At 43.2% G+C, this 137473-nt stretch overlaps 8 protein-coding genes across 13 annotated transcripts; 2 read left to right on the top strand and 6 right to left on the bottom strand.

Annotated features, from left to right (window-relative positions):
- Window positions 1-21609: 21609 nt before the first annotated feature.
- On the bottom strand, window positions 21610-43753 carry smad7 (SMAD family member 7). The gene is made up of 4 exons (XM_058051622.2): window positions 42716-43753; window positions 42331-42384; window positions 37503-37574; window positions 21610-22474 (listed from the first exon to the last, which is right to left on the bottom strand). The coding sequence occupies exons 1-4, from the start codon at window positions 43185-43187 to the stop codon at window positions 21936-21938; spliced, it is 1137 nt and encodes a 378-aa protein (XP_057907605.2). The 5' UTR covers window positions 43188-43753; the 3' UTR covers window positions 21610-21935.
- Window positions 43754-49579: 5826 nt separating this feature from the next.
- Window positions 49580-97023, bottom strand: dym (dymeclin). Of its 2 annotated transcripts, XM_058051600.2 has the most exons (17): window positions 96780-97023; window positions 95665-95857; window positions 94654-94706; window positions 94486-94579; window positions 94270-94406; window positions 93213-93285; window positions 89805-89930; window positions 87739-87878; window positions 83608-83793; window positions 83101-83279; window positions 82845-82970; window positions 82662-82775; window positions 82480-82574; window positions 77866-77965; window positions 63948-64130; window positions 60334-60447; window positions 49580-50606 (listed from the first exon to the last, which is right to left on the bottom strand). In XM_058051600.2, exons 2-17 carry the CDS (start codon window positions 95802-95804, stop codon window positions 50457-50459), a joined length of 2010 nt encoding a protein of 669 aa, XP_057907583.2. In that variant the 5' UTR covers window positions 95805-95857; window positions 96780-97023; the 3' UTR covers window positions 49580-50456. The 2 variants fall into 2 exon arrangements, with proteins under 2 accessions (XP_057907583.2, XP_057907592.2); XM_058051609.2 differs by lacking the exons at window positions 93213-93285; window positions 95665-95857; window positions 96780-97023 and having other exon boundaries at window positions 94654-94709.
- Window positions 97024-98442: 1419 nt separating this feature from the next.
- Window positions 98443-99598, bottom strand: c21h18orf32 (chromosome 21 C18orf32 homolog). The gene is made up of 3 exons (XM_058054797.2): window positions 99441-99598; window positions 98937-99151; window positions 98443-98726 (listed from the first exon to the last, which is right to left on the bottom strand). The coding sequence occupies exons 2-3, from the start codon at window positions 99114-99116 to the stop codon at window positions 98661-98663; spliced, it is 246 nt and encodes an 81-aa protein (XP_057910780.2). The 5' UTR covers window positions 99117-99151; window positions 99441-99598; the 3' UTR covers window positions 98443-98660.
- Window positions 99570-102244, top strand: rad1 (RAD1 homolog (S. pombe)). Its single transcript, XM_058054784.2, has 6 exons — window positions 99570-100060; window positions 100148-100259; window positions 100334-100491; window positions 100567-100667; window positions 100767-100865; window positions 101514-102244. The coding sequence occupies exons 1-6, from the start codon at window positions 99866-99868 to the stop codon at window positions 101689-101691; spliced, it is 843 nt and encodes a 280-aa protein (XP_057910767.1). The 5' UTR covers window positions 99570-99865; the 3' UTR covers window positions 101692-102244.
- On the bottom strand, window positions 102027-106472 carry bxdc2 (brix domain containing 2). 2 transcript variants are annotated; one of them, XM_078793935.1, is made up of 10 exons: window positions 106396-106472; window positions 105123-105234; window positions 105001-105044; window positions 104849-104919; window positions 104714-104763; window positions 104559-104632; window positions 104432-104482; window positions 104241-104342; window positions 104035-104163; window positions 102027-102597 (listed from the first exon to the last, which is right to left on the bottom strand). In XM_078793935.1, exons 1-10 carry the CDS (start codon window positions 106417-106419, stop codon window positions 102349-102351), a joined length of 906 nt encoding a protein of 301 aa, XP_078650061.1. In that variant the 5' UTR covers window positions 106420-106472; the 3' UTR covers window positions 102027-102348. The 2 variants fall into 2 exon arrangements, with proteins under 2 accessions (XP_078650061.1, XP_057910753.2); XM_058054770.2 differs by lacking the exon at window positions 106396-106472 and adding an exon at window positions 105398-105564 and having other exon boundaries at window positions 102031-102597.
- On the top strand, window positions 106018-112796 carry dnajc21 (DnaJ heat shock protein family (Hsp40) member C21). 2 transcript variants are annotated; one of them, XM_058054731.2, is made up of 12 exons: window positions 106019-106423; window positions 106489-106582; window positions 106662-106785; window positions 106882-107013; window positions 108033-108337; window positions 108404-108552; window positions 108631-108724; window positions 109810-109974; window positions 110049-110097; window positions 110171-110319; window positions 110397-110481; window positions 111616-112493. In XM_058054731.2, the coding sequence occupies exons 1-12, from the start codon at window positions 106327-106329 to the stop codon at window positions 111775-111777; spliced, it is 1605 nt and encodes a 534-aa protein (XP_057910714.2). In that variant the 5' UTR covers window positions 106019-106326; the 3' UTR covers window positions 111778-112493. The 2 variants fall into 2 exon arrangements, with proteins under 2 accessions (XP_057910703.2, XP_057910714.2); XM_058054720.2 differs by having other exon boundaries at window positions 106018-106423; window positions 108404-108724; window positions 111616-112796.
- On the bottom strand, window positions 112272-123339 carry agxt2 (alanine--glyoxylate aminotransferase 2). Of its 2 annotated transcripts, XM_058054747.2 has the most exons (14): window positions 123098-123339; window positions 122187-122272; window positions 120897-121087; window positions 120691-120814; window positions 120427-120521; window positions 119293-119386; window positions 119095-119188; window positions 117748-117848; window positions 117480-117572; window positions 117156-117288; window positions 115806-115894; window positions 114739-114888; window positions 113702-113800; window positions 112273-112738 (listed from the first exon to the last, which is right to left on the bottom strand). In XM_058054747.2, the coding sequence occupies exons 1-14, from the start codon at window positions 123165-123167 to the stop codon at window positions 112628-112630; spliced, it is 1530 nt and encodes a 509-aa protein (XP_057910730.2). In that variant the 5' UTR covers window positions 123168-123339; the 3' UTR covers window positions 112273-112627. The 2 variants fall into 2 exon arrangements, with proteins under 2 accessions (XP_057910739.2, XP_057910730.2); XM_058054756.2 differs by lacking the exons at window positions 122187-122272; window positions 123098-123339 and having other exon boundaries at window positions 112272-112738; window positions 120892-121030.
- A 928-nt stretch (window positions 123340-124267) lies between these two features.
- Window positions 124268-135746, bottom strand: prlra (prolactin receptor a). Of its 2 annotated transcripts, none has more exons than XM_058054697.2 (9): window positions 135592-135746; window positions 130970-131045; window positions 129724-129856; window positions 129423-129592; window positions 127846-128012; window positions 127579-127720; window positions 127011-127107; window positions 126425-126497; window positions 124268-126068 (listed from the first exon to the last, which is right to left on the bottom strand). In XM_058054697.2, exons 2-9 carry the CDS (start codon window positions 131028-131030, stop codon window positions 125184-125186), a joined length of 1728 nt encoding a protein of 575 aa, XP_057910680.2. In that variant the 5' UTR covers window positions 131031-131045; window positions 135592-135746; the 3' UTR covers window positions 124268-125183. The 2 variants fall into 2 exon arrangements, with proteins under 2 accessions (XP_057910680.2, XP_057910689.2); XM_058054706.2 differs by having other exon boundaries at window positions 126425-126494.
- Between the last annotated feature and the right edge of the window lie 1727 nt (window positions 135747-137473).

Genomic DNA, 137473 nt, shown 5'->3' with positions numbered 1-137473 from the left:
GTCAAGAATCCACCATCACCGAGGGGTTTGGAAAAGTTGGACAACTGCTTGATGAACAGCGACAACAAAAGCATGAGAGAGAGACTGACAAAGTGTGTGATAAAAGAATTAGGAAGCTGAAGAAGTGGAAGATAGGGGCGGCACGGCGGTCTAGTGGTTAGCGTGCAGACTTCACAGCTCGGAGACAAGGGTTCAATTCCACCCTCGGCCATCTCTGTGTGGAGTTTGCATGTTCTCCCCATGCATGCGTGGGTTTTCTCCGGGTACTCCGGTTTCCTCCCACATTCCAAAAACATGCTAGGTTAATTGGCCACTCCAAATTGTCCATAGGTATGAATGTGAGTGTGAATGGTTGTTTGTCTATATGTGCCCTGTGATTGACTGGCCACCAGTCCAGGGTGTACCCCGCCTCTCGCCCAAAGACAGCTGGGATAGGCTCCAGCACCCCCTGCGACCCTCGTGAGGAAAAAGCGGTAGAAAATGAATGAATGAATAAAAAAACGCAGAGGGATAAACGGACCGTAGGTCTTCAGGAAGACGCTTCAGGCACGCTTGTATTTGCAACGTGGCGGCACGACACAGCAGTTTAGCACAAACAAATTAGCATGGCTAGCCCTTCCTTGCTCCGCCCCCTACACATGATGACGCCACAAGGATTTGAACGTCTTATACACTTTTTTCGACCTGATGGTGGTTTCCCGCTGCGGCCGTCATAGATTACAGCATTGCGTGTCGCTGTGTGAAAGTGTTGCTACTTTCAGGAATGTCGGGCTTCACTGGCTTCCGTGTGACACGTTCCCAGCCAATATTTCAGGATGTTTAGAAGGTTCCATGTTTGGCAGTACAGCGCCACATGAGCTCACTCAAATCCTCCAAGGTCTTGCTTGCGCTTTCACAACCTTTTGAATATTTTTCATTTTGAAAGTTTCTAAGCTGATGTCAACCCGAGCGGAAACTGTAAAGCTGTGTCGCCGCTTCCTGGACTGGCAGTGGAGGAAATGACATCATGACCTTTGCGCTTCCTGAATGAACTGTCTCAGTGGCCCTATTGGGACCTGAACGGGGGGGTGGAACTCCTGAGCCAGTAAATCAACTTGAAATGGAGTCAAATCCCACATACCCGAAATGCTTCATATAGTCCCAAGTCCAAATGAAGACGAAGCATCATGTTGACACGGGTCAAAGATCCTTTATACGACAGCAGCTCTTGGCTGTTTTTATAATCTCTGCTCTTGCATCATTCGTGCTGCAGAAACAGTCGCCGTTTGAGGGCGAGGACGCATGACGTCTTTGTGGCCGACTGTTTTCTGGTGGCGGCTGCCAGCAGCAACACGCCGGCTGCCAACGCTAACGCTAACAGATGGAAGCTGGTGCTGAAGGGGTGAGGTGGGGGGGGGGAGGCTAAAGCGTGAGGAACTCAGGGATTCCTTCAGTCCGACTTTCAGGTTTATGACCGTGAAGCGCGTCTTCCCTTGTGGCTGGCAGCTGCATCAATCTGGCAAACACACGCTATAATTAGAAATGGGCAAGCGGCCCAGTTAGCGTCCCGCTCGCTGGCAGACAATCATGGAGGTCGCTGGAAGTGTCCGCAGACGAGCGAGCGGCGGGAAGTCACACCTGATGTCTTTGTTGCCGCGCTCCCGCCAAGCGACAAGCTGCGACAGACACGACCTTGTTGCTAGGCAACCTCTCTCTCGCTTTGCGACAAGTTGAGACAAAACGACTTAACCACCAAAGGCTTTGAAGCCGAGAGCGCTGTCGTCATCAAAAATACCCGGACAACTTTTAAACGGGGCCCCAGCGGCATGCCGCCTCGCCAATCAAAGGCCCGCTGGCACGCGGCTCAAAGGCGCGTTCCCAGCGTAGGCCGTGTAAACACACACTTGGAGAGGTCGGCTGGAGGAGCACATGGAGATGGAGACAAGGTGCTACTTTGTCTGTGGGCGAACACACCTGACGTCCTACAGGATGCCACCAGTAATACGACTTCTGGGCGGCAGGGAACGACTTTGTTAGCAGGCCACTTCCTGCTTCATGGACAAGTCCATTGAAAGAGAAACATCTTCTAACAAAGGTAGGCAATAAAAATTCTCATTTGTCATCAAAGATGCTGAGGATAATGGCTAACAACGGATGGCTAACAACGGATGGCTAACAACCAATGGCTAACATGGCTAATAACCTATGGCTGACAACCGATGGCTAACAACGGATGGCTAACAACCAATGGCTGACAACCGATGGCCGATAACCGATGGCCGATAACCGATGGCGGACAACCGATGGCTAAAAACCGATGGCTGACAACCGATGGCCGATAACCGATGGCCGATAACCGATGGCGGACAACCGATGGCTGACAACCGATGGCCGACAACCGATGGCTGACAACCCATGGCTAACAACTGATGGCTAACAACCAGTGGCCGACAACCGATGGCTGACAACCGATGGCTGACAACCGATGGCCGACAACCGATGGCCGATAACCGATGGCCGACAACCGATGGCCGACAACCGATGGCCGACAACCGATGGCCGACAACCGATGGCCGATAACCGATGGCCGACAACCGATGGCTAACAACTGATGGCTAACAACCGATGGCTAACAACCAATGGCTAACAACCGATGGCTAACAACCGATGGCCGACAACCGATGGCCGACAACCGATGGCCGACAACCGATGGCCGACAACCGATGGCCGACAACTGATGGCTAACAACCAATGGCTAACATGGCTAAGAACCGATGGCTAACAACCAATGGCTAACAACCGATGGCTAACAACCGATGGCCGACAACCGATGGCCGACAACCGATGGCCGACAACCGATGGCCGACAACCGATGGCCGACAACCCATGGCTAACAACCGATGGCCGACAACCGATGGCCGACAACCGATGGCCGACAACCGATGGCCGACAACCGATGGCCGACAACCGATGGCCGACAACCGATGGCCGACAACCGATGGCCGACAACCGATGGCCGACAACCGATGGCTAACAACCAAAAGATGGTGATTGTCCATCCAAATCATGAGAAGATTTGGGGCCATCCTTCCTGTAGACCAGCAGGGCGTGTTTGAGTCCACCCTGATGGTGGAAATGGCCGAAGCTGGACTCAACACTTACGGATACTAAACCAACGTTGGAATCCGGCCTTGATTTGATGAGGCGATGTTGAAACTTCCACATTGTTTCAATGTCACCTTGCCACGTGGGGGGGGGGGGGTGACAACAAGTCAGCAGCCAATCAGGATGCATCTCCTCCAAATTCCATTAGCGTGCTGATGTTTGATATTCACAGCTAGAGGCCGAAGCCTGAGGCGCTGTCTCGCTGACATCAAACAATGTCGCCATTGTCACCGCCTCGCCACCATCGCCACGCCGCCCGCCGGCGGCCTCGGCGTGACCGGGGGGGCGATGAATGGTGCTTTGTCTGCTGCCCCGCGTCTCAAGTGCAGCCACACACACACACGCTTGGAGAGGGTGGGGGGCGCATTGAAACATTACAGGAGATCTCATTAAGCCACCACACACAGACATGACACGGGGGGGTGGGGGGGGGGTAGATTGTGAAAGCCTGTAAGGAGCTAAGAGATGTTCCAGCCCACACGCTATAATTAGCACGTCTATTCTACTGCGGCTAAATGGAGAGGAAACGGCACATTTAGGGGAAACATTTGATTTCATTAGGCTGGTTATTATTATTATTATTATTATTATTATTATTATTATTGTCATACTAAAGCCCGGGCAGGCAGGAAGGGTCTTCACTATATGAGGATGACCTTTGACACCAAATACCAGGATTAAGCTTCACCTAAAAACTGGTGTCAAGTGTCTCCTGAGAGGCTACAGGATGTCCTCAAAAGTTAGCTCTATGAGAAGTTGCTCTATGTTTCAGCACCGCCGACTGGTGAGCTCCGGCCCTCCGGGCACCAGGGGGGGGGGCGCGTTGTAGGTCAAGTGTGTGGGAGGACGGGAAATGTGGCTCAGATTTCAGGTTCAGGTCATGTCTCTGAGAGAGGTACTAATGGGAGGCAGCCGGAGGAAACCTAATGTCTGACCAATGGCATCTGCATACCAAAATGGCCGACTGGCTGTGTATGGGATGCGGCAAAAAGCCCCAAGAAGGCTGTTTGACTTAATTTTTGCCCCATTTGGTGACAAAGGCACCCAGCATGCTGGTTTTGTTGCCGGAATTCTAATAAGAACCGGAATGACGGAATGACACCTGCTGACCAAAATGGTCGCTATGGTGATTTTGGCACATCCTGTCATGATGATATGAATCCAGATGCACCGCTGGTGGGTATTCATATTTGATAACTCTCCTGGGGGTGTTGGATGTTAATACGGCCAAAAAGCCGGAATAATAATAATAGCACGGGGGCGGCATGGTGGTCTAGTGGTTAGCGCGCAGACCTCACAGCTAGGAGACCTGAGTTCAATCCCACCCTCGGCCATCTCTGTGTGGAGTTTGCATGTTCTCCCCGTGCATGTGTGGGTTTTCTCCGGATACTCCGGTTTCCTCCCACATTCCAAAAACATGCTAGGTTAATTGTCCATAGGTATGAATGTGAGTGTGAATGGTTGTTTGTCTATATGTGCCCTGTGATTGGCTGGCCACCAGTCCAGGGTATACCCTCACCCAAACGACAGTTGCAACACCCCCCACATTATATTTGGTTTTTCATCTTTGTATGGTTTCACTGATATAGCTTGGAATATACGGAGTATAAAGTATTCCCGTATATTCCAAGGTACTGTATATCATCCAAACTCCTCCCATCTATCCACCTGATGTACCAACTGCGTCATCCTCTTTGCACCTTTTCCTTTCTCACCTCCTCCAACACGTATGATGTGCAAAACTCTTGACTGTCAGACGTGTTTGCGTGTTTGCGTGTTTGCGTGTCTGTCACCTTGTGTTATCAAATACCCCCCCCTCCTCCGTCCTTCCCACCAACCCCAACAGGAAAGATACCTCCAGAGGAAAAGTCAAACAAACTATGTACTTTGTACTCTGTCTATATGACCCTCACCTCATTGACCTCAACCCCCCCTGCACAAAAACACGTCATAGGAAGGTCTTACACACACACACACACACACACACACACACTGAGTGAGGTCAAGGAGAGGCTGCCCTCGTCGTGGACCACCCCCCCTCTCCCCCGGGGGCGCTGTCTTGCCCTCCCAAAGGGGACCACGGGTGCCGTGACAAGGACAAGGCAGGGGGGGTGGAGGTGGGGGTGCGGAGCAGGGGGCGGGGTCTTCGTAGCTTGTAGAAGCATCAGGACCTCCAGCAAGACTGAAGGTCGTCCACACAAAGAACCATCCAACCAGCAAACTGCGGCCTGCGGGCCACATCAGGCCCATCATTTCCAAACATTTGGCATCCAAGCTGTAGCTGGCAACATGACTGACTGTGAGTCGCCATGGCGACACACGCTGCACTAAGTAACCTACCAATACATGGAGGGGGTGACATAGTCGTGTTATCCACTTGTCCTTAGTTCATATTGTTGGTGCAGGCGAACTACCCAGCATGCCTTGCGGTTACCTGTTATGTTTATAACTTTGTTTCTGATTAATGTGATCCGTTAACTTGCTGTGGATGTGTTGTGTTTTGGTTTCGTTGCACAGTGAGCAATTATGACACTTACAGTTGTGGAAAAAAATTACGATATGATTTGTTGTTCCTTGGAACGCCGGTACAACTCAAGGTAGCTTTGTTTGGACATACGACCCACAACAGAAAGAAAAATAGACAGCAAGACAGCAAGAAAAATAGTTGATGTTTTAGCAGTACGACGTTGAAGCTGTAACCCCGCCTCTCGCCTGAAGACGGCTGGGATAGGCTCCAGCATGCCCGTGACCCTTGTGAGAATAAGCGGTAGAAAATGAAAGAATGAACGCTGTAGATGCAGTGCTTGCATTAGAAGCAAGTTAATGGTAATGGTTTTATTTCATTTCAACATGCATCAGATTGCAATTGAATGCATCACATAATCAGTTCACAGTTCCACATGTCCGAAAGGAGTAGGAAGAAGCAAAGCTTATTAAATCCTACCCCTCCATCTGGTACTTTTACAATCAGTAACTGTTACATTTGTTCACTTCCTGCTTTCCTAATATAGTTGAAATGAAATGCTATGGCTTTTTAACGTAGTCCTAGCATATAAGTGTTTCAAATGTAGTTCTTCCCTGAGATCATATTTCTCCTCTCTTGTAGAAAAGTATTGGATGACATTTTTAGCTAATTGGTTATTTTTAGCCTTATGCATTATTTTAGCTGTTTGAAGATGAAATATATCAGCAAGTTGAAGTATTTGGGATTTTAGAAATAAGGGGTTAGTATGTTCTCTGTAGGCGGCATTATGAATTATCCTTACTGACCTTTTTTGCAGTACATTTAGCGAGTGAAGATTGCTTTTATAGTTATTACCCCATATTTCCACATATTAAGTAAGATATGGTAGAACCAGAGAAAAGTTTTAAAAAAACAACAAAAAAAAACCCGACAGACGTTTTTTGTCAAAAATCACCGCCTTCAAACTCTGGCATTTTATGGTTTTGGATGAAACCCTTATGAGCCATCATTTGGTTTATACCATGGCGGGATGTCGAGACGGCCCCCCCGAGTCAAAACGTTTGCCCACCCCAAACTTGTGGTGCGCAGAAAACCCACACAAGTCAACACAAATGAAACACACCGATTTATAACCCGCAAAGCATGCTTATAAGATTCCTCCTTTAGAAGAAAACTCTCTCGTGGGCATGAAGTACAAGTACAAGTACTGACAGGTAGAAATGGAACCAGCGGACTGTCATATATTGTGCTTTGATAAAAAAGGGTGTTCCAATCTCATCTGGCCAACTGAGTACTTGTGACAAATCCCCAGTCGTGCTGCACAAACTGACAAAGAAACGCAGACGCACACGCCGCCGCAAACCGCTTCATTTCTCATCTGGCGCTCACACCTCCTCTCCGTCTCACACTCTATGTGTGTCGCACACTCAGAGTTCACTCACGGGTGAGCTGGCAGCAACGCCGTCGCTGAATCGGGACGTCGCTGTTGACTCACTTCTACGCTTGGGTTTCCCAGCCGTGGTATGAGAGCAAAATGCCGTATGCTATTTTCACCCATTTCGATAAATAACAATGAAAAGGCGCCGTCTGGACTCGTTTTTGCCAAACGGAGTCGGTAGAGAGGTGGCACTAGCAGGCGGTGTCCACCAAGTGGAACTGGAACGGTGCGTTTTAGCCTTTTTGTTGACATGTCTAGCGTTTCTGTCTCCATTGTCTCAAGCCGTGAGTTGGCCAGTATGCCCGTTTTGGGCTCACTTCCTGGTTTGCTCTCCAATTTACAACGCAGTTCCTTCATTCATTCATTCATTCATTTTCTCACGATTATCCTCACAATCCCAGGGCACATATAGACAAACAACCATTCACACTCACATTCATACCTATGGACAATTTGGAGTGGCTAATGAAGCTAACATATTTTTGGATTGGGGGGGGAGCAGAGTCCCCGGAAAAAACCCACGCATGCACGGGGAGAACATGTAAACTCCACAAGGGTGGAGTTGAACTCGAGTGTCCTACGTGAGCTACGATGCCAAAGCCGAGATGTGACAAAAAACGGCTGAAAATATGCGTTCATTGTAGGCCATGTGGGCGGCACGGTGGTCTAGTGGTTAGCGTGCAGACCTCACAGCTAGGAGACCAGGGTTCAATTCCACCCTGTTCATCTCTGTGTGTAGTTTGCATGTTCTCCCCGTGCATGCGTGGGTTTTTTCCGGGTACTCCGGTTTCCTCCCACATTCCAAAAACATGCTAGGTTAATTGGCCACTCCAAATTGTCCATAGGTATGAATGTGAGTGTGAATGGTTGTTTGTCTATATGTGCCCTGTGATTGGCTGGCCACCAGTACCCCGCCTCTTGCCCGAAGACAGCTAGGATAGGCTCTAGCACCCCCCGCGACCTTCGTGAAAATGAATGAATGACTTTTCTCTATTTTCAATTAGAATAAAAACAATTAGATGAACAAATTGAAATTCTGACAAATACAAAAGATGAAAGAAGAATGAACAGGATGCTGGCATGTGGCGTGCCACAAGGCTCTATACTAGACCCCTGTCTTTCTATTTTGTATACGATCAACTTCAACTGCAGCATAGCTTCAGCTGAATAGGATGGTCAAGCATGACCATCAATGATTTTATCATCATATGGTGTGCCACTTGGCTCCGCGCTGGTGCCCCTTTCATTTTTTTCACTATGATTATCCTTAAAATGATTGTCTGTTTCTCAGCATGATTGCATGTTAAGTGCATAGTTTGACTTAAATGAAAGAGAAAATGCTACTGGGCCACTGTGGCTAAATAAGAACTAGTTGAGGTAAGTAGCCCATGCTTTTATCGAGATTATTGTGGCTGTTATAATATAAATAATTATTCATTCATTCATTTTCTACTGCTTTTTCCTCACGAGGGTCGCGGGGGTGCTGGAGCCTATCCCAGCTTTGGGCGAGAGTACACCCTGGACTGATGGCCAGCCAATCACAGGGAACATATAGACAAACAACCATTCACACTCACATTCATACCTATGGACAATTTGGAGTGGCCAATTAACCTAGCATGTTTTTGGAATGTGGGAGGAAACCGGAGTACCCGGAGAAAACCACACATGCAAACTCCACACAGAGATGCCCGAGGGTGGAATTGAACGCTGTTCTCCTAGCTGTGAGGTCTGCGCGCTAACCACTAGTCCGCCATGCCGCCAATGAATAATTATATGAATAAAAATAAATTATATAAATATAAATAATTCAAAGCCTGATCCGGCGATACCCGTGTGTCTCAGCGAACCTACAGGAGCATTACTGACCCCTGGTGACCAGCGTAGAATACTGCATTTCATCGTAATGTCGTTGAATGTGATTTCTGAATGCCTTTTATTTATCTTTTCCTTTATTTAGACATTTTTATGTTTGAAATGCTTCATTTGGACCATTTGTTTCAATATTCATTTTTTCCCCGCATTTAAACACCCATATTAGGGGTCATGATGTGTCTATACAAAATAATGTCGCCACCTAGTGGCCCGGCATGCATATTACTGCAGGTCTGTGTCAGTTGGGGTTGATTGAAAACCTAAAAGAAGAGATGATAGTCATGTAAAAGCATCCTGGATTTTGGAAAAACTCAGACAAGTGGAGGCCAGCCTCCGCACGGAAGACATGAAGTGGATCTAAATAAAGCTTGGCACCGACCCTCCCACGGCTGGCCCTCCCACGGCCGGCCCTCCCACGTTCCGGCCCTCACAAATTGCATAAACGCTATAATGTGACGTCTGGAAGCGGTGCACGTGATGAAAGGCACATGGGCGTGTGATTGTGGTCGTCAAGGGACGGCGGAGGATGCGTTCGTGTGCCGTGTGGCGAGCAGCAGGGCGGCCTAGCTTAGCAACTCATCTTGTTGACGCTGGGCAAATCCACGCTTTATTTGCAGGGTGTCTGATCAGGATGGCTTTTCTTCTTTTTTTGACACCCACGTGAACGCACATTAGCAGCCGGTACCTAGAAAGTCAATCTGGGGGGGTTGGGGGGGGGGGCATGCTGAACCATCATGATGGTCTTGCTGGTGTAGTATTATGAGAAAGACGGCAGGAAACAGCGGTAAAGCTCTTCTTCTCTTACTGGAAGTTCTATTGTTTACACTGCGGCCATGTTGGAGGTATCCCCCGGGGTAGGCTCCAGCTTCCATTTCTCTACCTGTGTGTTTGGGTGTGAGCGAGCATTAGCGGCCAGACTTGAAGGAAGATTAGGTAAGAAGCAGGGAAGCTGCCTTCAGGGCCTCACGGGCTTTTCCACCCAGCGGCTGCATTAGCCATCTCCAGCTCGTTGGATAAGTGGCTAAACAAAGAGGCCTGCGGGGATTCCAACCACTTCTCCTTTATCTGTGTGAGACCCCTTCACTGTGACGTGGTCCCCAAATGCTCCGGTCCGGATGTAACATGAGTCCCGTACAGGAATGGAGAAGTCCTCCATTCTACGATACGTTTTGTATTGCTTTCATTTTTTATTCCGTTCTTATGCACAAGCATAGCGGCTAGCAAATGTACGCCCCCCCCCCACCCCCCACCCCAAGGTGCCTCTTCAACACCCTCTTTAACTTGGTAAGGCCTGAATGCTAAGCGGAATATGCAGAAACAAAACGTGGACGTCGGCGGAGGGCGATACGGCGCTGCTGTTGCCAGGCAACTGCAGCCTCGGAAGTATGTGTGGAATTGAGCGCCAACACCTCTGAGTTGTACAGACGCCGCTCTTGAGCTCAGCCTTGTGATGTTTTTCGGACGCAAGCTCGTCGTGATGATGCGGCGCCTTGCGTGATCAACACGTGCCACTTCCTCCATGAATCTTCATCCGAGCGAGACTCGGCTTGTTCTTCTTCCTGCGTGTGATCACGCATCACGTTGGTACTCAATGAGAGCGAGATGGACGAAGGCCAACGTCGGGCGGCGCTCTTTCATTGAGCGGCACTCGTATATCGTAGCGGGGCTGCTCGAGCGGAGGAAGGAGGGGCGTGAAACGGAGAGATGAAGGCGGTTGCTTGCTTACTTCCATCGAGTAACAACAGCATAAGGCGACCGCGGAAGACTACGACAAAAGGCTGCAGTACGTCTGCCAGGCCAGTAGTTGGCGCTATCACTTTGTCTAATGTTTGGATCCTCCTGTTTCACAAACATGTTGCAGGGGAAGATCCACTTGTTCTGCTTGGTTCGATCATGTCATTTGTTTTTTTTGTTTTTTTACCACTTGCTTCTAATGGGGGTTCACAAAACAGGAGAAACCTCACACACACTCAACAGGGGCCCCAGGAGCATCCAAAAATGGCATAAAATGCCAGAGTTGGAGGGAGGTGATTTTTGACAAAAAGCGTAAGGAGTTAGTATGTCGTTTTTTTTGTTGTTTTTTTCAACTTGCTTCTAATAAACTTTTTTGGTCAAAAAAGCCAAGAGAAACCTCACACACACTCAACAGGGGCCCCAGAAGCATCCAAAAATGGCATAAAATACCAAAGTTTGAGGGCAGTGATTTTTGACAAAAAACGTAAGGGGTTAGTATGTCGGTTTTTTGTTTGTTTTGTTTCAACTTGCTTCTAATGCACTTTACTGGTGGAAAAAAAACAGAGGAAACCTCACACACACTCAACAGGGGCCCCAGAAGAACCCAAAAATGGTATAAAATGCCAAAGTTTGAGGGCGGTGATTTTTGACAAAAAAACGTAAGGGGTTAGTATGTCTTTTTTTTTGTTGTTGTTTTTTTCAACTTGCTTCTAATGCACTTTTCTGGTGGAAAAAAACAGAGGAAACCTCACACACACTCAACAGGGGCCACAGAAGAACCCAAAAATGGTATAAAATGCCAGAGTTTGAGGGCGGTGATTTTTGACAAAAACACGAAAGGGGTTAGTATGTCATTTTTTTGTTTTGTTTCTTTTTTTCAACTTGATTCTAAAGCACTCTTCTGGTCAGAAAAACAGGGGAAACCTCACACACACTCAACAGGGGCCCCAGAAGCATCCCAAAATGGCACAAAATGTCAAAGTTTGAGGGCGGTGATTTTTGACAAAAAACGTAAGGAGTTAGTATGTCGTTTTTTTGTTTGTTTTGTTTCAACTTGCTTCTAATGCACTTTACTGGTGAAAAAAACAGAGGAAACCTCACACACACTCAACAGGGGCCCCAGAAGAACCCAAAAATGGTATAAAATGCCAAAGTTTGAGGGCGGTGATTTTTGACAAAAAAACGTAAGGAGTTAGTATGTCGTTTTTTTTGTTGTTGTTTTTTTCAACTTGCTTCTAATGCACTTTTCTGGTGGAAAAAAACAGAGGAAACCTCACACACACTCAACAGGGGCCACAGAAGAACCCAAAAATGGTATAAAATGCCAGAGTTTGAGGGCGGTGATGTTTGACAAAAAACGTAAGGAGTTAGTATGTCGTTTTTTTGTTTGTTTTTTTTCAACTTGCTTCTAATGCACTTTTCTGGTGGAAAAAAATGTTTTTTTTCAACTTGCTTCTAATGCACTTTTCTGGTGGAAAAAAACAGAGGAAACCTCACACACACTCAACAGGGGCCACAGAAGAACCCAAAAATGGTATAAAATGCCAGAGTTTGAGGGCGGTGATTTTTGACAAAAATACGAAAGGGGTTAGTATGTCATTTTTTGTTTTGTTTCTTTTTTTCAACTTGATTCTAAAGCACTCTTCTGGTCAGAAAAACAGGGGAAACCTCACACACACTCAACAGGGGCCCCAGAAGCATCCCAAAATGGCACAAAATGTCAAAGTTTGAGGGCGGTGATTTTTGACAAAAAACGTAAGGGGTTAGTATGTCGTTTTTTTGTTTGTTTTTTTTCAACTTGCTTTTAATGCACTTTTCTGGTGGAAAAAAACAGAGGAAACCTCACACACACTCAACAGGGGCCCCAGGAGCATCCAAAAATGGCATAAAATGCCAGAGTTTGAGGGTGGTAATTTTTGACAAAAAACGTAAGGGGTTAGTATGTCGTTTTTTTTGTTTTTTTTACTTGCTTCTAATAAACTTTTTGGTCAAAAAAGCCAGGAGAAACCTCACACACACTCAACAGGCGCCCCAGAAGCATCCAAAAATGGCATAAAATACCAAAGTTTGAGGGCGGTGATTTTTGACAAAAAAACGTAAGGGGTTAGTATGTCGTTTTTTTTGTTGTTGTTTTTTTCAACTTGCTTCTAATGCACTTTTCTGGTGGAAAAAACAGAGGAAACCTCACACACACTCAACAGGGGGCCCAGAAGAACCCAAAAATGGCATAAAATGCCAAAGTTTGAAGGCGGTGATTTTTGACAAAAAACGTAAGCGTATGTCGGTTTTTTTGTTGTTTTTTTCAACTTGCTTCTAATAAACTTTTTTGGTCAAAAAAGCCAGGGGAAACCTAACACACACTCAACAGGGGCCCCAGAAGCATCCAAAAATGGCATAAAATACCAAAGTTTGAGGGCGGTGATTTTTTGACAAAAAACGTAAGGAGTTAGTATGTCGTTTTTTTTGTTTGTTTTGTTTCAACTTGCTTCTAATGCACTTTACTGGTGGAAAAAAACAGAGGAAACCTCACACACACTCAACAGGGGCCCCAGAAGAACCCAAAAATGGTATAAAATGCCAGAGTTTGAGGGCGGTGATTTTTGACAAAAACACGAAAGGGGTTAGTATGTCATTTTTTGTTTTGTTTCTTTTTTTCAACTTGATTCTAAAGCACTCTTCTGGTCAGAAAAACAGGGGAAACCTCACACACACTCAACAGGGGCCCCAGAAGCATCCCAAAAATGGTATAAAATGCCAAAGTTTGAGGGCGGTGATTTTTGACAAAAAAACGTAAGGAGTTAGTATGTCGTTTTTTTTGTTGTTGTTTTTTTCAACTTGCTTCTAATGCACTTTTCTGGTGGAAAAAAACAGAGGAAACCTCACACACACTCAACAGGGGCCACAGAAGCATCCAAAAATGGTATAAAATGCCAGAGTTTGAGGGCGGTGATTTTTGACAAAAACACGAAAGGGGTTAGTGTGTCGCTTTTTTGTTTTGTTTCTTTTTTTCAACTTGATTCTAAAGCACTCTTCTGGTCAAAAAAACAGGGGAAACCTCACACACACTCAACAGGGGCCCCAGAAGCATCCCAAAATGGCACAAAATGTCAAAGTTTGAGGGCGGTGATTTTTGACAAAAAACGTAAGGGGTTAGTATGTCGTTTTTTTGTTTGTTTTTTTTCCAACTTGCTTCTAATGCACTTTTCTGGTGGAAAAAAACAGAGGAAACCTCACACACACTCAACAGGGGCCCCAGGAGCATCCAAAAATGGCATAAAATGCCAGAGTTTGAGGGTGGTAATTTTTGACAAAAAACGTAAGGGGTTAGTATGTCGTTTTTTTTGTTTTTTTCAACTTGCTTCTAATAAACTTTTTTGGTCAAAAAAGCCAGGAGAAACCTCACACACACTCAACAGGGGCCCCAGAAGCATCCAAAAATGGCATAAAATACCAAAGTTTGAGGGCGGTGATTTTTGACAAAAAACGTAAGGAGTTAGTATGTCGTTTTTTGTTTGTTTTTTTTCAACTTGCTTCTAATGCACTTTTCTGGTGGAAAAAAACAGAGGAAACCTCACACACACTCAACAGGGGCCCCAGAAGCATCCAAAAATGGCATAAAATGCCAGAGTTTGAGGGTGGTAATTTTTGACAAAAAACGTAAGGGGTTAGTATGTCGTTTTTTTTGTTTTTTTCAACTTGCTTCTAATAAACTTTTTTGGTCAAAAAAGCCAGGACAAACCTCACACACACTCAACAGGGGCCCCAGAAGCATCCAAAAATGGCATAAAATACCAAAGTTTGAGGGCGGTGATTTTTGACAAAAAAACGTAAGGGGTTAGTATGTCGTTTTTTTGTTTGTTTTTTTTCAACTTGCTTCTAATGCACTTTTCTGGTGGAAAAAACAGAGGAAACCTCACACACACTCAACAGGGGCCACAGAAGAACCCAAAAATGGCATAAAATGCCAAAGTTTGAGGGAGGTGATTTTTGACAAAAAACGTAAGGGGTTAGTTAGTATGTCGTTTTTTTTGTTGTTTTTTTCAACTTGCTTCTAATAAACTTTTTTGGTCAAAAAAGCCAGGAGAAACCTCACACACACTCAACAGGGGCCCCAGAAGCATTCAAAAATGGCATAAAATACCAAAGTTTGAGGGCGGTGATTTTTGACAAAAAACGTAAGGGGTTAGTATGTCGGTTCTTTGTTTGTTTTGTTTCAACTTGCTTCTAATGCACTTTACTGGTGGAAAAAAACAGAGGAAACCTCACACACACTCAACAGGGGCCCCAGAAGAACCCAAAAATGGCATAAAATGCCAAAGTTTGAGGGCGGTGATTTTTGACAAAAAAACGCAAGGAGTTAGTATGTCGTTTTTTTTGTTGTTGTTTTTTTCAACTTGCTTCTAATGCACTTTTCTGGTGGAAAAAAACAGAGGAAACCTCACACACACTCAACAGGGGCCACAGAAGAACCCAAAAATGGTATAAAATGCCAGAGTTTGAGGGCGGTGATTTTTGACAAAAACACGTAAGGAGTTAGTATGTCGTTTTTTTTGTTGTTGTTTTTTTCAACTTGCTTCTAATGCACTTTTCTGGTGGAAAAAAACAGAGGAAACCTCACACACACTCAACAGGGGCCACAGAAGAACCCAAAAATGGCATAAAATGCCAGAGTTTGAGGGCGGTGATTTTTGACAAAAACACGAAAGGGGTTAGTATGTCATTTTTTTGTTTTGTTTCTTTTTTTCAACTTGATTCTAAAGCACTCTTCTGGTCAGAAAAACAGGGGAAACCTCACACACACACTCAACAGGGGCCCCAGAAGCATCCAAAAATGGCACAAAATGTCAGAGTTTGAGGGTCGGTGATTTTTGACAAAAAATGTAAGTATGTGTTTTTTTTGGGTTTTTTTCAACTTGCTTTTAATGCACTTTTGGGGTTCACAAAACAGGAGAAACCTCAAACACACTCAACAGGGGCCTGAGAAGCATCCAACTCTGGCATAAAATGCCAGAGTTGGAGGGCGATGAATTTTGACAAAAAACGTAAGGAGTTAGTTTGTCGTTTTTTTTTATCAACTTGCTTCTAATGCACTTTTTCGGTCAAAAACACAGTGGTAACCTCACATGCACTCAAAAGCGCCCAAAAACGGCATAAAGTTGGGTGTGGGGGGGGCTTTAGTGGGGTGGGGGTGTCCAGCCAGCCAAAGCGTCTCCTCCAGGACGTGGTTCGTCTGTGTGGGGGGCTTGGAGGCCTTTCCCATCCTCTGAAGTCTGGCAGCTGCAATCTGGTTCCTCCTTGAAGATCTACCATGATTAGTCCTCCATGCATTCCATGGACCTCTTTCACTGCAATCCACAAAGTCAGCGTTACATTCTGCAACACACACACACACACACACACACACACACTACGTATACTTACATACAACATTTGTATGAGCCCAATAAGCACAAGTAAAAAATACTTCAGCTCCCAATAGATTCCTATGGGAGGGTTTGGCGTGTAGAAAGTTAACAACACGCATGCGTACTTATGTTTATTTTAACATAAGTATGCTTCCAGTGCGGCCTTTTCCAGTGTTTGTCCAGTGGTTAACTTTTATGTTGCCATTGCGGTGCTAACCCGCTGGTAAAATGGTGTCATCCACACGTAGACGCGAGGCTCCTCACACAAAACCGTGAGAAAAACCGTTGGCCTCCGATGGGCCGCTGCCGTTCCACCGCTGCTTATTAAAGTCAGCGATCTGTTAGCGAGGCGGACATCAACTTCCACAGGGGGCTTAGGTTTGGTCTCCGGGGGTCCCCGAGAAGCCACCATTAATAATCCACACGCCTTTTCTTGTGTAACGCAATTGAAAGGAGAAAAGTGGAGAGGCTATCGGAGCCTGTCTCACGGCGATATTGCAGCTGTCAATCACATTTTATAAGCCGTGTGGACGACATTGCTCTATGTCTCATGTGTCAACAGAGGACCGAAGCGCTGCAGGTTTTCTCTCCAGCAGGTGATTTCATTGACGAGCTCCTTCCCTCAAACCAAAGGAGGTTCATCATTCGAATCAGATGCTTTAGTGGCCGGCTGGAAAGAAAACCTGGAGTTCCTCAGCCCTCCATGGCAGGAGTTTGATCCCCTTGCTATAGTTATTCCTCTATCATGTATGGAAATGTATTGGGGGGGCTCATGGTGTGCTGATGGTAATGTGGTGTGAAAAAAAACAGGGGAAACCTCACACACACTCAACAGGGGCCCCAGAAGCATCCAAAAATGGCATAAAATGCCAAAGTTTGAGGGCGGTGATTTTTGACAAAAAACTTAAGTTTGTTGGGTTTTTTTTGTTTTTTTTTCACTTGCTTCTAATACACTTTTCTGGTAAAAAAAAAAAAAAAAAAAAAAAACAGGGGAAACCTCACACACACTCACTTGAAGAGTGTGTGTGAGAGAGAGAAAAAATTGAGGTGATTTTTGACCAAAAAAAACATAAGGGGTTAGTACATTGTTGTTTTTTTTTATTTTCAACTTGCTTTTAATGCAAATTTCTGGTAAAAAAAAAAAAAAAAAAACTGGGGAAAAAACACACACACACTCAACAGGAGGCCCAGAAGAACCCAAACATGGCATAAAACGCTAGTTTTTAATTTTGTGATTTTTGCCAAAAAACGTAAGGGGTTAGTATGTCATTTTTTTGTTTTTTTAAACTTGTTTTTAATGCACTTTTCTGGTCAAAAACACAGGGGAAACCACATACACACTCAACAGGGGCCCCAGAAGCATCCAAAAATGGCATAAAATGCCAAAGTTTGAGGGCGGTGATTTTTGACAAAAAACTTAAGTTTGTTGGGTTTTTTTTGTTTTTTTTCCACTTGCTTCTAATACACTTTTCTGGTAAAAAAAAAAAAAAAAAAGAACAAAAAAAAAACAGGGGAAACCTCACACACACTCACTAGGGGCCCCAGAAGCATCACAAAATTGAGGTGATTCTTGATAAAAAAAAACATAAGGGGTTAGTACATCGTTGTTTTTTTTTATTTTCAACTTGCTTTTAATGCAAATTTCTGGTAAAAAAAAAAAAAAACTGGGGAAAAAACACACACACACTCAACAGGAGGCCCAGAAGAACCCAAACATGGCATAAAACGCTAGTTTTTAATTTTGTGATTTTTGACAAAAAACGTAAGGGGTTAGTATGTCATTTTTTTGTTTTTTTAAACTTGTTTTTAATGCACTTTTCTGGTCAAAAACACAGGGGAAACCACATACACACTCAACAGGGGCCCCAGAAGCATCCAAAAATGGCATAAAACGCCAGTTTTGAATTTTGTAATTTTTGACAAAAAACGTAAGGGGTTAGTATGTCGTTTTTTTTGTTTTTTTAAACTTGTTTTTAATGCACTTTTCTGGTAAAAAAAACAGGGGAAACCACATACACACTCAACAGGGGCCCCAGAAGCATCCAAAAATGGCATAAAATGCCAGAGTTGGAGGGAGGGGATTTTTGCAGGTGGTGGGTGGTGAAAACGTGAAGCTGTATATGTTTATATGCGTTTTTATATGTTTAAAACATTTATATATGTTTATATATATACATTTATTTATGTTTATATACGTTTATATACATTTATATATGTTTATATATATTTATATACTTATATATATATTTATATATGTTTATATATGTTTATATACATTTATATATATTTATATACTTTTATATATATTTATATATGTTTATATACATTTATATACATTTATATATATTTATATACTTTTATATATATTTATATACGTTTATATGTGTTTATATATGTTTACATACATTTATATATGTTTATATACGTTTACATACGTTTATACACATTTCCACAGGTTTATATACACGTTTACATACATTTGTATACACTTACATACGTTTGTATATATTTACATACAATTAGATACATTTACATACGTTTACATACATTTATATACGTTTATATATGTATATACATTTACATATGTTTATATACGTTTACATACGTTTATATATGTTTATATAGCCATACTACACAGTAGTCTGAGTGCCTTGAAGGATCAGCCTAAATTGTCCAAAATAGCCGCTACTGGAATGGTTGTCATTTAAAAAATGGCCGGGGGCCAATGTGTCAGTTGATGTCAAATGTAGGAAACTTCACATATGTTCATTTAACACGGAAAAATGGCGTGGAAAAATGGAAAGGCACAAAAAAAAGAAAAAAAAACAAAACCATGACATATTTGTGTGTGTGAGAGTGATAGTAAGTTGGATGCTTGACAGTCAGACATGCCTGGGGGGGGGGGGCAGCAAAATAAGCATGAGAATACCAGAAGTGACTGAGGCTGCCTTCAATTGCCCCAACCCCCCCCCCTCCCCCCAACACACCACAACCCCCGAATGACACTTCCAGCCTGTAATCATGGCCTGACCCCCCCTCACCAGCACCACCCCCCTCCCCTCCTGCTGGCAGCAGACAGTTAGCCAGTCTTATCCCTCCCCCCTCTAGGGAACAGGAAGAGGAGGGTGCGTGGGGGCTGTCTATTGGCAAGCCGGCATCCCAGCATGCATGGCAAGTGTGCCGGAATTCAAACACACACCTCACGTATCAGGCCCAGCAGGCAAAAGGCCCGGACACCTATATGAGTGTTTGATGTATAAATACAGCAAACGGGGGGGGGGGCACCTACGTATATCAGGCCCAGCAGGCAAAGGCCCGGACACCTATATGAGTGTTTGATGTATAAATACAGCAAATAGGGGTGGGGCACCTATATCAGGCCCAGCAGGCAAAGGCCCGGACACCTATATGAGTTTATTTCGAACCAATCAAGCGGATGTTTACGTCAGCAGTGATCCTTGAACGTCTCATCTGTTTGAATTGATTGAAAATGTAATTCTATCTGATATGAAATATTACAATTTATTTTACTATCACTATTCTATGTGTGTGCATATTTCTTTATATATTTATAATGTGACATTTATTGGTCAGACTGAAGTGATGAAACCGTAGTTGCATCATGTAAAGATCAACATTTTAAACATTGAATATTTGCCAATTTCCTTGAAGGAATCCCAAAGGGATTAATAAAGTATTCTGTCTGTCTTAATAATAATTAAAATATTATTATTTTTTATTATTATTATTTTATTTATATTTATTTTTATTCATTATTTTTATTATTTTCATTATTTTTATTATTTATTATTTATTATTTATTATTTATTATTTATTATTTATTATTTATTATTTATTATTTATTATTTATTATTTATTATTTATTATTTATTATTTTAATTATTATTATTAAAATAATTTTACAATGTATGCTTTTTGAAGCTCCCGTTGTGTTGTCATCGTAGATAAAGAGCATCACCATGTGAAGCCACAGCAGGATGCCCTGTGGTATACATAGTGGTGCTTTGCTGCTTGCTTTTACCGGCTTGGTGTTCATGCATGTGGAGATGCTGTGGCATTATTGGCGGGGGCGGGGGTGGGGTCATCCGGTCTCAGGGAAGTCATGGATACACCACTATTGCACACACACATACACACACACGTTGTTGTAGAAGAGTCCTAAAAATAACACAGAAGATCTTTGACTTGCATTTTTGCAGCAGATTCCATAAAAACAGCAAAGCAAAGCATTTTTGTTGTATACAAACTTTTTCAGCAGGTCCTTAAAAGCAGCACAGCACTCCTTTGTCAGTCTTTGACTGGCAATTTGGTACTAGATTCCTAAAAACAGCAAAGCACTCACGTTATAGAAGATCTTTGACTTGACAGTAGCTACTTAAAAAAAGCTAAATGTCTTGTCATGTAAAGGATGTTGAACTACGTGTGCTCTTAAAATTCATAGAGGATCTTTGAAGAGCAATGTAGACATCGGCTGCAGATATGACATGCATCATTTATGGAAATTGTCCATAGAATAGAAAGGAGCTAGCGCCGTGTCATGTAAAGTAGGTCTTGTGAATGTAGGTCTTGGAGACAGTAGATGTGGGTAAAGCAGGCTTACTCGAGTAATCCGCTTCACAGACACCCCTGACCAAGCCACAGGACGTGGCCCAGACCGGCCTGCACACACACACACTCACACACACACACACACACACACACAAGCACAATTATGGTGTGACTTGAGTGGGTCGTCGTCTTGCATTATCCCCTTCATTCCTGCTCATTTCCTCCGGGCGTGGCATTGAATTCTTCGATCATTTCAGGGGGGGGGGGTGCTTGTGTTGACTTTGTCGTTTCCTGAAATGCGTCACTGCCCGCCACCGCTTCCTAGTTGTGATGTCATCCCCTGGTTAATGACAAGGCTCCCGAAATAGCTCCCAACCAACGAGAAAGGGAGCCTTTGATTTCAAGACAAATTGGAGTGTAGTACTTGGTTACAACCACCAGAGGCGCTGTTGATGCAGTATCAATTTATCTGCTGTCTAAAGGAGGTCATGACATCCGTGGAGATGGCCACCCCTTCTCTGGCGTGGAGACAGGAGTTCAGAACATTCAGGAATGAGCTTTTGAATTGATATTTTTTTAAAAACAATACAATTAAGGTCAAAATATATTAAATTTATTCTTTTTTGTTAAATTTATATTATATAAAATTAAAATTTAAAAAATTAGAAAAAAATATAAAAAAAATAAAAATAAATAAATAAACCAAAATATTTGCAGGACAGCCAATTAGAAGGCTGAATAATTTGGGGAAAACAAGAGCTGAATTGAGTTGTTAAAACTAAGTTAATAAATAAGCGAGCAAAATAGAAAATCTGAAATAAACACAGTATATATAGTGTACATAAATATATATATAATAGCAACTAAATATTTGATAAAAAATATGTAAAAAAAAAAATGTAACACATAGGATAAAACCATCATTGTTGAAAAATCATAGTATATTTTTTTGACAGGGTCTTCAAGAAACCAGCAACAGCATGAAATATTTGTGTTTTTTTTATTATTTTGGCATTTCTTTGTTTTGCATTTATATTAAGCAAAGTGCATCTTATTTTCTTTTTCTCATCAACACATTGCACAATACATAAATAATGATGCATATAAAACGTCTTCATATTTACAATTAATAATATATTTATATATATATATATATATAACATAAAATACATTTCTTGCCTCTTATTTTTTTATGAATTCTTGTTAAAGAAAGTCTCTTGTGGGAACTTTTTGCAATAACTTTCTGTTTGAACGTCTGGAACAAAAAAAGGATGTGGGGGTGGGGTGGGGGGGGACTCGGCCGCCACTACCGCGTGTTGAAGATGACCTCCAACCAGCAGGGGCAGCTGCTGATGAACTGCCGCGTGTAGCACTGTCCCCAGCCCTTCACGAAGCTGATCTGAACCGTGAATCCGGTGCGCGGTTGCTGCGTGAACTCGTGGTCGTTGGGTCTCTGCAGGCTGCTGGCCTTGTCGTAGTCGAACGCCTTGATGGAGAACCCGGGGAACACCTTGTGCACCAGCAGCGTGCGCGAGTCCGGGTTGTCCAGTGTGGCCGACTTGATGAAGATGGGGTAGCAGCTGCGGTTGTACACCCACACGCCGTCGGCCTCGCGCGTCAGCTGGATGCCGTAGCCGATCTTGGTGCGGACCATCTGCACCAGCTGAGATTTGTTGTCCGAGCAGAGCTGGCCCAGGCAAAAACCGTTCCCCTGAGGTAGATCGTAGAAGATGTCCAAGGAGGACTCCTGGACCGAGTAGAGGCGCCCCACGCGGGTCTTCTCCTCCCAGTAGGCCACCACGCACCAGTGGGCCCGGTCTCCGGACTCTTGTATGGCCAGGGAATCTGTGACAGGGAACATGAGAGGGATGGTTACCAAAAATAGTGTCGGCTGCACGGTGATCAAGTGGTTAGCGCGCAGACCCCACAGCTAGGAGACCAGGGTTCAATTCCACCCTCGGTTATATCTGTGTGGAGTTTGCATGTTCCGTGGGTTTTCTCCGGGTACTCCGGTTTCCTCCCACATTCCAAAAAAACATGCTAGGTTAATTAGCGACTCCAAATTGTCCATAGGTATCAATGTGAGTGTGAATGGTTGTTTGTCTATATGTGCCCTGTGATTGGCTGGCCACCAGTCCAGGGTGTACCCCGCCTCTCATCCGAAGACAGCTGGGATAGGCTCCAGCACCCCTCGTGAAGATAAGCGGTAGAAAATGAATGAATGAATGAAAAATAGTGTCACCAAACATGGCACACAGCCAAACACAATGCGGGTCCACTTCAAAAACCTGGGACAGACCACCGTTCTTGCGGTACAGCAAAGCACTCCTGTCACATTCAGGATCTTTGATGAACATTGCTAAAAAAATCAGAGGACCTTTGACTAGCATTTGTGGAGTACATGCCTAAAAACAGCAGATACTAATTGTTACGTGATGTCTTTGAAAGCAGCAGATGGCTCTGGTCATTTTTGTTGTGACTAAACCCGCATTTCTTAATTCGAAAATGAACACGGGACATTTGGTTTTTCCTCACCTCCGTCGGCAAAGAGGTAACACATGTTGGTTTCCGGCTCTATACTATACTAATACTAATTATTACGTGATGTCTTTAAAAGCAGCAGATGGCTCTGGTCATTTTTGTTGTGACTAAACCCGCATTTCTTAATTCGAAAATGAACACGGGACATTTGGTTTTTCGTCACCTTCGTCGGCAAAGAGGTAACACGTGTTGGTTTCCGGCTCTATACTCTATACTATACTAATACTAATTGTTACGTGATGTCTTTAAAAGCAGCAGATGGCTCTGGTTATTTTTGTTGTGACTCAACCCGCATTTCTTAATTCGAAAATGAACATGGGACATTTGGTTTTTCCTCACCTCCGTCGGCAAAGAGGTAACACGTGTTGGTTTCCGGCTCTATACTATACTAATACTAATTGTTACGTGATGTCTTTAAAAGCAGCAGATGGCTCTTGTCATTTTTGTTGTGACTAAATCCGCATTTCTTAATTCAAAAATGAACACGGGACATTTGGTTTTTCCTCACCTCCGTCGGCAAAGAGGTAACACGTGTTGGTTTCCGGCTCTATACTATACTAATACTAATTGTTACGTGATGTCTTTAAAAGCAGCAGATGGCTCTGGTTATTTTTGTTGTGACTAAACCCGCATTTCTTCATTCGAAAATGAACACGGGACATTTGTTTTTTCCTCACCTCCGTCGGCAAAGAGGTAACACGTGTTGGTTTCCGGCTCAAATATAAACTCCTGTGTGAAAATTGAAGCCAGCTCCAAGCCGTCTATAAGCCCCCGTCTGGGGCCTTGGGGTCACCGACGGCATTCCTACGCCGTCATCGCAACCAAATGAAGACGTCAACAAGTCTTTTTAAAACAATGACACCTGATCTTACATTTATTACTCCTTCTCTCTTTTCTGGTGGAATTCTTGGGAGAACGCCGGGCAGGCAAGCGTCCACACGCACCACATTTTGCCGAGGCATTAAAGCGCTCATCTTCTGTCTGGCTCGCTCGTGTTTTCGTTAGCGGCGCGGCCAACAATGCGCTGACGTCATCTCAATCATCTCGCCGCGTGCTACAGGAAATCATTCCTTGCAAAAGGGGAGGAGTTGAGTAACGTTGCTATAAACAGCCCCTCCCCTCGTAGAGTCTTGGCGGGGAGCACACGTGGTGGTGGTCTCAAACAAGCAAGGCCTCAACGAGGCTAAAGTTTCCTGAGCGTAAAATTGAAGCGTAGCATTGGCCGAGTTCCAATTTCCAATACACCCCCCCCTCTCCCTTCCCGATCGCGCGCCTCCTCATATCTCTATTCCGCAGCGACTCCCGCCGTCCGCTCCTAGAGAGGTGGGAGGCAGCACATAGTTGGAACTTTTGCATCCTCTCGGCTAATTGCGGCATCTTGTATGCGGATCGACTTCCTCCTCTGAAGCAGACTAACAGGGGCCGCCCCCCCCCCCTCACCCTGCCCCCGCTTTCCTCGTTTCATGTAGAAGTAGCTGCGTACGTAAGCGGTAATTTGGAGGGTCCCGCCGCAGACAAACTGCGGCTGCTAATGCAGCAGGATCTTGTGGCGGTCCGAGCGGCCCCACCGTGGCCTGTCATTAGGCTTCATTAGAAGCTGGGGCTGGGGGGCGGAAAGAGGGGGGGTGGAGTTTTAGGGGAGGGGGTAGTGGCGACTGAAAAGCCTCCCATAAAACAAGCAGAGCTGTGTTCTTTGAAGTTTGTCAGAGAGCCGGGCCCTGGGGAGTTTATCGTAAATCCATCCTCGTGGGGCACAGAGTGAGGGGGGGCATGTGGAGGTGCGGGGGCGCTAAGTAGCCGGCTCTCTACCTTTTTAGACTAGCGGGAAGAAAAAGTATATGTCTTCTAGATAAGAGACGGAACAAGTCGCCAGTGATGGCTTGGAGGGCCCCCGACGGTGGGGGGCACTCACCTGGGGGGGTCCACCTCCCAAACTGGAGTGTGTGTTTGTTATTGCTAGGAGAGACAGGGCCTGGCGTCAGAGGTCATTAGAGCTAGGCTGCCTGTCTGAGCCTGTCAGCGCAGCCCTGCTATTCAGGACGACACACCGGGCATGCCCCCACCCCCCCGGCCCCCATTTTCACACATAAAAAGCCACAAACAGAATATGAAGTGTTAATTTGCCCCAAATGTTAACCAGAAAAAAATATTTTCTGACTGAACCAGGATTGAAACTTGGCCCAAGGGGGGTCCGCCCGCCCGCAGGTACCCCACAGGAAAACGATACAGGCACTCCTCCGTCTGTGGCATGCGGCCCTATCAGGAGTGTGTTCACAGCTTGTCCTGACAGCCGACAGGCTTGCACCTCATGCTCAACACACACTGTGGTGGTGGGGGGGTTGTTGGTGTGGGGGTGGGGTGGTTAGGAAGAGGGGACGTGTCATGTTGCAAGTCAATTTTGGAAGACATCCTCATCCTCGTCTTACAGTCTGACGCTATTTGCGGCACCCATAGGTGTTGTCTGCCTGAGCGTCTTCCGTCTGGACGTCATTAGTCCACCTGCTCCGCCTGAGCCTAAACGTCTCCGTCCCCCTCCTTGTCCACCGAGGATAATCTGGCTAGCCGGGCAGTCTGAAGTCTCGAGGCCATCTGGCAACCTCTCTTGCGCCTGTCAGTCGTCTGCAGCCCTCGAGGCTACAGCCTGAATTAATGAGCTCAAAATGTTTCAAAGTAGATTTGAGCATTTCTAAAGAGTGGATGCTAAGCTAGCTGAGACAAACAGGCGCGTTTTAGCTAGGAGCTAGCTGCTACCGGTAGCGTAGCAACAAGAAGCACTAGCGCAGGTTGCTAGGCCCAAGATCGTCACTTAACACAGTAGATTTGAGCATTTCTAAAGAGTAGGTGCTAAGCTAGCTGAGACAAGCAGGCGTGTTTTAGCTAGGAGCTAGCTGCTACCGGTAGCGTAGCGACAAGAGGCGCTAGCACAGGTTGCTAGGCCCAAGATCGTCACTTAACACAGTAGATTTGAGCATTTCTAAAGACTGGATGCCAAGCTAGCTGAGACAAACAGGCGTGTTTTAGCTAGGAGCTAGCTACTATCGGTAGTGTAGCGACAAGAGGTGCTAGCACAGGTTGCTAGGCCCAAGATCGTCACTTAACACAGTAGATTTGAGCATTTCTAAAGAGTGGATGCCAAGCTAGCTGAGACAAACAGGCGTGTTTTAGCTAGGAGCTAGCTACTATCGGTAGCGTAGCGACAAGAGGTGCTAGCACAGGTTGCTAGGCCCAAGATAGTCACTTAACACCGTAGATTTGAGCATTTCTAAAGAGTGGATGCTAAGCTAGCTGAGACAAAAATGTGTTTTAGCTAGGAGCTAGCTGCTACCAGTAGCGTAGCAACAAGAGGTGCTAACACAGGTTGCTAGGCCCAAGATACTCAAATCTACTGCGTTAAGTGACTATTTCTAAAGAGTGGATGCTAAGTTAGCTGAGACAAACAGGCGTGTTTTAGCTAGGAGCTAGCTGCTACCGGTAGCGTAGCAACAAGAGGCGCTAGCACAGGTTGCTAGGCCCAAGATCGTCACTTAACACAGTAGATTTGAGCATTTCTAAAGAGTGGATGCTAAGCTAGCTGAGACGAACAGGCGTGTTTTAGCTAGGAGCTAGCTACTACCAGTAGCGTAGCAACAACAGGCGCTAGCACAGGTTGCTAGGCCCAAGATCGTCACTGAACACAGTAGATTTGAGCATTTCTAAAAAGTAGATGCTAAGCTAGCTGAGACAAACAGGTGTATTTTAGCTAGGAGCTAGCTGCTAGCACAGGTTGCTAGGCCCAAGATAGTCACTTAACACAGTCTGTGCTGTTAAAAAACAATACTACACACATTCTCTGCATGTACGGTGTTGTTTTTATCCAACCCAGTGTCAATCATCAAAGCTAGCATAGCTAGCATAGAGTGGAAAAAAGACGGGTAGTGTGTGGCTTTAGGTGGCAGATTGTGCGTGCGTCATTCATCAGGCCTTGTTTAGATGCTTTTTGCATTAAATACATAAAAAGGCAGCTGGTGGGAGCGTGCAGGTTAGCCATTTTAGCGGCCCAAACATGTTTTTTATCGGCTAATTTAACAGATAATTGGATAATTACCATATGTTCCACGACAAAGACATTCTGTGAATAAATGCAACATGATAAGCTGGAGATTTAATTTTTAAAGCGAGGACGCTGAGCCAGCAGAGACAATTGGACGTCTACAACGGAGGGATGGGGGCTGGGTCCCGGCGCAGCCTGTACAGGTTAATCATTATCCTTTGTGCGACTCCACACATACACACATGCACGCACAAGCACACGCACACCTTTGGCCGGCTCGGCACCGTCCTGAGGCAACACCCTTCAACTGTGGACATTTGGAACTATTGAGGACTGCTGTCGCCAATCGATCCACACAATCTTTGCATCTATGCGTATGTGTGTAGTCACTGCGCACACACACACACACACACACACACACACACACACACACACACATACACACACAGCAGCTGAGCAATGGAATGGGAAAGACGCAAAGGAAACAACTTGGAAGGGGGGGTGGTGGTGGTGGAGGAAAGACTCTTGGCGACGCCTTGTTTTCTAAGTCAACACCCTCTCCGTAGCCAGGAGGGCGGTGAAAGTCTATTCCAAAAGGTCAAGGGTCGTGCTGTGGAGACATTCCTTTTGTTCCACGGCAGACGTCTCGCTTGTCACCGAAAAGCATTCATGATTCCCTTCAAGTGGCGCACCCCAAGGTTCTGTTTTGGACACCCCAATATTTTTGTACATTTACAACTGTAGCTTTTTACAGATTTAAAGTATCCACAGTATCTATCCATCCATACATCCATCAGTTTGCGCTAGCTGTGTTAGCCACAGTGTGTAATTAACTGCACCAATAATAAACAAAGGATATTTGTCAAGTGAACACGACTAGGCCTGATTGGTTCCTACCTAGGCACCAAAAAGTGACGCTCATTCATAAAATTTCACAAAAATAGGATTAGCTTTCTTGATCGCGGGTTCTTGTTGCTAGGCGGAACTTGTGCCTCCCAGCCTAATAAAAAATTAAAAATAGGAGAAAATGCCACATTTCAGGCCTTATTTGTTTTAGCTTGTGGTGCACAAAAGGAGTATTCATGAAAAACTTCATAAAGGAAATAGATTTGAAAACAACGTCAGCAGGACTGATTTTCCTGTTGCTAGGCAGATTTGTCTTCTGCCTGTTCTCGTTCACTTGTGCTTGCTTGTAACAAAAATTTAAGCTCAGAACATTCAGAATCAGATTTTCACATGACTTTATAATTGGTCATTGGTCATAAACAGGGCTACATTCATGTAGCTAGCACTTAAGAGACTCTTCAAACATACTATTATGCATTTTGTTTCATAAATGTTACCATTTTTCATTAATGTCCTTAAAGGGGAAGCGCACTTTTTGGGGAATTTTGACGATCATTTCCAAGATACTGCAACTGGGTTAAGATTATTTTTGTCATCAATTAATCTAGAAAATAGTTATTCGATGCATCGATTAATCTAATTTTAAAATCTTTTTTTTAATTTCAGACCATCGATTATCTCCCCATAATTTGACCTATATAGCAATTAAAGCTAATTTATCTCCATTAATAAAACCAATATATTTTTATTAACAACTTGACAAAATGAATTGAACAATACAACAATAACAAAAATATATTAATTAATATTTCAAATCTCAATCAAAATACAAAAATAAAATAAAAATTAAAAATAGCACCTGGGTGCTTTCCACCACCACTCTCACACCGTGCGTGCGTCTGCTGAGGTGTGTTGGAGTGGGCTCGTGCTCTGTGTGCGAAAGTTACGTTGGTGGTTTGGACGAATGACGGGGTTAATCATTGCAAACAAGGAAAAGTCTGCTCCTCCACACAAAGATCTCCCTGGTGCTGGTGCATCGCGGTAGTGTAGTAGTATGCAATCTCCATTCTGCACAGGTCACAGACCGCCCGATCGTTACCTTTAAGTACTCTCATACTTTTGACATTACTACTGCGAGATCATTTCTTCCTGCTTCTCACTGCGATTTGATGCCGTGGTGACTGCCGCCATTTTTTAAATTCTGAATGACGACGCACCGACGTGAGGTTCTTGTGTATTTTTGTCATCGACGTGTCGTCCCAGCCCTACAGTGGACGTGCAAATGCATGATCACAGCATGGATATCAAACCCTGGTAGTTTTTTACAGGGCTTCGTAGTCGTGTATCCCAATGACAGCATTGTTAGCTAGCTCAAATTAACTAGTTTTCTTGTGTTATTATGCACATGGGGAAAGAAATGTGTGTTCATGTGTCACATAAGGATTGGGAATAATGGGCAAAATTCCCAAAAAGGCCTCGTAAGACAACATCAGTATGCTTTAGTTTCAAAAAGGAAGCGAGGGAAAGCCAAATAAGCCCCCATGGCAGGAAGGCAACAACGGGGGAGGGGCGCCCAAAATCAGACTGGCTTGCAGACGTTTCGTCCAAAGAAGCATCCGGGCAACCGGGCGGAGAGGGAAGGAACAAGAGATAAGGAACAGGAATTTTCCAAGAGTGATAACACCATCTCGACATCAGGAGAGCGAGCAGAAGAACCCCGAAGAACCTTTTCTTCTCTTCCCCGCGCCAAGTTATTATTGCAACACCTCGTCATCGCCATCATCACGCTGACCACGCACGCACAGATTTCCCAGGGCGACAGGACAAATAAACACCACCTCGCCGCCGCGTGCAGGGTGCCAGGCGGCGAGCACTGATGATGTCATCCTAAGATTACATCTTGCCTGCCGCCGCTGACTCACATGTGCACCGAGACACGCCCACTCCTTTGTGGCATTCAGGCACCGTGGGAAACCCAAAAAACAAGCAGACAACCAGCAAAGCCAGTCTCGTCTTCTGTTGTGATTTTATAAAAATGGTGTTTTGCCTTTATGGCTATGCGTATTACGTAATATGTTATAGTGTTTTTTATAGTATTATTTACTTGGCCGCCTGCCGGAAAAATATGGCCTTTAAATGACAACAATAAAGGACTCAGTATATATGGCGTTTTGCAGTAGGTGCTTCAAAACAGTAAAGCACCAAGTATATAGAGGATCTTTGACTGGCGCTTTGCAGTAGGTGCTTAAAAACAATAAAGCATCGAATGTATAGAGGATCTTTGACTAGCATTTTGCAGTAGGTGCTTCAAAACAATAAAGCACCAAGTATATAGAGGATCTTTGACTGGTGTTTTGCAGTAGGTGCTTCAAAACAAAGCACCGAGTATATAGAGGATCTTTGACTGGCGTTTTGCAGTAGGTGCTTCGAAACAATAAAGCACCGAATGTATAGAGGATCTTTGACTGGCGTTTTGCAGTAGGTGCTTCAAAACAGAAAACCATCGAGTATATAGAGGATCTTTGACTGGCGTTTTTCAATTAGGTGCTTAAAAACAGTAAACCACAGAGTATATAGAGGATCTTTGACTGGCGCTTTGCAGTAGGTGCTTAAAAACAATAAAGCATCGAATGTATAGAGGATCTTTGACTGGTGTTTTGGAGTAGGTGCTTCAAAACAGTAAAGCACAGAGTATATAGAGGACCTTTGACTAGCATTTTGCAGTAGGTGCTTCAAAACAATAAAGCACCAAGTATATAGAGGATCTTTGACTGGTGTTTTGCAGTAGGTGCTTCAAAACAAAGCACCGAGTATACAGAGGATCTTTGACTGGCGTTTTGCAGTAGGTGCTTCGAAACAATAAAGCACCGAATGTATAGAGGATCTTTGACTGGCGTTTTGCAGTAGGTGCTTCAAAACAGAAAACCATCGAGTATATAGAGGATCTTTGACTGGCGTTTTGCAGTAGGTGCTTCAAAACAAAGCACCGAGTATATAGAGGATCTTTGACTGGCGTTTTGCAGTAGGTGCTTCAAAACAAAGCACCGAGTATATAGAGGATCTTTGACTGGCGTTTTGCAGTAGGTGCTTCGAAACAATAAAGCACCGAGTGTATAGAGGATCTTTGACTGGCGTTTTGCAGTAGGTGCTTCAAAACAGAAAACCATCGAGTATATAGAGGATCTTTGACTGGCGTTTTTCAATTAGGTGCTTAAAAACAGTAAACCACAGAGTATATAGAGGATCTTTGACGCCATTTTGCAGTAGGTGCTCAAAACAATAAAGGACCGAGTATATAGAGGATCTTTGACTAGCGTTTTGCAGTAGGTGCTTCAAAACAGTAAAGCACCGAGTATATAGAGGATCTTTGACTGGCATTTCCAGTAGGTGCTTCGAAACAAAGCACCGAATGTGTAGAGGATCTTTGACTGGCGTTTTGCAGTAGGTGCTTCAAAACAGTAAACCATCAAGTGACTGGCGTTTTTCGATTAGGTGCTTAAAAACAGTAAACCACAGAGAATATAGAGGATCTTGGACTGGCGTTTTGCAGTAGGTGCTACAAAACAGGCATGGAGGGGCTCTAGGACTAGTATTTTGCAGTAGTTGCTTAAACACAGCAGAGCACTCCTGTCACATAGAGGATCTTTGACTAGCATTTTGCATGAGTGCTCCTGTTATGTAGAAGATCTTTGACTAGAAAATGTTTAGTTGAAGAGCCCTGCTTTGGTGTGTGTGTGTGTGATAGACATAAGAAGCACCCTCCTTCCCCCCCTCCCCCGTCCGGGACACATGAATGAACAGGCTGCAGGGCGAAGACGCACCAGGAACGGAGCACTCAGACACATCCACAGCAGGAATGCGTCTGCACGTATTTCCATTTCCGTCTTCATCCCGTCATGCCTTCCTCATGTCAGCTTCCACAGTAACAATGTTCATCTTGTTCTGGGCTCCCCTCCAGCTTTGCATAGCTTCCAATGAGGAGGGGGGGAGTGGGGGGTATCCTCCCCTTTCCTGCTAAAAGGTAACGCTGCTCTCATAAGACGAGTCAAAAAATGTGAGAACATTCAGAAAAGGAACCGGCGGCCCACATTCCGTCCTCCTCCCGCCATTGGTGGCTGTTTTTTCAATTTGTGCAGCATAATGACACAGGGTGGAGAAAACAAGAGGACGGCCAAAAACCATAATGAAGTCGCCTTGGCCAAGGGGCGGCTTTGGCTGCCTCGCAAAGAGAGGAAGTGGGGGCGGGGGGGTAATGAGAGATCCCGGGGCCTGACTCGGAGCGGTGCCCGGGATATCTCTCTCTCTCTCTCGCAAATTACAGAGGACGCTGTAGCAAAAGCGCAAGCCTCCACCCAAAAGACGCCATCTTGCTTCCACTTGGGGCATCCTTTAAGGAAACATGGAATATCACCATCACCATCATAAAACCTTCCATAACTGCCACACAAGTGTAAAAAGAAGCCAACCACAAGAAGCTTCATTTCAACTAGCGAGGACGCTGTGGGTACTTTTTCATTGTGTAGTACCTGGCTGCAACCAGCAGAGGTGCTGTTGGTTCAACTAGCTAATTAAGCTAATTCACTGGTTAGTTCATGTCACTTATTTTGGAAATTCTTGTCTAGTTTCCTGTTGTGGATTTGACTAGTTTGTGGGATGGGCGAACACTGGACCGTAACTTATGGTGTAAGAAGAAAACAACAGAGGCGCTGCTGACTCAGCAATGCGGTCTAGAGAATAGCCACGTATACCTGGACCCAAATATTCCAATTCCATTCGGGTTATTTGCTCAAACAGAAAGAATGTAACCTTTGTATACACCTCATTCCGGAAGAAAAGTGCCAATCCGAATGAATATATAATCGGATTCACAGGGGTGGAATATTCCTTTCCCCAATCCGATTGAGGTATCTTGTACCCGCTCAATCGGAAAGTTGTCAGACTGTGTTCTTCCTTCTTCTGTTGTTTATTGGCGGTTGGCAAGCAGCTTTCGTGTGCATTAGCGCCATCTGTGGAACAGAATCTAAACCCTTCTATACGCCATTCACAAGTCCAGTTTTATTAAAAAAAGAAAATACATATCTATATAAAACATGTGCCGAGCTTAATTATAAAATATTAGCAAGATTGAACTTTATCTTTTCCTGTTCCCGGGTGCGTTCTTTCAGCGAATGCTGAGATATGACGTAACACACAGCTCCAGACGTTCTTCGATTTAAAAAAAAAAAATGGAGGTGAGCAATCGGCACTGGACTGCTGCGGAAAGTTTGTTTTTGATTCAAACTAAATTTCAAGACTGGACGAAGGAAAAACTGGCAATACGGAGTTATTCCGACAAGTGAAAGAAAAACTGGAGGAAGTCGGTATCACATGATGTTGGTGTTTACGCTTTACTGGGCATGCCCCATTGACTATTCTGGTTGATTATAGCGGCGCATGTTAGACACACGATTGGAATATTCCTTTCCATGTATACCATTGCTTTCGGAAAGATCCCATTCGGTAAGAGAAAAACTCCTCATGTAAACGTGGCTAATGTTGGACACTTCCTCATGACCCCGCCAATTGAGTTGATGTTATAGTTCAAGTCACAGTGTATGCAATCCTGGTCTTCCTAAACCTGGACTACCCGGTTGCAATCAGCATCGGCTCTTATGAATCAACGGATTTGCTGTCAAATAAGTAACAGTCAAAAAGTCAAGTCAAAATTGAAAATATACACAAACGTCTTGTACGACATCATGAATGACAGCAATTGGAACTATCATGTTTGCGTGACTTTCGAGACCCCCCCACCCCCCACAGTGTAGCCGTTAGCAAGATGTTAGATAGTGTATCCATGTCCTTTCTGCTTCTCCTGTGTGTTTTTAGAAGAGGCCTCCCTCTCCCCCTTTCCCTCAAAGACATGAGGTCATATCCTGCCCATACCCTTTCCTCTCGCCGCTAACCCAAACAAGGCGGGAATGCCGAGAGAGAGTTGGAACACTGAGGGCGCTCTGTTCAGGAGTCAGGCTGGAAGTAAGTTTCCGGGAGGTAAAAAAAAAAAAAAAAAAGATACTGGGTTATAAGGGTGACACTTCACTTCCCGTCATTAATGAATATAAATACCCCCAAAAATGGGGCCGTTGTTGCCATGACAGCTGGTTTGATTTAATGAGCCGAGGAGCCCTGGACTAAATTTAATCCACTGATGAAGGTTGGACCTCCAGCGGATTGAGCGGATGACTAATTGACGTCGTGACGGGCCGCAGACAGGCTGTCGAGAGAGGCGACTGGAATAAAACCGAGCCTAAATTTAAACGGCGGCAGGGAGGAAGCGCATGTGTGACAGTGGGCCGTGTGCCAGGGCTCGCACCGGGTCATTCTATCTGTGTGTGTGTGTGTGTGTGTGTGTGTGGTGGGGGGGGCATGACACCGCAGTAGACTGGATCCTCTTACGCGGCAGGCAGGCAGACCGGGTCAGTCCCCGACGGCACCGGGGCAGGCATGCCACCAACCGACATGCGGTCACCAACGTGCTTCTGTCTTTCAATTCAAGACTCCAATACCGAATCTGCCAATTTTAGACAACTTGATTTGCTCCAGCACACCTACACACGTCCGCCCACGCCTGTGTCATGCCAGGCTCGCAGAGATATTTGGGCCGGACGCCAGAATTTTCAAAAGCCCTCATCAATTCTAAACAGAAGTCAACGTGGGCGCTAGCTGGACTAGAACGCCACTCGGTTGAACACAGACCTCCGCCAAGGCTGGAATGTCTTAAACCAGGCTAAATTGAAGCTCTTCATAGGCAGAGCCCAATGTCTAAGGCAGGGGTGGGCAAACTACGGCCCGGGGGCCAAATGCGGCCCACTAAGTGTTTGAATCCGGCCCGCCAGTTGTCTTATTAAAAAAAAATTTTTTTTTAATTAATGGTAATGGTTTTACTTCATTTGAACATGCATCAGATTACAATTGAATGCATCACATAATCAGTTCACAGTTCCACATGTCCAAAAGGAGTAGGAAGAAGCAAAGCTTATTAAATCCTACCCCTCCATGTGGTACTTTTACAATCAGTAACTGTTACATTTGTTCACTTCCTGCTTTCCTAATATAATTTAAGTTTTTTTTTTTGTTTTAATTTTATTTTTGTCACGTACCGAAGTACGAGGTGATATGACCATCCTATGACATAATGGGTACCATAGTAAGTGTCAATATAGTGATATATATAGCACATCATGACTGGTTCAAGACTCTTCATCCTTGTTTTTTTTTATTATTAAAAAAACAACAACAAAACAACAAGGACGAAGAGTCTTCAAACTAATCAGTTCACAGTTCCACATGTCCAAAAGGAGTAGGAAGAAGCAAAGCTTATTAAATCCTACCCCTTCATCTGGTACTTTTACAATCAGTAACTGTTACATTTGTTCACTTCCTGCTTTCCTAATATGGTTTAAGGGTTTTTTTTTTGTCACGTACCGAAGTACGAGACAAAAAAATTAAAAAAATTAAAATTAAATTCCATAGTTTGATGTGGTCTGATGTTTAAAGTGCTCCTGAAAAAACGGACGTACAGCTGATAGTATAACACTTTTACAGATACAATTAGGCAAATAATTCAAGAAAAATTATAAGCATAAAATAGTGTGTGTGTGTGTGTGTTAAATATATGTTCTGCCCCCCCCAGACAATTTTGTTAATTCAATTGGGCCCGTGAAAAATATTTTCCCACCCCTGGTCTAAGGTCCAGGAATTATTTCTGATAAACGAGGGAAAATGTCGGGACAAAAGTGGACTAATCTTACTGCGGTTTTGAATGGTGGATCCACATCCCGATAGAAACTCCAGAGGGAATTGGTAGCTTTACTGTAATTCTACCAACCAAAAAGATGTTTTACCGAGTTGAAATATGGTTAGGGTTAACCCTAAACCTAAACCTAAACCTAAACCTAAACCTAACCCTAACCTTAACCCTAACCTCATTTGGAACTCGCCACCTTCTATCTTCTACTGGAAATCAAAGTTGTAGGCTAAGGTTGGCGTTTCGCTTCTACGACATTTCCATTGACCAATTCCCAACTCATCTAAGAGGTTTTAAGGAATTCTGTTCAAATCTTTGGTGTAGCGCTCCTTGGTGGAGGTAGTCCAGTTTCCACGTACTAGGTCTCCATTCACAATTCATTGTGATCTCTCTCATCGGTTTGGGGGGTCAACTGAAAACCCACTCCATCAACACCCCCACAAGCTCCAGGCCTCTAGCCCCCCATCCCCCCCGCCCGCCGCTGCCAAACACCCACCATCTCTCCCTGTTCTGTGCTCGGTTCCAAGCTGATGACGTGAGCCAGAGAGAGAGAGAGAGAGAGAGAGAGAGCGAGAGAGAGCGAGCGAGCCACTAGCCTGGCAGGCAGCCTAGTTTGCCTTCCTTGTCACTGTCGCAGCTCGCTTAACTCCTTCCTTCCCGTCCACAGCCAACAAATACAATGTCATTACATACAGATTAAGAAAGCACGGCCACAGTCAACAAGGACTTCCCAAAAACTCCCCCCCTTCCCCCCACTCCACTATGCTTTTCTGGAACAGAACATAAAATGAGGGGGCGTGACTGAGGGAACTAGAAGGTCAGCGGCAGGCCTTCTGGGAGAGCCATGTTTCTTTTGTCAGGGCCCAGAGGGAGGGTCTGGGGTGGGGGGTGTTAGTGGGGGTCCAGACTTGCCAGGGAAATTATGAGCGCCATATTTGCTGAGCTGAGGAGACCCATCACAGAACTAGAGCAAAGCAAGAGAGGAGTGCAGGAACATGGGGCACCAACAAGGTCGGGCGCCCTTCCTAGTTCCCCAGTTAGTGCTACTTGGAGACGTCCTACATTGAAGAATTCAACTTGTCGGAAAAGGAGTAGCAAGAATCAGAGCTTATTTCATCCTATACCTTCTCCATGCCTCTGCAGGGACTGTTCAGACCTTTATGGAAAGTACAAGGCAGGTTTTGGGTTCTTGTACTGTGGCAAACAAAGGAGGGGGGCCCCGGGGGTCAGGGTGGTGGAAATATGGGCAGCGAACAGCAACTGACATAAAACAGGCTTTTTAAAAAAAAACAGTAATGGGAACCATCTGAACCCGAAGCATAACGCTTTGCCTCTCTCTCTCATTCCGCAGTCCGCGGACACGGCGCCGGCTCAGGAGGGCTGCCAAACGGGGGGTGGGGGGTGGGGGGGCTGGATTAAGGGCGGAAAGCTGAGGAAGCCCCAAAACACGTCCCGCATGGGGAGATGGAAGAAAGAAAGGCGTCTGTGTCTCGCTAGCTAGCTAGCTCACTGCGGGTCTGCGCATGCAGCATCTACAAAGTCAGCCCCCCCTGCCGCCCCCCTTTCCCAGCCCCCGCCTCACATAAAGCACTCGACATGTTTGTCTTCTAAAACAAGACAAGAAGAAGAGCAGTACGTGGAGGGTGTGAGCGCAGAGTGGGAGTCTTTACCTGAAAGCCCCACGGGGGCCGAGTAAGTGGTTTCCCCGGTCTCACTGGATGAAGGTCCCGAGTCCGGAGAATCTGGAGAAAAGACGGAGGATTAGAATTTACGGCCGTGTCTGCGTGTTCGGAGACGCGAAGGCAGCAGCAGCGGCAGCAGCAGCGGCAGCAGCTGCGGCGCCGTCAATCACCGAGCTGAAATCAATGCCTAATGAAGACGCTGACGACCGAGCTCTCAACTGCCTGAGCACTCATAGACGAGAGGCTTTCTACAGCCGCGATAATCTCCCATAATCCACTGCTTCGGGAGAATGGTTAGCACTGCCTTTTCTTACTCCTAGCTTCCAAGATACGTGATGTACGTACGCGGATCAAACACTCATTACTTGAATGCGGCTTGAGCGCGAAAAAGGATTGACAGATGTGTGAACCTACTTTAGCACCGAATAAAAACTGTGCCATACGTTGACAAGCCCGAAAAACTCAAAATCGGAATACAATGTTTGGAAAATGACACAGGTAAGATTGCAGACGTATTTCCTGCTTCGGGACTACAAGCGGTATTAAAAAAAAAAGCCTCGCCACGCCAACCCGCCGCTGCCTGCGGTTGTGCTAACAAGCGGCGTGGGCATACAGCCTGTCCAGGCTAACCTGCCGCACTTTCATTGGCTGCCAAAGCCTTGCCTGGGTCGCCCGGGCAACAGTTCACAGCTGACCACAGGGTTGAAAAAAAGGAGGCGGCGGGGGCGAGGGGAGGGGGGGTTTACACACTGCATGGATTATATCCCACCGCCAAAGCTGAAACAAGGTGGCGATTTACATCGGAGAGGGGGGCCGTGACACTGACGACCTTACTTCCTGCTCCATAAATCAGCGGCCGCTTCCTGGTGATGACCTTCTTCATCTAACGCCAACAGATAAACAAAACGCCGTCCCAAAACAATGCTAGCATGAGCAGTGTGCCTCATAGGAAACATGACTAGAGGCTTTTGGGGGGACGTCGGTGTCCCATTAAAATGCAGTTGAGTCCGAACAATGGCGGAAAAGTGTGACAGATGATGTCGAGGCTAGCAAGCGAGGTAACCATTTCCTGTCGCCCCCACATCAATCGAGAATCTCTTCGGGAAAGACTTGCATAACCACTTCCTGAACCCAGCTTCCTATTTACTTCCTTATTTTGCTTTAATTGCAAGGATGCTGCCGTTTTTTTAGCCTCACTTTCTTCTAACCAATAGGACGCAGGGAGAATGAGAAGGGGGCGGGGCCGGTGGTCTATACGGCCACAGCTGCAGCTGCAATGACTTCCTATTGTTTCCACTTTCTCCTTTTTTTCGCTGTCGGGCCCGGGCCAGCTGGTCGTCTGGCGTGGGGTCATTGTTTGAACCCCGAGCACTGACAGACGGGACTGAATGAGCCCCCCCCATCTCCCCCACCCCAAACACACACACCGCCACTCATCCCATCGCTGTGTAGCTCAGTTACACCAAGCAGCTTTCAACTTTTTTTTCCCCAGTATTTCCGTGTGAAGAGCGTGAAAACGACCTTGAAAAAAACGGCAATGCGGCTCGACCTCGAAGAGATGATGGAAACAGTAAATTACTACGATTACTTTGGTCCGAAAATGGTGAATTTTTTTATGTTGAATGATGACATTTTGAACTTTTCTCGTCAAATCACATTTCTTCATTGTAAAATGAGGAGTGTTCACCCAAAATTCCAACATTCCGACTTATCTCCAGTGAAATTCCAACTTTATTTCATTCCAATAAATTATCACTCACATTTGTATGACTTTGCTCTCATATTATTATCTCATGTTAACATTTTATGATGGAAACAGTAAATGGCTACTTTATGCTTGTCACCACTTTCCCTGTGAAATTATGACATTTTTTTCCCTCAACAAACTGCAGTATTTTTCCTGTCAAATTAGGTCTTTATTCTAGTACTTTTATTGTAAAATAACTACTTTATTATTTTCAGAAAGGACAAATTCACCCTCCTAAAAGTACATTTTTGATCATTTGCTGTGGTTAAAGTTGTAAAAAGCAGGAAAATAAGCTTGTATGACTGCGGCTCGAGCAGGAAGAGATGATGGAAACAGTAAATGGCTACTTTATTTTTGTCACGACGTTCCCTGTGAAATTATGACATTTTTTTCCTCAATAAACTGCAGTTTTTTTCCTGTCAAATTAGGTCTTTATTCTAGTACTTTTATTGTAAAATAACTACTTTATTATTTTCAGAAAGGACAACTTCACCCTCCTAAAAGTACATTTTTGATCATTTGCTGTGGTTAAAGTTGTAAAGAGCAGGAAAATAAGCTTGGATGACTGCGGCTCGAACACGAAAAGATGATGGAAACAGTAAATGGATACTTTATTCTTTTCTCCATCATCTCTTCCGGCTCGAGCCGCAGTCATCCAAGCTTATTTCCGTGCTCTTTACAACTTTAACCACAGCAAATGATCAAAAATGTACTTTTAGGAGGGTGACATTGTCATTTTTGAAAATAATAAAGTAGTCATTTTACAATAAAAGTACTAGAATAAAGTCCTAATTTGACAGGAAAAATACTGCAGTTTGTTGAGGGAAAAAAATGTCACAATTTCACAGGGAAAGTGGAAACAGTACATGGCTACTTTATTCTTGTCATGACTTTCCCTGTGAAATTATGACATTTTTTCCTCAACAAACTGCAGTATTTTTCCTGTCAAATTAGGACTTTTTTCTAGTACTTTTATTGTAAATAACTTCACCCTCCTTAAAGTACAGTGTGGCCAACATTTTTGATCATTTGCTGTGGTTAAAGTTGTAAAGAGCACGAAAATAAGCTTGGATGACTGCGGCTCGAGCACGAAGAGATGATGAAAGCGTTGATGTGTGCGTCATCTGGCAGAGCCCCTTAGGTATTGCACTCCTGGATCCGTGTGGAGGCTAGCAAAAAGTGCCCTAATAGCACACGACCCCCCCCCAATCGCCAAAGACGTTGACGGCAGTTTGTTGATCCCAGCTTGTAACCCTACGTGGAAAGCGCAACATTAAAGGTGACACTTGTGTGGCGCGGTGGCTCCTGAAATGTAACACCCGTCACAAGCAACTTCACAGGCGACGATGACATAACCCGCTGCGGCTCTCTGGCACCGACGTGACAACCGGTGTCTGGCGCAGGCGGCGACGGCGGCAGCCAACAAACAAACAAATCAAAGATGCAAAAAGCAGCGTTGCGTCACGACGCCATCGGGTTACGAGGCGAAAGGAGACGATCTTCAAAAGAGAGACCCCCCCTACTCTGTGGCGTTATTACGTGGAAGACAGACAAACAAACAGTCGGTCGCCATGCAGGCTGCTATCACAGCGAGCTGGCCAGCAGCCACACTAGAAGTGCACAGCCAGCCAGTCTCAATGCCTCCACGCCGTGCTGCCATAAATCACAACAGACCATGGAGCCGCTTCCTGTATGGCGTGTGCACACGCACATATCCTGCACGTAGCACCGCGTTCATGTCAGAAGGTGCCGGTCTTGATGGCGAATACGTTCAAACATTCAAACAAAACATTGTTATAGCAACCAGAACAACAATGGCGGACCACAACACCCGTTTAAATACACGTCTCCGGCAACACAACGCTACATGATACTTAGAGAAGTTGAACTTGAACGCCACATCAGCCAATGAAGGCTTCTTCAACTGCAACTTCATTCCAGTGAAATTGAAACTTTTTGCTCGGAAAATTACAATTACCGACCGTTTTTCCTTATAAGTGTGTGATTGTGTTCCAGGAAATTCACTAAGTTTTCTCACAAAGTTTGGACTTTCTTGAAAGATGACCGCCTCTCGTAAAGTCACACATTTTTCCGGAAAAACTGATGCTTTTATTTTCCTAAAATCAACATATAACACTACATTTTTTGGTTCAAATTACAGCCTCGTGAAATTGCAGATGTTATTCCGGTATCATTCCGACTTTATACTTACTGAGGTCCAAAACTATTCTCCCCAAAATGGACCTTTATGGTAATATTCCGACTTTATTCTTATCAAGGTCCAAAACTATTATTCCAAAAATGGACTTTCATGGTAATATTCCAATTTTCTTCTTACCGAGGTCCAAAACTATTCACGCCAAAATGGACCTTTAGGGTAATATTCCGACTTTATTCATACCGAGGTCCAAAAGTCATCTCCCCAAAATGGACATATGATAATATTCCGACTTTATTCTTATCAAGGTCCAAAACTATTCTCCCCAAAATGGAACTTTATGGTAACATTCCGACTTTATTCTTACTGAGGTCCAAAACTATTCTCCCCAAAATGGATCTTTATGGTAACATTCCGACTTTATTCTTGTGCCTTACTAGTTTTTCCCGTGAAATTCCGTATTCTAGTTATCCAGTGAAGCCGCCCTCGTGTTATTGATGCAGGTGTACGTTTATGTCTGCGACATTACAACCTTGTTCTTCTTAACAAATTATAAACTGATGATATACAAAAAATAGTCAATTTATTTTCAGTTCCACCACAACGTATTCTCTTCTTCTCACCTGGAGCAGAAGATACATGGCAGTGTTGTTGTACGACACCGCCAACTAGCGAGCTGGCATGCATACAACAGTATGTACACAGTGAACACCTAATACTGTAATGTGCATGCCAGGCCACTAGTGGCCAGCGTCGCGTTGTTAAGACAGGCCACCATTTGTTTTATATCGCTTTTACCGCTTACAGTTAACGTCAAATGCTACTTTTTGTCGTACAATCGCATTTTAGTATCCGATGTTAGTTCAAAACAATCGTGCGTGTGCAACGAAGAGAAGAGAAGGAGAGCTCACCTGGTGGTTTAAGATAATCCATGGGATAGCGGGAATACGGGGGAGGAGGAGACTCTGCATAAAGAAGAAGAAAAGAGAGAAAGATCTCAACTTTGTGATAAGGGTCGTCATTCTTCGGGGAGGGGGGGTGATCTGAGGCCCAGGCTGGCGGGCTTATTGCCTTTCATTGGCCGCCAGATAAACAAGGGGCCGCCTGGCGCCAGGAGAGCCGCTATCAGCGTCTGGGACAAAAGTCAGATAGCCGGGGGGGCCTCTTACACCTTTTAGTCCCCGAAAACCTACAATGGCTGCGTGAGCCGTCCTGCCGGTTGACGACATTTCCGAGAGAAAAAGTCGTTCGTGGGTGAAAGAGCTTCCAAAAAAAACGAAAAGAAACGAGTCTTACCGAGTTCACAGAGCCTGCTCATGTGGTGCGGGTTGCAGCAGACGAGCTCCGGGTTGGTTTTCCCGTAGGATTCACAGCACGACAGCCTCTTGAGCTCCGAGGAATGCCTGAGGTCCGGCCACCTGAACACTTTGTAGAGCAGCATGGGGAGGGAGTAAGACACTTGACCCACTTTGGCGTCCACTTTGCCGGGTAGGAGCAAGCAGGGGCTCCGCGCTCCCCCCTTGGACTCCACCGCCTGCAAAAGCACCTCTAATTGTTTCTCTTTAATCTTCTTCAACACGGAGTGGGTGAGCGCCTTTAATTCGGCCTCCGACCCGGCTGCGTGGGACTTGGCCACCTTGGCCGCTTTGCCCATGCAGCAGCCCCCGGAGCCATGCGTCCCTCTGTCCCCGACCTCCCCGTCGCCCTCCACGGGCGCGCGGCTCCGCCAGAGTCGCCGGACGAGCCCCGATCGTTTGGTCCTGAACATGCGGGACGAGATGATGAGGGTTCCGCGGCTAAAAAACGAGCATGGTGTCCGCAAATCATGAAGATTGCCGGGTTCGAGTCCAGGCGGGGACGAGCAGCCTGAAAAGGAGGCGGTGGTGGAGGAGGAGGGAGGCGGAGGAGCGGAGCGAGGCTGCAGCACGACGCCGGGGAAGGAGCCCTTCTCCTCCGCTACGAGCTCCGCGGTGGTCGGTCAGCGGTTCCTTGCAAACATCGCTTCGATCGCGGAGCGCGTGTGTGGAATTTAGCTCCGCGGAGCCGAAGCTCGGCTACGGGCAAGGAGGGGAAGTGGGCCCATTTAATCCACGCAGGAATCCACCCAAGATCCGAGAGAAGCCCACGCAGAGAAATATCCTTCAGCGTGGAAAGCCTGCAGTCGTTCCTTCCACGCACCGAAGAGTTTATGCGTGGCAGCAGCAGCAGCAGACGTGTGTGTTCCCTACAGGCGGGGGGAGAACTGCGTGTGCGTGACGCGGATTGTTTTGTGCGTGTGCGTGCGCGTGCGCGCTGCCCTTGCCCAGTCTCCAAGCCTGGTCACATGGGCGTCTAGACACCCTGTCGCTTCACAAGAAATGCGATTGTGTTGCTGCGCAAAACAACACGTCAAGTAGAGCCCGCGAGAGCGCGCACGCACACATTACACACGGACGAGCACGTCAAACTAAAAGCTTCAACGAGATAAACTAATGCTTTCCTTTGAGGACTTTTTGTAAAAAATGGCCATTTCTTCTTTCCAAACGACTTTGTTCTCCTTGAATTGACATTTTCCACTTTAATTGGGAATGATAAATCACCTTTTTTATGTATTTATATCATAAAATGACTTTTTTGCCAGAATATTGTAACATTTGGAGCGCTTCAGTCAATCTGCCCACCTTTTTGTCTTTAACCTTGGCACATTGACCAATCTGTCCTCGCGGTGCTTGAACATCCACGCAACCCCCACGGGAGCGGAAGTGTGAGCCTGCGAGACTAATTTCACATTAAAACAACCGAAAAGGACACGCTCACGTTTCAACTACCGCTCTCGCTCTCTGCTGCCCCCGTCTGGACGCCGAGGAGGCACGCTCAAAGTGCACTTCCGGTTAGGGCTGATGACGCGGTTTATTGAAACGAGCCAATACGTAAATCCCGACTCATGTGTTCGGTATGAGACTTTTCACGGTCCGGATCGTGTCGAACGTGTCCAAGAGGCTCCAGCCCTGACATGGCCGCCATGTATGATGTTGATTGTCAAGTTCATAACTCCACCATAACTTACAGTTGAATGTCGCTCCGTTTACACTCTTGGTCAATGATGACTTTAATCTTAATCCGATACCAGATTTCAATATTTCTAATTTGACTTTCTCATTTCTCACATAACTTTATTCCCATCAAATTCAAACTTTTTTCTTGGTTTATTTCAACTTTATCCTCGTTAAATAACAACTGCATTCTTGTCATAAAATTGTGTGTGTGTGTGGCGGGGTCCTATTCATCTCTTCTTTTTTATAGAATTCATTTACTTTCTTCACACTATTATTAACATTAACAACACAAATAATAATAACATATAACACATAAAACACAACACATAAAACAACATAACACATAAAAACATAACACACAAAACAACATATAACAGATACACATAACACAGCACATAAAACATAACACATAAAGCATAACATGTAAAGCATAACATATAACACATAACATAAAACATATAACAAATAAAACATAACACAACACAAAACAACATATAACACAACACATAAAACATAACCCAACATCACACAACACATAAAACACAACATATGATTTTTTTTCCCTTCATATTATGACAACTTTGAACTAAAACAAAAGGTAAATATTACAAACACGTATGGTTTCAATGTTCAACGGGAAAGCAAGACTTTGGTGAAAAAAAGAAGCTTTTCCCAACTTTTTCCTACATTTGTTTTGCTTCTTTTCCTCATAAAGTTGAGATTTTTTTTCCCTGGTAATTTTCCCTGCTAATTTGAACAACATATTTTTCTCCTCAGGTTCGGCTTTATTTTCTTTTCTTGCAACGTGTGACTTTATGGTCATTCCTTTCAAAGATGACGTTTGTCTTCATATTCCAACTTCATTGTCCGACTTTGGCCGGGATTCTACTTCCTTGGGACCTCGGGACTCCTTCATGGAGAAAAAAACCAGACTACCGTCATTGTGCTGAATTTGCATTAGTGCTGTGTGCACGCGTGTGTGTGCGCGTGTGTGTGTCTAATTGGATTGGCGAGACAGACAGGAGGAGGTGCAGGCAGCAGTATGTTAATGTGCGGGTGTCGCTGCAGGGCAAACTGGGGGTGGATGGCTCATGATGGTGTGTGTGTGTGTATGGATTGGGGGTTGGGGAGGGGGGTGTCGAGTCAATTGCTCATCCCTATTGTCCTAGGACTCTGCAGCGGCGCCGTTTAAAACAACGCAAAGCAGGAGTGAAAATGGGAAGGGGGGGGGCATGTCTGGAAGTAATCAGTCAGAAGAAAAAAGGTCTGGCACCACCACCAGTACTCCTACTCTAGTAATGGAAGCCTCCAATACTCGTACTACTGCAGTACAACTGTACTGCTGTACACAGGCTTACTTCAATAATTGCTATGCTCAACCACTTTCCTGACACCAAGGTAAGAAAAGCCTGCTTCCTCCCCCAGCTCTAAACGAGATCACTAAAAGCAGGCTTCGCTACACATCTTAAAATAAAGCCAGAGCTCAGCTACAAAGGTTGGAGCACTAAGTTTGTCTTTCTTATTGCCTGAATAGGCTAACCTAGCATGATGGCGTGATGTTAAAAGGTGACTGTAATGTTAGTATGCTAGTACTGCTAACGCTAATGCTAACTGTATGATGTTGGATGGGCTAAAACGTCATAAAAATGTCCATAGCGTTAATGTACTTATTTTTTTGTGATTGTTTGACTTCTTTTTTATAATGTTATTCTAAGAAAAACTTATTTCCTCGATCAAGTACATTTTCTTTCCTGTTGAATGACATTTGTATGTTCAAAGGATGACTTTTTGGTCGTCGCAAAATTACTTCTCGGAATTTTATTGTTTTTTCCACTTTTTTCCACATTTCCACCTGACTGTCAATCACGCGGGACATCCTATCAATGTTGTTCTATGATTTTCATTCATTAAGGCAAATATACTGTCATATACTTGTCACAGTTTTACTTTTTTTAATGCAAAATCTAGGATTTAATCTCTTGAAATTAGGACTTTTCCCGTAACTTCATTCCGACAAACTTCTTCGGTAACGATATCTCATTCTATGCTACTCACAGCCACCGGGGGGGCATGTTTGCATGCTATTTTGGAATAAAATCCATTGGGCGGCTATAGTGATTAGCGCGCAGGCCACACAGCTAGGAGACCCGAGTTCGATTCCACCCTCGGCCATCTCTGTGTGGAGTTTGCATGTTCTCCCCGTGCATGCGTGGCTTTCTCCGGTTACTCTGCTTCCCCCCCAATTCCAAAAACATGCTAGGTTAATTGGCGACTCCAAATTGTCCATAGGTATGAATGTGAGTGTGAATGGTTGTTTGTCTATATGTGCCCTGTGATTGGCTGGCCACCAGTCCAGGGTGTACCCCGCCTCTCCCCCAAGACAACTGGGATAGACTCCAGCACCCCTCACCCCATCCTCATGGGGATAAGCAGTAGAAAATGAATGTTTGGCTATTCCTTTATCGGCCTGCTGTGGCCCAACAAGAATAAAAATGGAAATAAAAAGAGGGCATTGTGCTCCAGCATATCAAACAATTTATCAGACTGAAAAATGTCAAAACATAATTAAAAATAGAGACAATCTTCAGGTGTAAGGCGAGAAATGTTTTGTTTTTTGGCAGCGAGAATACGTAGAAATGAGATGTTTCATCAGCCGTCGCTTGGCATTTCACCGAGCTGTTCCAGGTCAAAGCGTTTGCTGCGTCTTCCTCCCCTTCGTCTGTCTGCAGTGATTGCGTTTTATTTCCACGTCTAGTCAAAGTGTGTCTTCAATGAAAGGTGCTAGCTGCTGTTTTATAGAGAAAGCTCCAGACTGGCGATTACACGGAAACACGTCAGACTCAATGAAATAGCAGGAAAAGACCTCACTTGGACAAATAAGAACACATTCCAAAGGTAGACCTTGGATTACAAGGTGGAAAGGCCATGTGATCAGGGACCAATTGTATCTCCAAATTCTTCCAAGTTTCTAGTTTCGTTCTGAAACAGGCTGTGTTGTTGTCGCTTTATACAAACACACACACACACGTTTCCATGGTTGCAGAGAATGACTTGAAGAACGTTCATTGGCCCTGCTTCATCCTATCGAGGAGGTACGGCTCTCATGAACGACCTTGAGAAGCTCCCTCTACAAAAAAGTAAGCGGCCATCCCAGAAGCTTGGGCGTCATCCATCTTCCCGCTGTCACCTGAAACGGGAGCCCTCGGTAAGGTGACCCTGTGGCGTGGAGGAACAAGGAGGGCCATGTCCTCCATTCAGCCATCTGGCAGCGCCTTCATGATGAAGCTGCAAAACAGGTGAGTGCGGGCACCCCCCGAGCGGGGAGGCGTCACTACACCGTGGGGGCGTCTAACAGTGACCTCGCCGTGACCCCTTTCCCGCCGGTGTGAAAATGGGCCAGTCTTGAGGGAAGCTAACTGCATCCATTATCATTGTCCTTGAGGAGGGAAGAATTTCAGGCATGAAAATCCATACGACGGTGACGGATGGCATGAAATCCTCTTGGGAAGTGGGGAGCGCGAGCGGCACAGCGGGTGCCTTTGTGTCGCTTCCCTCCCTCGCCAACGGCGGCGGCCTCCGTCAGTGAGAAGACACCAGATGCACACGCGGAGCGAAAATGTCGAGCACATTTGGCAGCACGTCGTTTTTTCAAGTCAACCAGCTTCCACGGACTAATTTAGACCTTTAAACCTAAACCTAAACTTAAACCTACATAACATATATTACAATAACATCCATTTCATGCATCCTGTCATCAATCGCATCCATTTTGAGTAGTTTCTTTAATAAATCAGTGTTAATAATTACTTGTCACAAATGAAGTTTCTGATGCCTTCAATGACTAGGGGCCTCCTAGTTAACGCAAAACAGGCCACTGTTATTATTATTATTATTGTTTGACATATAGAAGACATATGGACCCAAATCAAGTTAAAATCAAGCAGCATAGAAATGATACTGCTTTTTCCAGCCGGGACATTCACCGCAAAAAATAACTCATGTCAAAACAAGAAGGCGGTGTCTGTGTTGATCTTACTGCCACATTGCGTCTTTGTCAACAATCACATCTTCAATGAAAGTCCAAATAACCTTACATGTTCATTTGACCTTGACACGCGTGTACGGCTGCTTATGCACAAAAACAATAAAAACCTGAGTGAGACTTGTGGGCTAACTAAATAACTAGAACAAGCTAACACTGCTAATAAGGATGTTTTGGGATAAAAATAGGAAAACACAGTCGGACTCATGGCGTGTAGTAAGAACACTCCACGATGTGTCTGTTATTGTATGATTACCACAAAATGTACGCAAAGTTTAAACGGACATTTTTGACGTTACCGAAAAAAGACGCTAACCGAGGCGAGACAGGGAGCAGCAAAACATGTATTTTGATTTTTCTTTGATTTTTTTTGTCTGTGACTCTTAAGCGCTTTTATGATGCCAACATTTGACTTGAATAATAACGTGACATTATGCCGCTTGGATATAATGTTTTATTTCAACCCTCGTCTATAAAGCAATATTCAGTTGTTGCCAAGTTATGTTTATATAATGTCAAGAATGAAGGTTGTTTTTTCACCGCAATATCTATATCAATACTACGGCTGACGTTTGAGGGGCTCAGCTGTGAAAAACATAAAGTGAAAATAAATGATTCATCTCCAGTTAAACATGCAAACAAACACACTGAACAAGCACACAAGGACAGGACGTTGCCGTGTCTGTTGGGAGCAAGATCCAATCAAAGGGGGGAGGTGGGGGGGGTGGGGGGGGGGGCGTTGGTGAATACTACTGGACCAGAAGTGAAATCAAACGTGAATTAGCGCGGGTACCTGGATTCAAACACGGTGGCCTTTCCGAACATTACACAACCATTGTTTCTCACTAGCGGACTGCATTCCACACCCGAAATAAACCTCCCAAAACATTCTAAAAAGCGTTATTATTAACTATTATTATTTTTCCAAGTTCAAATATATAACTTAATAATAAAGAAGAATAATAGTGCGTATGGATCAGGAAGACCTGGCTTGGATAAACCCCCCCCGCCCATCTCTGGGTGCCGTTTGCATGTTCTCCCCGTGCATGCCTTGGCTTTCCCCCGGGTGCCCCCCCCCCCCCCCCCCGTGAGGATAGGTGGCAGAGAAAATGGATGGATGGATAATTAATCAGAAAAAGTAATATTACAGGTTACACGTCATTCATATTTGATTTTTGTGACTAAATTCTAACTTCAGCGTGTGTGCATCTATTTGTAAACAAATGCTAACAAAATCGGTTTCTCTGTTAGCATGACGTAACATGACGCTAATGCATAGTTTTCTTCTGCCCTCGTTATTCTAACGCTATGACAGCAAAATTACAAATCTTTGTTCGACTCAATCGACTCAGAGTTTTTGTAAATGCAAAATTCTAATTTTTTTAAAATTTTGTTCATGATTTAATTCTTATGATATTTGAACTGTGTTGTATATATATTTTATATATAATATTCAGCCATTTATTAAAGAATAATTATCTTATTGGCATATTTTGGCTTAGTTTTTTACTTTTACTTTTAAAATGCACAATTATGATGTCATAATATTTCAGTAGTTGTAACATTTATGACCCAAATAATTCATGAGAATGTGAGGCCAAATAAAAGGCTCCTTCAAAGTAAAAGTAGGTAAGGTTTCTATTGTCTGGATTCAGTGCATCTGTGATGAAGTCAATCTGACAGTGCAGAAGTTGGAAAAACACAAATAGGATCATCCACCTTCTCCACCGCCTCCACAGCGCCCCCTAGACGGGATGCGGCTCTCGCCACTGTGAAGATCCCCAGTGGAGAAGCAGAGGAAGTGTTTGCTTTGGGAATTGGAGTTGATGCTGCACCACCACGCCGGGCGAGGGTCCGGGCACCCCCAAAGCAGCATCCCCAATAAGCGGCACACACACACCCCAAACACACAGGTATACAAACGGTCAGTCCGCCCTGGGGCCAACACACCCGTGGTCGCTCAGCCGGAGTCCATGCTGAAGAGCTCAATGCCGTGCGAGCTCCAGTGGAGGCCCACTCCTGAGTTGAAAACCAGCGACCACACGTAGGGTATGAAGAAATCCTCGGGCTGGTCTTCCTCCACGTACTTGAACTTGAGCTCCGGGAACTTCTACTCGCACCAGGAAAGAGAAAAGGAGGAGCGTTGAGGAAAGAGGTTAGGATGGGATGGGTCGATTTGGAGCTGCAAGTTCCGAAATCCACTCCAAGGTAAACATAAAACATGGCCGACGAATTGGATTCGTGTGCCGTCCAACCTTAGAGGCAGTGCATTACAGCTGATATGATGGACGCCGGTGGCTGTTTAGGAAGATTCATCCCTATTGGCTCCTTTCCGGTGCATAGGCCACTACCTTTTCCTCACGCTTTGAACCCTGCGACTTATGCAACAATGCGGCTCATTTATGGCTAAATGAACTACACTTCCCATGAGGCTAAGAGTGCAGCTTTGGTGTTCAGTTCAGTGATTGCTACAGTAGCGGCAGATGTCATTCCACCTGACAGCCAGGTTCAATTGCTTACAGCTTCCTGCGGGACATGGATCACTCTTGCGGTCCGGGAACTGACCTCTTAAAGGGGCTAACTAATGTGCGAACGTCACCTTCTGACCCAATCGGTCGATGGCGTTCACACGGGGGCTCGCCAGGCAGCATCCGCGGGGGAAATATCAGGAAATAACTCTTATCCGCCAGCCTGACCTCTGCTCATAACGGGTAAACATGTTCAGAGAAGCAAAGGGACTCTAATAAAATGAACCCAAACACTGCGGTGTCATTTTTCGCGGCGGCTCATCGGACAATTTGACCTTATTGTTTGAGCCTGCGGCGAGGTGTTGAGTTACATGACGGCTTGCTAACAGCAGTTAGACCCCCGCTAGGTCTCGGGTAGTGTGCAAGCGGACTAGTGTTCCTGGACACGGACGTTGCTGTACTATTTATATTGCGGCTGCTCCACAGGACAAACACTACACTGGCTGGGAATGTCGGTAAAAACGTCAAAAATGGAATGCTGTCTTCCTGCTGGTTATATAGTTATATAATACACTGGAACCTCATGGTACCTTTCATTTCAATGGAAATATGCTGCAATGCTTGAGAAATAATGTAGTATGCACACAACTCTTTGGCCTCACTGTCCAACAGATACAACATTATGTGGCAAAGTAGAATGAGAAGTACAACCCGGCAAAGTAGGATGAGAAAGTAATGGGTATAACTCATTCATTCATTCATTTTCTACCGCTTTTTCCTCACGAGGGTTGCAGGGGTTGCTGGAGCCTAACCCAGCTGTCTTCGGGCGAGAGGCGGGGTACACCCTGGACTGGTCGCCAGCCAATCACAGGGCACATATAGACAACCATTCACACTCACATTCATACCTATGGACAATTTGGAGTCGTCAATTAACCTAGCATGTTTTTGGAATGTGGGAGGAAACCGAGTACCCGGAGAAAACCCACGCATGCACGGGGAGAACATGCAAAGTCCACACAGATATGGCCGAGGGTGGGGAAAGACAAAATAACAAGCCAAAAAGTTACCACTTCCACACAAAATAGGAGGAGAACTCTTTCATTTTCTACCACTTTTCCTCACAAAGGTTGCGGGGGTGCTGGAGCCTATCCCAGCTGTCTTCTGGCGAGAGGTGGGGTACACCCTGGACTGGTGGCCAGCCAATCACAGGGCACATATAGACAAACAACCATTCACACTCACATTCATACCTATGGACAAACCTAGCATGTTTTTGGAATGTGGGAGGAAACCGGAGAACATGCAAACTCCACACAGAGATGGCCGAGGGTGGAATTGAACCCTGGTCTCCTCGCTGTGAGGTCTGCGCGCTAACCACTAGACCGCCATGCCGCCATGGGTATAACTTTTGAGACATATTTTTTTCTAGTCCAAGGTGCTATCGCTGAATCTCTCCAAGTCAGTGGTCTATGTGAGTGACATGAAGAAAAGCTCCGGCACCATTTTGCTGGTGCGAGAAGCCCCTGTCAAATATTTGGGCCATACAGTAATTAGTCAAAGCACCATAAAATTAAAGTATATTTCAAATGGCTTAAATCCAAGACCCCCCGGTACTGGAGGACTGGCTTTGTGTGATGAACACAATACATGACATGGAACTATTGACACATAGATTCAGAACTCCGCTGCCCGCCTCCTCACCTCCACCCGCTCCCGTGAACACATTACCCCTGTCCTCCAAAACCTCCATAGGCTTCCCATTCCCCAACGCATTCACTTCAAAATTCTTCTCATCACCTACAAAGCCCTCCACGATCTGACCCCCCCCCCCCCCCATATCTCACAGACCTGCTCCATCCACACAATCCCCCGCGTCCCCTTTGCTCCTCAGACTCAAACCTCCTGGCACTTCCCTGTAAGACCAAGCTCCGAACCTGGGGAGACAGACTAAAAACCCACCTCTTTAAATCTGTTTTTAATGTCTTTTTATATCTGACTGTTGTGCTCCGCCCCGCTTTTACTCATGTTTTAACTGTGTATTAACCAATGAATGTTGTATTTTGGTGTGTCTTCTATTCTGTTTACTTGCTTTATTCAACTCCATTCTTCTGTAAAGTGTCTTTGAGTATTTTGAAAAGCGCTATACAAATAAAATGTATTATTATTATTATTATAGATTAAGGACTGAAGAAGATATGTGTGGAGAAAAATGGGTGAAATGGACACTGTTCACGGACAAAAATCAAGGAAATGACTCAAATTGCACCATGACAGGGAATGTGGGATAGCCAAATTGTGTGCTATGTATGTCCAGTGCCCCCTTTTTGTTTTGAGTGTGTTTGTATTGCTGTTGAAGTTTTGTAAAAAAAAAAAGGTAAAAATAAATAAAAATAAAGTATATATTAAAAAAAAGCATATTTCTTGGACTAAGCAAATGCATATAGTACTAGCCTCTCATGTGTGATGACCTGTATTCAGCTAAGTCTAGCATATCTTGGTGATAAACAATTCATCAACGGAATCAACACACACTGCTTCGGTTCCCATTGGAATACCGGATTGGCCGGGTTTTCTTCCAAGCATGCTGGAAGCAAAAGACACGGCCACCTTGCGGGCCAAAAGCATCAAACAGCAGGTAGATAGAAGCGGAGCATCAATAATACAGGAGCGCCTCCGTTCCAGTCTGCTGTCTGCACGTGCAAATAAAGACCCAGGCAGCCAGTAATCAGCTCTGGTGAAAGACACAAGCCCGCCCCCCCCCCCCCCCCCCCGTTCAGCACTACACTATCACTATTATAATGACCCAGTGGGGGGGGCTACGGGGGTCACAGGTCATAGGCCAGACCACACACAAACATATGTACACACATTGGGTTGTTATCTGGTGTTTGCACGTAGGCGACACCAGCCATCAAATGTTCCCGTGGAGGCCACACAAGCCACTCCCACTTGTTAGCGCAGAAACATCTTTTTTTTTCAGTTTTCATCTTTTTTTCGCTCATCTGAGAGTTTTTTTTGGGATGGATGGATAGATGGAAATCAGCGTGACATTACATTGTCACCTCGCCAATTATGGTTGGAAGGTCATGGAGATAATTGAAGTGTTAACCAGAATGGCAGTCGGTAGGACGCAGACCCCACCCAGGGATTGGGGGCAGAACAATCCTATTTGGATAACTTGGTAGATACTCAGTTTATGTGCCTGAATTTTGTCATTAGGATTCATGCATTATTCCATCGGAATCAGAATGGGAATCAAATGCAGCCAAATGCTGGAAGTATGTAGGATATGCAACAAAATGGAACTGGTTCTTCCCTGGCCTGAACCCCACCCTTCCAGGAGGTTACATGTGGTTTTGGTCACCCCCCCCCCCCCCCCCAAACCCCCACCACCAATATTCTTGGGGCCACAGTCATCAAAATGTTCCTTTGTCTGTCCCAACCTTCTAGAATGGATTGTGGAATTTGGCTGAGTACATTTTGCCTTTTTTGTCTTACCAAAATAAAAAAGCCAAACTCATAAAATCTAACCTTGACTCATTCATTCATTCATTTGCTACCGCTTTTTCCTCACGAGGGTCGCGGGGGTGCTGGAGCCTATCCCAGCTGTCTTCGGGCGAGAGGCGGGGTACACCCTGGACTGGTCGCCAGCCAATCACAGGCTTGTGATTATTTCAAAATTATTATTTCAAAATAATTTTTGCTTTCATGAACGTGCAAATCTATGCAACATGCTCACTAATGTCATTTGAGTTTTCGTAATAACGTAGCAGCAGACATACAAACATGGCTGCCGTGGTTAAATACTTTCATTTTATCCGCCTTCAGTCCACCAGCGTCTCGCCGGCGAATATGAAAAGCAATTCATCATCGCAAACGCCACTCACAGCTAAGCGGAACAGATGGAACACATCAGGAGCTCCGATGTCTGGGCCAGCGCATTTCCCAAAATGATGTAAAGCTGTTAGTGTGGTGTCCCATCGGGATGCCGTGGCATCATCTGAAAAGCTGTCCTGAGACCGAAATGACGCATTTCACCAGATACAAAAGGTAGAAGAAAATATGCTACAGGAAGATATTACATTGGGATTTAATGATTGGCAGAAGACGGACAATAAATTAAACGGAATTCATGAATTCAAGTCTGAATTATGCTGATCAAAATGGAAAATGGAAAACTACCAACATATTTTCAAATGTAACATTATAATATCAGGGATGCCAATACTGCCATAAAAATTAGACAATTTATGCTTGTATGGTTTACCCACGCGTGAGTGATTAAGTGTTAAATAGTCTTGCTGATTTCGCCTGTGGATTGCAAATGTCCACTTGCGATGAAAGCACCGTTTGGTTCATGCTCAATGTGCTCAATGAACCCAATTCCTAATTTCACTAATTAAAATAGCTTTCCATGTTATCATTGACAGCATTATTTCATTGGATTCCACCTGGGAATTAATGCAGACCAACCTGTCTTACTGCTTTGTAGTAGAACATGTTATTTCGATTAATTATTAACCATGACTTCTTTTCATGAGACAAAATCTGTCAAAGAAATATGCCACTTTTCTAGAACTTAAGTAGCATATTACAGTTTGCACAGACATGCTATATCATGTGTACATTCATTACACAAGATGTGGCCAGACGTTAGTTTGAGGGAGGAGCTGCTGTCAATATTGTTGAGATATTACATGAAATATGAATGCAATATTCATCCTCAATCCTTACATGAGATATGAAAAAATGTATGGATTTGTCTTTTCTGTGCGTTCTGAACATATAAAAGCAGATAAAAATTTATCGGCAGGTCATTAATACATGAAACGGGACACACCTACTGTATTTTCCGGACTATAAGTCACCCTTTTTTTCATAGGTTGGCTGTTCCTGCAACTTATACTCCAGAGTGACTTATAAATGAAAAAACTGTTTATGTTACATAAACCCTGGACACCTTTTCTGTTCATGTTTATTTTTTGTGTAGTTGAATAAGCATTGTGTTAGCATATCTTACACCTATTCAGCCTGTTCTCTATTCTTTTATTGTTAGAACTTGCTTTCCAAAAGGACCGTAATGTCTGTTTTGATCAAGTAGTTTGGAAAATAAATGTAATGTATTTATTTATTTAAATGTATTATTTATTTGTATTTATATTTAATAAATTATGAATGTTTTTTTCTACCTAATTATGCATTTTTGGCCTTGTGTGACTTATACTCCGGAGCGACTTATAGTCCAGAAAATACAGTATTTTTGCCTACAAAGCCTCCAACATTTTAGCCTTTTTTACTGTACATGTTGTATATATGTTGTATTCATGATAACATAGAAATACTTGCTGTATTTTGCTGTATTTTGGTCGTTTCCAGCATTCCCGGTACTTCCTTGATTCTATTGATTTCACATAGCTACGTAGAAAAGAACACCACACCCAGCTCCAACTTTTACAAACTCGAAATCAGAAACACAGCAGCAGTGGCCACAGCTCCAACATGCAGCGTTACCTTCTGGCGGTGGCATTGGCGCATTACAAGAGAGAGTGTGGTGAAGCTAGCAGCTAACCTGTGTGGTGTGGCGAGGCGTGACTAAACCAGGAAAGTCATTTTTCGGCATATCAAGGTTCATGACTAATAAGAAGAATGTTGCTGTTGCTTGGTTAATAGAAAGGTCACATTATGTAAGTAGAGCATTGTTGGTGCTTTTGTCAATGGATGCAGTTGCATGAGTTGCATTATGGATGTGTTCAAGTGCAACATCAGGTTTGTGGATGAACAAAATTGGTATTGGCTGTATCAATTTCTGTTTAACTTGCTATCATATTTTTGGTAAGAATATTTGCGGTACTTCCTATGAATAAAATGGCAATAATATTATCATCATTAGCAAAATAACACATCTACACATCATCACGTTTCCACATCTACCGGATAGTCAAAAATGAGTAAAAACAGAAGCAATATCTTGGTTTCAGGTGTCAAAATGGCAACATTCTTGCTCCTTTGTCATTATTGGAGCAAGCACAAAAAGTCTTCGATATGGCCGCATATCTGGTAGAAAGAATGTTCCAGCGCTTTCTGGAAAAAATAAATCCCATAGTGCATCCCAATATTATCTTGGAGCCTGACTCTGTCTGCACAGCGCCTTCCTCTCTGAACATATCTCCACCGTCCCACCCAGCCCTCAAGTCTGGCAATTGTCTGGGCCTACTTGGCCTGAGCTCATATCAGTTAGTTCTGGGTCCTGGCGGGTCATGCCCTCGCCTCTGGTCTTAACTCGGGGACGCCGTGTTCCCTTCCCTTGTGCTGTCAAAGCGGAGCCAGACGGAGAAGAATGTAGCCATGGAGCAAGTACGAACCCCACCCCCAAACACACAAGCAGTCAATGGTCATCTGTCAAAATGTTGTAGTAATGAATCAACCTGACTAAAACAAATGCAAGTTTCCATAGAGGCCATAACATCTTGTTACGTTACTTTTAATGAAATGATCTAGTCAAATAAAGTATAACAACCCTCACATTGGAAGGAAAAACAATTCATTCATCATGTAAGACTTGGGCTGGCTGGACTTACACGACTAATTCACCTTTTCATCCTTTGCATGAATACCAGACTTATACCACTCTGGCTTCTTTGGCAGGCTCTTGTGTCTGTGGGCTGATTATATAACAAGCTGAAGCCATCAAACGTGAGGAATGAAGACGATGAGTGTGAGTACTGGCGTCCCGTGAGACGTAAAATGGACTGCTTGTGACGTCTCTGTATGCGTCTTGACAGAGTCAATCCCATCTTAAGCATATGTAAGAGCCGTGTCATTTAGCCTGTACCATCTTTAGCATAGGTAAGAACCGTGTCATTTAGCCTGTACCATCGTTAGCATAGGTAAGAACCGTGTCATTTAACCTGTACCATTGTTAGCATAGGTAAGAACCGTGTCATTTAGCCTGTACCATCTTTAGCATAGGTAAGAGCAGTGTCATTTAGCCTGTACCATCTTTAGCACAGGTAAGAGCCGTGTCATTTAGCCTGTACCATCTTTAGCATAGATAAGAGCAGTGTCATTTAGCCTGTACCATCTTTAGCATAGGTAAGAGCAGTGTCATTTAGCCTGTACCATCTTTAGGATAGGTAAGAACCGTGTCATTTAGCCTATACCATCTTTAGCATACGTAAGAGCGGTGTCATTTAGCCTGTACCATCATTAGCATAGGTAAGAGCCGTGTCATTTAGCCTGTACCATCTTTAGCATAGGTAGGTACCATGTAATTTAGCCTGTACAATCTTTAGCATAGGTAAGAGCTGTGTTATTTAGCCTGTACCATCTTTGGCATAGGTAAGAACCGTGTCATTCAGCTTGTACCATCTTTAGCATAGGTAAAAGCGGTGTCATTTAGCATGGGTAAGAACCATGTCCTTTAGCCCGTACCATCTTTAGCATAGGTAAGAACCGTGTCATTTAGCCTCTACCATCTTTAGCATAGGTAAGAGCCGTGTCATTTACCCTGTAACATCGTTAGCATAAGTAAGAATCTTGTCATTTAGACCCTAACCCTAACCATTTTATGCACAAGAACATCCTTTTTAGATCTTTGAGTTTGGTTCATAAAAATGGGAACATTTATTTTGTTTGAGTATATTTAGAGAATCGTACCGACTTACACGTCCTGTAACAACACGCACACAGCTGGGGGAGACGGTTGAGTGAGGGTCGTCCCTGGGGCATTTTCTGCCTTCCTCAAACCCTTTCTACAGTTGGGGCCTACTTTGCATGTCTACGTTTTGTGTCGGAATGCAATGTCTTGAGCAAACAGCCGTCTTGGCTTTCAACGGTTTTCTCTGACAATGGGACAACGGTGTATTTTGTCGGTTTATAATCTGTTCCCTTTGTCCCCACGTCAGGAAAAAAACTGATCTTTCAGCGGGTAGACCCACAAAAGGTTATCTCTATGGAGGAGCAAGTCGGACACAAGCAGTTTGGAATAATTAATAACAGGACTTGTGATGCTTTTGATGTAGTTAGAATGTTGCATTCTGGTGCTAAAGTTTCAGATAATGAGGTTTGCGCATTTGGAAGTGATCCCTGGAAGAAGTTTGGGATGGCGGTGAATGATCGGTTTCAAAGAGTTTTTTCTAACACTGGCTCACTGTGACATCACATATGGGCATCACATATCCGCCTGAGCTTGCCTCGTAGAAAGATTTCCTGGAAGCCATAGCTACAGCCTGAGAGCGTATCTGCAGTTTAAGAACAGACCAGAATCCTAGCTGCTAGAGTATTTTTAATCAATGATATATGACCAATGTAGTAATTCCCCATCGCCATTAACGTGTTAGCTTTCTCTGCGCCTTCGCTCCTAAGAGCTTTTAGCTTGAGTATAATTACCAATTCATTGATGATTCCACGCAGCATTAATCCTGCCTATGGATTTTCACGTTGGGGGACCGAGTAACCGAATGAGCTCACGAGATAAAGGCATGCGCCACGTGAAAGACAGCTGTTTGTTTGAGCGATGGCGCCATCAAACGGCGACCACGTCTCCCGGAGGAGACATTGGCCAGATTGTCTCTTCACTTCATGTCGCCCTCTGGAGGCACAAAGCACTCAGATGATAGTGGAGCGTCGATGTGAGCGCAAACGCGGACACGTGCGGACTGACACACAGGGAAGTGGCATGCATGGTTGCATGTTGGCACGCCGGGTAGCACAGCTGACGCCGTCAATGCGTGTTGACGCTAGGAGCGGCACTGCTGAAGGACACATAGCTCCACGGGTGTACCGTCCGTGGCTACGTCAGCTCTCGGAGGTGCCGAGTTCAAGGGCCAGGCACCATCCCTCTTCTGCGAGACCAATGCCTTGCAGCCGGCCGCCAAGTATAGAACATGAAACACATGATGAAACGTGCAATTAAGAGCTTCAGCGCTGGTCGAGGAGCCGAGCGGAGAAACCGCTGGATACATATTTCCTCACTGATTAATGGCGGCGCATCGGGAGGGGGCGGGAGTTAGCAAACCGCCAGGAGTGGTGGGAGGGTGGGGTAACGAGGCGATGTGGCAGATTTATAAACCCCACCTACCCCCACCCTTCCCATGACAAAGTGCCCTCCCGCCCCTCATCCCATCTCCTTGAAATGTCATTACATGTTCGCGGAGAGCAGGCTGGCAGGGATGGAAGGAAGACGGGCATCATGGCTAATGAGAATTGGGCTTTGGCCTTTTGTCTCATGTCCCACTGCTTCTATCTTTGGCAATTCCTTTCTCACCGGTCCATTTTACAGCACCCGTTCACCACACTGGTCTCTCCACATGAATACTGATTTCAGTCTTGGCCCACGATTGCATGCATGGCTGTGGTATGACTTACCTTCAACCTGTCTTTGGGCAACGCCTGGGCGCCTTTCATGATGACCTCTTGAACCCTCTCAACAGACAGGTCACTTCCTGCTAGCTCCAGACGCTGGCTGAAGAAGCCAATTACCTGAAAGGTTGGGAAACAGGGAACAATGACAAACCAGGACTTCGCTGCCATATGTGTGCCACACCAGTAGTTCATTGAGAACAGATTTTGCTTTGTTCAACACTAAAATATTTCTGGCCACCTTATGTTGTATATTTGTAATATGAGGTTTCCAGCTCATATTTTAATCTATTGTGATCCCCAGAATTTTTTTTCATTCACCCTTTCAATGTCCACTCCGTCTATTTGTATTTGTTGGCGCATGTCCTTTCTACTGTTAGCAAACAGCATGATTTTAATTTTACTTAGGTTCAAGGACAATCTATTATCAAAATATTGTGGTTTCTACATAATTGGTTGCTGAAATGCGAGGCTTGTGCCCACTTTGGTGGCGCACTGTACTTGAGCATGAACTGCTCAAACTGAACTGAACATAACCTACGGGTCTTGCATAGGCTCATGCAAAAACGGAGGACAATGAAATCAGCTGGCGTCTTTCATAAGCAACAAAGCTCCTTGCTTTCTTTGAAACACAGGCTCTCGTCTCATCCTTATCTCATTGAAGCTTGATATCAAGTGGCCGCTCTCACTGGTTTAATCCGCACCATATATGATGACACCAGAGTGCAATATGTGGCTTTAACCAAGCTATAGGGCCCTATGTGAAAGACACAAGAAAAAGCGCTCACATTGCTCATGTTGATGGGACTTGAACACAACAGCCATAGTTGAGACTGCAAATGGAAATATTGTACAGTGGTAGAAAGCGCACACCCTACAAAGGTCGTCTTTACACATTCTTAGTTAAAAGTATGCATCAAGCATTTCGGATTACAAACTCACCAGAGGGCCTGAGCGTGTTTTATCCTACTTTGGAATAAGTTATTCACTCATTTTAATGCCTAGCGGGTTTCATCCCAAACAAGAGATCAAGGACAGTCTGTGCTTGATGTTTGTAGCGCTGCGCTAGGTCCCTCCCTGGAGCTATGTTTGATATTTGATAATTAAAATCTCTGTTTTACTGATTCTTTTTAAAGCTTGAAAAAAAAAAAAACGGTGCCAAACCAACCGCTGCTAAACACATCCACATGCAGTAGTTCTTCATTTGCTTTACGCTCTCAGCACAGCCCACATGAACATTATGTGTGTCTACATGGAATACTAATCTGCTCATCAACTCTGAAGGCCTCCCATACGGGGTTAATTTAGAGGAGCGAAACAGAAAGAAAAAAAAAAAAAAAACAGCAGCTCCTCATCCGCAATCTCATACTACACACACATGGATTTGCAAAGTCGGGAAGGCTTCGGAGAATAGCCTCAGGGAAGCTGACTTAAGCGAGGGATTCCAGTTAGCATGCTTCCTCATACTTACGGATAACAGCGGAGCCTATGGCAACAACCCCCTCCCTCCACACTGCCGTGGAGACAGCTAGGCTTCCTTTTCCCCTTCTTCTACTTGACTGATAACGCTTATGACTGACAGTCTTTTCTTGCAAGGTCCCCCCACCGCAAACACCGTTAATGAATATTTGACACGGAGTCTCTCTACATGGCAAGGACTGATTCGTTTATCGATACTACCTCCTCTAACGGCTCTGCATGCGGTAATGCAATGTGGCATTTCACATACAGCGGTTGGGTTGTTTATTTATTCAATGATTGTTTACTTATGACACCTCTTTATAATATATACAATATATACAGTACAGTATTTTTATCCTCGCGACACAAGTCATGCACGCTTTTTTTCATCACGTCTAGACGACTGCAATCCACACTATTCTGGAATTAGCCAAAAATCTCAATCTCAATTTAATATTTTACTGCTTGTTTACTGTTTGCCACTTCCTGTGTTGACCGTTCGCTCGCTCCTTCAATCTTAAATATCATAAATCACTTTCCTGCGGCACTGTGCCTGCAGCTTTCACAAATGCGGTGATTCCACATTTACTGAAAAAAAAAAAAACAAGCCTCGACCCTGAGAGTATTTCTAACTATAGGCCGGTGTCTAACCTCCCATTTGTTTCCATAATCCTTGAAAAAAATGTAGCACAACAGCTCAATGATCACATGGCCTCGAATAGTTTATATTACAACCTCTTGGTCTGGTTTCACTGAATCAGCCCTTCTTCTATCTATGGATGGTGACACCCCCTCAATATTGGTAGTACTACATCGCAGGACTCTATCGTACTGGAACGTCATCAAACGCATATTGGTGTTACTCTCATCTAGGGGATCGGACACATCGTGTAGTTTGTGATGATGTGACTTCTGAGTACTGTGGTATCACATGCAGAGTCCCACAAGGATCAGTGCTTGGCCCTCTTCTGTTCAATATTTACATGTGGCTGCTCGGAGCCATCACCGGCATAACATTTTACTGTTATGCCGACGACACTCGGCTGTTTCTGCCATGAAAGCTAACCGACCCACGGGACTGCTTTAACCTCCAGGCGTGTCTCGTTGATATCAAACAATGGATGTCCTGGAACTTTTGGTCCTCATTGGTCCTGATGAACAGAGTGGCCTGTTTAAGGACAACACTCTGAGTTTTGATAAAAGCATCATTGCCCAAAGTGCCTCAGTAAAAAAATTTGGGTGTGATATCGGATTGGACACATTAAGAATGCTACCGAAACAGCATTTTTTCATCCAGGCCCCATGGCTAAGATACGGCCTATTCTATCCACCACTGATGCAGAGACCCTCGTCCATACATTTGTCACGTCTCGCCTTGATTACTGTAATGTGCTGCTTTCTGGTCTTCTAAAGTCAAGTTCGAAAAGCCTGCAGCACGACTTCTTACGAGGATGCGTACATTCCAGCATATTTCTCCAGTTCTAGCCAACCTGCACTGGCTCCCAGTTCATCTAATGCCACTTGAAGGTTCTGTTACTGGTCTACAAAATATGACATGGGTTGGCACCCTGGTTGACCTAGTTGTACCCTACGCTCCGTCCAGAAACCGACGCTCAACAAGAAGTATTTTCTGCGGGGGCTCCAACACTGGGGAACTTTTGGTAACACTTAAGCACAAACATGGTTACACGTTACGTTCTTCTGCACTCGGTGTGTATGCTCTCGGCCCCGTCACCACCCACAGAGACAGAGACAAGGTTTCACAGACATGCAGGCAAAATTCTAGTTCATTTTAATTTATAGTGGGATTAAATTATTTATTCATTATTGGCCCAGGCCAGGCGCCCAGGGAGTCGTTCTGAACGAGAAATCTCGTCACTTTTTAATCTCATGAGATCTTCTGACACCCCTACTATTATTGGGGAACTGCCGAGAACCTAGTCACATTGTGCAAAACTAAACGAAAAAAGTTGTCTCTAAATCCCGAAAGCTGAAACTGTGAACCCGTTTGCAACATTTCAGTAGCAGCCGATAAGCCTGCACATTTGATTGACTCATGTACTTGCTTTGGTATCTGCTGCCGATGGGCTGAAGTTAACACCCTCCTGTGTGAACAATAGGAGTCATCCATGATTGGCGTGCTAATTTGGGCTACTGACCGTGTCCATGTTCTGCATGATGTCCTGGAAGGAAGGGTGCATCCTGAACTGCTCAAAGAGTTCCCTCTTGTACAGCAGCGCGTACACCAAGTTGGGGTTGTGGTGCAGGGAGTTGCAAAGGCAAGAGTTGATAATCTCAAGCATCATGCGGATCACTTCTTCAATCACGTTCAGGTCCTGAGCCTGGGGGTGGGGGGGGGGGGGGGGGGGGGGTGAGAAGACGAGGAGGAGGAGGAGGAGGATGTTAAAGGTTAATTGGCTTCCCACAACACCACTTTCACAGATAATTGTGTTTTTAAATGGATTCTGCAAGACAGATTCGTCTGTGTAAGTTGGGGGTCGAAGGGGAAAAGGGAAGCAACGAGAGTATTGGTGAGGGGCGGCGAGGTGGCCTTGGAACCTACACAATAATGATGTTACAGTATGTAAAAACACAGAAATTACATTGGTGACGCCCTCTATAAGTTGTGCTCAAAATATTTTGGAAAACATGTTAGTATACACACTATCCAGACATCCTCAATGCTCATAACAATTAGACAAATGGTCAATGATGTTACTAATTCCCACTACGTCCCTGCGGCATGTTGTGTTAGATGGTGGCCATGTTTCGAACCAGTCTTGCTCACATTTGTGCACCCATGTTCACCCAATCAGGAATCATCTGTTCATCAAAAGATACAAGGGCAATGAAAAACACCAAAGGTAAATTCATCTCTCGCTACATTGTTTTCATATCGCTCCCTCCAAAAAAAAAAGATGAAGAAATGGTCACCGTTGCATGGTTGACGAGGCCTATTATTGGTCCAAAAATGCATATTTCATACCTGAGTCACACAAGAGCTAGAATAGCCCAGAATGCCGTTGGAATGAAAATTTGTGGTTTATTCCGGAATACTTAAAGTCATTCTGAGTGCATTCCAAACATTAGGGCCTGTTCTTGCGGCTGGCCCAAATGTTTTGAGCGTGATCAAAACTTAATATGAAATATATCGAACTGCGAAGTCATATGTGACTTTACTCATCTGTATACACCAGTCATTATTTGCACTATGACCCATTGATCATTGCACTGAAATTAATATATCTGCTCCTGTATATGCTCCTGTGCAATACTATGTGTATATTTTTGGATATCTTGTATATATCTTGTTAAATTGTCTTTCTTACTCTACTTTATATACTTTTTTTGTTTTTTTTAAACTTGACTACTGCACTGAAAGGAGAAGCTCTCCAATTTCGTTGTACATCTTGTATAATGACAATAAAGGCCATTCCATTCCATAACTGCGCTCGGACTGTATTCTTACAATAAACTACTATATTACAATATTTCAAAAGCATGCTAAACATTCTCAACGCTTCACTAAACTTTATACGAATTTCTAATTCCGGATTTTTTTACTTTTTCATTCCAGCTAGTTCTGTTTGATTTGTGCAAAGTGTGACGGGGTCTTAAGCAAATGGCCGAAATGAAAGACGTTCAAGCATCAAAATGTTGTAAATGAACTGAAATATAAATAGAGTACAAGACAATACAAGACGTTGATGAATGGTAGTTGACACTCACAGCAGATGTGGAATGACAGGCTTTTATTATTTGATACTCATTCATCTCACTACGGATACAAGAACATAATAATAGTCATCATCATCATAACAACAGGAGCTACTGTTGTGGCCGTACTCCAGCTAAACCCAACTCTGTAGAGTTGTGTAGAAGACATTTATTAAAACACACATGAGCATGAGTCTTATTTATGTCAAATGGCTGATGGTATCTACTGGATATTATCACATACTACAGTATTAATTGGCCCTGTACCCTAGAAACTGCCCATGAACAATACAGGAAAAGGCCGAAATGATACTGTGTCAAAGCCCAGGGCAGTGATACTGATAAAATATAGAGTTTAACCATGTCCAGTATCAGCCCCCGTAGCTGTCCACTGCTGCTCTGGTATCCTGCCCGTGAAACAACCAATCAGAGAACAGCGCACAAGCGTGAACACACAGCGCTGCCGTCTGTGCTCTGTCAACATATTATTGTTGAAATATTTTTGCAATTATGGTGTTTACACTGTTTAGATACTGGCCTGATACCAGACAAACCATGTGATAACCTATAAATATGATTGGAAACATGACTATAGGGGGGTTATTTCATGTCTACAGGGCTCTAATAATGGTAAAAAAAACTTATTTAAAAAGTCATCAACACATTTCCTATGTTCTATCTATAAAAATATTGCATTTATTATCATTTATTATTAGTGTATGTCTTAGTGGACATGGCGAACCACTACCAGAGGTTTTACATGCTTGATACAGTCATGCAGGCTCCACATTGAAGAGCATGTCATTATTCATTTTAAATTCTCACGATGATCCTACAGTAAGATAGCAAAAACATCAGAATCAAATGCAATTCTTCCATCGGCCTTTCATGAGAAAGTGCTTTATTCTTTTCTTACTGTGTTCAAAATAATATGTCAACGCCCGCAGAGACCGCCGCCACTCAGATTAGATAACATTAACGTTTATTCTACTCTGCTATGACAGCACAGCAGATAAGATCCCACAATGACGTGGTAAGGTCCCACGCTTTGTACTGCGACTGTGACCCTTCCATCAAACCAGTGGTGAATTGGTGACGGTCTCCAAGCTGCAGGTTGGAGTCGACCTCAAATCTAATTTGAAGTGAAAAGAAAAAGGGCAATACTCAGCAGAAGATGGCAGGGTTTAGGCACCGGATTGTTTTGTGCTCAAAGGAGCTCCAGAAAATGTGATAACTGCCGACTTTCATCAAACCCCCCTGAATTTCCAGAAGGCACAGGAGGTGTAAAACAATTCATGTGTTCAGTCTGAGCACTTGAGTTCTAGTTTGGGATAGTAAGATCCATCCAATAAGAGAACATCAGGTGATGCATGCAGGTGATGGCAACCAAAAGGATATATTAGATTATCATTATCATCTCCTGCTATATGAACTAAAAAAATGATTAAAATATTTTCTGGAGCTCCTTCGATGACCAAGAAGCAATCCAGTAACCAATCCGTGAGCATGTCAGCAGTCAGCGTTGTAATAAAGTACAAATCAAAGAAGAAGGAAATAGCCCAAATCCCAGAAACAGAAGATCCCGCTGATGTTCATGCATCATAACAGGCACGCATAACATATTTCCTGTCAGTCAGAAGCACTGGAAACAGGCGCTACCGTATGTTAAAGAGGGAGTACCGAAGTACGAGGTGATATGACCATCCAATGACATAATGGGTACCATAGTAAGTGTCAATATAGTGATATACAGTAAACCTCAGATATATCGGATTCAATTGTTCCCACTGGTTTTGTCCGATATAAGCGAAATCCGTTATATGCGTATACCGGAAAATGTCCGTTTTACGCATATATTGAATTTATATCCGGTATATGCGTAAATCGGATTTTATCCGTTATAAAAAGGCACTTCCTTGACTATGTTTCCAATGTACCTGGACTGGGCAATGAAAAGAGACGTAAGGTAATGAGAATTTAACTTTATTGGACTCTGAGCATAACAAATTGTTAATTAAGCTAGGCCCTGTTACGCCCGTCAGGCCTACGTTATTTCCAATAGTGAGGTTAAGATCTCATTCACTGCTGTGCTAGTATTATTGACGTCACTCACTTTTATATTTGTCCTAAATCTGGAACCAGGAGAAAGACACGATGCGGCCATACGATATATGCGAGATTTTGTCCGAAATAGGCGAAATCCGTTATAAAAAATCCGATATATGCAATGAATTTTTATTGGAAATGCATTACAGAAAAATTGGTTCTTTTTTATCTGTCCGTTGTGAGCGAATTTCCGATATATCCGAGGTTTACTGTATATAGCACATCATGACTGGTTCAAGACTCTTCATCCTTGTATTTAGCAAACATCAATTGTCAGCAAATAGCAGCCTTTTTGTCCTGAGGCGGACAGACAAACCTCTTTGTTCTCCTGATGACCTTGTTTTTGACCAAGAATTTGCTAATACCGACTAAGACCAGATTCCAAAACAGGAGTGTGGCGAGACGGCAACGGCAAGCTGATTGGGAGACGAGAATCCAAATCTGGGATAACCATCTTAAACAGAACTTTTTCTTGTTTGTCGACAACAATACCCGTATCTCATAAGTAACTGTTGGCTTATTTCTTTTACAAGAACACACAAACATCACATGAAATAACTGCATTACGCTGCGCATGGCCCATGCAGCACATTGATTTCCACAGGCTGGAGAACAGGAAGGCGCACGGCGGCGTGGGGCTCTAACTGGCTGCTGTGAGGAGGTAAGTGGAATGCAGAGGAGCAGGCCATAATGAGGATTGATTGTGCCTCTGGAAGTAGAGGAAGAGGAGGTGCTCTGGGCTCGACTCCACCGCCTGGCTACACCCGCTCCCCTCCGGTCCGCTGTGGCGGCCCATAATTAGAGCCAACGTAAGGGGGCTGGAATGGGAGACAGCTGAGTAGGACGCCTTCGGAAGCGAGGTAAAATGGAAGCGGAGCGGCGGAGAGGAAAGGAGGGTGACGGATGAGGAGATGAGGAAGAAAAGGGATGAGAGCGATGCAGTGTGGGAGTGAGGTGGCGTGTGTTTTGTTCTCTTGCAGCGGCTTAATGAGATTGGCCTGGCAGTGGAAAAAAAATGCCACACTAGGGAATTCAGGTCAGAGGAAAATAGGCTAGCTAGACGTCTGCTTGGCCTTGTATGTGTATGTTTGTCAAGTGGGTGAGATTAAGAGGTCCACACTTGAAACCCAGACAGGATTTAAATATCTTAACTCCTCCTCCCTCCTTCACACTATGCTATCGCGCTTGTTGTGCCCAAATTTGAATCCCCAGACAGCCTAAAAGACACCTCGCATGTTTTCATTTCGTTTGCTTGCCTAGTTTTCCAGCCTCCCGTGTTGTCGTCAAGCTTGGATGTGAGCGGTCGGTATTGCGCCCCCATCTTACATTTGCACAGAAATGACAGCAAAGGAGGCAGCTCTCCCGCGGAGCACGCGTGTTATAACGGCAGGTGTGTTTGACCTCCGCTATATGCCTGACAAGGACGTTTTAGGGGGCGCACGGCGGGAATAAACAGCCTACTTTCTTTTTTTTTTTTGCATGCGGACGGGGAGGGCGCTAAGAGGCACCGACGTGGAACTCCCTGTAAAGTAGACGCCGGCATCATTAAACCAGTAGCTTAGCTTATTCCCTGGCTGCTCACTGCAGGCTGTTGCACGGCAGACAAAGAGGGCTTAGCGGGAGACAGTGCTAATAATGACAAGGACACGGCGACAAGACTCGGGGAAAAGCTAGGGATGCTTGCATACCAATTTTGCCCGGTGGCGTTTTCATATAAAACATACCGACAAAACTGCAGTACTCTATAAGGTGTTGAAATTCCAATGACTTTTCCCGACAGCAGAACCTCGGATTTATTCACTTTCCATCACAATTTCTCCCACAGGAAAGGATGCAAATATCATCCTCGGACGTCATACAAGTGTAATATTAAGTTGGTCACATGGAGAATGTAAACACGCTCCTTACTAATGAAGCTTTGTGTTTCTTCCCACAACAATATGACTTCTATCATATAATAAGTTAACCACAATCAATATTAAGATGTCAAATATTTATCAATTAAATGCAGTATCAACTTTAATCTTGTCAGATGACAAGATAAAAAAATTAAAACTTTTTCGAGATTTTCAAGATAAAAATTTTTTTTTTTATTTTCTAAAAAAAAAATTAAAAAAAGTCTTTAATCTAATAAAAATGGGACATTTTTCCCTTAAAAAACCCCAAACTTTATTCAGAGGATTATGATTTATTTTCTCAAACAAATGCAACTTCATTGTTCATATTGTTAACCGTGGCTGGGATAGGCTCCAGCATCCAATTAGTTACTGTCGGCATGTAAAATCACTTGAACTACAACTTTATTTGGAAAAAAAAAAATTCGCACAAGGTTATGACTTTTCACAAAAATTCGGTTTTCATTTCGTGTTTCTTCCCACAACAATGTGACTTCTATCATATAATTATTTACTTTATCATATTTTATATTATCATATAATTACTTCTTTCAAAAATATCTATATTTATCAAATAAATGTAGTATCAACTTTAATCTTGTCAGGCGACAAGATTTAAAAATATTTTTTGAAATTTTCTAAAAAAAAAAAAAAAAAGACTTTAATCTAATAAAAATGGGACATTTTCCTTAAAAACCCCCAAACTTTATTCAGAGGATTCTGATTTATTTTCTTAAACAAATGCAACTTCATTGTTCATATTGTTAATCGTGGCTGGGATAGGCTCCAGCATACCATTTGTTAATGTCGCTATGTAAAAACACTTAAACTACAACTTTATTTGAAAAAAAAATATTCGCACAAGGTTATGACTTTTCACTAAAAATACGGTTCTCTTCATTGTTTCTTTGTGGAAAAAATAGGACATATTTAACTTATCACATAAGATTATGGCTCGTTCACTTTCATATGAAAAAAAAAAAGACTCTTGGCACACCAACACGCAGAAGCTAAATATTTGAGAATCACGGGAGGGGAAAATAGATGGAAAAAAACAAGATGGAAGATAGAAGTGGAGCAGAGAAACATACACCATGTGGACGGACAACTGTGGGTCAGACTGACTGAGCAGCATCAGCATCAGAATCAGCATCAGCATCAGCAGCGCCAGACTGTCGTGTCTTTTGGGAGTTTTTAAAATAGGTCATTGTCTGACCTGCATTTATTCATGTCATAATCACGTCATGTTTGCAGAGCACTGTCACACATACATCAGAAATGTAACCTGCATGAAGAAGGAAGGTGTCCGAACGAGCAAAAGACCACATATGGAAAAGTCAAAGGATGCTATTTTCCACACAAACTTGCAATTCTTCATTTCATAGTATTTTTTAATCAGAAAAGATCATCATTGATTCACTGCATGGTCATGCTCCTTGTGACCGAGAGGACACTCAGACAGTGAAGGAGGATAGACCAGCTTGTATTCAAGGAGACAGACGACTAACTGCTTGGGCTTGCAGTGTATTAATATTAATGTCCGACCAAGAAAAATATCCCAAAAGATGAGACTAGAAAGAAAAGAAAAGACTGTATATATAGTCTTCCTCTCAGCAGGATGCGTCTGTAATGAGTGGGCCCCACAGTGAATAGCGGCCCCCCCGCTGACAATCCAGAGCTTGACATAATGAGGGAAAGAGTTCATTTAGAATTTGTGATGATGGTTAGATTTTAATTTTATTTTAGCGTTAGCACAAAATAAAAGTTTGATTGATTCGGCTGATACCTAAAGGCGAGACCGGGGGGCTCATTTTGTTGAAGAAATGGCCAACGTCGACGAGTAGGTCTCTGTGATGGATGATGCACTAACAACGACAATCCTCTGAGGAAACATTTCTCTACAACGTTCAAATGTAATACGACCCAAAGAGAAAGGATGAAATATCACGTCTTCCTTTCAAACATATACTGAGGAAGATCTACAATTCAGAATTCAACAAGAGAGCAAATGACATCATGTAAGGTTCCCCAATTCTAATCGTGATGCCGGGTACAAGTCGTGTGTCTGTAGCTTTAATGCTAATGAGCTGCACTTCACACACACACACACTTCACATATATAACTTATCACATAAGATTATGGCTTGTTCACTTTCATATGAAAAAAAAGACTCTTGGCACACCAACACTCAGAAGCTAAATATTTGAAAATCACGAGGGGGGAAAATAGATGGAAAAACTAACAGAGCTAACAGGCTAACATAGCTCCCAGAAAGTTCCCCACAAGCTTCCTAAATCCAAATTCTTACCCTCTTCCTTCTTAATCTCTCGCACACAATAATTTGGTTATGCAAATGCTGCGTCTGGTTGCACAAAATCAGTGAAATTGCCACGAGCGCGCCAAGGAGAGAACAAACGGAGGCATATTTACTTCGGTAAACACTCGTGTTTTGTGTGCATGTGCATCATTTCCATACTCGTTGTTGCAGACGTTGTTGCTGTAGTAATACTGTAGTTGTCATAGCGCACGACACTGACAGGCTGCAGGCTTTGAAGAGCAAAAGCAAGCATGTAAAATGAAAATCTTTCAACGACTCATACAATAATAAGCAGGCAATGCATGGATGCTTAACAGTTACAAACCAAATGGTTTTAGTAGACTATGTTTCTTCATGTGTGTACATATACATACATATATATATATACACACACATATAAATATACATATATACTTATATACATAACAGAAAAAAAATAGCAGCCACCCCTAGAGAGCTGGTCTGCTTGTAGTGGGGACCCCGGGGGCCCCTAAGGGGCTAAAAGGGCCTCTCGCCCATCACCTTGCTTGGCTGACATCAACCAGACACAGCAGCATAAACACAACACATATAGGAAGGGGGGGTGGGGGTGCGGCTTGTTGTTGTTGCGTGTGTGCATACGTTGCATGGATATACTGTATATAGCAATATACGTATTTAAGAAATGTATGCATACACACAACAGTACATAATGTAGTATCTAACATGGCTATATGGAATACTACAAAATCAGCCTAATTAATAAAGTATTCTCATATATACGTACTCTCACCCATACACACAACAAAAATATAAACATGTGAACACATTTTTGCTCCCACCGCAGGCTGGCCACAATAAAAGGCCACTCCAAGATGTGCAGTTTTATTGTATCCGTTGCAATCGGTACAGTCAAATGAACATGGGTCCATGAGAAGAGAACCCCCCCCCCCCCCACCCCACCCCCAAGTGCCAGACACCATGGAACGTGAGCTTTTGCCCACTCAAGTTGGTTATGAACCCTGATGGCCCCACGTTTGCACGACCAAAGTCGGAGAAACATATTCCTGCAGTCACCTTCCTTCAATGCAACTGCAGTGTTTGGAATTACCTTTTATTGTGGCCACCCTGAGGCACACCTGTGCAATAATCATGCTGTCCAATTAGATCTTGATATACTACACCTGTGAGGGGGATGGCTTATCTCGGCAAAGAGAAAGTGCTCATTGACAGATTTTGACATGCAGGTAAAAGTGAACAATAGAGCGAGGCATACTGCAGGCCTTTTGTTTAAGATTACACATTAGCTTTTAGATTAGATTATACATTAGCTCATGAAAGGTGGTTCCTTCCCTTGCTTTAAGAGACCTATTACATGTCCAGGCAACCCCACATTAAACAAACATAAGTTCTCTCTGCAGAGCCGGCCAGATGACATTGTTTCCAGATGCCCTGTCTGCTTAGCCCCCCTCCCTTGGAGCAGCCAACCTCCCCTCCTGCTGCAAAATGCACTTCCTCCCGCATGGTTCTGTTCTCATCTCATGTAGCTTTTCAACACGCCGCTCCTTGGTGTTGATGCTTTTCCTTTGCAAAACATCATATGTAGTACTTGGTATGCATTTGAGGATATACGGCAAGGAAAACACAATAAATAATACTACACACACATTAGCTGTCCTGTTTCTGTGGCTTAGCTCTAGATCATGGCAGTTTTTGCTGCCCTCAATGTCCTTCTGAATAAAGCATCTCTTTATTGTGGCTAAATGTTATGGCATGTGAACAATGCATAAATTAAATTGCTGCTCTTCCAGTGAGCTCTACTAGTTCGGCTCAGTTTCAGGTGAGAACCTCTGTGGCATACTATGAAAACTATACAGCCTCGAAGACGACATCAGTTTAAATCAAACATTCATTCATTCATTTTCTACCGCTTATCCTTACAAGGGTCACCGGGGTGCTGGAGCCTATCCCAGCTGTCTTGGGGCGAGAGGCGAGGTCCACCCTGGACTGGTGGCCAACCAATCCCAGGGCACATATAGACAAACAACCATTCACACTCACATTCATACCTACAGACAATTTGGAGTGGCCAATGAAGCTAGCTTGTTTTTAGGATGGTGGAGGAAACCAGAGTCCTCTGAGAAAATCCACGCATGCACGAGGAGAACATGGAAACTCCACACAGAAATGGCCGAGGGTGGAATTGAACTCGGGTCTCCTAGCTGCGAGGACTGCGTGCTAACCACTCAACACAATGCAGCCCTGAAATGAAACATTCTCATTCATTAATTCATTTTCTACCGCTTATCCTCACGAGGGTCGCGTGGGTGCTGGAGCCTATCCCAGCTGTCTTCGGGCGAGAGGCGGGGTACACCCTGGACTGGTGGCCAGCCAATCACAGGGCACATATAGACAAACAACCATTCACACTCACATTCATACCTATGGACAATTTGGAGTCGCCAATTAACCTAGCATGTTTTTGGAATGTGGGAGGAAACCGGAGTACCCGGAGAAAACCCACGCATGCACGGGGAGAACATGCAAACTCCACACAGAGATGGCCGAGGGTGAAATTGAACTCGGATCTCCTGGCGTGCTAACCACTCACCGCTGTGTAGCCCTAAAATGAAACATTCATTCATTCATTCATTTTCTACCGCTTATCCTCACAAGGGTGCTGGAGCCTATCCCAGCTGTCTTCAGGCGAGAGGCAGGGTACACCCTGGACTGGTGGCCAGCCAATCACAGGGCACATATAGACAAACAACCATTCACACTCACATTCATACCAATGGACAATTTGGAGTGGACAATTAACCTAGCATGTTTTTGGAATGTGGGAGGAAACCGGAGTACCCGGAGAAAACCCACGCATGCACGGGGAGAACATGCAAACTCCACACAGAGATGGCCAAGGGTGGAATTGAACTCGGATCTCCTAGCGTGCTAACCACTCGTCGCCGTGCAGCCCTAAAATGAAACAATCTATTCAGAAAAAATGCTTTAATTAAAAAAAAGAGGGTCCCCTGCATCATGACGGACACAAATTGTATCCAAGCAGAAACTGCGGACAGCAAGAAAACGCTGCAAAGAAAATGGAGCCTGTGGAGTCTACTACTACAGCGTCCACAGCAAAGGCACCACAACAGGCTAACATGAACATGTGAGGGTCCTCATGGCCATTGGTCAAAGCTCCATCCCAAAAGGACAGCCTTCAGCCAGCTTGTGTGAGGGCATTCCATTACAGGCCAGATAAGGGATGCTATGCATGAGAATGTATGGAAATTTCTACTTCCAGGCGAGACGGCAGAGGGTCGATATAAGCGGTTACCTCGCCCAATGTTTAACTTGTAGATAAGGTGTGTAACTAATAACCCCTGCGCCGTTCACATTTCACGAAGTATTCAACATTTAGACAACTTAGACGGCTTTGAATTTGAAAGCAATCAAATCACTGCCAGACACTACATTTACGTGGGGTCTTAGGTGCTTGAGTGCGTGATCGGAGTGGGAATCTGCAGATGTATAAAGGGAGGCGAGGAGAAAAGTAAGAGTTTAGGTGATGGAGAATGCTCCAGTACACGGTAGCCTTCAAGTTATTTCCTTTAAACTTAAATAGCCAAAAACTTACCACTTCCACACGGATAGGGAGGATAACCATTAACAGTTATTTAACCTTTAACATGAACATTAATCAAACGTAATATTTTTTTCTGGGTACATGATACCATACAGCATCCATATCAAACTTGCGTGGGCCGCATTAACATTAAACTTTCATATCAAGGCGAGGGCCTCAAACTAGTGTCCTGCGGGCCACATTTGGCCCGCGGGCCGCGTGTTTGAGACCCCTGCTCTAACGGAATAGCGGTAGAGGTAGATTTCGACACCACTGACACGTGTAGAAAAACAAGGCCATACCGTGATATTGTGAAGCACCACACTTCTTCTTCATGGACTGAACCAGTCCTAGCTAAATAAGCCCACCACATGTACGCAGCCATGAGTTCTCAGAGGACAGTTGGACGAAAAATAATACTCGAAAAAAATACACGCTGTACAAACAAACTGTAAACACTTGGAGCTCTGCAGACTTGACAACTGCTTGATCATTTAGGGGGATTTTTTTGCCAGCAAATACACTAAGCTAGCATCATAGCCCGTTAAATGTATAACATAGCTCACATCGCTTTGCTAGTATTGCTAACGCTCATGTCCTCCCACAACTCCTTGATATTATATTGTATCTCATGTATGGCATTTCTTGCGCTGGAATGTGTTCAAGATCTTCCACACCAAACTCATCCACGCCTGCTTTGTGTACTGTGGTAACTGCTACCACAAGTTGGAAGCATAAAATTGTCTTGCTGTTGAAGTCTTGTAAAGAAAATGCTGTGCTGTACCTTATTTGGCGTTTTTGTGTGCAGTACGCTTCAACTTAAAAGTACTCCTGTAATAGTACACTTAGTACACTTAGTACTCCTGTCTTCTCTGGAACATTTCACTTTAGTTAGATGCAAAGAGCTGATGGTGAGGCCTCTTTTTATGGGCAAATGTCAACAGAACTAAAATGTGACTTGTTGCTGCACAAAGAGAGAAGCCTGAGCAGACATGGCAACCAATGTCACCTTGACTTAGTAGAGTCTGCCAGACATTGTCCGGTTCTCTGACCCAGACTGGATGTCACGCACTATTCAAGGAAATAAACCCTTGTGGTGAAATTCCCATGAAAGTTCATGCTGGAAATTGCCTGGGTGCCCTTGAGCAATACACTGACTGTCTTTCAATAATAAGCGGTGCTGTGCTGATGTTACACTTTGACCTTCTGCTGTGCTGTGTATGTGTCCTGTTATTGTTGTTGTCACTGCCATTATAGCCTGCATGGATGCACTCTCTTATGGCTGGAAGGACATCTGACATCCATGGGATTCAATCATGGCAAAGTAATACGTCTTTATGTTGCATGCGGTATATGTAGCCTTATGCTCTGCTTTTATGCACGTTTATAAATAAAACACAGCCCCTGAAGGAAAGGAAGTCTGAAAACCTATCTGGATAATTGCATTTTCGTGATTATTTTTAATGTGTGTATATTGACCTCTGTTTGCAATGGGCCTCGACACAGACAGTTGCTGCATGCTTGAAGGAGCGCTCACATGCAGTCATGTTTCACTGACACCTGAGGGCATCCTCATGCGTGTCCCACGCCCAAAGACACACGTATCAAATATAATGCATGCAAATCTAATGAGACAGCCAGACCCAGACCTAGACAGGCAAACCTGAAAGCCAAGGTGCATGAGCCCTGATACAGCGGTACAAAGCCGTTAGCATGCTAATTGGTCAGCTGGTGGTGTAAAGCACAACGTATTAGCAGGTTTTAATTATTGATCTCAAAATCAACAGTACAGGCCCCCGTTTACATGATATTATTTGATTCATTCTGGCTTTTGGGAGCCTAAACATTTGAATGTAGTTCTTACTGTGGGGCTATTGATGCACCGTAACTATCATCTGTGAAAACCAGGACATATTAAGTGTACATAAAACACTGTTGTCCACTGTCAAGTGCTATTAAGTACAATCAGGAGGCTGAAAAGGCTGCATTAACTCATTGGTTGCTCATTCAGAGTGAAAAATGAGACGTACATTTAAGCATTCATATTCTAAATGTGAATTTCAATTACTAAGCAGTAGAAAATAATAGATCTTCTAATTGTATTCTCAAGTAAATTTGTACAGTAAATGCACAAAATGAATGGTTCACGTCACGTTCTGCTGGTAACATCCTACGTAAATAACTATAGAGTCAGCATGATAAGGACATTATATAAATAGAATACTAAATTATTTCATAAACAAACATGACAACATTTAGAGGGGGCAAACTTCAAAATAAAATTGAATTGTTTTCATGAAAGGCCAAAATGCAAGAAAAAATTGTGTTTTTATAGAACTGCATATGAATGAAAGTAAGCCTGGCCTTACAAACAGTTTACACTACACCTAGTTTTATTAGCAGAGACACTGTATCTCGGTACAGTATGTGTATTACTCACATAGTCGGGCAAGGTCGTGTTGTCTCCCTGTCTGCCTCGCAGACTCTGTGTTGCCTGTTCCAGAACCTTGTTGTGCTTCTTGGAAAGCAAAGCAAATAAACTGCAAGAGACACACACAGAGCGAGAAAGAAGGTGAGATCATTCACCATCACCAACTACCATATTTACAGCACTATATACACGAATGCATATCTTTTTTTTTTTTATTCCTATTTTATGAGCCTCACACTTGACGGGAGATGCCGACAGCTTTGCCTTCTCCTTTTGTTCCATTTATGTGTATATGGGTGCATGACGGGGCTGCATGATTGCATGTGACAGTAAATCAGGAGTTATGGTGTGCTTGGGCAACCTTGGACAAACACATACCATCAATGGGCATTGTAAACTGACAACTGTACAACTCTTGTAAACTCTTAAAAATTGTTCCTTTTTACTCTGTATGTATGATATTGATTTACCCTTAGTCTTAGGCATGACTACAAAACTAATCCCTCCGAGGAAACACAACTAACACACACCAAACCATTCACATGGGGCAAATATGGACATGGAGGTCACATAAATTAGCTAAATACATGCAAGTCAATGACAGCCCCCCCCTCCCCAAAAAAAGGGAAGACACTGATGTCCTTTAAGGCTACACCTGTTCATCTGTCAGCACTGGAAATAAAACACTCACATTCACTAGCAATAATTTGGAGAAGCTTTGTCCAAGCCTCAGCTAAGCCAAAAGAACCTGTTGTACTGGTCGGATGTTTTTTTTTTTTTTTCCAAATGAGAGATGAGCGCCAGCTGGGACCCTCATGCACAACAATAACACACTATGTGTGTGTGTGTGTGAGACAGACTGCCATGGTAACAGGCGACACAGGCGGACTTCCACACTGCTGCTCTGAGGCCCAGATCAGTCCTGAAGCTGAAGTAATGACAGACTGACTCACTGTGTGAACGTCTCAACAGGGATGCTGTTGTGCTTGGACACACACTGGGCAGCTTTTGTATGCATGTATTTCCCACTGCCGTATGTAACGCTGGGATTTTCTGATATTCAATGGCAAAGAAAATGGGTTAATTTTTGGGACTTCCAAAGAGAAAACTGAAGAGCGAGACAATTCTTAACTAAAACATAAAACGGCATGAAGACCGTTTTTATAATTCCAACAGGGCTGACCACAATGTGTGGCTGGAATTGATCTGTTTTGTCTGATATTAATAGGACAACAAGTTTCCGAACAGATCATCTTTCACAGACTTTGAAGTTTCCCGTTCCTGTTTTCTCTTCTGTGGATAAATGTAGACCTCAGTGAAGAAAACTGTAGACCTGAATAAGACAACCCTGAATATGCAAGATGTGACGAAAGTTCGAGCAATGTCGATATTGATTGCAATCTTCGATATATATCCTCTGCAAGTGCTTGCTACAAGGCCAGACGACCAACCAGGACATCTACAAAGGGATCCTGCGGTGTTTTGCTTCGTTCAGTGGGCGAGAAGAGGTAAGAGTTACAGCAGGGTAACTTGTGGCTACTTCACCATGACAACACGCCTGCTCACAACGCCCTGAGCAACCAACGGTTCCTGGCCGAGAAGAACGTGGCTATGCTGGAACAACCTCCCTGCTCACCTGACCTGGTGAGTCTTCTTCCATATACACCAAGAACATCATGAAGATGGACATGATGAGAAAGCTGCAGAGGATCGCAGAATCCTTCCAGGAGTGCATGAAGGTGCATTAGACGCCAGGTGCATTAGCGTGAAAGAGGAAACTTACAATAGAGTATGTCTTTTACGACACTAGTCGTGGAACTTTACTGTCACACAAATACATATCATATCATGTTTTCATTCATTCATTCATTCATTTTCTACCGCTTTTCCTCACAAAGGTCGTGGGGGTGCTGGACCCTATCCTACCCTATCCCAGCTGTCTTCGGGCAAGAGGCGGGGTACACCCTGGACTGGTCGCCAGCCAATCACAGGGCACATATAGACAAACAACCATTCACACTCACATTCATACCTATGGACAATTTGGAGTGGCCAATTAACCTAGCATGTTTTTGGAATGTGGGAGGAAACCGGAGTACCCCACGGGGAGAACATGCAAACTCCACACAGAGATGGCCGAGGGTGGACTTGAACCCTGGTCTCCTAGCTGTGAGGTCTGAGCGCTAACCACTCACCCACCGTGCCGCCCTATCATGTTTTCAATATCACTGAAATAACAATTGGCAGGTGGCAATGAAACGGGATATATAGTACACTCAAAATGGAGCCCGCTGTGGTGTCGTGGTGTCTCCGATACAAGCAGTCCATCCAGATCTTTTCTATCCAGCATGCAGATCCCACATGACCATAACAACAGTGCTAAGAAAGGAGAAGGCTGCAATATCGTATCGGAAGTGAAGAAATTGCATCGGGACACCGGGATTACATCGGGATTAATCAGAATCTGTTCCATCATCTGGTCACATTGGTGTGAGTGACAGAAAGAAAAGCTCTAACTTCCTTGGAGAGAAGTCATTTGAACCCACCTGCTGTGTCATTTCTCATGCAAAATAGTCAAATATTCAGATAAATATATATATATATCGCTTTATTGATCCCCAACATTTGGATGCAGGGCTATTACAGGGCAGTGAACGACGACACCCCTGCTACTCTACCAAGTGACACTGTGGTTGTTCATTTTTCCTTCAACACAAATACAGAAGGTCTACTCGGAATAAACTGCCGACTGTTATGGCATATTTGGAAAAGAGGTTTTCATCAGCCGAGTGTCTTTCGGGAGGGATCAATTTCCCATTAGTCCATTTCAAAGTTATTTATACGCTGGATAGAAACGTGCTGCCTGGTCCATTGATGACTCACAACTAAAATGTGCAGACAAGAAAGCACCAAGTGAGTGAATGGACAGCAGGAGACTGTGAAAGTGATTTAATAAGACGAGGGGAGCACGTGATGGGAGAATATCTTATCTGTGGAGAAAAAGGATGAACAGTAAATAAAAGGAAATGATGGGGGGGTTTGTCGGCAGGAAATTCAATCGGGCGGTGAGTAAATAAACAATACCCGCCATCATGCTTTGTCTGGGAGTCCATTAAAAAAGGAGGCCGAGTTCAACTGCCTGTGTGACATTTTGAAAATTCCGGCCAGGAAATCCCCTTTTATCTTAGCCAGACAGTCCATTTAGCTCATCACGATACGGTCGGACGAGAGAGAGACAGTTCGGCCGACGTCGCAACAGGACAGACAGTTTTTTTTTTCCTCTCTGACTCAAAACAGCAAAGAATGACAGATATGAAACGAGACAGACAGACAAGATAAGAAGATCCCGGGTGTGCGTGATTATGTCCATGTCTACAAGGGAGGAAACATTCTTTCCTGTGTGGCGGAAGTTGACAATCAGACATGAATGTCTGTGTGTGTGTGTGTGTGTGTGTGTGTGTGCGGTTTTTCCTGAGATGTTATATAATGTTCTCCTCCCCGACACAGCCGCAGCACACAAGTCAATATTTTATGTTTTGGTCTTTTCTGCGCAGACACTGCAAATTCACTGTGGCACTAAATATTTTGTGCTGATTCAGCATGAATTATTCAAATGACAGGCTGGCGTTCGTTTTCAAAGCTCTTGTTCTTTCCTGGGTAAGTTAATTAGTTTTGAAAAAAAAAAAAATGACAGATTGCCACAGGCAATGTATCTATCTATAGGACCCTTCTATGAATGTGTGCGTGCATAATGTGCCTGGAATATCTTTCTATCATATCTAGCCATAATATCTTCATGTTGAGTCTAGCCATTGTGTCTTTTTAGTGTCACGTATCTTTCTATTGTGTCAACCAGCAATGCTTCCTAAATAACGACTTTCAATATTACGGGTACATTTTCTTTCTTCAAGATTGGCAAGTCTGTTTGTCTGTTAGCCTTCATTCACACTTGGACTATGCTGCAATTCTTACAGTGGTTTGTACAGAAAAATGACTAAATATTATCAGGTTCTCGTAGTATTTCAAATCTGGGGAGCCGTGAAAAAAATCTGTTTCCTGATGATGGGCATAACAGAAATTAACTGAGAACCACTGACTGATAGTAGTGATTATTATGTATGACTTTGGCTGCACGGCGGACAAGTGGTTAGCACGCAAACCTCACAGCTAGGAGAGCAGGGTTCAATTCCACGGCCACGGCCATCTCTGTGTGGAGTTTGCATGTTCTCCCCATGCATGCGTGGGTTTTCTCCGGGTACTCCGGTTTCCTCCCACATTCCAAAAACATGCTAGGTTAATTGGCCACTCCAAATTGTCCATAGGTATGAATGTGAGTGTGAATGGTTGTTTGTCTATATGTGCCCTGTGATTGGCTGGCAACCAGTCCAGGGTGTACCCCGCCTCTCGCCCGAAGACAGCTGGGATAGGCTCCAGCAACCCCTGCGACCCTCGTGAGGAAAAGCGGTAGAAAATGAATGAATGTATGACTTTGTTTGTTTATTTATTACAACTCAATTAAGGCGTTCCATCCTAAATCCAGTGTATTTGCATATCATATTTTCCTTATTTGATATATTTATGTTATTGTTGGAAAAATGCTGTTGTGTGTGTCTCCGTGCGTACCTGATGATGCGCTGGGCAGCGTACTGGTGGAGACATCGGAACTGGGCTGACATGTTTGCAAGCGCAGCCAGACAGTTGGTGTGGAGGTACTTATCCTGAATAGGTGGCGACATGAACATAAATCAGCATGTGGAAGCTATTGCTCCTTTAGATGGCATTCAGCTGAGAGCGCTCAGGTTTACCCTCGTGCGGGTCATGTTGAACTGGATTGTGCGGATCACCACCAGGATGAGCAAGCTGCCAAGGGAGATCTCGGGCAAGGACCTCTCCGTGTACCATGCGATGTTCTTCAATACCTGTTAGTAAGACAAGAACATGCTTCATGGTTGTGCATGTGTAACGCAGTAACACTGCGTGCTACTCACCACTTCATGGATGGAGCGGTTGAAGGCGTCGTCTTCTGTGAGGATGAGGAGGATAATCAAGGCCATATAGACATGGTGGGAGTTTCTGTCCTCCACGTGGTAAAGGATCTCTAAGATGGGCAACACCTGATAAAAAAAGTAATGCTCCACTTCAGTGAAGTATTGCTTGAAGTAACCTGCCGTCACGTAGAACTGCACTACATCATACTCGGAGTCCAACACAGACCCACAAACACTTGGCTGGTACTCAACCCACCAGATTGTCCATGTCAGTTCTGGAGAGCATGTACGTCCTCATGTTGGCGTTCTGGTGGAGCAGCGTGTACAGCAGCAGGGTAGCCTGGTCAGAGCACTGCTGCTCACACAGTGCTGTGTACAGGCTGTTGAAATTGATCTGGAAGGTGTGAGTTTGCTCGACAGGAATTGATGATGTGTCTGCATGGGACAGAGACATGTTTATTATAGTGTGACTGTAATAACACCAACCATAAACTTGGTATTAGTTGTGCCAAAGATCCCCCACCATATTGTACATGGCCAATTCGTCATGGCACATATAATTTTGATTAAAGCCTTTGATTAGTGGCTTCTCAAGGGACAAAACTATACTGTATACATGAAACTTGGGATATATGTCAGAGCACCGTTGCTTGAGGTGTGCTAAAGCACATTTGGACAAGCCAGCTTCATTTAGAATAAGGTGCATTTATAACCACTTTTAAATACTTCCTAAAACAGTGTATTACAGAAAAGTATGAATTACCTTGAGTGTTTCTGAAGCAAGTAATAGCCTGGCGGTAAGCGTTGGGCCAGTCAGGACCATCCGTCAGATTGGCCAGAACCAACAGTAACAAAAGGCTCTGATTGGACAAGGGTAAATGGTTGTGTTCCGGGTCTACTCCTGCCTTGCTGCCAGCCCCGCCCAATGTGAAGACGCTCCACAGACCACCTGAAGACACAAAAAATACAAGAAATACATTACTTGGAAAGTGATGATGTGATTTTTTTAACATGGAACATCAAGAGGCAGTCGATTATGAGTGTGCTCAATATTCTGTCAGCTCTAATTAATCCGTAAAGAATTTACATAGAATAAAGTCAGATGATTTGTGTTTGATGGAGACGATGGATGCAAAAGGAAACGTGTGGCCAGACTTGATGTAATCAAAACCAAGATGGGCACAATGGACTTATGCTTGGCCCTCTGCAGCGCAAACATAGACGGCGCCAGAGAACAAAAACTGGTGCTACTGGAGTCTTTTTTTTTTTTTTTAAACTGGTGGGGGATGTGTTGATTTTCTCAACTGAAGTGCAGGCGCACTCAGGCGTCATGTGAAGCATGAGCACCGAGGTACACGGGTGACCGCCTCTGGCTCCTGGACGTCTAGCCACAGTGAATCTATGATGCAAGCATGGGGTCCAACCTGATGGAGCTACTGAAACCACAGTTGCAGGGGAGAAAGGCAAGTAAACATGTTGCCATCTAGTGGTGAACCGTGGAAGCGTTGGTTTATTCATCTTTTCTTAAAGATGGATAAAAGGTTTCCCTAACTTGAGATTATGGCACAAAACGTTGCCGGTGAGTGTGTGTGTATTCGAAATGTTCTTTTTTTCACTCTCTCTCACATACTCACACACGCACACAGGTTCAACTTTTGATGAAAACTTGTTCATCACATTACTGGCACCAGAGTGACTGGCCTTAGCGTGTCACAAAAGCGTGTCTGGCAGGCACATTTCCTGCACTCCACATGCACATTTGCACGTCCACTTGTTAGCTTTATTCAAACTTAGCGCATGGTTATGTGTTATTCCTCCAGATGCACAGTGGGAAAAGGAGGAAAGGGAAGTGTAACAGTGAGGAAATCCGAAGGAATTTGGTCATAAGGGCCTGTATACATCAATTGTGTTTGGCCATTGTTAATAAGTTGCCCCTTCATCCCTAAAAAAATTGCACCAATTGCTACCGTTAAGTCCACAATTAGAAAAAAATCGAATTTACTGCTTTTGGATTGTCCCTAGCTTGCCGAGCCCTCCCCATGTATACGCAGCACAGTATTGCTAAAAAAAATAAATAAATCAATAAATAAAATAAATCACTGATATCTGGCAACAATTAGTCATTTATTTCCAAAAGATATGCTAGCCCAGCATACAGTTTCTAATATTAGCACTGGCCGAGTGGTTAGCGCGCAGACCTCACAGCTGGGAGACCAGGGTTCAATTCCACCCTCGGCCATCTCTGTGTGGAGTTTGCATGTTCTCCCCGTGCATGCGTGGGTTTTCTCCGCCATTCCAAAAACATGCTAGGTTAATTGGCGACTCCACATTGTCCATATGAATGTGAGTGTGAATGGTTGTTTGTCTATATGTGCCCTGTGATTGGCTGGCGACCAGTCAAGGGTGTACCCCGCCTCTCGCTCCAGCACCCCCCCACGACCCTCGTGAGGAAAAGCGGTAGAAAATGAATGAATGTTAGCACTGTAGCTCACATAGCTACATAGCAGGCCTGTCCTGCTCTTGTTACATTGCTCATTTTGATATGTGGCGTCCAACTTACGGTAAGTGTAGCGTTACAGTGTATATGTAAAAAAAATGGATAAAACAACACTTCACGGCGGCACTGGCATTAGCATTAAAGCTACAGAGACACAACAACTGTTATCCTCCCAGTAGCATCTTTAAATCATGAGAATTTAGGCAAAGCTCCTTCAATACACTATTAAAGTAATTGAAAAAACAGCATATTAGGGCACCTTTAAACCCTATAACTCCATGCACTAACCATCCACCTATTAGGTATACCTCATCCTAATGAGTTGCTATACACGGGCTACACTTTTCAGAGCCTGTGTTGCGCCTCATTAGATTGTGCTTCATGTAAAGGCGGAAATCTAGATGTTAAAGACGAAACAAAGGACGTGCCCGAGACCTTTGAGGATGTTTCTGCTGTACAGACAACATGCTCTTCAGATAACATCACACAAACGAGAACATAGTGTATATGTTCAAAGGCATGCAGATTTTCCCATGATGCAACCATAGCAGCACTGAAAAGAAAAAAAAAAGTCATTCTTCAGTAACGTTCCTCCAGGACCACTTAGAATACCACATGCCTTTAAGTGTAACCCCCCGCACCCATTATGATGCCATTTTCAAGAATTGCTATTGTTTATTTTGGAAACACCACATTTTCCACATGGAAATAACATGCACGTGTTTAACAAGACAGGGAAATAAAACAAGTGTTGTCTCCAAGCTACTACAAGAGCGTCAATGCCTTTTGTTGTTTTGTTGGTGCGCATGTGTGTGTGTGTGTGTGTGTACAAGGGAGGCGGCTGCAGACAGACGGGCTCTGGGGGATTAGGGAACAGGACAGGGCACCATAACTCATCAGGGCCGTCTGTGGCCACTGACACACATGCACACAGACAGGCTGATGAATGCCGATGCCTCACTGGACGTGATCTGCCCCCCAGCACCCCCACAAACAGCGCTTATCTGTGGGGAAACCCACGGGCACGCATCTATTCTCGCACTCGCGCACACACACAAGACAGACGCACAACGACCAGTGCCTACACACAAAAAAACACACGCGCACAAGCTGTGCTCATTTCTGAAACATCACTTTTATCCGCGCTGCTTTGCATGCATGTCAGCACAGCTCGCACGTTGGTTCCTCAAATCACTCATGGCCCAGGCATCACATGAAAGACAAGCCAAGGGAAGAACTGGCAACACTTGTGTTTTTTTTGGGCTGCGCTTATGTAATTTGACTGCTGCTCTTATTTTCCATTTCACTGATTTTACCCTTCAGTTCACAGCCGCAATTGCCTTGAAAGAACGGAGCACATGTATTATATTGTAATATTGTACACTAATATTATACAAATATTGTTTGGCCTGTTGCCTTTCTTTGGCCCGTTGGTTAGTTAGTTGTTGTTGTTGTTAGGCTGCGTGGTTGGTCAGCTGGCTGCTGTGTTGTCCATTTAGCTGTTTGTGATTTAGCCAGATCGCTAGTGATTAATTTATCTACGTGGTGGGCAGATTAATTAGTCATTTGGCTGGTTAGTTAATGGTAATGGTAATGGTTTTATTTCATTCCACGTGTCCAAAAGGAGTAGGAAGAAGCAAAGCTTATTAAATCCTACCCCTCCATCTGGTAATTTTACAATCAGTAACTGTTACATTTGTTCACTTCCTGCTTTCCATAATACAGTTTACTTTTACAATCAGTGACTGTTTCATTTGTTCACTTCCTGCTTTTTCCATAATACAGTTTACTTTTACAATCAGTAACTGTTTCATTTGTTCACTTCCTGCTTTCCATAATACAGTTTAATGTTTGTTTTTTTTGTTATTTTTTTTTAATAATGTACCTAGTACCGAAGTACGAGGTGATATGACCATCCAATGACATAATGTGTACCATAGTGCGTGTCAATATAGTGATATATATAGCACATCATGACTGGTTCAAGACTCTTCACCCTTGTATTTAGCAAACATCAACTGCTTGTATTGTTTCTTGAATTGGCTCATCGTTGTGCATTGTTTGAGGTCCTTACTCAATCCATTCCATAGTTTGATTCCACATACTGAAATGCTATGGTTTTGCTTTTTAACGTAGTCCTAGCATATAAGTGTTTCAAATGTAGTTCTTCCCTGAGATCATATTTCTCCTCTCTTGTTAGCTGATTTGTTGGCTTTATGGCCATTCGGTCTCAGCGCTTTACTGAGAGCTATCCCACACAGACGTTAATTTGAACAATTCTGGCATATGCTTGTATTAATGAACGGCTAATCCAAATTTGGCCAAAATGGTAGTCTGCATTCTACAGCACGCTATTCTAGTTAAAGGATGTGTGAATGTGTCTGTGTGTATTCGTACTTGCCACGCCAGATGCCAGGCCATAAAGCAGGCTACCCTCAGGCTTGGGCTCAAAGATATGGGTTGCCGGAGGCGGGCATTTTTCTTGTCTGATGAAGTTATACAGCAGCGTCTTCACCAGGCGACTGGTTAGCGACAAACTGGAGGGGAGAAGAGGATAAGCACAGTAAGGTTTCCAAGCAGTACAATTCACAAGCGGGTCAAAGTTCAAGTGGAGTTGCTTTAACTAATGGAAAGGTTGGTGAATGACAGTTTCAACACAAAGTTGAATAAGGGCATCCATGTTTTGAACACACCAAAAAGCCATTTGGCATAGTAAACCTCAGCTGATGTGGTGTCCCGTATCATGTACTGTACCCTCTTTGTTAAATAGTTTGTATCACATAGGAGAATGAACACTGGAAAATCTGATTCCCAAGTAGCTTTCTTGAATGCATCATAAATGCATCAGATCCCTCAAAAGGCTTGTAGACAACGAGGTCACAGAGTAGAAGAGGGAGATGTTTGCCTGTATGCCTCCCCTCCCTGTACGAAGGAAAAGCGAAGAAGACGAAGACATGAAGACACTGTTTGTGATGAAGCATGAGCATGATGAAACTGTCTGGCAGCACAGAAAGGCAGACAGAGGCTGACGGACTCACAACGAACTAGAGGGGATCCGAAACGCTCCGTGTCATCACCAGATTGCGGAAGGTCCTCTTTGGGAACAAAGTCAGAAGCTTTGCACAACTAACAGAGGAGACATTTTGCAACTCTGTATTGATGTCGGAGTGCAGACAGTGAGGCAGACAATAAGTCAACAATAATAAGGAGAATGGAATGCGGGCCGGCTTAGGCTGGTGGACGACTGTGTGAACTGACGGGGTCTCAAGCACGAGAGTACTAAATGATTTCTAAATTGACAAAATCCAGCTTTGAGGTTACATTCTAAGACCGCCAGTCAATTGCACATGTAAAATTATGCGGCTATAAAAATGTGCATTTTTCACCTCTAATAAAGCTTGATGGTGACCTCTGATTTCAGATCAACATTTGCAATAAAAGTGACTGTTGTATTTATTGGATGTGACTCAGCTCCAGAACCTTCACCTTTCTTGCAGAAAAGGAAGCCAACTGCATCAAAGCACAATCCAGGTTTAAGCACTAAAGATGTCTCGCACGCTTATGAAACATATTTGTAATTAGGGTTAGGCGATATTTTTTAGATACACCGGTATAGATTCTTCCAATGATAGGAAAATGACTTATATCGGTACAAAATTACAAAGCCGAGTTGATGGCTGTGCACCGTGGTGGACACACAAGATGAATCAAATGCTGTCATGGTGAGAAGGAACCTTCGTGTGGGGAAGTATTAACTTGGCGGACCTCGGCGGAAATGGTGGCAAACGGCGGCGAAAGCTGACTCAATCTCCTCGTACAAAGCGTGAATAGAAACATGAGAAGCACGTTTATTTTGAAAGCGGCTCATCTTAGAGGTAAATAGACATTCCCACACACAATAACACACTTCCGTGACCGTCCTTCAAATTAAAAGCGCTGTCTGCCCCATGTCTGTTATGTCAGTTGGAATTTCATGGGTGACTACATCTTCCTTCATGACAAGCACAGGCATTACAGTTGGTTGAAGATATACTAGCATTTCCATTGGAAATTTACATTGAATGAGATGTGTCATTCGGAGTTTTTTATTAGATGTCAGCTTATAATCATCAAAATTAAGAACTCAACAAAACCTTCTTTTGGGTCAATGATTTTGTTGTTGTGTCCGTATATCTTATTGTTCTGTCCCGTAGGCTCTTAGAGATTTTCAAAAGATGAATTTCTGTTCTGTCACAGACAATAAAGCTTGTCTATCTATCCATCTATCTGAAGGAAATTGACCTTTCCATTTATTGCAACTTCAACAAATGTAAAGAGATGACAACATGCCATCTATTTCCCATTTCCTGACCCCATGTTAAGCAACATTGAAACTTTGAGAATTCTGTGCACCTTTGGAAGCCTTCAAAAACATTCTTGTGACACATTCAAAGCTACAACATTGTGTATGTGTGTGTACTCACCACCGCCCCTTCATGACGTGGCGGTAGATTAACCCATCTCTGAGGATGTCTTTGGAGAACAGCTGGTAGGAGAAGAATACCAGCAAGGTGGTCACGGCTTCGAACAGGATGCTGTACGTGATATCACTAGAAGGGCAGACAAGTGTCATGTACATTAAACACAAGTCTTAAAATAACCGCATCAGACCATTTCCTGATTTTGAATTAAAAGAACATAATGCATGTCGGCTGCACGGCGACCGAGTGGTTAGTGCACAGACCACACAGCTAGGAGACCCGACTCTGTGTGGAGTTTGCATGTTCTCCCCGTGCACTTGTGGGTTTTCTCAGAGGACTACGGCTTCCTCCCACATTCCAAAAACATGCTAGCTTCATTGGCTACAGGTATGAATGTGAGTGTGAATGGTTGTTTGTCTATATGTGCCCTGGGATTGGCTGGCCACCAGTCCAGGGTGTACCCCGCCTCTCGTCCAAAGACAGCTGGGATAGGCTCTAGCAACCACGACCCTCGTGAGGATAAACGTTAGAAAATGAATGAATGAATATAACACAACATAACATAACGCACAGACCTCACAGCTAAGAGACCAGGGTTCAATTCCACCCTCGGCCATCTCTATGTGGAGTTTGCATGTTCTCCCCGTGCACGCGTGGGTTTTCTCCGGGTACTCCAGTTTCCTCCCACATTCCAAAAACATGCTAGCTTAATTGGCCACTCCAAATTGTCCATAGGTATGAATGTGAGTGTGAATGGTTGTTTGTCTATATGTTCCCTGTGATTGGCTGGCGACCAGTCCAGGCTGTACCCCGCCTCTTGCCCGAAGACAGCTGGGGTAGGCTCCAGCACCCCCATGACCCTTGTGAGAAAAAGCGGTCAAAAATGAATGAATGAATGAATGAATGAATGAATGAATGAATGAATGAATGAATGAATGATATAATATAATATATATATAAAAGTGGTGGACCAGCCAGGGTATCTTAAAAAGCACTCTCATTCCTTTATAACACAGTGACTTGGGGGGAGGGGCTGGAGCAATTGAAATCACACCTTAAGCCTTGCACAAATTGGTGTATAATTTGGCAGGCCTAAGAGTACATTTGTCGTAACAAGTGTGAAGTATGTGTAAACTGCGTTGGGCTAAAATGTTGAAATGTTCTAAATTTCTGGCATGCATAATCTTCATGCCACTCCATTGGACAAGATGTGACTAAAAGGCAACCTATTGGTAATCCATGCGGGCGGTGCGTATCACAGCGTGTCACATACTCGTCACTGGGCTGACTTTGCCACCACCTCTTAGCTGATCGTAATGCCCACAGTGCCCACAGTGCCCACATGGTCAGCACTGTGCGTTTCTAGTTAGGCTAAAACTTCTTCCAGCTCTCCTGCAAGTAGTACTAGTACTGCAGCTTTTCTTTTATTTTTTTTTTCTTTTCTTGCAATTTTCTTGTATTACAGAAGCTAGGGGTCGTGCCTGCTATATTATATAGTCAAAATAATAACTTAATACCGGTATTGATTCATCAATGAAGTGCATACAATTAGCAATAACTTATCAAGGTAAAATGACCACGACAAAAATATGAAAATATCATTTAAATAATGTAAAACAGCGAACAAAAGGAACTTAGTGGAATTCCAGTGTCAAAATGCATGGACTGCAAAGCTGTCCAAAGCAAATGAAGACAACTGACATTTATCCTGAAACAAGTCTGAGTCAAAGCCTGTTTAGGATTTGGGAAAGGGGAGGGAACCATCCACAAGGAATAGATCCATCTGCACCACCATCACGTACGAAGGAAACGGGCCGAGAGCCACAAAGTGGTGGAGATCAAGGGAGGGAGTGGAGCGGCCACAGAACAGGCAGGGTCTGGAAGTGAGGAACAATGAATAATATGTTGGAATGTCAAGTCCACTTATGTAAGAGTGAAGGATTGACGTCCGTAGAGAAGACTCAGAAAGGAGGGAAGGATCTCAGAAACTGAGACGGATCACTTTCACACAGACATCTCGGATTAAAAGGCCCTATATTGTACTATTTGTTCAAGTCTCAGCAGTCCTATAATAGCGTATTAATATTAACAGTGCAAATGTTAGGAACACAATGATGTCATCTCCCCCTCCCAGCCCAAAGCCTGAGATGGATTGCGGTCAGGTGGGAAACATATACTGCATATTACAGTTACAACATCAACAAAAACTACTTTACTACTACTTTATTCATTCATTTTCTACTGCTTTTCCTCACGAGGGGTTGCTGGAGCCTATCCCAGCTGTCTTCAGGCGAGAGGCAGGGTACACCCTGGACTGGTCACCAGCCAAACACAGGGCACATATAGATATTATAACTCAGATTCATACCTATGGACAATTTGGAGTGGCCAATAAACCTAGCATGTTTTTGGAATGTGGCAGGAAACCGGAGTACCCGGAGAAAACCCACGCATGCACGGGAAGAACATACAAACTCCACACAGAGATGGCCGAGGGTGTAATTGAACCATGATCTCCTAGCTGTGAGGTCTGCGCGCTAACCACTTGACCGCTGTGCCGCCCCAAAAACTACATTTACTATCATAATAATTATTATGATAATCATTAGCTATTTGTATGTGTATGTATATTTGTAAAAACGATATTCTGGGAATTTGGCACTGACCTTTAACCCCATCACACATCTTTACAATGAACATCAAAAGAACTGACCTCACTGATGTTTTGTGTAGAGGAAAAAAGCCAAAGTTTGGTGAAAGCATCCCCAGACAAATGGACGCTGTTATTACGGCCATAGTTCCCAATACTTTTGTTTCTATAGTATTGCTGGATACATTATACACACACATGAGGAGGAAAGTCTGACAGTGTTTTTCCAGTTATTACTATTATTATTACAATGATTATTCTTACTCCCTCCACACCTGCTCTTCTTCTTCTCGTAAAAAAACAACCAACACTTTCATTTTTTGCAGCCAGCTTAGTGCTCCGGAACGCCAAGCTAGTAGCTGACTAAGTATTTTCAAAGTAAACTGAAATTTGATTTTTTTTTTTCTTTTGTGGACGTGTCCTGCTTTGTGACTCAGCTTGTGTGCAAAGCAATGCCAACCCTATAAAAATAGTTTTATGTCAATGACTAACATTCTGCACACAACGAACACAACTGAAAAAGAAGATGAACAAAAAACAGTGAAGGGGAAGCCCGGAGTGAGATACTCCATAAGGGTCATCACTGCCGGTTATATAAAATATCAGAGAAGCGACATTATTAAATAACAGCGTGGGAACAATCGGGGCATTGTGAACATCCCGGTCACCATAAACGTCTTATTCTATTACATGTCTTGACCTTTAAAATGTGCCAGCTTATGTTCAACACTCACACACAAAGAAAGAAGACAATGACTTACAGTAATGGTACTTCAACAATCAGGTGCACCAGGTTGGACAATAGCTCCTCAAGGAGGTCCTCACGGCCAGATTCTACAAGATAGGTAGGAGATGTTATAAAAGCCTTGAACCTTGAAGCTCCAAGTTGACCACAAAGGGGCTTGGATTACCTTGGACTACCCCCCCCCCCCCCAAAACCTGGCTTTCATTGAAGGCCAGAGAAGTTTTCATAGAAACACCACATAAGGTGAGTGACGATCAACAAGCAACAACACAACAAGCAAGTTAACCTAGCAATTGTCCGCTTTCAGAGGTAGAATCAAAGCCATAAGAGAGGTGGGGGACATAGCCTGTGTGGAAGGGTATTCTGCATAACCGGATGGGACCGGATGGCACCTGGCAAAACCACGCTCTTGTGTTGGAAGCGATTGTCAATGTTTGACACAGACAGTATTGACCCAATCTTGTTTGGAACATAAAAGCTTTTCCTCCTGTCACACACACTCCCGAGACATACGCAGCCATGACACACTGGAAAGGCCCACTTTCACAAGGGTTGCAGGGGGTGCTGGAGCCTATCCCAGCTGTCTTCGGGCGAGAGGTGGGGTACACCCTGGACTGGTCGCCAACCAATCACAGGGCACATATAGACAAACAACCATTCACTTGAAAAAAATACAATATGCATGTTTTTGAGTAATAATAGGCTACAACAGCATCATATATTGATTGTTTTAAAACCATGATAGAGTGATGTCCGATGGTCAAAAGCAGGACTTTCCAATTCTCAAGCTTCCTTAAACACATCACAAGTAGCAGAGTGACAAATAAAAGAGTAGGGGAGATAGCCTACATGTTGTTTTGTCAGGAAACCATCCAAGAACCTGACTGGCTATGACAAGGATTTTAGGCCATGGATCAAATACTTGGCTTTGGGTTTGACACAGTGGCTACAAGTCATTATTATTATGTCGGATTGTTTCCCAGTTTCCGTCCCCCTTTGACAACAACTTCCCTGTCTAAGACCACCTCTGTGTGAGAGAGTGAAAGAGAGAGAGAGAGTGAAAGAGCATTCACCTCCACAGGAGCCTGGCGCCCTCTCCTGGTAGCTGAACTGCAAGTGCAGCTCCTCCTCGCTCATCTCCTGGATGAACACCTTGAGCAAGCAACGGATCATGAAGAGACCATTGTGGGCCTGCCAGATGAACAGCTGACTGTGGAGCAGAGGCGAAGCACATCGGTCAGAGTCAAAGGTCAACCTCTCCCATGTTGTTATTAACTCAACCAACTTACTCTTGGCATTCTGTGGAGATTTTCAGCTCTTTAGTTCTTCCCAGGAAGATTCTCACCAGAGCACCAAAGTTCCCTGTTCTGGGATTGTTTTCAACTGACAAGAAGAGAATAATGAGACAACTAGCCTGCGATGTTGATCAATAACTCTTATAAAGAGAAGCAACATACTAAGGAGTTTGGCCAGTGGTAAAACAGCCTCTTCCAGCAACTTGGAGTCAGCACTGTTTAAAAGCAAAAAGATCAACCAAGATGTTATTTTTGTTTTTCATGAGGGCACAAAAACAGATCATAAGTTTATTTGCGTACTGAGAAATTCAGCGGAGACTATTATATGAGGTAGTATTGTCACAATCTGCATCGCTTCCTGTGTGACAGTTTTGCGTTTCATGTTGTCTGCCTTAGTTCCTGCTTTCATGCTCTTATTTTGTAGTTTTTCCTGTGTTGGTCTGTCCTGTTATTTAATTACTTTCTCTCCTACGCGCACCCGTTTGTAATTTTTTGATTATTGTATTTAGTTCAGCCGGGTGCGTCTTCAGTTGTTGGTGCATTGGTCATTTCTACGTGTTGAATGCCAGTGCTGCATTCGCCTTTTGGAAATAAAGCTAAGCTTTTACCTGCACCTACTAGTCCTCTCTGCATCCTGGGGTCGCAATGCAACACCGACATGCCGAACCGTGACAAGTATGGCATGTGCAGAGTAACAAATGGAATGTGATCCAATACAGGAGCAGCATAAAATGCTTTAAAAAGTTATGTTTGACACTGAGATATTTATGTTATTATATTATTGTGAGTGCTCAGTATTTTCTATTGGTGTACTGCACCTCATCTGCAAGATCACATATAGTAAGTTAGCTTTTTAACTCGTTCAAGTCATTTTGAAGAAGCTAAAGGATAACTACTCAGGTACACCCAGGGCAAATAACCCTGATGAATCATTACTTAGCTGGTGAAAAGTTCTGCAAACATCCTGTCTGAATGATTATAGCAGATCCTGGACAGGAATCACAAAAGCTAATCTGTTCTACCTGTTGTGTGTTTCAAGAAAGCATCAGAAGAGTCCGGAAAACGTTACAGGCAATTTTATGACTTAATGCATGTCAATAAAGCCACATATTACGATTTTAAATGCTTCTGGGTCCACTGGCCTGTGCTTAACTGTGTGTGGATGTCGTGTACCTGCTTGTGGGACTTATAACGGTGAAGGAGATAAGCTGATTCCAGAAGGGATCATTCTCAGATATGGACTCCGTGCCAACCAAAGCCTTGAGGCTGGGATTGTCCGGCAGGTCACTGAGCTGGCTGGTGTTGGCCCCCATCTCCGTACTCAGCCGCACACCTCAATGCTTGTTCGCCGGGCATATGCCAACTCCTGCGGGCATAAGAGCACACAAAACGTATACATTTTAAAGAAACATCTTCATGTTTGAGAAAAGAGGTGCTGAAGTTATTGTTTTCAAGTAACGGGTAGTCTAATTAAAGACTTCGTCTAACACTCATTTCAAACTTTGTTCTGACCATCAGTATCACACATCAATATCTCCAACTTGCACCGTTTCTGCTTCTTCCACGCCCACACAATACTTCCGCATTCTCCACCAATCACACCACGGTACATACACGGCTATGGGAACTCTGAACATCAAAACACTAGCAGCTCATTCTATTATGCATGGATATAGTAAGCTCTCAACGGCACGTGCCAGATATTTAAATGATTTTCAAAAACGTTACGAGTTACTCCTGTTCCCTGGTAACTCTTCTATATTTTGAAAGTTGTAATTCCGTTACTAATTCAATTAGTTTGGGTGATGTAGCTAGAAAAGTAATTTGTCCAACACTGTTGTCAACTGATGCCGCCATCCTCTGAGCACGTGCAAGTAGTATGTCCTCTCGTGTCTGCCAGCATCACGTGGGGTGGACGTGTAGGATGATGTGAGTTAAGAAAAACAAATATTTTCTAAACCAACAAGCTGCCAGTCTAACAAATACAATACCGTGCGTACATACATATATACATACATACCAGCGGTATAAACGGCAATGTGTAATGTGTGTCACTTTATACAATACTGTAGTATATAGCATTGCTATTTAAATACTGCATGACGTCCGGATGTCTTATCCGGTGAATAAGGAAATTACGTCGCAAAGATTGTGACTGTCAACAAGCAGTAGCTACAGTGTAATAATATAAATGTACATATGTCTGAAAAGCTAAGTCAAATGATGAGTTGTTGCCATTACAGCTAACGTTAGCCGCTAGTTTCCCATCCGCTCAATGCCTAGCTTACCTGTCATATATGCTCCCTCGTCCCTCCTCTGTGGCTGTATTCGTGCGTGGGACGGTGAAATAACCCCACTTGATTTAAAGCCAGTTAAATGTATATCCGTTTATTACGGAGTGTAACTTACAATTCCCAAAAAAGCTTCAATTTCAAAGGAATTGTCAGAGTGAAGTTTACTCTACATACTCCTAGCCTCCATGTTTTCCACGTCGCAGCCCCCTTGCGTGGTGACGTCATTAGGGGCGTTTTCTTGCGTCTGACGTAGCAGTATTACGGTAAGGTCGTCTTATTTCTTAAGACATACGTGACAAGTTACAGTAAAGAACACCACATGGTTACATTTGCACCATCAAATATCTTTGAAAAGGAGGAGGAAGAAACAGAGCTTTTACTGATAATACAGTTACTGATAATTCATTCACGCCATAATTTCTACATTTATAGCATATTTCACTTTCCTACATTTGTCTTTTACATGTGTTGACTTCCTGTATGAAAGGAAAGAGTAGTTGAAATGATGACACAATAAACCTTCTGCACTGTTAATGAAAGGAAATCAATAAAATAGAATAGAATGTCTTTATTGTCACTATTGTCACTATACACATGTATAATGAGATTGAGAGCAGCTCCTTTAGTGCAAACATGGAATAAAAAACTAAAAAGGAAATATAAATTACAATATAGATAAAATGGGTAAAAATAATAAATACATAATTAGAGGTATGGTGATATTGCACATCTGTTTCACAGTAGATGGATCCACATCCATCCACTTTCTATATCACTTCCCCACTCTAGGGTCGCTGGAGGGTATGCTACTGGGTATGCTGGAGCCTATCCCAGTTGTCTTTGGGCGAGAGTGAGGGTACACCCTGGACTGGTCGCCAGCCAATGCCAGTGCACATATAGACAAACAACCATTCACACTCATGGACAATTTGGAGTCGCCAATGAACCTAACATGCACGTTTTTGGAATGTGGGAGGAAAGCGGAGTACCCGGAGAAAAGCCAGCCATGCACCAGAGAACATGATTAAACTCCACAGACATGTCCAAGTGGAGAATCGAACCCTGGTCTTCCCATCGCCTGGCAAAAGAAATATTTCTTTCGTATGACCTTCTGCTGTTTTTGTTGCAATTGTTTTGAGTGAGCTTTTCACTTCTCACTGTTTCATATTTATGCTACAGTCAGTCTGTCACGCCATCTCGTCAACTCATCATCCATTCTGCATGTCATTTGCAATATAATGCAATCATTTTCATCATTTTTCTTTTTTAAAGCCCATCCTATTTACAATGTGATACATTTTCATTGTTCAAATCCTTCATGTCATTTATATATTTTGCTGTTTATAGTGCACTCATTCCTTGTCATTCAACATCACAATTATTTCTCGTAGTCTACCTGGCTTCCTTCCATGGCCTCTTCCCATACAGCCAAACACTCAAATCAGATTATCCACAGCAGGAGGAAATTACAGTATGAATATAAAATAGTGCATACATATAAAACTATGAATGTATATTTCATTTTTGATCAGAATAAGATTACAAAATGTGTAAGGTGTTTAAGTTCCACTATCACTGGGTCTTTTGTTTAAAGTTATACAAATTTCCAAAATGTTTCTTACACGCCAACACCAATAAATACACCTTAAATATAAACTGTAAGTACATAATTTATTTCATCATGTTTTACTTAAAATTATTTCTATTCAGCATGGTACATTTAATCATTGTTTCCAAGTTAAATATTTAACAATATTATGACAAAATTAAAACAAAATAAATGTTATCTGAAACTTTAGAAATTCCACTCCATGAAGACATTAATAATAATAATAATTTACAGTCTTATAGATGGAATGCAATTATAGAGAATGATCAATCTGTCTTCTTATCTGCCAGTAAAGTTGATCCATTGAGAGTCGCTTCTCCATTGTGCTCAAGCTGAAAGAAAGAATATAGAATTCATTATATATAGTGAAAATAATAATAGTGAATCTTAAGTTTTCTGAAGATTGGCCCCAAAAACAATTTTGTAGGTGATTTATATTGGTTTATATGTACTGTAGGGGTATTTGGGTTACTCAAAACCCAAACTTAAGAGCACTAGCTCCATCCTATTCTATAATTGTCCCCAGTCATCAACCAACCAACCTTGGAAGTCCCCTTGTACTTTTCATTAACAAGTGGATCACCGGTCCCAGACTCTTGCACTGCTTTTTTGGTCCAGAATGTATTGATTAATGGGGAACTAAAGGGATAAAGAATGGGCTCCAGGAACCTCTTGTAGACCCACAACAGAACAGGGATGACAATACAGGGGATGCAAACCATGACTGCAACTGCAACAGACTGCCAGAGTGAAGAACCTACAAAACATATGTATGATAATTAATTGTTCAGTTAAAGTTATTTGGTCCAATCACTCATTGCATTTCATTAAACACTGTGGCATTTAATATTGTGTACTATGTACTAATATCGCATTTGTATGTTTACTGGACGTGTTAGCGACGTATAGCTACTATTACAACTAGCTAGTTGCTAGGCTAGCAGTAGCTAAATCTCGCCTTGAACATCAGTTGAGGAGTTTTGATCATATGTAAAAACAATTTGTTAATAATTACTTAACTTGCTTAACGGAGTAACAAGTCTTACCTTTAGGAAGTTTGATCCACACAAATCCTTCACACTTGACAGACTATATGTCATGCGGATGTTTGTGGTTATGAGCTCAGCGAAATAGCTAAAAACCAACGCGCATGCGCAGATTATCACTGAAGCGGAAGTGGTCATGTGAAAGGAAGTGAAGGCGGAAGTAATGACATGTCGGGGCGCCTTTCTTCAAAACACAACAACCTAATGGATTTCTGAATTATTATTACCTAAGTTACATCTGCTTTTTTTTATGAACGTGTAAAAACTCAAAAAATCAATTTGTTGTGTCGAGATGGTGGAAAACAAGCTAGCTAGTGTCGAAATTAAAGCAGCGATAAGTTAGCTTTTTCCGCTAAAATAATAGAATTTAGAGCGGAACTGTTACTTTTGTTGTGTTTCTGGTGTATATTTATTTCAGCACCACAATGCCGCTCTTGACGCAATCGCAGTCTGAGAATGAGCAATACGTGTTAGTAGCCAGTTTGGACAACGCTCGCAATCTGTCCAACATCTTGAAAGCCATCACTTTTAAAGACCATGCCATTTTCTCAGCCACCCCCAACGGCCTTAAGGTTACAGTGGAGGACTCCAAATGTCTTCAAGCCAATGCTTTCATTCAGGTATGTTTATTTTTATTCTCAAAATCTTAGCATACATTATTGTTGAATGTGCTTGTGATAACACAATTCACGTCTTTTCCATTGCAGGCTGACATCTTTCAGGAATTCACCATCAAGGAAGACATGGTTGGCTTTCAGATCAACCTCACTGTTCTGTTAGATTGCCTTAGTATCTTTGGAGGAGGCACAGTACCCGGTGGTGAGTAAATGTGTCTTTTTTTTATTGGTCTGGTTGTGCATCTTCTTCAGTGTGTGTTTATGGATGTCAAACAGGAGTGTCAACTGCCCTGCGGCTGTGCTACAGAGGCTACGGTTACCCTTTGACCTTATTCCTGGAGGAGGGCGGTGTGGTGACTGTTTGCAAGATCAACACGCAAGAACCGGAGGAGCCAATTGACTTTGAGTTCTGCAGCAGCAACGTGACAAACAAGGCAGAGCTCAGATTGCACTAATTGCATTATGGCGCATTATCTTTCCTTAATATATTAATTGCTTTTTACTTAAAGGTAATTCTGCTGTCCGAGAGTCTAAAGGAGGCCTTTTCTGAACTGGACATGACCAGCGAGGTGCTACAGATCACCATGTCCCCCAGTCAACCTTATTTTCGGTATACGGCCGTGTGTCGAAGGCTTTGAGCAGATTCCGAACTCTATTTCTTCTTTTACTAATCCGACCATCGTGCTTAATTATGCATTCTTCACTCCAGGCTCTCGACTTTTGGCAACTCTGGGAATGCTCATTATGATTATCCCAAAGATTCGGACATGATGGAGCTGTTCCACTGCACCCAGACGCAAACCAACAGGTGAGGGTGGATAGTAAACTAAAGTTGATAGCGTATCGCTTTAGACCAGGGGTCTCAAACTCAATTTACTTCGGGGCCACTGGAGCTAGCGTCTGGGTGAGACAGGACCGCATCAGGTTTTCAAAAAAAACGCTTTTATTAAAAACAGAAAAATGAAAAAAATTTGCTTTGGTTCCAATTTTCTACAAGAAAAGCTCTGATAAAACATTCCACGGTTCTCAAATATCTTAATTTTTATTTTTCTACACAAAATAAGATGAAAAATAAATAAACAAATCAAGAATAAAGAAAATCAATCAGTAATAATAAATAAATATAATAATAATAAAACGGCAAATAATAAAAACTTAACAACATATAGTTTGTGGGTAGACAAATAATTTTATCAGATTAAAATTAACAGTATTAACAGTTATTTAACCTTTAACATGAACATTAATCAAACGTAATAATTTTTTCTGGGTACATGATACCATACAGCATCCATATCAAACTTGCGCGGGCCGCACTAACATTAAACTTTCATATCAAACGCGTGTTTGAGACCCCTGCTTTAGACAGTAAATTTGACACTCCATTTTACCAAAGTTACTTCAGGTCTGCTGTACAGGATGAAGTAATCACATGTACAAAATGTGCCTCAAACAGATACAAGATGGCTTTGCTGAAATCATCCACCAAAGCTTTGGCTTTGTCCTGCAAAGTGTCTGTGAGGACCGACAGCAGGGGCTTCCTGTCACTGCAGTACCTGGTTCGGAACGACGACGGGCAGATCTGCTTTGTGGAGTATTATTGCTGTCCTGATGAAGAGGTGGAAGAGGAGTGATAAGCTTCTGCATCCGTCTTGCTTTGAATGAGCGGAAGAGTAAAATGCAAGGGTGCTGCGTTAACAGGGTCAGCGAAGTGGATTCTGGACTAAAACAGGTTCAAGCCATGTGAACTTGTGGGACACTTCTGGCACGGTCGCAATTATGAAGCACTTTTATGTTTTAGCATGGTTATTGCAGCGCTAAGGGTGGAGGGTGGAATTGAACCCTGGTCTCCGCTGTGCAGCCCTGGCTACTTTCCAAAGATGCTCGTTTTAATTTCATTCACAAATATTTTTTTTAGGTCAGGTCATATCTAAATGTGGATGCAAATGAGACAAAACTAAAACTGATCATTTTATTATGGCATAGAGACAACTAAAATTAGAAAGCCATGGCTGTAGAGGACCAAAATGTACCCCACTAGGCATACTCGAGTTGTTTGATTTTGTGCTGTTCATGATACTATACTAAACATGCTAGTACAGGAAGTGAAACTTAATGGCATTGATACATTGATATTAATAATCCAAATGAAACTGTTGTATTGAGAAAAAAATAAAACGTTACCAAGTGGACATGTAGTAACTTTAATGTGTTGTGTAAATCATCACATTGACAAAGAAAATCCATTATTTAGATAAACTTATTCATCTCCTTTCTGGCAGTCTGTTTTTTCACCTGCACGACTTCTGCATCCTCTTCCTTTTGAACAATTTGTTGTTCTTCTTCTTCACCTCTTCGGGTTCCGGTGGCTCCGTTTCAATGTGAAGGGGTTTGTCCTCGGCCGGTGTGTCGAAGACGTTCTCGGTGACATCTGTAACAAGGTCCGGCTTTGCTTGGGTTTTGCTCATTTTGTGCATCTCCTTCACCATCTGCCTCTCGCGCACCCTGGCCGCTGCTGCCAGGCGGCTCTCTCGCCGATGCTGTCGAGTCAAGATGATGATTTAGCATGGTTGATAAGAAACTACACATCATTTGCAACCTCGACCGGAGTTTTTAAGGTTTGATGCAGCAGCTACTTAAGGAAGTACAGTGCAGCAGCTTGACAAATCTAACATACATTTTGTGAACATGGGCCACTACGCAGCTGGACTAGCTAACGACTTTCCAACGTGTCCTAATTACGTTTATTTTGTGTAAGTATAATAGCTGTTTCCACATTTGGTTACCAATGCTGGTTATTGTGTGTAGCTGCTCTATACGAGTCCGCAAGTCAATACAAAGGGACAAAACATGAGCATAAACGGTCCCCTTTAAGGGATATCTACACTGGCCAGTAGGTGTCCCCAGTACACATTCACCACACCTGATCGCTGCCAACGATTACTACAGCTTTTAATCATCTCTCAACAGGCACAATAATTATCATCATCCTAACAACAACAACATGGAGTACTGTCATGGCCGTACGTCAGCTAAAACTCCAAACCAAAGTAAAACCCCAATTTCATTGGCTATCCACACATCCAGAAAACATTTGTTGAAACACAAACCTTATTTTCTCTGATCATATCTACTATATTGCCTAATGTTATTAACTATAGTTAATCTTCAAACAGCTAAAATAATGCATAAGGCTAAAAATGACCAATTAGCTAAAAATGTCATCCAATACTTCTCTACAAGAGAGGAGAAATATGATCTCAGGGAAGAACTACATTTGAAACACTTTTAACATAGCACTATGTTAAAAAGCCATAGCATTTCAGTATGTGGAATCAAACAATAATGCACAACGATGAGCCAATTCAAGAAACAATACAAGCAGTTGATGTTTGCTAAATACAAGGATGAAGAGTCTTGAACCAGTCATGATGTGCTATATATATCACAATATTGACACGCACTATGGTACACATTATGTCATTGGATGGTCATATCACCTCGTACTTTGGTACGTGACAAAAAAAAATTACTATTTTAGGAAAGCAGGAAGTGAACAAATGTAAAAGTTACTGATTGTAAAAGTACCAGATGGAGGGGTAGGATTTAATAAGCTTTGCTTCTTCCTACTCCTTTTGGACATGTGGAACTGTGAACTGATTATGTGATGCATTCAATTGTAACCTGATGCATGTTCAAATGAAATAAAACCATTACCATTACCATAATGTGAGTGTAAAAGTGACTATGGGGTTGTTTCAATGCTCTTATGAGCTCTAATATTACAAATCACATGTACAAGGTTGTAAACATGTCTTTTTATGCTGTAACTCTGAATATATTTGATGTATAAATAAATAACCCTACTTATCGGAAATTAATTCAGCACTCGTCTGGAACCAATCAATACACAAGGAACAACTATGGTTGAGTATCTAATATACACGTGTTGAGTGACACACAAAAAGAAGTGTTACCATATTGGGAGACTTGAAGTCTGCATTCTCAAAAAGCGTGGGCCCGCCGAAGCTCCCCTGAAAGATCTTGATGAGGTTGAGGACAAAGCGAGGTCCAATTTCCACAAGCGAGGCGTCCTCCTCGATAATCTGAAAGCAAACAAAAATAAACAATCAGTTTGAATGTGTCACAGCGGATGTATGATAGCGGAAGGGAAACAAGTTACCTGGTAGTTTCTGAACCAAATCCGGTTGTCGGCAATGGTGAAGGTGAAGACGTGGTCCACAAATGGCTGACTTTTTGGGTGATAGCGTGGTGTGGAAAAGGTCTGCAATTATAAAAAAAAAAAAAGACTCAACACAGTTGGCAGAGATCTCCATGTTCTACTGAGTGTTCTTGTTAAGAAGATGCACCCACCTGAATGAAAAGCTCCTTCAGCAAAGCGTAGTGGGGCTCCTTATCAAATTTCTGCAGGAAGACGGCGTCAACGCCGTTACTATGGCAACCATCTGTGTCCAACCTAATTTTTACTAGCTTTACTCACCGGATCAAATGACAGCAGCGGCCTGGATCCTTTCAGACAGTTTCCTGTCATCTTGAGCTCAGCCAGTGTGTGTACTAGGGTGAAGTTTTAATTAGATCGGGCTGCATTTTAACACCAGTTTGGAGTATATTGGAGTACTTTGGGAAGTAACTTACTGTTCTGAACTAGGAATTTTGCAGAGGGTCCACGAGGACAGTTTGAAATCCTGCAAGGCAAGAGCATTATTCAGTTTTAACAAAGTTTTATGATGCAAATGGGACAAAATGACAATTATATAATGGGTACTCAACCACATATAGAGGTCCTGTTTCTTTTTGGCTTCAAAAAACAGGCTCTTGTTGCAGTTTTTTATCTCGCACACCTATGGGGAAAATATTAAAACATCAATACAAATAAAATAATAATAATTTGCAATATATTGTGCTAAAAAAGTAACACTCACTTCATTAATCACAAACAGCTTGTCCTTTCTGTCCATTTTTGTATCTAATGGAGGCATAATATAACTTTATTAGAGCCATTGAAATACAACTTAGGAGATTCAACGAAGTACTCAACACGGACCGGCTTTTGAATGTGGCATCATGCTCCTTAGGTCTTGCATCAAATGTCTTGTTCTGAAGTCGGTGCCTCTGGAAGAGAAAATAAGTACCCTTTCCTTGTTGGTCCACTTGCCCTGGAGATAATTAAACCAAGAACAGAGACAATACATATCAATCTGTGCGATATTAGCGTCAAAGTGCAAAACATTGCATCCCAACTGGTTGGGCTAAAATACACTTAGCTCCATGCTACCAAGCTAGCTCCCGCCATTGCTAACAACAAGCTCGAGCACGTACCATAGAAACCGGTGCTGGAATTGTGATTACATTCTTCGCTTCTTCTGTGTTTTCCCTTTGTGGGTCACCCCCATCTGGGATTATTTTCACTTGTTTTGCCTTTTTTCCGCCGGCATGCTGTCCTCCACGTTTCCGCTTGGGAGCCGACATGTTTGTTTTACAACTACACACTCAGGCACACAATTCTCGCGTGGTTTGAAATGAGTTCCGCCCATGCGCAAGAGAAGAAGAGAGAATGAGGGACCCCTAATGGCGTGGAGGTGACACTGAAGACTGAAACGTGACGTAAAATATACGAACACTGTTATCGTCGATCAATAATATAGATGTGAGAATATGTATTGTATCCTCTTATAACGGGAAGTTTGACTGTATACGTTGGCATAGTTATATTTAAAAAAAACATTTATCTAAAATGGGACATTTTAGAGGATTATATGTGGATTTGAGGCACAGGTTTTCGTAATTTAATAGATGGTGAAGGGAGATTACTCAGAAATACAGCATGGTCAGAATAAAGTACTAAAACATTCCGTTACAAACATACTGCACATTTGGTGTTGTTTTCGCACTACACTCTAGGGGGCAGCAACGATTTGCCATGATGTGAAATTGCAAGCCGAGAAAGATGAATTATCGCGAGAGTCGACTACACATCGCATGTACATGACCACAACGCAGTGGTCACACTAAAACCTGCTTGCGTTGAGCCATTAGATGATGAATTGAAGCATTTTAATACAATGTCTACGTTTTGCTATGCGGGTCCCCAAAATGAAAACCCCACTCACTATTTAAGGGTTGTTGTTTGTGTAAGTTAGCCCCCGTTGTGCTCGGTGGGTAGCATGTTATTGTTAGCTAAAAGCTAACGACCGTTTCGCCGGTAGATAGACTTTACATGTACTTTTCCAATATATATATAAACAAACATGAAATGCCATTACGACGTCTTGGGAGTGAAACGGGAAGCAGATGATGACGATTTGAAGAAAGCTTACCGTAAACTGGCACTTAAATGGCATCCAGGTGAGTGGTTGTAGAAGTTTCCAGAACCTTTCTCATGGTTAAAACATACTTGTGATGTTTTCCAGACAAGAACTTGGATAAAGCGGAGGAAGCAGCCGAACGGTTCAAGCTCATTCAGGCAGCCTATGAGGTCTTAAGTGACCCCCAAGAGAGAGCATGGTGAGTGCATTCATGCCACCCGTGTACACTAATCACACGTGGGTGATAATGTGGACATTCCTCCATGTTGTTTTATCAGGTATGACAATCACAGGGATGCTCTGTTGAAAGGTGGACTGAGCGGAGACTATGAAGATGACAGCATCGACCTGGTCCAGTTCTTCACTGTGACCTGTTATTCTGGTTACGGGGATGACGACAAGGTCAGCCATGTTTACCTTTAGAAGTGCCGACGTCTGGTTATGAAAACTACCAGTTCTGCATCTCATGGGACGTCCCATGTGATTTCTCCTCTGTAGGGCTTCTACACAGTCTACAGGAATCTCTTTGAGTCTATTGTGAAAGAGGAGATGGAGCACAGAAGAGCGGATGATGAGGATGATGACGAGGAGTTTCCGCCCTTTGGGGATTCTCAGAGCGACTATGACACAGTAAGTGAGCCACAAGCTAACTGGACGTTTCAATTGTACGGTACTAGAGGTCTCAACAAGGACCGGAAACATGGCATCTACACCTCTCTGTTATGATGGAAGCATAGTGTAGGGCAGGGGGGTTAAAGTCCTGCCATGGAGGGCCGAGACACTCCAGGTCAGGGGTCTCAAACACACGGCCCCTAGTTTGAGGCCACCGCCTTGATATGAAAGTTTAATGTTAGTTCGGCCCGCGCAAGTTTGATATGGATGCTGTATGGTATCATGTACCCAGAAAAAATTATGTTTGATTAATGTTCATGTTAAAGGTTAAATAACTGTTAATAGTTATCCTCCCTATTTGTGTGGAAGTGGTAAGTTTTTGGCTACTTAAGTTTAAAGGAAATAACTTGAAGGCTACCGTTTAGGTCGCTAGCTCTCTAGTTTGCGAGTTAGCATGTGTCTCAAGACCCTGCAGTTGCGCAATATGTTGTAAATAAAAAGAGTATAAATGTGACTATAGTCGTGTTTTGTCATGTCTACAGGGCTCTAATAATGCTTTGTTCATTTTAATCTGAAAAAAATAATTTGTCTACCCACCAACTATATGTGGTTTCTTAAGTTTTTATTATTTACCGTTTTATTATTATATTTATTTATTATTGATTGATTTTCTTTATTCTTGATTTGTTTATTTATTTTTCATCTTATTTTGTGTAGAAAAATAAAAAGTCAGATATTTGAGAACAGTGGAATGTTTTATCAGAGCTTTTCTTGCATTTTAATAAATGCGTTTTTTGTTGGTTTTTTTTTTGAAAACCTGATGCGGCCCAGTCTCACCCAGACCCTAGCTCCAGTGGCCCCCAAGTAAATTGAGTTTGAGACCCCTGCTCCAGGTTTTCTTTCCAGCGGGTGATTTGAATGGTTAAACCTCCTTTGGTTTGAGGGAAAAAGCTCATCAATGAAATCACCTGCTTGGAGAGAAAGCCTGCAGCACTTCGGGTATCCACAGAGTCTGATGTTATATTCCGATGTCACAGGTGGTGCACGCCTTTTACGGCTACTGGCAGAGCTTCTGCACGCGCAAAAATTTTGCCTGGAAGGAGGAATACGACACCAGGCAGGGGTCCAACCGCTGGGAGAAGAGAGCCATGGAGAAAGAGAACAAGAAGACCAGAGACAAGGCTCGGAAGGAGCGCAACGAGCTGGTGCGCCAGTTGGTGGCCTTTGTGCGCAAGCGTGACCGTCGAGTGCAGGCGCACCGCAAGGAGACGGAGGAGCGCAATGCACAGAAGAGCAAGAAGGTGGAGGAGATGAGGCGCAAGCAGAGGCTCAGTCAGGCTAAGTGAGTGGTGGAAAATTGCCGGAACATTTGACGTGGTAAATATTATTTGGCTGTCTGTGTCCAAAGGCTGGCGGAGGGGTACAAGGAGCAGAGCTGGGCGGCCATGTCGGAATTGGAGAAGGAGCTGCAGCAGATGGAGGCTCAGTACGGGGAAGAGTTCGGAGACGTGTCTGAGAGCGAGGGTGACGAGCCGGAGACTTTGGAGGAAGGACCGCGTGAGTCAGCTGTTTGTATTCTTTATGCCTACATGTCTTGTTCTGTCTTTTCTGAGGACAAACCTGATCCAACTCCAGATGGAGAGCAACCAAATGCAGACCACATAAACATGGACTATTACCTTGATCTCTACTGTCCGGCCTGTGACAAATCCTTCAAATCAGACAAAGCGTGAGTGATATATTTGATTTTTGGTATTTTCCCAACATACTCATGTTCCAACAAATGGCTTTAATTAGCTGACTGTCACATGATCATTTCTGATGTGCCAGCCTCGCTAGTGTCAACTTATGTATTCTGATTTCCCACACAGTATCAGACCTGCCAACATGTACACATTTTTGGCAAAATCCGGATACACTGTGCTGTTTTTTTAGCAATGCTATGCAGTTCTCATATTTGCCAGCAGATGTCTCTGTTTGACAGCAAAAAAAATACAATAATGTCAACGTCAACCTCTAACCCAGGGGTCTCAAACTCAATTTACTTGGGGGCCACTGGAGCTCGGGTCTGGGTGAGACTGGGGCGCATCAGGTTTTCAAAAAAACAAAAAACGCATTTATTAAAAAAAGAAAAATTAAAAAACTTCGCTTTGGTTCCAATTTTCTACAAGAAAAGCTCTGATAAAACATTCCACTGTTCTCAAATATCTTACTTTTTATTTTTCTACACAAAATGAGACGAAAAATAATAAACAAATCAAGAATAAAGAAAATCAATCAATCAGTAATAAATAAATAAATAAATATAATAATAATAATAAAACTGCAAATTACAAAAACTTAAGAAACCGCATATAGTTGGTGGGTAGACAATTTTTTTTTCAGATTAAAATGAACAAAGCATTATTAGAGCCCTGTAGACATGACAAAACACGACTATAGTCACATTTATACTTTTTTTATTTACAACATATTGAGCAACTGCAGGGTCTTGAGACACATGCTAACTCGCAAACTAGAGAGCTAGCCACCTAAACGGTAGCCTTCAAGTTATTTCCCTTAAACTTAAATAGCCCAAAACTTACCACTTCCACACGGATAGGGAGGATAACTATTAACAGTTATTTAACGTTTAACATGAACATTAATCAAACATAATAATGTTTTCTGGGTACATGATACCATACAGCATCCATATCAAACTTGCGCGGGCCGCACTAACATTAAACTTTCATATCAAGGCGGGGGCCTCAAACTAGTGTCCTGTTTGAGACCCCTGGTCTAACCTATTTATTCACAATTGTTTCTTTTCAGTATGAAAAACCACGAGAAATCCAAAAAACACAAAGAGATGGTTGCTTTGCTGCGGCAGCAGTTGGAAGAAGACGACTCACTCGCTATGACCCTGGATGAGCAAGATGGCATTGAGGAGGAGGAGGAGGAAGAAGAGGAGGAGGAGGAGGACAAACCAAGACAAAAGTAAGTCCTCGTGAGAAAGATTTGCGTGAGACCTTGTGCTTCCCTCGCCAGCATGTGTCTTGTTCACCACACAGGCTGTCAAAAAGGCAGAAGAAGAAGAAGAGGCAGCAGAAAGCCGCAAGTGTAAGTGATGCTCAAGTGAAGTCGCCTAAGCTTGGCTCCATACTGTGTGACATGCGTCTCTCCTCTTAAGCAGAGCGCTCCAGTGGAGGAGGAAGTGGAAAAGGAGGATCCGACGCCAACAGCAGGTGCTGAAGATCCTCCTGAAGACACTCCGGAGATCTCGTCCAGCCCAGCAGTGGCCGAGGAACCAGAGCATCTTCACCCCCCAACTGAAGCCAAGAGGTCAGCCATTGCTTTTTTTCTGCATTCATAGTATTTTCTTTTGTGTTGTAACATTTCCTTTCGCTCTACCTGTCCAGTTCTGCCAAGACCCAGCCAAAGCAGGCGGGAAAAGACACACCAAAGAACATCAAATCATCACATCCAGGAGAACAGTTTCCTGAGGTTGGTACAAGAGTGCACCTAAAATGATCCCAGTGCCATATTCCTTTGGATTCAGGGGAAATTGAAAGAACCACAATTGCCTTTTTAGAGTCCTAAAAGACTAAGAACAATGACCAGCTGTTCAACCTTTGCCTTCCATTCAGATGAAGGGCAGAGGTTGGATTCCGAGTAAATACACGGCCTGACACTTCTCGACACTTCTTACTGACTACATTATTTTTTTACATGATTACATTTATGTCATCGTTAAAGCCCCGGGGTCAGAGCATGTGACGAAAGTGGCGGATTATAATCCGGAATTAACAGTAATTTCAAACAATGTCAGAAAGTGTAACCATCAATTAAATTATTTTAGCACATACGATTTGTTTGAGCAAAATAACTCACCATAAGCAAAAACTATTATTGGCTGCCATTCAAATCATCCCCCCCCCCAAATTCCTGCTTTGTAAAAGAATTCATTGTGCCTTTGTAAGCAATGCAACAATGTCAATAATATTTGGATCAATTAGACCACTCCGATGTCCATCAGCGTTCCCGAGCCCGGATAAATGACATTTTCCTTGTATGTTCATATACTGTATATTTTTGGCTCATTATACATTCTATTTTAACGTACACACCTCGCCAATCTGGTGCCACTTGATATATAACTTGATATATTAAAATAATAATAATAATACATTTTATTTGTGGGCTGCACGGCGGTCGAGCGGTTAGAGCGCAGACCTCACAGCTAGGAGACCAGGGTTCAATTCCACCCTCGGCCATCTCTGTGGGGTGTTTGCATGTTCTCCCCGTGCATGCGTGGGTTTTCTCCGGGTACTCCGGTTTCCTCCCACATTCCAAAAACATGCTAGGTTAATTGAATTGAATAGAAAATATAAATTCAGAGCTAAAACAAGGCTAAAAGCGGGGCGGGGCGGGTATAAAAATTTAGAAGTTAAAAAACGGATTTAAACAGTTGGGTTTTGAGTTGTTTTTTGAAGGAGGGAAGGTCAGGGCAAGCACGGAGTGAACGGGGCAAAGAGTTCCAGAGCGTGGGGGCAGCGATGGAGAAGGCTCTGTCTGAAAAATGGAATGATTCCATCTGCACGTGTGCTAAAATGTTCATATTGTTCTGCCCACATCCAGAAGACAATAAACCTCCGCTGTGTGACCTGTAATGGAGACTTCCCTACAAGAAACAAGCTCTTTGACCATCTGAGGTCCAGCGGCCATGCGTCCGCGCTCTCCTCAAACGCCACCCCAGTCTCGGCCAGCAGGAGCAAAAAGGACAAACGGAAGAACAGATGACGCAGTTTGAACTTCTGACTCCAGTTTGATGCAAACTTGCTTTCCCATGACTACTAGGCTGGTGATCCCATTTGAGTCCTAACGCAATGGCGCCTCCATCCCCTTGGCTAGGACATAGTACATGATCATTAAAACATGGAATGTTTTCAGGGTGTGACAGTATGAATCCTATTTCCCCCCTCCCCCTTTTTCAGTCATTCATTTTCTACCCCTTTTCCTCACGAGGGTCGCGTGGGGTGCTGGAGCCTATCCCAGCTGTCTTCAGGCGAGAGGCGGGTTACACCCTGGACTGGTGGCCAGCCAATCACAGGGCACATATAGACAAACAACCATTCACACTCATATTCAGACCTATGGATAATTTGGAGTTGCCAATTAACCGAGCATGTTTTTGGAATGTACCGGGGAGAACTTGCAAACTCCACACGGTGGAATTGAACCCTTGTCTCCTAGCTGTGAGGTCTGCGTGGTAACCACTCGACCGCCGTGCCGCCCTCATTAGGCTTTTTATTTTTTCAAAATGACCCTCATTTATAAAAGTACAAACCTCCACACAATTTTTAAATGAGGAAAAAAAAAACTATTCTTTTATTTGATCTATATAAATGTGTGTGTATACGTATAGATAGTATTTAGAGTATAGTAGAGTATATCATAGCCGTAATACTGTGTTGCGTCAACGCACATCTAAATGAACTAATCTTCAACTTGTGTGTTTTTTGTCATTACATAACCTTTTGTGTAACGGTTAGCCAAAACATCAATGGGAGATTAGTGATACTCTTGGCAGTTTCAGTGTTGCTAGCAGCACCTTTTGTGAGGTAGTCTGTTTTTCTTCCTCGTCTAGGCTTCATGTGAGACGTCTTCTCTCCATGTAGTTCTGGATGGACTTGTTAAAAACTGACAGGAAGAAATCGGCGTCCTCCATGGTGATGCACATGGGGGGTTTGATGCGGAAGGTCTGAGGTAGACGGAAAAAAGATACAAAGGTACATCCTGTTAATGGTCGAGTCTGTAAAGCAGCAATCCCCAAGCAATGACCCGTTTTACATTCATTCATTTTCTACCGCTCTTTCCTCACGAGGGTCGTGGGGGATGCTGGAGCCTATCCCAGCTGTCTTCGGGCGAGAGGCGGGGTACACCGTGGACTCGTGGCCAGCCAATCACAGGGCACATATAGACAAACAACCATTCACACTCACATTCATACCTATGGACAATGTGGAGTGGCCAATTAACCTAGCATGTTTTTGGAATGTGGGAGGAAACCGGAGTACCTGGAGAAAACCCACGCATGCACGGGGAGAACATGCAAACTCCACACAGAGATGGCCGAGGGTGGAATTGAACCCTGGTCTCCTAGCTGTGAGGTCTGCGCGCTAACCACTAGACCGCCGTGCCGCCCCCGTTTTACATTTTAATACATAAAAAGAATCATAACATTTATTTATTGCATCAAGGCTTTTTGACTTTGTCAGGAAACTATTTCAACAGAATAAAACCCCTAAAAATAATTTTTACTAAATTTTTTCCCTTATCTTAGTCGTAACTTGTTGGGAAATGACAACAGTGTCAAAGCGCTTTGGGTGCCTTGGAGATGGAAAAACGAGATACAAGTTTACTATTTGACTGCAACTGGATGTGACGTCACGTGCAAACCACAAATGAACTTCTCGTTATGTTTGATTGATTCTCATGATCACTTTAGCACCATAAAATGATTTGTTTGACCATGGACTAATACTCAGAACAATGGCAAAGTCCCAGGAAGTTGTGGATAATCATTTCGAGCACTTAATTCTAAAGAACTTCTGACCCTAGAATTTTACCGGGTCCTGAATGAACCTGCGTTAGAAGTCCTACTTTGGCTCCAACTCAACCCGAAGCCAAACACAAAGAAACAATCTCAATTGCTGTTAATTACCTGTCCATAAACCCCGCCCTTTCCTACGAGGACGCCCATGTCCTTGATGTCTTCAAAGATCTCAGCCATGTCCTGAGGCAAAAGAGGGGCTCTGCTGGCCTGTGGAGATTACAGGTCAAGGTCAGGGTTTGTTTACATAGCGCATTTTAAAACAGCCGCTGCCGCCCCAAAGTGCTGTACAAGTATAACACAACAGTACGGGAGTTAAAAGTATCGTCAAATCCCCCACAATATCACCCTTTTTGAAAAATTGGATGACTATGGCCTATTATTAGTCAACAAATATTGAAAGACAGGTGATATGCAACAGCTGGGATAGGCTCCAGCATACCCGCGACCGTTACACTTGTTACATTGATGAGACATGGCATGACATGACGTCACACTGCACGTAGCCCGCCATGGCGTGTCCGACACAATGGACTGAAAAAACGTTTGAATATGACGTTTTTGGCTTCTTACTTTGTCCTCCTTCCCCACTTCGTTTGAAACCCTTTACAATAAAACAATGGAGGGTAGCTCGGTAGCATGCTATGTTTAAAGCACAGTCTCTTGTGTCCCTGCAGGGATCCTGTATTAGCAACATGTTGTAAAGCAAGACTAATAGTGTACATATAGTGTACTATAGTAACTACAGGGGTGTTATTACATGTCTACAGGCCTCTAATGATGGTAAAAATTTATTCAGAAAGACATGTTTTCTGTGCTCTCACTACAAAAATATTACATTTTTTAAATTCACCACGAATGCTGCGTTCCATTTGGTTTTTTGAGCATCTTATAGAAATGGAGTGGAACATCGGTAGCCTATTGAGCAAGAGTTGTTGGTCAGTTACCATGGCGAAAGGCACTTACCCACTGGCTGATGATGGAAAATGATTCAGTTCTTATTTTAGCATCAACGCTAAGACAAGATGTTTTTCTTTGAAAGGACATGTACAGACAATAAAGACGGTAAATTGTCACTTCTGCGTCATAGGTTCCCAAAGTAGAGTACGCGTACCCCCAGGGGGGTATGTGCCTAAAACGCTTGTTACCTTGTCTCGGACCATTTCCACGCCGATCTGCAGGCCTTTGCCTCGGACGTCACCGATAATCTCATGCTTGTCTCTGAGCTTGGCGAGTCCCGTCATCAGATACGTGCCGACCTCAAGACTGTTCTGCTGTGTGCCGTCTTCTTTGATGGTCTGATGGACGTTCATGCAAATGTGTAAAGACAGCATTAATTAGTGCGACACACCTCAGTCAGACCTCCGCTGCCCTTCGAATCTCAACAAGAATCTGAAAACCAAACCACGCCATGCCACTATAAAGGGGAGAAAGATGAGTTTCATAAGTTTAATCCAAGGGGAAGCTGAGGGGAAGACGAAAGAGCTAATAGCTAACATCAGCATGTGTGTTTATGGTCATTCACCAAATCAATTCAAATCAACTTTATTTGTAGAGCACTTTTCCTGCACGGACATGCAACACAAAGTGCTTTATAGAATTAAAAACAATTACCACAATTAAAAAAAAAACAATTACAAAGAAAGCCCCTCCCTGCTACCCTTCATACGACACACACACACACACACACACAAACAATCACACACAGTAGGGAGACATATCATGGCACTGAGGATCAAGGAAATGCCACTTTTGGGGCCGTCCACACTGGGAGGATCCGCAGGCCGTGCCAGCAACCGGGCTCCCCGACTCCGACAGACGGGCGGACCCCCACATCAAAGGGAGGAACCCCCAGCCGGCCGGGTCGAAGGGACCCAATGACAGCACCCCCTCAGCAGAACCGACACAGCCCCCAGTGTGGAGGACCCCCCTGAGGAAACACTGGAATTAAAACCTAAAGACTAAGAGCATTAAATAGGACTAAAAAGATTTTTAAAAAGTTTAAAATATTAGTTAAAAGCCAGATTAAAAAGGTGTGTCTTTAATCTTCTTTTAAAAATATCTGTCTTCGGCAGGCTGTTCCACAGGTGGGGGCCATAGTGGCTAAATGCTGCCTCACCGTGGGTTTTTGTTCTGGGTTTTGGTATAGTTATATTGTTATGATGTGTAGTTTATGTGCCACTAATGAGACTGTGAGAGAAAAAGAAGCTCTTACGTCAAGGACGGATGAAGCAATGGAACAGGCCATAGGATTCCCTCCGAAGGTGGTGAAGTGGTAGCCCTTTGTCAAAGCGTCTGCGATCTCTGGAAGTCAGAATATTCCGCTATCAATAATGTATAAAGTACATGTGTTAACTTCAAGAATGCATAGTAAATGGAGGGCTACTATATATACTGTATACCAGTGGTGGGGGCCATTTGCAGTCTGTGGCACATTCTTAAAATAAAAAAAAAAACAACAGGCCAAAAATGGAAAAAACAGTAGTAATTTGTCGGGAATGGTCAAAATATTAAAAGAATAGAGTTGCAATCTAACAAGAAATGGTCTTCATTTTACGAGAATAACATCATTTTAGTATAGCATAGAGTTGAAATTTTCAAAATAATGAATCAAGTTTTTTAAAGTTTGAACGTAAGGAGAATAAAGTAAAAATATGATGGCAATAAAGTCATAATTACTTGAAAAAAAATTACAAGAAGAAATTCAGTTGAAATGGTTGGCAAAAAAAAACATCAGAAATGGTAAAAACAGCATTTGTCATTTTATGACAATATCCTCAAAATATGAGGAGAAAAAAAGTAATATTCTAATAAGAATAACTTGTAAGATAAGGGAAAAAATCCTGTAGTCGTCAGGTAGTAGCACAGAGTTCAAAGCCAAACCAAACAAAATAATGTGGTTATTTGTGGAAAATTATGTTGAGGGAAAAGCTATGTTATGGGAATAACGGAAGTACATTCATTCATATTTTCTACCGCTTATCCTCACAAGGGTCGCGGGGGTGCTGGAGCGGGGTCCACTCTGGACTGGTGGCCAGCCAATCACAGGGCACATATAGACAAACAACCATTCACACTCACATTCATACCTATGGACAATTTGGAGTGGCCAATGAAGCTAATATGTTTTTGGAATGGGGGGTAGAACATGCAAACTCCACACAGAGATGGCAGAGGGTGGAATTGAACTCGGGTCTCCTAGCTGTGTGGCCTGTGTGCTAAACACTCATCCGCCATGCAGCCCTTATTTGAAGTACATGTACGAGGATTATTTAAAAAGACAGTTGAAATATTTGGAACGTGAAAAAAAGGTGACAAGGCTTTTTCCACCTAAATCCCAATCATATATATTTAAATATAACTTATTAGCATAGCTACATGTGTTGCTTTCCAAATTATCACAGTGGCCATTGTGTCCTTCAGCATTCGGTGGAAAACGTTTGGACACCCCTGCTGTTCTGGACACAGTACTAGGCTCGTGGAACCATAATACTCCATGCAGCACTGTTCCCCAAGTCCGATACTAATCACAGCTGATCAGTCCGGGTAACGTCTCACATCTCACCCCGTGTCGTAACTAGCGCTCCCATCGGAAAGCCGTTCCCGATGCCCTTGGCCATAGTAACCATGTCAGGAATGACGTTGTGACCTTGGAAACCCCAGAAGTGGCTCCCTGTTCGGCCAAATCCAGTCTGTACCTGAAAGCGTTGGATATGATGTACAGCGTTAGCTTTGATGGAAGTGTGCAGGATTGATTTTCATTCAAGATAAAAAGAGTTTTTTCTCAAAGAGAAATCTTGTCACATTTTTTTATCTCGCAAGGTCTTGTGACACCTCTACTGTAAATACAAAATACAGACAAGTTAAAGTATGCAAGTATGCATCCAACCTCATCAGCGATACAGATGCCTCCTCGCTCTCTTACAAGTTTGTACGCCTCCTTGAGGTACTTTTTAGGATACTGCACTGCTCCCCCGACTCCCTGCAAAAACAAAATATGTCAGTGCACAGCTTTTCTTTATGTACTATACATTTACTAATACTACATAAGTACATACATATTTAGTATATACGTATAGTGTATTTAGTATAGCTTTAATAGGGAGGAGGTACAGTCCAGTGCAGTAAATGGAATTTATGGTGTGGAAAAACAACACCTGAATAGGCTCTCCAAAGAAAGCAGCAATGTTACTGGGAACGCTGGTGGCAAACGTTTCTTTGAGCTGGTCAATGTAATGGTCATTAGCCATGCAGTGGCCTGTGGGAATGAAACAACATATGCATTATCAGAGGGATTACATCTCGCTTTTTATTAAACTACATTTCTTGAAGTTCACGGTCACAACCTCACAGTCTCAGTCCAGTCAGTTTATTAATTTTTATTATTTTTATTTTTTTCCAGTCAGTTGAAATATTCTAAGTCATTTACAGGTTTACTAAACATCCAGAGAAGACGGTCAATGATTGACAGTAGACTTTGAACTTTTGTTGTTTTGTCCACTTTTCAGTGACAAAAAGGGAATATCCTCTTGACCTTTATGCAAATCGTGATGATGGAAATTTATTTACAATCATGCAATGCCCAGATTATGTTAGTAATGGTAATGGTTTTATTTCATTTGAACATGCATCAGATTACAATTGAATGCATCACATAATCAGTTCACAGTTCCACATGTCCGAAAGGAGTAGGGAGAAGCAAAGCTTATTAAATCCTACCCCTCCATCTGGTACTTTTACAATCAGTAACTGTTACATTTGTTCACTGCCTGCTTTCCTAATATAGTTTAAGTTTTTTAATTTATTTTTTTTTGTCACGTACCAAAGTACGAGGTGATATGACCATACATTCAAATGTAGTTCTTCCCCGAGATCCTATTTCTCCTCTCTTGTAGAGAAGTATTGGATGACATTTTTAGCTAATTGGTTATTTTTAGCCTTATGCATTATTTTAGCTGTTTGAAGATGAACTATATCAGCAAGTTGAAGTATTTGTGATTTTAGAAATAAGGAGTTGGTATGTTCTCTGTAGGCGGCATTATGAATTATCCTTACTGACATTTTTGCAGTACATTTAGTGAGTGAATATTGCTTTTATAGTTATACTTTTTATACTTTTATTCCACACAATAAGTAAGATACGTATGGTAGAACCAGAGAGCAATAAAGAGTGTGGAGTGATTTATGATTGAGAACAACTTTTGCTTTGTTCAATATTGAAATATTTCTGGCCACCTTATGTTATATATTTGTAATATGAGATTTTCCAGCTCATATTTTCATCTATTGTGATCCCCAGAAATGTATTTTCCTTCACCCTTTCAATGACTACACCGTCTACTGGTACGTGTTCTTTCTACTGTTACCAAACAGCATGATTTTAGTTTTACTTCGTGGGCAAAGAAACACAGTAATATTCCAGAATATATGCTTGACTTGAAAGAATATGTTGCTAACAGAAGACTTTGAATTGACAACACAGTGGCGAGTGTGCTGCTGCGTACCTTGGGCACAGTTACAGTCTCTGATAGTCTGCACGGGAGAGTCCCTGCAGTGGCTCCCTCCCCACAGACCTCTGAACACGTCGGGACACATGGTCTGTTTTCAGGGCGGAGAGAAAGTCAACAGGGTCCAACACATTGGACATGCTAATTTTGTGTGTGCGTCGCGGTGTAGTGTAAACGTGAGTCTTACGTACTTACATTTGTACAGCCTAATCCGATGGCGACTGGGTACTTGTAACTTGAGTTTGAAGTCAGACCTATGCTCTGTGGGCTACCGCCGTGGTATGATCCTCTGCGAGAGATAAACAGTCCGATTTCAAATATGACGAATATTCTCTTAGAATACATAAGCGTTGTCCACTTGTACCAAGATACACAGCAAGCTAAGAAAACAGCCTGAAAAGACAATCATTGCTCCCAGTTATTATCACATACTACAGTATTAATTGGCCCTGTACCCTAGAAACCGCCCATGAATGATACAGGAAAAGGCCAAAATGATACTGTGTCAAAGCCCAGGGCAGTGATACTGATAAAATATAGAGTTTAACCATGTCCAGTATCAGCCCCCGTAGTAGCTGTCTGCTCTGGAATCTGGTATCAGAGAACAGCTCACGAGCGTGAACACACACTATAAATATTGCTAGTGCTTCTCCAGTCACCAAAAAACCCAAACTTGATTAATGGAACTTTAATTGTCAGACATTGATAAGATAAGACTGTTGATAAAATATTATTGTTGAAATCATTCATTCATTCATTTTCTACCGCTTTTTCCTCACAAGGGTCGCGGGGGTGCTGGAGCCTATCCCAGCTGTCTTCTGGCGAGAGGTGGGGTACACCCTGGACTGGTGGCCAGCCAATCACAGGGCACATATAGACAAACAACCATTCACACTCACATTCATACCTATGGACAATTTGGAGTTGCCGAACTCAGCATGTTTTTGGAATGTGGGAGGAAACCGGAGTACCTGGAGAAAACCCACGCATGCACGGGGAGAACATGCAAACTCCACACAGAGATGGCCGAGGGTGGAATCGAGCCCTGGTCCTCCTAGCTGTAAGGTCTACGCGCTAACCACTCTTCCGCCGTGCCGCCCTATTGTTGAAATATTTGTGCAATTATTGTGTTTACACTGTTTAGATATAATACATGTAATAAACTGAAAATTTTCTGGAAACAAAATGGTCCTTGACCTTCGGTCTCGGGCTGATACTGACACTTGCCGGCATGATACCTGGCCTGATACCAGACAAACCATGTGATAACCTATAATTATCACCATATACAGTACGTAGATTTTGGATGAACACAGAAAAAGGCGATACCTGAATGTGATGATGTCAAAGTTTCCGGTGTACAATCTGGCCATCAACATGGCCAGGTCATTTGCTTCTGAGCCACTGTTGGTCAGGTAGACCACCTGGCCAGGGAAAACAATCATTGTGGAACACAGGTTTGTTACAGTCTGCTTGTATTGGGGCAGGTTAAAAAAATGGCAGTTTACAGGAACAATACCGCTCAGTGCATCATTGTTTTGCCTTTTTAGTCGATTCCCGTTGTGATCTCTCCTGTATAAAATGGTGAAGTACCTTGAGAGGATCGGGGAAATAGGATGCCAGTTTTTCGCAGTACTCTTGAAGACCGGGATAAACGTAGATGCTGGTGGTGTGCCACAGTTTCTTCATCTGCTTCTCTGCGGCCGCCATTACTTTTCTGTGTCCCACAAAGAGTCAGTATAAATAATCAAAAAACCCAGTGCTGCTTTTTCTCCTTCACAGAAAAACAAGGACCTTACGGGTGACAATGACCCACGCTCACAGTGGCCACGCCGGCAAACAAGTCCAGATATCGCCTTCCGTCCACGTCCCACAGCCATTGCATGTGACCCTGATGGATGAACACCGGCTTCTTGTAGTACGTAACCTTCATGGTCATTGGATGGCAGATTGTCCTGCGGATCTCCATCATACGCTCTTTAGACATGCCCTGAGAGGAAATGGAGAAGGGAAAAATATACTGTTCCATGTTCTCTTATGTGTACTGTTAAAAGTGTGCAGCTAACACCGCCAATGAATACGTGCTTTATAACGCCATGTTCAGGACAAGTACAGGTACACAATACTGTAAGTATTATATTATGCTGTTATTGTAATGTGCCCGTTACTACATGGTTACAGGATGCTTTTAAAATGATAAAACCTTGTTGGAGGGCTGCATGGTGGTAGGGTGGTTAGCGCGCAGACCTCACAGCTAGGAGACCAGGGTTCAATTCCACCCTCGGCCATCTCTTTGTGGAGTTTGCATGTTCTCTCCGTGCATGCGTGGGTTTTTTCCGGGTACTCCGGTTTCCTCCCACATTCCAAAAACATGCTAGGTTAATTCGCGACTCCAAATTGTCCATAGGTATGAATGTGAGTGTGAATGGTTGTTTGTCTATATGTGCCCTGTGATTGGCTGGCCACTAGTCCAGGGTGCCTGAAGACAGCTGGGATAGGCTCCAGCACCGTCGCAACCCTCGTGAGGAAAAGCGGAAGAAAATGAATGAATGAATGACTATTCGCGGCACGGCGGGCGAGTGGTTAGCGTGCCGACCTCACAGCTAGGAGACCAGGGTTCAATTTCCACCCTCGGCCATCTCTTTGTGGAGTTTGCATGTTCTCCCCGTGCATGCGTGGGTTTTCTCCGGGTACTCCGGTTTCCTCCCACATTCCAAAAACATGCTAGGTTAATTGGCGACTCCAAATTGTCCATAAGTATGAATGTGAGTGTGAATGGTTGTTTGTCTATATGTGCCCTGTGATTGGCTGGCCACCAGTCCAGGGTGTACCCCGCCTCTCGCCCGGAGACAGCTGGGATAGGCTCCAGCACCAGACTCTCGTGAGGAAATGCGGTAGAAGATGAATGAATGAATAAATGAATGAATGAAAACCTTGTTGGAGGCTTTTGGACAGTGTCCCATCACTGCATTATTGACATGTCTATTTTTATTTCCGAGCAGCCAGAATAGAGAAAAGCGTGTGTTCATATCTCACACAATCACAAAATTCCTAACATAGTGCAGTTTTCCTTCAAATATTTTCCCCACCTTGTATTCCTCTGGCGTGAAGCTGCATGGAGGCATCTCCACATCGGTAGGAGCATTTTTCCAGGCTGACTTCTGACACAACGACCCTGTCAAAAAATTGTGGCACTGAGGTAAGTGACATTTTATTCTTCCAGCCATCATGTTTGCCGCTTTGTTTTTATGCATTTAAGACATTACCATTATAGTCCAACGGACCAACACATCCCTACACATTTACTTTAGATCTGTATAGAATGCACAGCCCATCTTTTGTACTACTTGTGTCAAGAAGTCCATTGCTTTGAACTGCTACCAGCATAAAATACAAACACATATGTAACATATATTGAAAACTGTATTCTGGAAAGCAGGAAGTGAACAAATGTAACAGTTACTGATTGTAAAAGCACCAGATGGAGGGGTAGGATTTAATAAGCTTTGCTTCTTCCTGCTCCTTTTGGACATGTGGAACTGTGAACTGATTATGTGATGCATTCAATTGTAATCTGATGCATGTTCAAATGAAATAAAACCATTACCATTACTATTAATAAGAATTAATTAATGATTAATAATTAATAATTAGACTAAAACAACAGAGAAAGATTTAAGCCTACATAATTGGTCAATAATACAGTTATTCCCTGTCATCACATACAATTGTTTGAGCAAAATAGTCAAGTCAAGTCAATAAAAAGTAAATAATGTCTACCCTGCTCAGTGTTGGGTTAAACATTCACTTGGTCCTGGGTTCAAAGTGACAAAACAAAAGCGTGGTTAACCTGTTTTTGTCGTTTTGTTTATACAACTTGGCGCTATTTATGTGATAATTGAGTCAAAAGTGAAGTTGAAAAGCAGGAGACAAATTAGCCCAAACAACTGTAAGCTAGCAGGCAAAGTGGCAAAGTGGTGTGGTTTCCATGGTAGCTTACCGACTGCAGAGTGGAATTTAGCCAAAGCGCACACAGACTGTGGCTGACGACTGAAGACAATTTTAAGCATTTTTTAAAAAGTAGTAATAAAAAGTAGCTGTAAGCTACTACAAGCTGTTCACGTTAACACTCGTCTTCCAAGTTTGAGGTGAACTGTCAATTCAATCAACCCTGTAAGAATGTCCAACCTTAGCCAATGACGTTCAAGCGTTGCACTTGGGGGCGTGGCCAAGCTCACTGGTCAGAATACGGGACACGCACAAATCTCTAATTTATACCAAAACATAATAAAGACATCAGTTTTTAAGAAGATAACCAAATATTTGATATAATGCAGACAAATAGGGTTATGGTTTACAAGTTAGAGTGGAATACATCACACGATACGATTGACAGTTCCACAGTTCCTAGAGGAGGAGGAAGAAGGAAGCTGATTTAATCCCAGCCCCACCCCATCCCCATCCGTTTCACATCTGTTGCTGTGCAGTTATTCACTTCCTGTATTCCATATGCCATACAGCCATTTTCTATACCAGGCTGGAGCCTATCCCAGCTGTCTTGGGGGAGAGGCGGGGTACACCCTGGACTGGTGGCCAGCCAATCACAGGGCACATATAGACAAACAACCATTCACACTCACATTCATACCTATGGACAATTTGGAGTCGCCAATTAATCTAGCATGTTTTTGGAATGGGGGGGGGGGGTTGAGTACCCAGTGAAAAGCCACGCATGCACAGGAAGAACATGCAAACTACACAAGGGTGGAGTTGAACTTGAGTGTCCTAGCTGTAAGGCCTATGTGCTAACCACTCGCACACTGTGCAGCCCTACAAGGCAGTTATTATTCATAAAAACAAAATTTTGCCTCCACCTGGTATTGCTTTTTTTCAGGTTGTGTTTACACATTACGACGTTTCCCAAACAGCAATGCTTGTGTGTGATATTATGATTTAAGCTTGGATTGTACGTCTGTGCATTTAGTTGTTACCTTTGTCATGAGCGACCAATGCCAGCTGAACATGGGATGGGTTAATGGAGCTGAATCAAGCCTATCAAATTACAACAGTCACTTTAATTGCAAATACTGATGCAAAATCAGAGGAGAAGTCAACCGCAAGTTAGCAGGAGGTTTTAGGGGGGGGGGGGGAGTGAGCCTGTGCACAAGCTTGATTAAAAAAAAGAACATTTTTATGGGCTTCTCAGTTCCTTTATTTATTTGCAATCCGGTTATTGCAAGAGGCTACAATGTATACTGCAATATGCATTTTAGATCATATCGCCCATGCCTAATTCAAAACAAAATGTATGCATTTTTTTTAAAATATTGTACCGTATATTATTCTTGAGATTTTGTTCCACTGCCCATCAAAGTCCATCGATTTCAGTTTACAATACATTGGCGCTATACACAGAAGCGTGTAATAAATACAAGACAAATAAAGTCACATATGATCACATACCCTTATAGAAAGAATGCATTATTTAAATAGGTAGTAGGCTTCTGTACAAAAATAGTCTCTGAATGAAAAATAGACCAAAAAAGAGCAAGTCAGGTGTCCCAACTTTTCCCAATACATTTCCCGCATACAGAAAAATCAAAAAGAAGTATTAAAATGAAATGATTAGTATCAGAATGTCAGCTTTTTTCTTTACATTTGCCTTTTTGCTCCATTTCTCAGATACTTGCCGGGTTTATTTTGTTTCTTTCATTTCATCTCTATAATGTGCCACGGACCAATTAATAAAGAAGCCGCCGGCCGCAAATGGCCCCCAGGCCATTGAACACCCCTGCTTTTAGTGACATAAAACGTATTTTTGACCTGAAACACTCCAACTTTGAAAAACAAATAGACTAAGAATGACATGAAATGTGTAAGACCTATACCAAGACTTGGGGTGGCACCTTAATTGGACACCCCTGACTCGTGCCATACCCACCCCAATATTATAAGGGGGTCGTCTTGTATTTTTTTATCCTTGGATGAATATGGTCATTTTGACACAAAGCCTGCAGTCATCTCTAAATCAGAGATGGATGTTAAAAAACCTAAGGGAGGTCACATGACATCCGATACGGAGATGCTCAGTGAGTTGGCATTGGGAAAATGGCAGCAGTGTCAACATAAGCGCTTGTTGCCTCCTGTCCTGGCATAATGGAGTCCATACAGACGGGGGTGGTCTTAAGATCAATCCCAGTAGAAATTGTCTGGTCCTCGCAGTCGTCCACATCCGCCACATCCGCCAATCTCTGGAGCAGCAGCGTATTGTCGGCGCCCACCCTCTTCACCTTGCTGTAATCCCGTTCCTGGAGCAGGAAGGGCTGCAGGAACGCCGTTGTGTCCTCCGTGACCGGCCGGACCCCGTCACTGTCCACGGACCACGGTTTGTGGACAAATGTGGAGATGTTGATGTCGCTGCGGGACTTGACCGGCTTGCACAGCTGTGCTACTGCCGGCTTTGTGGCGCTCAATGAGAACTCTGAAGGATCCGGTCCGAGAACGCCCTCGGTGATCATGATCATGCTGTCGGAGAGGCAGTGCTCTCGTGAGATCTGCTGGTCCGATGGGCTCGTGAACACTGACGGCCAGGTCTTCACCCTCCCTCCACTGGGAACATCTACACCACCCATGTCTTCTTTAGCATCCGACCCCTCCTCCTCCCAGTCTTCAGCTTCCACCTGGTCCTCGGTTCTCACTGGACGGTCCTCGTTTTCTTTAGACTGACCCCCTTTATCTATTAGGAGGGTGTGGCTGTCACAGCTTCCCCGCCCCGAGTCACTGTCGGATGTGGAGCTCTCTGATTTGAAGCAACTGCTATGGAGCTCCTTGCTTTCCTCCAGGATCACCTGCTGCTCCTCTGGCACATACACCTCCAAGTACTCCACTAGAAGGTCCTCATAGTTTGACGATGACCTCGGAGGGAAATCAGACACGACCAGTGCGCTGAAGATAGCTTCGGACTTGCCGTTCTGCGCGGGGAGAACAATGGCATTACTTCATTAAAATTAATTAAGACGTCCTGTACATGTAACTCAACGTAGAGCTTTATCCTATAAAAAGTATTTTGGTAATGATAATGGTAATGGTTTTATTTCATTTGAACATGCATCAGATTACAATTGAATGCATCACATAATCAGTTCACAGTTCCACATGTCCAAAAGGAGTAGGAAGAAGCAAAGCTTATTAAATCCTACCCCTCCATCTGGTACTTTTACAATCAATTTGTTCACTTCCTGCTTTCCTAATATAGTTTAAGTTTTTTTGTATTCTATTGTATTTTAAGACAGCAGAAATGCAAGGACTCTGAGTGGGCCACATTTACCTTAAGAAGTTGCTGATCGAATCCTTTTATTTTAGGACCAGGGACAGGCGGCAGAAGGCAGTGCTTCACGCTTCTCCCATGAAAATGAAGACAAATCAGACATCAGAATGAGAACAAGAATGATCACAGCTAAACAAAGGTCAAATTTGAATGAATGCCTACTCTGAATGCGCAACTGCAGGGTCTTGAGACACATGCTAACTCGCAAACTAGAGAGCTAGCGACTTAAACGGTAGCCTTCAAGTTATTTCCTTTAAACTTAAATAGCCAAAAACTTACCACTTCCACACGGATAGGGAGGTTAACTATTAACAGTTATTTAACCTTTAACATGAACATTAATCAAACGTAATAATTTTTTCTGGGTACATGATACCATACAGCATCCATATCAAACTTGCGCGGGCCGCACTAACATTAAACTGCGGGCCACATTTGGCCCACGGGCCGCATGTTTGGGACCCCTGATCTACTGTATCTACTGTTGCCTGCTTGTTAAGCCCTTTGGGGCTCTTTTGTGATTAAGGACTATACAAATAAACTTGACTTGACTTAAAACTACAGTTGCTTAAATCTTTCACCTTACCTGTGACTGTTCACGTGCAACAACCATGTAACGATGAGGAAGATGAAGAAACAAAACACCGTGATGACGATCCACGTTGACTTCTCTCGATGGAAATCTGTGACAGACAACATATACTGTATACAGTATGTAGTATATAAAAAAACAACACACACATTATTAATGAAAGCTTTGTCTGTGGTGGAGTTAAGAACATACTAAACGTATTTCATCCTCTGCTTACAAAGATATGATCAATCGGGTATTTTTTTATAATAGGTTTATTAGAACAGAAAAAAACAGGTTGTAAAAAAAAACAAAATAAAGTTTGTAAAATTTGATTGGCTGAAAGAAGACCCCTTTGGTCCCCCCCTTTCTTATATTTGCAAGGTGGTATAATGGTATTCTATCCATTATTATTCTTTCCACCACAATACAAAAAGATCCATCGATCTTCAATCCCTGCAGTCATGCAAGTGTAGAATGGAAGCAGTAAAAAAATGAAATTGCTAAATAGTTTATGATTATGTTGTCATGAATGTTCTGGGAATGTGTGTATGTGTGTCCATGTCTGTGTGTGATAGCTTACAATCGGGAAAACGGATGCGGGAAGCAGAACTCCATTCACTCCAAAAGCCGTGATCGGGCTTGCAGCGCACCTGAACGAGGTAAGCGCCGCCCGACCGCAGACTGAAAATGTTAAACAGCTTCTGCTGGCCCGCCACGTGTGTCTGGATACACAAGAAAACATGCTTTAAAAGAAAACATGTGTGTGTGCAAGCACTCTCCTTGGAAGGTTCCCTTAGAGTGCGTTCCTTCCTTTGAAACACCATAACATGACGTGCACATACGGTACCTCCCACTCGTTTTCATGCTCCATCCTGATGCCAATCTCGTAGATAAGCGTGATCCAGCCGGAGCGTGTGTCGGCCTTGCGGGGCGGCTGCCACGCCACCCGGAGGAAGGGCCAGCCTTTGTCCTGCATGATGGTCAGCGACACGTTCTCTGGCGGATTGGGCTGGACTGAAGAGAAAGGTGGACATTGTGTTTAGGGAGAATAGAATCATTCATTCATTCATTCATTTTCTACCGCTTATCCTCACGAGGGTTGCGGGGGGTGCTGGAGCCTATCCCAGCTGTCTTTGGGGGTACACCTTTGGACTGGTGGCCAGCCAATCACAGGGCACATATAGACAAACAACCATTCACACTCACATTCATACCTATGGACAATTTGGAGTCACCAATTAACCTAGCATGTTTTTGGAATGTGGGAGGAAACCGGCGTACCCGGAGAAAACCCACACATGCACGGGGAGAACATGCAAACTCCACACAGAGATGGCCGAGGGTGGGATTGAACCCATGTCTTCTAGCTGCGTGCTCACCACTCGACCGCCGTGCAGAATAGAATCATTCATTCATTTCTACCGCTTATCCTCACGAGGGTCACGGGGGTGCTGGAGCCTATTCCAGCTGTCTTCGGCGAGAGGCGGGGTACACCCTGGACTAGTGGCCAGCCAATCACAGGGCACATATAGACAAACAACCATTCACACTCACATTCATACCTATGGACAATTTGGAGTCCCCAATTAACCTAGCATGTTTTTGGAATGTGGGAAGAAACCGGAGTACCCGGAGAAAAGCCACGCATGCACGGGGAGAACATGCAAACTCCACACAGAGATGGCCGAGGGTGGGATTGAACACAGGTCTCCTAGCTGTGAGGTCTGCATGCTAACCACTTCACCGCCGTGCAGAATAGAATCATTCATTCATTCATTTTTACCGCTTTTCCTCACTAGGGTCACGGGGGTGCTGGAGCCTAGCCCAGCTGTCTTCGGGCGAGAGGCGGGGTACACCCTGGACTGGTCACCAGCCAATCACAGGGCACATATAGACAAACAACCATTCACACTCACATTCATACCTATGGACAATTTGGAGTGGCCAATTAACCTAGCATGTTTTTGGAATGTGGGAGGAAACCGGAGTACCCGGAGAAAACCCACGCATGCACGAGGAGAACATGCAAACTCCACACACAGATGGCCGAGGGTGGGATTGAACACAGGTCTCCTAGCTGTGAGGTCTGCGCGCTAACCACTCGACCACCGTGCAGAATAGAATGAATCATTCATTCATTCATTTTCTACCGCTTTTTTTTTGATGATGTGAAATTAAATCTGCAAATAAGTATAAAGTGTTTTTCAATTTTTGAGTCATCGTATTTATGTTGATGTGCATGCGTTCATACATAAACAAAAAAGTGTGCATACTGTGGATTATTTCAAGTTACACTGTGTTTATTTCTGGTATGCATGAATGACTGTTGTGACACGTCTTAATGGCGTATGTACAGGTGGAAATGGTGGACTGGATTTGGTGAAAAGGGGGTCTTATTCCATGGAAATGGCACACATCTCTCACCAATGTAGACCACGTCGATGTCCACAGGGTCGGAGAAGGTGCTGCCCAGCCTGTTGGTGGCCACGACCGTGATGTTGTAGTTGACCCAGATGGACGTGTCGTTCTTGTTAAAGAAGCACGAGTTCTCCCCCGCCGTGACATAGTCAGGACATTGGTACACCGCATCGGAGCTGTAAAGACAGGTCGTGGAGATCAGCGCCGTGAGAGATCACGCTTACATTACATTTACATCACATTCTATAGTGGAGCAGCGGCAAAGCTCAACACGTCAGCTGAAATAGAAGTTAAGATTGCTACTAACTTTTCTTTGCGGTAGTACAGAGCATACGTAGTGGGAAGTCCGCCGTCTGTGCCCGGCTGCCACCAGCAAGTGAAGGTCTCTTTTTCTGGGGAGCGACAGCTGGTCAGTGTGGGCTTCCCTGGAGGACTGTGACCTGGGATAGGAAGCAAGAACCCAGACCCACATGATACATTTAAAATACGAAGCATAAGTGGACATTTATGGACCTTCACGTTCATGAGTGGACAAAAATGGAAATGGTCCAATCAGACACAACATTAGGTACACCTGTACAGTCTATGAAGATCCAATACAACAAGTCTTACAAACATGCTTAGTTTAACTTAAGATTGTTTACATTTCTATTAGGAATACTTCAATATGATGCAGTGTAATTCTATGTACACCACTGAAAAACAATCCCACCATTAAAAAAATCCAATTAATAATTACACAAAAAATAAAACATAATGGAAATAAAAATGTGAAAATCCAAATTATGTTCTAATCATTAATTAAATGACTAATAAAGGCATATCTTGTATATTATCTTATTAGGGGATAGAGCGATAGAGCGATAGAGCGATAGAGCGATAGATAGATAAGATAGATAAGATAGATTTGAAGATGAACTGTATCAGTAAGTTTAAGTATTTGTGATTTTAGAAACACTTAAACTTGCTGATATTATATATATATATATATATTCAAACAGCTAAAATAATGCATAAAGCTAAAAATAACAATAGTAGAAAAGGACACAAGTCAGATTGAGTAAGCGAAAAACAGGAAGCTGATTGGCTCATGGTGAGACACTGATATCACCGCTACAGGTGGTATGACGCTTTCTTCCGATAATGGAAATAAAAATGTGAAAATCCAAATTATGTTTTAATCATTAATCAAATGACTAATAAAGGCATATCTTGTATATTATCTTATTAGGGGATAGAGCGATAGAGCGATAGAGCGATAGATAAGATAGATAGATAGATAGATAGATATGAAGATGAACTGTATCAGTAAGTTTAAGTATTTGTGATTTTAGAAACACTTAAACTTGCTGATATTATATATATATATATATATATATATTCAAACAGCTAAAATAATGCATAAAGATAAAAATAACAATAGTAGAAAAGGACACGAGTCAGATTGAGTAAGCGAAAAACTGGAAGCTGATTGGCTCATGGTGAGACACTGATATCACCGCTACAAGTGGTATGATGCTTTCTTCCGGTCACCTTAAAAAAAAAAAAATTACCTTCAGCATGTGGCGTGCCGACAAGCAACAGCAGGCATGTCCACTTCAGAACGTTCCTCATCACGGCACCGCACCACTTGATGGAGAGAAACAATAAATAAATAATAATAAATATGAGCCACATGCGGGGTTGTCATGGGACCCGCAGCGTTTGATGTTGAACAACATGTTTGCATGGTGAAGACTAATAGCCGCAGGCGTGTTTTGTTCTGAAAAAGCTGAAGCTGCCCAGGAAGAGCATGTCATAGAGCAGGTGTTAGCCTAAAGCTATTTCCTTATTGGCTCCTTATTGTAGACATGACATTCACTCGTCATTAATGACATACGGTATATTCTTTTTGGAACCAATAAACATTAAATATTGATATTCATATACATATATACTAGAGCCGGCTAATCTAATTTTTGAGAATTGTGATGATGGAAATGTATTTACAATCATGCAATGCCCAGATTACGTTAGTAATGGTAATGGTTTTATTTCATTTGAACATGCATCAGATTACAATTGAATGCATCACATAATCAGTTCACAGTTCCACATGTCCAAAAGGAGTAGGAAGAAGCAAAGCTTATTAAATCCTACCCCTTCATCTGGTACTTTTACAATCAGTAACTGTTACATTTGTTCACTTCCTGCTTTCCATAATACAGTTTACTTTTACAATCAGTAACTGTTTCATTTGTTCACTTCCTGCTTTCCATAATCCAGTTTACTTTTACAATCAGTAACTGTTTCATTTGCTCACTTCCTGCTTTCCATAATACAGTTTAAGGTTTTTTTTTGTTTTTGTTTTTAATAATGTACCTCGTACCGAAGTACGAGATGATAGGACCATACAATGACATTATGTGTACCATAGTAATATAGTGTACATAGTGTACCCAAAATAGCTCAGAGGTAGTTTTATAATATATATATATACACATATATACATATATATATACACATACATACATATACATAATATTAAAATATTATTAATTATGTTTAAGGCTGTAAATCCCCTCACCATACGCGTTACACACATTCTCAGACTGACTGAATCACAACAACTGACTATAAAGGCCGTGACACCCCCCCCGCCCCCCCCCGGTAAGGACAGAATGACAATTGTCCATATCACCGTGGCGCAGATCAGATTAAACAATGTATTCATGTATTTATCCCCCCTTCAACGGCCTCACTTTTACATAAGGATTAAAAATGAAAATAAATAAATCCCGTCCATTTCTGTCTACCTCCCGCAGCTGGCACATGCGGTGTAGCCGATTACATAACTGGGCAATTGTGGAGGCTTGCTGTTAGCACCAGCTAGCCCTTCACCTTTGACCCCGATGAGTACAGCAAGTGAGATAGATGAAATACGGGTGCGGGAGAGTTGATCGGCAAGCTGCAGCGCTAACTAGAAGAACACATTTGCCAACATGGTGGAACAAGCGCTTCCATTCTGACGCCATTTCATGTAAAGCAGGTAGCAATCTTGACTTAACAAGCTGTGCGACACTCATCATACACCTGGAGTCCCAGTCACGCTACGCTCCACCTCATCTCCTCTCTACACCATGATCTGTTAATTGGCATTAAGGTCACGCCACTGGATTAGCCTCCTGCTGCATATAGCTGCTTTACGTAACCGGGAGGGCCCCCATAACCGAATAAGCTGCAAAGATGGGATAGCACCACTGCAACGACAGCATAAGATAAAATAAGATATATTATATATATATATAATTTATTTATATTTATTTATATTTATATAAGATAAGATATATTACTTTATTCGTCCCTCAGTGGGGACATTTGCATTGCACAGCAGCAAGAGTACAGAAACAGTTAAGCAGTACAAAATACACAATATAAAAAAATAAACAATATTATTTATTATTATATAAAATTATTTTATATATTATTTTATTCCTTCATTCATTCATTTTCTACCGCTTTTTCCTCACTAGGGTCGCGGGGGTGCTGGAGCCTATCCCAGCTGTCTTCGGGCGAGAGGTGGGGTACACCCTGGACTGGTGGCCAGCCAATCACAGGGCACATATAGACAAACAACCATTCACACTCACATTCATACCTATGGACAATTTGGAGTGGCCAATTAACCTAGCATGTTTTTGGAATGTGGGAGGAAACCGGAGTACCCGGAGAACTGTGGTCTCACAGAGAAACACAGCTTTCTGATATGTTTTAATTGTTCCGGAATACAAACATTTTAAAAAGTATTTGTTCAAATTAATTATTCGTAAAAAAGTCATTATTCATGTCATTCCGAAGACTGTATTCGGGTTTGGCTCCACTCTGGGGGAGAGGCTGTGATTGACTGGTGGCCAGCCAATCACAGGGCACACATAGACAAACCATTCACACTCACATTCATACCTATGGACAATTTGGAGTGGCCAATTAAGTGCCCGGAGAAAAGCCACGCATGCACGGGGAGAACATGCAAACTCCACACAGAGATGGCCAGAGATGTTGCATTGTTTTCAAATTCTGTAGGTCGCTGCTGTTTTTTTGTGCATGTTAATTAAGCTTACTGTAAATAAACAGGCCTCAACACCGGCATCAACATTTCGTATAGGGGTTAAGGTAGGGTGGGGGCAGTCAAGGTTAGAAAGCATAGTAGGTAGCATGAAGCGCTAATCATTTTTCCATTTGCTGTTACATTAAATACAACAGGACAAGGCTAAAAAAAAAGGCATGTGGTCAAGAGATGAATAAGCAGCATTAAGTGCATGAATAACTGAATTCCCTTTTCAAACATCTTTGTGTATCACGGTGCTGCAGCCAACTTCCTCTATCAAACGTGCGTTATGATGGGTTTGGGTTGCATCCACACAGACTTAACTTAACTTAGCTTAACTTCACATTACAGTAGTGCTTGCTGGGTTTTATAGCTGGACTGGTTTTATTGGCGGGGTTTTGTATGAATGGAACAGATGAAATGCCTGCATGAATCTTGTTTAGCAGCAGCTTACACGAGGTTGAGGAGTTGCTATCAGCCCAATAGCTGCAATAAAAACAACAACGCTTCATAACATCACCAAAGTAAAAAGTCAAAATATTATTGGAATAAAGTGCTAACATTGCAAAAAATATATATGGAAATTATTTAACAAGAATGATGAAATATTTGGAAAAAAAATGGCATCAATGGGAAACAAATGCTTTTTTACCGACATCAGACTTTTTTTTTTGGCCTTTTTGTTTGTGTGTGACCCTAACACTATGGAATAGAGTGCACTACTCCCCTGCAACCAGCAGAGGCGCTGTTGAGTACACCCCAGCTAATTTGGTAATGGTTTTATTTCATTTGAACATGCATCAGATTACAATTGAATGCATCACATAATCAGTTCACAGTTCCACATGTCCAAAAGGAGTAGGAAGAAGCAAAGCTTATTAAATCCTACCCTTCCATCTGGTACTTTTACAATCAGTAACTGTTACATTTGTTCACTTCCTGCTTTCCTAATATAGTTTAAGGTTTTTTTGTTGTTTGTTTGTTTGTCTTTTTTCACGTACTGAAGTACATGCACATCATGACTGGTTCAAGACTCTTCATCCTTGTATCTAGCAAACATCAACTGCTTGTATTGTTTCTTGAATTGGCTCATCGTTGTGCATTGTTTGAGGGTCTTATTCAATCCATTCGATAGTTTGATTCCGCATACTGAAATGCTATGGCTTTTTAACGTAGTCCTAGCATATAAGTGTTTCAAATGTAGTTCTTCCCTGAGATCATATTTCTCCTCTCTTGTAGAGAAGTATTGGATGACATTTTTAGCTAATTGGTTATTTTTAGCCTGTTTGAAGATTAACTATATCAGCAAGTTGAAGTATTTGTGATTTTAGAAATAAGGAGTTAGTATGCTCTCTGTAGGCGGCACTAAGAATTATCCTTACTACCTAACTACCTAATTTTTATTTGTATTGATTTTGGTTGGTTTGTGGTGTTTTGGATTTTTTCATGTTCGAAATAAAGAAGAAGAAAAAAGTAGTTAGCATTTAGCTTATTTTTACCTGACTTTCCTGGTAGGAGACATATCAAAGGGGCAAGTAGTTAATTGAGTTTCTTTTCACATATAGTGTGAATTGAATGACATCCTACTATAACAGACTGTACAGTTAATCAGGGGTCAGCGTGGGTGACAGCTTGGTTTGACCATGGAATCTAACATTGTGATCCAGTATCGAGTTGATCAGCTTGCTGCTCTAACAGCCAACTCTTCTCTCTCTTCTCTCTCCCTCACCTTCCACTGAACCAGACTAAACGCCAGCGGACATGCAGATCAGGCCCACGGAAATCCCATTATGGGCTCTACCATGAGCAGCATCCCAACTTCTCCCACGCATGAGGAAATAACCCTCACAACTAGTCAGCTGTCAGTCAAAAAGACACCAGTTTATTTAAATAAAAGAACTGTACAATCCCTATTAAGGGTGGTATTGACATCATGTTTCGTTGCTGTTGTTGTTGTTGTAGCTGCTGAACTTCATCATAATGAGAGTTGTTTGTAATATTCCAAGTATTTGTATACTTGGAATTGTATTGCGTACTTATATTATTATGATTTTAATACGCAAAATGAAACCAATCAATACAACTCACCGGCCACTTGGAATGTTAGTACGTCCGTCGTCTCCGCCGTGGTGCCTCCCGTGGTGGCTCCCAAGAGAGCGGGCTCCTCCAACTGATTTGAACCGCAAGCGAGAAACACGCATTACCTGCAGGGCCCAGCAATTGAACCTGAGTGGGTAAGCTTTGCTAACATCACCAGTCTGTCAAGGGACGGGAGGGAAGGGGGCGGGGCCACATTATGTCATAACCACGCCCCTTTGAGTTCAAGTGGAATGGCTAAAAACAGAACAACAACGATGTTCGGTGTTTTGGACACACAAAGTCTTATATCTTTTCCATTAATGCCGTCTAGTCATGAGTAATAAGGTACTCAAATAAATCAAGACATCTAACAGCTATGTACTGTTTAGTCTTTTCAAAGGGATATTGTCATCTAGTGGGCAAAAGATCCCGCAAACTTGTATTGGATTTTGGTCACCCTGACGCCATTTTGTGTGTATGTAGCTTTAGTGCTAATATGCATTTTGACTTGTTTAGGATTTTGGTCACACTGACGCCATTTTGTATGTATGTAGCTTTAGTGCTAATATGCATTTAGACTTGTTTAGGATTTTGGTCACCCTGACGCCATTTTGTATGTATGTAGCTTTAGTACTAATATGCATTTAGACTTGTTTATGATTTTGGTCACCCTGACGCTGTTTTGTGTGTCTGTAGCTTTAGCACTAATATGCACTTAGACTTGTTTAGGATTTTGGTCACCCTGACGCCATTTTGTGTGTCTGTAGCTTTAGTGCTAATGTGCATTTTGACTTGTTTAGGATTTTGGTCACCCTGACTCCATTTTGTGTGTCTGTAGCTTTAGTGCTAATATGCTAGGTTCGTCCACCCTGTCAAGAACCTCAATTTTTTACATGAATGCCGTAACTACAGTATATCACATACAAAATATAACATCAAGGAGTGGGACAAGTGGACATAGCTATGTGAGCTACAGTGCTAACATGACACATTTCTCACATTTCCATAGCAACATCATGCTAGGTTAGCTTATTTGCTAGAGAAACAAAAACAACAGACTCACAGCTCTGTGATTTGATTTTCTTGAAGAGCCCCAGGTTTTCCTTTAAGAGAGTCTGTTTTTTTGTTTTATTTTTTTGTTAAATTAACACATTAAGTTGTATATTTTATAAAATAGGCAAGCATCTGTAAAACTGATGTTTAGTGGACTTTAATGGGAAAATAGGCAAAAGAAAATGTCAACACTAACCAGAAAAAACTAACAACAATCTGAAAAAAGGACAGGTGGAAAGAAAGTTGGAGATGATGATATCGCTACAACCATGATACACCATATTTGATTTATATTTTATGTTACATGTCCTTATTCATTTGTGTGAGAAATAGCCAAATATATTATTAGTATTATTTGTATAATTACCTACTCTTTTGATAGAAACCCTGTGCTCTCTGCAGGTGAGTAAATAATCACCCTTGGATACGAGATGGGGTACAGAAGCAAAAAAAAGTACATGAATGTTACTTAACTGTAAAACTCAAGCGTCCTTGGTACAAAGCTTTCAGCAGTGACAAGCCATTGCAACACAACAATTTTGCAACTTTTTGTGTCATACGTCTCATTCCTCATTCTAAAATTGTGTGTTTATCATTCATCCCAAGGACAGCACGTGCTTTATGGCACTTCAGTACTCGTAACACACTCTACATGCAGTGTAGACACACACACACAGCTGTGCAAGTTATCCATTCACTCCATGCTAAAAACACTGCTGCATCCGCCTTTGTGGACTGTATCGTCCACAGTGTATGCTCATATCTCCATCTCTACATCAACCCTTCCGATCTATTTGGGAATAAGTACAGAAAAGTAATTAGAATGTGATCACGCTTT

The sequence above is a fragment of the Doryrhamphus excisus genome, linkage group LG10 (genome assembly GCF_037039965.1).
Source record: "Doryrhamphus excisus strain RoL-2023G ecotype Guam linkage group LG10, RoL_Dexc_Guam_v1.1, whole genome shotgun sequence".
Taxonomy (NCBI): Eukaryota; Metazoa; Chordata; class Actinopteri; order Syngnathiformes; family Syngnathidae; genus Doryrhamphus; species Doryrhamphus excisus.
The sequence above is the reverse complement of the archived record's forward strand: the minus strand, read 5'-3'. Positions and strand labels throughout refer to the sequence as shown.

What these genes read in the sequence shown, in the direction of transcription:
- dnajc21 (XM_058054720.2), top strand. Translation starts at nt 106,327, where the DNA reads ATGAAATGCCATTACGACGTCTTGGGAGTGAAACGGGAAGCAGATGAT. An exon ending in CCCCCAACTGAAGCCAAGAG is followed by an intron (nt 110,320 to 110,396) that starts GTCAGCCATTGC and finishes CTACCTGTCCAG; the next exon opens with TTCTGCCAAGACCCAGCCAA. An exon ending in CAGGAGAACAGTTTCCTGAG is followed by an intron (nt 110,482 to 111,615) that starts GTTGGTACAAGA and finishes GCCCACATCCAG; the next exon opens with AAGACAATAAACCTCCGCTG.
- smad7 (XM_058051622.2), bottom strand. Translation starts at nt 43,187, where the DNA reads ATGTTCAGGACCAAACGATCGGGGCTCGTCCGGCGACTCTGGCGGAGC. An exon ending in GAGCAGGCTCTGTGAACTCG is followed by an intron (nt 42,385 to 42,715) that starts GTAAGACTCGTT and finishes TTCTTTATGCAG; the next exon opens with AGTCTCCTCCTCCCCCGTAT. An exon ending in GGATTATCTTAAACCACCAG is followed by an intron (nt 37,575 to 42,330) that starts GTGAGCTCTCCT and finishes TCTTTTCTCCAG; the next exon opens with ATTCTCCGGACTCGGGACCT.
- rad1 (XM_058054784.2), top strand. Translation starts at nt 99,866, where the DNA reads ATGCCGCTCTTGACGCAATCGCAGTCTGAGAATGAGCAATACGTGTTA. An exon ending in AAGCCAATGCTTTCATTCAG is followed by an intron (nt 100,061 to 100,147) that starts GTATGTTTATTT and finishes TTTCCATTGCAG; the next exon opens with GCTGACATCTTTCAGGAATT. An exon ending in AGGAGGCACAGTACCCGGTG is followed by an intron (nt 100,260 to 100,333) that starts GTGAGTAAATGT and finishes GATGTCAAACAG; the next exon opens with GAGTGTCAACTGCCCTGCGG.
- prlra (XM_058054697.2), bottom strand. Translation starts at nt 131,030, where the DNA reads ATGAGGAACGTTCTGAAGTGGACATGCCTGCTGTTGCTTGTCGGCACG. An exon ending in CTGTACTACCGCAAAGAAAA is followed by an intron (nt 129,593 to 129,723) that starts GTTAGTAGCAAT and finishes CTGTCTTTACAG; the next exon opens with CTCCGATGCGGTGTACCAAT. An exon ending in TTGCACGTGAACAGTCACAG is followed by an intron (nt 126,498 to 127,010) that starts GTAAGGTGAAAG and finishes TTTTCATGGGAG; the next exon opens with AAGCGTGAAGCACTGCCTTC.
- c21h18orf32 (XM_058054797.2), bottom strand. Translation starts at nt 99,116, where the DNA reads ATGGTTTGCATCCCCTGTATTGTCATCCCTGTTCTGTTGTGGGTCTAC. An exon ending in AGTACAAGGGGACTTCCAAG is followed by an intron (nt 98,727 to 98,936) that starts GTTGGTTGGTTG and finishes TCTTTCTTTCAG; the next exon opens with CTTGAGCACAATGGAGAAGC.
- agxt2 (XM_058054747.2), bottom strand. Translation starts at nt 123,167, where the DNA reads ATGCTTAAAATTGTCTTCAGTCGTCAGCCACAGTCTGTGTGCGCTTTG. An exon ending in TCTTTGGAGAGCCTATTCAG is followed by an intron (nt 117,573 to 117,747) that starts GTGTTGTTTTTC and finishes TTGTTTTTGCAG; the next exon opens with GGAGTCGGGGGAGCAGTGCA. An exon ending in TTGCTTCATCCGTCCTTGAC is followed by an intron (nt 114,889 to 115,805) that starts GTAAGAGCTTCT and finishes AACGTCCATCAG; the next exon opens with ACCATCAAAGAAGACGGCAC.
- bxdc2 (XM_058054770.2), bottom strand. Translation starts at nt 105,547, where the DNA reads ATGTCGGCTCCCAAGCGGAAACGTGGAGGACAGCATGCCGGCGGAAAA. An exon ending in AAACAGGACCTCTATATGTG is followed by an intron (nt 104,764 to 104,848) that starts GTTGAGTACCCA and finishes CTTGCCTTGCAG; the next exon opens with GATTTCAAACTGTCCTCGTG. An exon ending in CGCTGCTGTCATTTGATCCG is followed by an intron (nt 104,483 to 104,558) that starts GTGAGTAAAGCT and finishes GTCTTCCTGCAG; the next exon opens with AAATTTGATAAGGAGCCCCA.
- dym (XM_058051600.2), bottom strand. Translation starts at nt 95,804, where the DNA reads ATGGGGGCCAACACCAGCCAGCTCAGTGACCTGCCGGACAATCCCAGC. An exon ending in ATCTCCACAGAATGCCAAGA is followed by an intron (nt 94,407 to 94,485) that starts GTAAGTTGGTTG and finishes TCTGCTCCACAG; the next exon opens with TCAGCTGTTCATCTGGCAGG. An exon ending in TTGCTTCAGAAACACTCAAG is followed by an intron (nt 83,280 to 83,607) that starts GTAATTCATACT and finishes TGTCCCATGCAG; the next exon opens with ACACATCATCAATTCCTGTC.